Source organism: Pistacia vera, unplaced genomic scaffold (assembly GCF_008641045.1).
Source record: "Pistacia vera cultivar Batoury unplaced genomic scaffold, PisVer_v2 Contig408, whole genome shotgun sequence".
In the NCBI taxonomy this organism is placed as follows: domain Eukaryota; kingdom Viridiplantae; phylum Streptophyta; class Magnoliopsida; order Sapindales; family Anacardiaceae; genus Pistacia; species Pistacia vera.
In genome coordinates, this window is record NW_022196233.1 from 364,291 (window position 1) to 485,017 (window position 120,727).

General features: G+C 33.6%; 10 protein-coding genes and 1 long non-coding RNA gene across 11 annotated transcripts; 4 read left to right on the top strand and 7 right to left on the bottom strand.

Moving 5' to 3' along the window:
• Window positions 1-16,063: 16,063 nt before the first annotated feature.
• Window positions 16,064-19,682, top strand: LOC116142423 (BEL1-like homeodomain protein 1). The gene is made up of 6 exons (XM_031427838.1): window positions 16,064-16,249; window positions 16,526-16,692; window positions 16,852-17,713; window positions 17,829-18,202; window positions 18,285-18,345; window positions 18,438-19,682. Exons 3-6 carry the CDS (start codon window positions 16,928-16,930, stop codon window positions 19,284-19,286), a joined length of 2,070 nt encoding a protein of 689 aa, XP_031283698.1. The 5' UTR covers window positions 16,064-16,249; window positions 16,526-16,692; window positions 16,852-16,927; the 3' UTR covers window positions 19,287-19,682.
• An 876-nt stretch (window positions 19,683-20,558) lies between these two features.
• LOC116142435 (BTB/POZ domain-containing protein At3g05675) lies at window positions 20,559-23,695 on the bottom strand. Its single transcript, XM_031427852.1, has 3 exons — window positions 23,624-23,695; window positions 22,555-22,612; window positions 20,559-22,186 (listed from the first exon to the last, which is right to left on the bottom strand). The coding sequence occupies exons 2-3, from the start codon at window positions 22,564-22,566 to the stop codon at window positions 20,891-20,893; spliced, it is 1,308 nt and encodes a 435-aa protein (XP_031283712.1). The 5' UTR covers window positions 22,567-22,612; window positions 23,624-23,695; the 3' UTR covers window positions 20,559-20,890.
• Window positions 23,696-30,679: 6,984 nt separating this feature from the next.
• On the top strand, window positions 30,680-35,026 carry LOC116142441 (E3 ubiquitin-protein ligase PUB24). The gene is made up of 2 exons (XM_031427858.1): window positions 30,680-32,018; window positions 33,096-35,026. The coding sequence occupies exon 1, from the start codon at window positions 30,788-30,790 to the stop codon at window positions 32,015-32,017; it is 1,230 nt and encodes a 409-aa protein (XP_031283718.1). The 5' UTR covers window positions 30,680-30,787; the 3' UTR covers window position 32,018; window positions 33,096-35,026.
• Window positions 35,027-44,603: 9,577 nt separating this feature from the next.
• Window positions 44,604-46,160, top strand: LOC116142426 (E3 ubiquitin-protein ligase PUB23). Its single transcript, XM_031427840.1, has one exon. It carries the CDS (start codon window positions 44,717-44,719, stop codon window positions 45,965-45,967), a length of 1,251 nt encoding a protein of 416 aa, XP_031283700.1. The 5' UTR covers window positions 44,604-44,716; the 3' UTR covers window positions 45,968-46,160.
• Window positions 46,161-50,428: 4,268 nt separating this feature from the next.
• LOC116142404 (dof zinc finger protein DOF3.5-like) lies at window positions 50,429-51,283 on the bottom strand. Its single transcript, XM_031427822.1, has one exon. It carries the CDS (start codon window positions 51,281-51,283, stop codon window positions 50,429-50,431), a length of 855 nt encoding a protein of 284 aa, XP_031283682.1.
• Window positions 51,284-53,904: 2,621 nt separating this feature from the next.
• LOC116142451 (protein virilizer homolog) lies at window positions 53,905-62,719 on the bottom strand. The gene is made up of 16 exons (XM_031427874.1): window positions 62,529-62,719; window positions 62,324-62,423; window positions 62,043-62,176; window positions 61,189-61,256; window positions 60,891-61,107; window positions 60,416-60,631; window positions 60,097-60,252; window positions 59,966-60,019; window positions 59,659-59,873; window positions 59,483-59,552; window positions 58,835-59,160; window positions 57,223-57,412; window positions 55,721-57,124; window positions 54,833-55,621; window positions 54,630-54,701; window positions 53,905-54,146 (listed from the first exon to the last, which is right to left on the bottom strand). Exons 1-16 carry the CDS (start codon window positions 62,703-62,705, stop codon window positions 54,126-54,128), a joined length of 4,209 nt encoding a protein of 1,402 aa, XP_031283734.1. The 5' UTR covers window positions 62,706-62,719; the 3' UTR covers window positions 53,905-54,125.
• Window positions 62,720-64,527: 1,808 nt separating this feature from the next.
• On the bottom strand, window positions 64,528-64,802 carry LOC116142453. The gene is made up of 3 exons (XR_004129991.1): window positions 64,768-64,802; window positions 64,637-64,690; window positions 64,528-64,546 (listed from the first exon to the last, which is right to left on the bottom strand). It is a non-coding gene; the product is annotated as an uncharacterized LOC116142453 (long non-coding RNA).
• A 1,300-nt stretch (window positions 64,803-66,102) lies between these two features.
• LOC116142405 (protein virilizer homolog) lies at window positions 66,103-76,330 on the bottom strand. Its single transcript, XM_031427823.1, has 23 exons — window positions 76,190-76,330; window positions 75,647-76,015; window positions 75,399-75,503; window positions 75,090-75,272; window positions 73,598-73,739; window positions 73,323-73,504; window positions 73,084-73,169; window positions 72,944-72,992; window positions 72,427-72,493; window positions 71,852-72,330; window positions 71,647-71,746; window positions 71,366-71,499; window positions 70,512-70,579; window positions 70,214-70,430; window positions 69,739-69,954; window positions 69,420-69,575; window positions 69,289-69,342; window positions 68,982-69,196; window positions 68,806-68,875; window positions 68,158-68,483; window positions 66,545-66,734; window positions 66,299-66,354; window positions 66,103-66,178 (listed from the first exon to the last, which is right to left on the bottom strand). Exons 2-23 carry the CDS (start codon window positions 75,926-75,928, stop codon window positions 66,103-66,105), a joined length of 3,453 nt encoding a protein of 1,150 aa, XP_031283683.1. The 5' UTR covers window positions 75,929-76,015; window positions 76,190-76,330.
• A 3,095-nt stretch (window positions 76,331-79,425) lies between these two features.
• LOC116142452 (protein virilizer homolog) lies at window positions 79,426-80,509 on the bottom strand. The gene is made up of 3 exons (XM_031427875.1): window positions 80,247-80,509; window positions 80,064-80,152; window positions 79,426-79,673 (listed from the first exon to the last, which is right to left on the bottom strand). The coding sequence occupies exons 1-3, from the start codon at window positions 80,319-80,321 to the stop codon at window positions 79,475-79,477; spliced, it is 363 nt and encodes a 120-aa protein (XP_031283735.1). The 5' UTR covers window positions 80,322-80,509; the 3' UTR covers window positions 79,426-79,474.
• Window positions 80,510-98,320: 17,811 nt separating this feature from the next.
• On the bottom strand, window positions 98,321-101,631 carry LOC116142440 (nudix hydrolase 27, chloroplastic-like). Its single transcript, XM_031427857.1, has 6 exons — window positions 101,270-101,631; window positions 101,126-101,179; window positions 99,889-99,981; window positions 99,660-99,754; window positions 98,852-98,966; window positions 98,321-98,740 (listed from the first exon to the last, which is right to left on the bottom strand). The coding sequence occupies exons 1-6, from the start codon at window positions 101,489-101,491 to the stop codon at window positions 98,633-98,635; spliced, it is 687 nt and encodes a 228-aa protein (XP_031283717.1). The 5' UTR covers window positions 101,492-101,631; the 3' UTR covers window positions 98,321-98,632.
• Window positions 101,632-105,053: 3,422 nt separating this feature from the next.
• On the top strand, window positions 105,054-107,378 carry LOC116142406. The gene is made up of 4 exons (XM_031427824.1): window positions 105,054-105,241; window positions 105,332-105,490; window positions 106,120-106,339; window positions 107,153-107,378. The coding sequence occupies exons 1-4, from the start codon at window positions 105,062-105,064 to the stop codon at window positions 107,284-107,286; spliced, it is 693 nt and encodes a 230-aa protein (XP_031283684.1). The 5' UTR covers window positions 105,054-105,061; the 3' UTR covers window positions 107,287-107,378.
• Window positions 107,379-120,727: the final 13,349 nt, after the last annotated feature.

A 120,727-nucleotide genomic window follows, 5' to 3' on the forward strand; every position in this document is an offset into this window, starting at 1 on the left:
ACCTTTTTAATTATTATTATTTCTTTTTACATTTTCATTTATGTCTCCCATTAACCTTTAAAATGTACGTTAGGATCATAATTTTAAGTTATAATAGAAAATTTTAATAAATATTTTCTCACGCTGAAGATGATATTATTTTTTAGCGTTAATCAACCCTAATAAAGAATGGTCTGAATTTTGAAAAAATGAAAAGATGTTTGCACCAAAGAATTCTTGTTAATTGTATATCTTTTGACTTTGGGCTCTAAATGTGTCCTTGCCTCCTGTAACCTGAAACCCTACAACCAAACTCCTCATAATTCATCATTTTGAGAGTTTCAATGCTTACGGTAAAGGCAACATTTTTGTTGACTTACGGTAAAGGCAAGAGCCTTTTTTTCAATGCTTTTGAAAAAATTAAAATGATTTGTGCATTTTGAGAGTTTTAATTTTGAAAAACCAATTTGGTATTTTGGTTATTTGTGGTATATAAACTAAGTTTTCTCCAAACAAGACTTTAAGTTATATGTCAAATACTTACGGAGTGGAGAAAAAATTAAATAGTTGAAGATAACATGTATCAAATAATATATTTTTTTAATAACAACACAATATGTATACAAGAAGTGCACATCATAATTTAATGCCTTTATTGGTTTTAGAACATGTGATAAAATGATATATTTGACATTTCTATTACTGGGTTAGACTATTATAACACAAAATTTTGAAATTTTTAATTTTTAATTAAATATAATACAATAGACTTCTGGGATACGTTAGAGATAATTATTTTGTATGCCAATTAATCAATTTTTCAGTCACTAGATTACCTAGAATTAATAATATCAAAGAGTTTCGTTTAATAGTTGGTCTTACAATATATTAGAACCATTTCTTTTTGTCCAAGAATGAAAATTATATACTCTAGAAATTCTATATAACCCATACTCAGGGCGGAACTAGCCCCAGACTCACCTAGCTGCAACCGGTTGAGATCTGAAAATAAAATATATTTTTTTATATTTTTTTATTATTGATATAAATTAATAGTTTATAACTTTAGTTTTAAGTTAGCCACTTTTCTTCAATAAGTGTCAAAATTAATTACAATCTAAAACAAAAGAGAAAGATATTCGGACATTATTGTCAAAACTCATTATACATCATTTTTTTTCTTGTTTTCACATATTTATTGTTTCGTTTTTTATATAATTTTGAATTAAAAATAATTTTTTTTCTATTCTTAACAAGATTGAAAAGAAGATCAGTTTATCATACAATTACTTTTGTTTGGTATTCTCTTCATTTTTAAAATGAAATATACACTTTGAATGATAAAATCTTGTACATTAAATAATAAATGTTTCATTATTACAATTTAAGGTTATCATCAAGATTGATAACGTTTTTATACTTAAAAAATGATTTTTTTTTTTTTTTTTGATAACCGGAGTGTCCGGGTCACCTCAACTGATCCCCGAAGCTCATTGAATACCCTACAAACTCAATATTCCAAGTAAACCACAAATATGTAGGTGGTTATAACGTGGTTTGAACCCAAAAAATCAATAAAAGAAACAAACTTTCTTGATCAATAGGCCAACCCCTTAGGGTTAAAAATAAAAAAAATCTCGTAGTTGGACCTTGGCTTGGGTCGACCGATTCATCTTGCAATGTGCACCAACGGGCTCATCCTTTTTGCCGGTGATGCGCTCTTAGCCTTAACTGATCGGGTCATGCCTCCAGCACTGTTACTCTGAAGAAATTAAAGTGCTAAAAGCAAAAAAATGATTTTTCAATCCCCTAGAACAAAAAATTCTGGTTTCGCCCTTACCATACTTTTGTCTCAATAACCGCATATGTAGTTAAATTAATAAATAAGAAAATAGTGAGAGTTACATAACAAATATCAGGGTCAAATATACTTTTAGATGTGTGTATAGTTAAATTTAATTTAAGTCGTATTTACAATTTCTGTGTCTATCATCAATATGCCCTTTTTACTAGGCTAACAACTAAAATGGGCCGTAACTAGCAGCAAAAGCCCAACTGACTCCTTATAAAGCATCCCACAAATACTTTTATCAATTTATAACCATTATAAAGCATCTCACAAATACTTTTATCAATTTATAACCATTACAAACATTTTTCAAGTTGAGCTAAATTTTTTTTTAATGGAATTATGGCATAAATTTATTATTTTGAGTTGTATTTAATATATATTTAGATCTTATTTATTTTGAAATTCCTGAAAAAAAATCCCCTTAAAAACATATAAATTGTAAAATTGTCATGAAATTCATTTGAATTTTGATAGAATTTCTAAGAAACCTTTCCTCCACAAAACTCTTTAATTCTTTTTTCAAGAGTAATATTTCATATTCTAAATTGTGCCAAAATTTTACTCAAATTTTTTTTTTTTTTTTTTTTTTTTATGAATAGGGTATCCCAGCCAGTTTATGTCTACCTTAACTAGTATGAAGTTTACAAGCCCGCAAATAGTATAAAGTTTACAAGGAAGCCCATGATGAAAAGTCTTGGCCCAAAAAATATTAGAAAATGGTATTTTGCTTTCCCTTTCAATTGATTTTCTGAATATTGTGCAGAACCAAGTTATCTGTAAAAAAAATACCCAAAATTGAGCAGAGATTTGAGTCAAACAGAGGAAGCACTAGTTACATCAACTGAAAGTAGCAAGTCTTGCAGTATCAGAGCTTTCACTTTAAATTACTTGGAAACACCATCATGTGTGTAAAATTGAGTCAATAAATGATGTAATAGACGTCCAAAAAATTAAAAAAAAAAATTTGTATTTCTAGAAACGTGTAGGATACCACTGCCCTAAATATGAAAATGGGAATCTCATGATTGAGCTACAACACAAACAATTTTATAGAGAGAAAACCAATTCTAAAAGGCCCCCCATGTCTCTTTTTATCATGGTTTTAGAAATTTCCACACTTTGCAACTTGTCTCATGGGCCAATCTTCAATTAGGAAAAAGTTAAATTAACGATTCCATAATGTTATCGGATCAGTAATATTAATTATTTATCTTTTAATAGATATATAATTATATATGATGAAAACAAGAGACAAGTGTATGTAGGTGGGATTTAAAATATTAATTGAAAGATACATAAGATTGCATGATTTTGATAGAGAAGTGAATTGCAAATGTCTTATGTACAATATTTGTCTATACTTTGTGAGGCACTAAATTAAGACTCCAAAACTTGAAGCATCCATTCAAGATCATGAAAGAAACTCATAATATAAACATAAAAGATTTGAGAAAATAAAATAAAATAAACCCAAAAGGGAAGTGGATTTGAAAATTAAATTATAATAAACTTAACCTAACAGGGGTACCTATCAATAAGAGAGCTACTTTAGAGCCATTAGAATGCCAGTTGTGTTAAGATTCAAGCACACTTTATGGAGTTTTGAGTTGCCTCAAAATCAGCATACCAAAATGGAGTGGCATGGCATCTTTGAGATTCTTAATTAATTAATTAATTAGCACTATAATTTGAAAAACAATATAAAGTTTTAATTAGTGGGCTTGCATCTTTTCATTCATACTTTGGTCTTTTTAATCAATTGATAATTGTTTCATATCCTAAGTTTCATTTCATGAAAGCAACTTTAATGTCACAATCCAATTTTTGTTTAGACCATCAAAGTTGTTAAGTGGGTGCTTTGTATTCGCTACCTTTTTATATTTCCATTTTTCAAATACAAAAACAAATATATTTTGTTTAGTATATGCTTGTTTTAAGTTTATTTTCACTGTTTTTTGAAAACTATTATCCAAAAAAGTGGGGTTTTTAATAACTATCTAATTTATTCATTTTCAAACACTTTATTAAGTACTCTATGTTGTTGTCATCTTCAAAATGGTATTTTTTTTTTTTTTAAAAGAAAAAAAAAAAGTTGTCAAACATCTCCAACTTTTTAAATCGTTTGTCGGATAAATTTAAGAGTACCGTTTTTGTAATCAGAAAGAACTTCTTTTAATAAATAAATGTACATACATACACATATGTAACATATACTCATCACATGATTGGTTGATCGTACCATACATCTATTGTATGGATGGTTGAGATTCAATACAATTTATACAATTAATACACCTTATACTTAGATACAATATCAAGTATTCAAATGTGGTTTAAAAATAAAATCAGGGTAAAATTCAACTTTCCATTTAATTTTATGTAGGAGGAAGATTCAAGAGAGAAAAGTACGTTACATTTATGCAATAATAGTTTGACAAAGCCATGTAATCAAATTATTAAATGTGTAAGATATGGATTTGATCTTCCAATAGAAGGGTGTTTGGTGTCTTAGTGACAAGATTATCTAGAACATATCATATAATTTAATTTATAATTTAAAATTAAAGAAAAGAAAGGGTCAATGATAAAATTAAATTGGATGCTCTTTTTTAAGCAGTGGTTGCCTAACAAACCAGTTGTTGATAGTCCATGGATGAAGAAAGGCCACGTGATTTACTTTCGAGAATAAAGTTTTTAGAGTCAGTCAAGCCAATTAATTTCCTTCAAATCATATCAATAACGTTATTGGTAGGGTATTTTAATTGAACTACCTTCAAAATTATCATAAACAACATCCTTCTAAAGGGGTTGTTTAGTTTGTACAATATTTTATTATAAAAATAATAATAATAATAAGATCACCAATAAGATAGGTAAAGCTTTTTATGAATATATTTTTTATATTTTAAAAGAAGCAAATTTTAAACGGGTTTTTTTCCAAATACATATAAAACAACTTATTTAATTATTTATAAACTTTTATTTTGTTGTAAACAAAAAATATATACAGACACCAACGATAATGTGATTATTGAAGATGAATTTGAACCACCCATTATGATTTTGATTAATAAGAATTGGTACAAAGAAGATAATGTATTATTATTTTGATAAGATGTGTTTAGAGGATGCAACTAATTATAATTAATCTGAAACAGTTTAAATGCAAAAGCCCCCAACAAATTTTTTGTTGGGTTATATTTATTGGGAAGAGGCATATAACCTAACTTGTATCTTTTTCTTTGATGGCTGGTAGCTTTGTGGTCCATCCATGCCTTTGCTCTTGTTGGGGACAGCTGCATGAATCACTGCCCTCATTGTTAATTCCTTTGCTTCAGTACTATGTCATGTCATTGCCCACGCCACTAAGCTATGGAATCACAAAATTGTATTTGGAGGAAACCAAAATATAAAATATGTATTCAAGAACCAGAAAATAGCAATTACAATTACAATTAGTGGCGGAAACAGAAAATTGCATTAGGAGGGTTAAAGTGAAAATGTTTAACAAGATTTAAAATATAGTAGTATTAAGTTCAACAAATAAAGGCCATAAAAAGTAAAAGGATGACACTCGTATGTTTAATATATATATATATATAGTGGGTAACTTTTTGTAAGATTTGGACACCTCAGACCAATGCTATCAGCCTTGATTACCATTCGTATTAATGGGTCATATTCGTGTCCAGAAATTTTGGGTTCGATGAAATTGATCCATGTCTACATATTAAATAATAACAAAGTTGCTTTCGAAATGCGTCGAGATCATCTCTTAATCAAATGAAATGTGTTAAAAGAAGGAAGTTATAAAGTCTTCTTTCTTGTACCCTAAACTAATATTATATATATATAGATGGGACTATATGTACAAAATGAACCATTGATGTAATGCAACTCTCATTTTCATAAAAGATAGCTATGGATAATAAAATATTCATTAAATTAATAATTAACAATTAAAATTCCTTTCATTTGACTACCTAGTAATGATTATGGACCCTAATAATTTTTAATTAAAGTAAAAATACCCACTTGATTCAATCATCCATCATTAAAGATTGATGTAGAAGGGATTATGGTGTTCTTATGGTATGTTTTGAGAGTTGTGAAACCCATTTTAAATCAAGATTAATCCATAAGAGAATGAAAATGATTGTTAATTAAGTTAATTAATTTTCACTTCCGTTCACCCAATCTTTCACTTTCAAACTTACCACTTCAAAAAATAAATAAGAAGTAGACTCTCAACGAAATTGGTATAATGTAATAGGCCATCTTCAAGCAATACAATCAATAAACCCTAAAAAGATTATATCAATTCGTAATAACCCTTTACAATTTTAAAATAATAATATAAATATCATCAATTTTTTTTATTATATTAATATTTAGTAACATTCATACTTACACATCACGTTTAACAATCAAACTATGGTAATATTGAAAAACCTAATAAATAACAAATTTAATATACGAGTTATAAAGTTAAATTATTTACCGATAATAAATAAAGATATAAATAATATGATTCTCATCACATCTGAAGATATAACGTCATATCTAACAATTAAACGATAATGATCATTAAATCATCGGATAATTATCAAGTTAATTGATAGATTGATGAGTTAAAGTCGACCGACTATGAAAGAATGTATGAATATGGATAATCTCGTCACATCTAAAAACCTAATGCCTCCTTAAACGGAGACTTAAGCAACTTCAATCACGCTGGGTGGGAAAATATCTGCTATGCAAGAAATCACTAACTCAGTCAAATTGTCAGGTATTCAAATCTCTGACACCACAACTTTTTGTCCAATTCCATTCGTCCGTGTTAGCCACGCGTCTATCGTGGCGTGGCCCAACAGGCACACTGTGATTCAAAAGTTCGATTGTATCACAGTGGTTTTTTGTCGTTATTAAAAATGCTAGAAAGTAGATACTGCGTACTGCTTACGTCACCATCATATTGTTTCTGCAGCAACCGAGCTTTATCCCCTACGGCTGCCCAACTATCTTGTAATGTAATCCCTAATCCTACCGTTAGGTCGGATCAAAGATATAATGATGGTGTGATTAACGGTCATTTGTTAACGAGATTAAGCGTTTGAAATAGACGTGTGAGAGTAAGTTAACAACGTGTTAGACGGGCGGATAATAGTTCAAAAAGGTAGCCAATAAAAAGGAGGGTAAAAGCGTCAATGGAGAAATAAGGAAAGAGACAAGCGGACCGAGCCCACGTGTCAGTAAAAGTCACCGTGGGTAGAGCGGACAGTTTGTATTTTCATGATAGGGAGACACGTGTCCAATCAACTAAACTCGGCCGACAAGGACAGACTTGAGATATATCCGCATTAAATTTTAAAGAGAAAAAAGCAGTTGCGGAGTGACCCGTCTAATCCTGATTGGTTACTTTCTTGACCTTGTGAACACGTGGGGCCCGTGGATTCGTGGAACTACACGCCTAAAAAAGAGAAGAGAGAAAAAAAAGGGAAATTTTTCAAAAAGAGTTTTTCTATTGGTGGCGGGGCCACACGTGGGAGGGGAGACGAATCTTCGTGTGTAGAGTTAGAGAGAATAGGGTAGGGGCCTCATGTGTTGACGCGTGTACAGTTCAGTGGGGGCCAGTGGGGGCAGTGGGACCATATGTTTTAGCAAAAGTCCAAACCCAACCTCCTCTCTCTCTTGATCTGATAATAATAATCAAAAGTGCTTTTGGGGTAATGAGAGAGAGGACGTGGGATCGGCGGCGGGACCCGCGTGCGAGGCTAACTCCAGCATTTAGTGCGTGTTGTGACGTGGCGGGTCTGGACCCTTCACGAATAATTCAAATTATTTTTGACGCAATTTTTTTTTTAAATATTGAAATAAAATTAAAGGCCCCGCCATAGAGTCTGGTCTTATCTAATTCAAGAGTTCAAACGTTAAAAAGAATTTTTTTTTTCAATTCTAAAAATATAAAGTTGAATTTTAATGAAAAAAATTATTTAGTAGTTTATGTGCCGACATGTAATATTTAGCTATTTTTACGTAAATGTAATAATTTTAGGTGAAAAAAATAGAAAATATTTGTTAATTATTTACATGAAAGTTGACTGTTCTTAATTATTTGTTCTGTGAGTAGACTAAAATCATTATTGTTATATTAAATTTAAAAGTATCTATGTTTAGTCTTAAAATGAAAACTTATTCCAATTATTAATGAATTAGTTAGGATGTTTGTAAATAAAATATATTTAAATAATTTAGACGTCATACATGACGATTATCATTTTCAAGTTACATCATGATATAATAATTAAATTTCAATCGTTCATCTCAAAAGAAAAGATTCAATAAGAACTCAAAAAATATATATCAAATAGTGAGATTGTATTTATCACATGATAACAACACTAGGTGTTTGAAAAATTATTAATAATTTTAATACTGAAATTAAAATGAGAGCTTATAAATTTTAAATAAGCATCATATTTATATGTTTACCAAATTTTGTGAAATTTATTATGTTGTAATTTAATGTAAGACCTAACTTTCAATTTCAAATGCCTAAAGTGAGATGGAAATAAGCATTTTTTTTTTTTTTTTTTTTTTTTTTTGTGGTCAAAACATGGTCAATGAAAACATGGTGGAAAAAGATATAACCTTTTCCCCCAATGATTATGAGCACTTGAGAAAAGATTGTGCCCAATAAAAGAGACATAACTTGAAAGAAACACAAGTGGGTGAAATTCTAAGAACCTAAAAATTTGGTACAACGAAAAAAACAATTATTTTTCTTAAAAAATGCAAAAAATATTAAAAATAATTCAAAGAGAAAAATGTTTTTAATGATTTTTTTTTTTCTAACAATGAAAATCAAAACTCTCAGTACAAAAATGATGATGAATGAGACGAAGGTAAAATATCATAATCCACATTTCGAGTGATTCTAAAAATAAAATGTACACATTAAGGTTATCTCGAAATGAATGGTAAGAGTAAACATAAGCATTATCATATATTAGTCTTTAACTGATCATGAATTAGACGAGCATTACTGTTTTTAGAGTCGGGTTTGTTTGGATGATGATTACTGTTGTTGGTTTGTTATGGAATTATTATTTAGTTGTTTCACTTTTGTATCTCAATAATTAGAGACGAATTAGGATGTGTGACTTTTGAGTGTGTTGAGGCCCCAATTGTGCATTCTAAAGCATGGACTAGTCAATATAAATTGTTGACCAAAATGCATCTTCACCATCTTTTAAGAAATTTGGTGTCACTTTGACTTGTATTTCAAAGATAAATAATTTATTTGTTGTATAAATTTGTATAAAATATTTGATTCAGTACATTTTTCTTATGAAAATTAACTTTATTAACCATTCATCTTATATATATATATATATATGGGGTGTTCAATCTAGCTTACACGCATCTCAACTAATCTACTAAGATTCTATAACTACCAGTCAAGTAAGAATTTCAATAACTACCTATATTAGCAATCGATGAGCCTCTTAAGTAATACACTTAAGAATCCCTATGATACTATTTAACCACCCAAAGAAATTTATCTTTTATCCCATCATAGCACAATTATAAAGATACCTCTTTCAAGACTTGATTTATTCCTAACCAAAGAATAAAAAAAAAAATATTATTTACTTTCTTCAAAGTGCCAATTATAGGACTAATTCAATGCATTTGACATAAATATCAAGACCTAAAAAGGGTAGGCCACAAGGGAAATTTGTCAAACAAAAGGTTCACATGCCCATAATTAAAAAAAAATATATATATATATATATAAAATGCCCACATCATAAATTAAAAAGTTAAAAATATCGATCATAATACAAATATTTATTAAAAAGTTAAACATATCAATCATAATACAGATATTTATGAAGATATATTATTCTTAATATAAATAATAAGATATTTATTAAAATAGTGGAGGTTAACAGAACAACATTGTACATTTGCTAAAAGAAAATAAGTAAAATGTTTTAAATGTAATAGAAAGAAAGTCAATTTTGGAGTAAAATTAACATGGGAAATAGATTAATTTCCAAAAATTAAGATAAGATTGTAAGAAGGTTGTGGCGCGTGGGAGTGTCGGTCAGGAAGCGCGTCGGGGAGGGTTAGATGGGGTGGGGTGGGGTGGGGTCAAGAGGATTGAAAAATAAAACCAATAATAGTTGCGTATTAAGGCGGGTAATGTAGTAAAGAAAAAGAATGACCATAGACATTTATAGAGAGCCCAAATGGCTAATTAAAATATGGTCCACTTTGAAAGTTACATCTATCTATATCAAAATTTTTAATTATTACTTAATTAGTAAATTATTATTTTTTGTTGTATTTTAGTGAAAATTAAAAAAAAAAAAAAAAGTTGAGAGAGAGGTGTAGGTATCATGCTGGTTATAATAAATTCATTCTATAATTACGATAGTAAAACACGTTGTGCTGGCTTTTCTTTTTTTCTTTTTTTAGTATTAGGGTGTCTAGACCAGTTTGTTCACACATCAACTAATCTATTGGGACTCTGAAATTAATAGTCAGGTAAAGCCCCTTAGTGACCACCTCTATTAGAGTCTGTGAGAACTTAAATTTAAGAGACTATGTTATATCCTCTTTTTACTCCGGTGGGAATTCGAGCTTGGGAGAAACCATGTTAAATCCTCATTTTGCTTCTTTTATCATCAGGCCACATAGTGGTTGACTATTCTTTCAAATAGGAGTATATAAAAATTATCATATTCATTATATTTTCATTAAATTTTAAAGAAAACAAAAATAAAACATAGAGAAGGCTCTCGATATCACGTCGGTTATCCTAAATTCACTATATAATTCGATAATAAAACGCGTTAAATGTTGAGCATAACTGATTTGATTTTATTTTTGTATTCTTCTAAATAGTAGTATATACAAGTGTTATTAAATTTGTGATATTTTCTTCAAAGTTAAAAATCATACTTAGTATGTAACCACGATGGCAAAACATTACATTAAATAGAGAGACTTAAAAATGCTTAATTCTTAAAATATTTAGAGAAATTTAATAACCTCTAAAAAGGTTTATAATGGACATTTATTTATTTATTTATTTATTTTTTGAGAGAATTTTAGTGAATTTTATAAGCAATAGGGTTGGAATATAGTTTAAGTTGAATCTTAAAGTAGATAAATTAATTTTATAATATGAAAAGAACAAGAGAGAGATAAGATTGACCCCAAGGGGTTGACTTGATGGTTAAGGAGGTTTGCTCATTTTCTTAGGTTCAAACGTTAAAGCCACCTATCACGATAATATTGTGATTTACCTAGTTTTTTAGGTTCGTAGAGTGTTCAATAAACCTCGGGAATTAATTGAGGTGCATGTAAATTGACTCGGATACCCCAGTTACTAACAAAAAAAAAAAAAAAAGGATAAGATTGATAATCAAAACAATTATGGAGGTACATAAACAACTTTATACACTAATTTAAACTAAAATTTAGTTGCTTTATTAATATATTATTATTTAACCCATTTTCAAAAATTAATTATTTAGATAAATGTGAACTTGGGTCATGATGGCCCATCTAGGAGATTTAGTTCACCAACCCAATGGTGAATATTGAGAAGTGGGTCCTTGTTTTTTTTATTAATTTTTTTTTATTTTTTTTTCCCTTTTTGTGACAAAATTTCTCACATCATACAAACTATAGAATCCTAGAAAAAAGAAGTATAAATATATTCACTTTGATGATTCAATTATGGTATTGATATGTGATCATGATGACGATGATGATGTAGGTAGTTCTAAGATACATTGATTGGTACACATGTAGCTTATGTTAACATTTCCACATACCAACTTTAATTCATCTTTTCTAAATTATTTATTTTTAAGTATAAAATCTCTAGCTTTTTCAATGCTCTCTTCTGTTTTTTAGTCATTTTCTTGTGAAAAGAAATAAGGGATTTGGAAAAGAAGAGACAAAACAAGGTAAGACTTCATCATAACAATATCTTCAAGTATAGAAAATTAGAACTCTCAAAATGGACCATACCCACTTACCTTATTATTATTTATTATTATTATAAACTTGTGTGCAAAGATTCAATAACATTGTACAATTTATAAGTCTAATTTTGGGTATTTTTGATGTGATGTTTTGAAAGCAACAAATTAATACCATTATGGGAACATATTAGTACGGGCATGTACTATGGTTAAATAATTTATACAAAACCATTTTTTTTTTCTTTTGAGAATTCTTAGTTAATTTATTGGTTCAATGAATAATACAATATTAATGCCAATTATTGGATTGATTATTGATTAATAATCTAGTTAATTATTTTCTTAATTAATTTATTAATTACTACTAGAAAACATTATTGACTCGATACAATGAAAACCCTCTTTCCTTGATAAACTTTTGGGTATTGTGACAACAATAAATTATATACACAACAATGTTACATTAACTCAGAAACCAAGATTTGATAAAACAGAAAATGCAAATTAAGATGTTAAATTTTTTTAACATGTAAAATGAATAATTAATAGTTATATAATTAGTTCACTAATTAAAAACAAGACCTATACTTATATGATTTTTTTTTTTTTAAAGGTACCTGAGGTATTCATGCTCACATTAGAGCCTATCTAATCCTCATGGTCACGGAACATCCTACAAACTTAATGAACTAAGGTAATTATACAAATGTGGTACCTCTCCAACACAAGACCCTTTAAATATAGTTGATCCCTTGGGTATAACTAACCCAAGAGACTAAAGGGTTGACCTTTCAACAACAAGGGTAAAGGTCTATAGTTATATGCATGGACAATCTTATTATACACAAAAAAAAAAAAAAAAAAAAAAAAAAAAAAAAAAAAAAAAGGAGGTTTGGTGGGTGGCATTGATGGTTACATGCATAAATACTAATTAAGAGTATCATAAATCTCATTTTCATAACTATTTTTTTTTTAGTTTTTTATAGGGATTACAGTACAGTGAAAAACGTTAATTTCCATAATATTTTTTTTTTTAAGATTTAAATAAACCTAGAATCGACTGAACCAAATCCCATAGGCAGGTGGTACTTGATTTAGTAAATATAAAGGTGAAGTAAATTTATGCTTGATTGAGTAGTTAATTGTAATAAATAATGAAAATATTTTAAGCTTAAATATTTCATAATGGAGATGATATGAAAGTACTTCGTATATATATATATAGATGAAATAACCCCACGATATCTTTTGTGCGTTTACTACTATTATTTCTACTCTCATAAATAAACCTTGAGTAAAATTCTAATAAAAATGGAATATAATTTCTCTCATGTATGTATAAATAAATTCATGTGAAATCCCCATAAATAAGTGAGAACTACAAGTTGATTTATCTTGCTTCGATCATATAAAAAAATGAGAACTACAAAATAATTTATCCTAAGTTTGAGTCTTTATTAGTTGTTATAGGGGAAGTCAATAAAATTGACACAAAACATTTCGATCATAAAAAAAAAAATCTCTTATAAAGTTATTAAAAACTTCCTATTTTACAAGAAATTGATATTCAAACGCAAAATTTTGTCAAAAAATTATTAAATCATAACGCGTTGATTGTAAGACGTTGCAAAAAAAGTACAGATAAATTATAGGAGAACTCTCCAACATGAAAAATGAGTGTCAAGCTGTCAATACTGGAAAACGTAGGAGGACTCAAATAGCATGGAAAACAGAATGCCCACATCTTTGTTTGTTGTTTGCATTGCTAATATACGGTATATAAAATAAAACCTAATTAAATGAATAAATTCTGTTTTAGTGAGGGAATCCAGGAAGTATGAATAGATTATTACATTTATTAAGGTTAAAGAGATTTGATGAGAGAGTGACAGTTGATGAGAAAAGGCTACTCAGAGAAACCTCTAAAATTTAATTAATAAAAGCACTGGCAATGGCAGAGAGTACAGTACAATATTGCATGCAAAAATGTTAATTAACCTTAGAATGAATTGAAAATCTGTCATTTTTTGAAATTAATCATCATCCTCATATTATTATTATTATTAACTCCATGAAAAGATTTTTTGTCAGTGAATGCTCATAATTTCTTTACTCTATCATTGTTATGTTATGATAGTGATAGACAATAAGTTTCTTCTCTCTCTCAGTTTCAGATAAAGATATTTCTACCTTTCACTTGCATTTATTATTCCCTATATTCATTCATTAATGTACGTCTTACGTTTTTATTAATTTCTTTATTATAAAAAATAATATAAATGAATCCACCTAATCAAGTCAATTACGTATTTGGATTATTATTTAAGAAGTTTTGGATTTGAATCTTTCGGTTATTAATAAGAAAATCACTTAAACTCTATCTAAAATTGATAGTTTCAAGATCTTTAGAAATTAGTTATATGTACGTAAACAAACCTAAACATTCTCGATCATCAAAAGAAAAAATATATAATATTAAAGTATAATGTCCTATTTATGATATAGTAAATTGTATAAATTGTAAAGGCAAAATCTCTTATATATGATTAATTTATTTGATTGTGTTTTTTTATGGGTTAATTTTATTTATATTGAGAGATTGATTAATATTAAATATACCATCAAAATAATATATATATAAGCCATGAAATTATATATGAAAATCTCCTATAAAAGTATGGAAAATACCCAATGTGTAAGGATATATAAATAAACTGAGTTTTTATATCATCCATTTAAATTGAATATTCATTTGAAGCCATGAAAAGGTGGTGCATGGAAGAACAATATATAAGACAAAAAAAAAAAAAAAAAAAAAAAAAAAGAAGGAAAACAATTAAATAACTCAAGAGGAGGAAAGTGGTAGAAACAAATATACCAGACTTCGATATATAAATTTCTTTAATTTTCTTGCATATAATAAACTAATTTGTTAGTAGGCTGATGATTCAATATTACATAATAACCTAGGAGGGCCCTTATGCTTCTTGCCTTATCACTTCATTCTAAACACATCAGATATCGGTCCATGCATAAAATTCATGAGACCCCACTTCTCATTTCATCTACTACATCAATTATTATTGTAAGTTAAAGTTCTCTATTACACACACCAGTACTTTATCAAATCTGGACTAAAAACCTGTATCTGTGAACCCAAAACGAGCACGATTAGTTCTACTATGAAACGTTTATAATTATATATATAACGATATTTGTTCGAAGTTAAAAGAAAAATAGAGACGTACGACAAGAAGATAAATTAATATGATAAGTAAGTGTATAATAAAGGTCTTGAGAAGGTTTAATGGTAGTTGGCCCTGTGTTCTTTGAAGAATTAAATTTTGCTTTATCTTCAAACTGTGGAATCCAAACACAAAAATAAGCAAAGAAAAATGAAGATATGGAAAAGACAAAGAGATATTAATATGAAATTGAACAACTAGGGACCCTCAAACCTGTTTTCTCTTATCACATCTCTCTTCTTCCTTCATCAATATTTTTTTTTTTTTTTTTTGTTTTCTTATAAATTTTAATTAATTAATCAATCACTTAAAAAAAAAACTCTGGTGGAAGGAGACGTTTCCCGTTTTCAGTTGATTGTACGTCTGTATGTATAAATGTATCAATATATTATTTTATTTTTTTTCATTTTTGTTTCATATACTGTGTAATTATTTATTCTTCTCTTTGTTCAGTCTTGTTGCTGAATCAAATGATTTGTAAAGGGGAGAGTTATATCAAATCAACAAGTTCTTCTTCTCTCTTTGTTATCTATTCGCAGGTACCTACTTAAAAAGCTAGCCATTAAAGAGAAATTAAAAAAAAAAAAAAAACTTATTATATATTAATTCACATGTTATATATATGAATTTAATTTTTCAATGAAATTAAAATTAAATTTTCATAAAAGAAAAAAGAAAATGTGGGATAATGAAGAGATAAAGATGGGTATCTTTTTCTCAGCCTTTTTAACTCCATCTCTCTCTTTACTTCTTTCTTTCCTTTGCAGAGATTGATTTTGAGTTCTGACAATGGCTAGTTTTCCTCTTCTCAAAGTACTACTTCTTGTTTCTTGCACAGATACAACTCCCCCCCCACCTCCCCCCCCCCCCCCCCCCCCCCCCCCCCCTGTTTCTCATCATAATATTATTAATAATAAAAAAAAATAGTTAGGTTTCTTTGATTGTTCTCTATATATGAAACTATCTCTTTCTCTTTCACTTTTCTTTTTCTGTTTCCCTAGAAAATTTGGTATATAAAACAGAAAATCTTTCATGGGTTTGTATCGGTTTTAGGTCATTGTAAGAAAAATTCGTTCTTTCTTTTGCAGTAGTAGTTCAGATGACGACGACGACGACGACGATCATGAAGCACGTGTACACTCAGATTTCCATCTCTCCTTCTTCAGGTAATACTCTAATAATTTTATATAAATATGTATTTTTATTACTGTTATTATTTATCAACAAATACCATAATCAATTCAATTCTCTCTCTGTACTTTCATTTCATCTATATAAACTACTTTGCTTCATATCCATTCTCCCTTTTCTCCTTCTTCTTCTTCTTCTTCTAGCTAAACCAGAGCTTCAATTATTAAATATAATGGATTCTTTAAACACAAACCTCCACGATCTTCTTCATCACATATTATTGCTTTCTCAATTATTCTCGATTTTCCCAGGTTTCGCTTGAGCAAGAAGACGACTCCATCATCGACAACACTAATCCTGTCTTCTTCTTCTTCTTCACTGAAATCACTCTCAGTCTCAACAGTTGATTGCATAATCAAATGGGTTGATTGATTCATTGTCCAAGAAAATCACACCACACCAACACAATAAGAATAAGGTAAAACTAAAATACATCCATTTTAATTATTTATATTAATTCAACGTTACGTATGTTATATATTATATATATATGTAGATATATATAGATACATGTTTTGTGAAAGTGATGAAAATGAACTGAAGTGGTGTCTTTTCTCTTTCATTTGGTTTCCATCAGTTCAGTGAAAATAAACTCAGTTCAAGAAACTATAAAGACAAATAAATAAAAATATTTTGAAGAAGAAGATTTAATTATGGCGACGTACTTTCATGGGAATCCAACTGACCTTCAAGCTCCAGACGGTCTTCAAACTCTCGTTCTCATGAACCCAACAACTTATGTTCATCACCACCAGCAACATCAATTCTCTGACACCACTCCTCCGCCGCCGCAACAGCCACCGCACAACAATCTCATTTTTCTCAATTCCCCCCACGCGCCGGCGGCGCCACCTCCTAACAACGCTCCCCACTTCGTTGGCATCCCCACCACCTCTCCTGACGACAACATCTCCCCTCTGCATGGCCTTCTCCCCCGCCTTCATTACAACCTCTACAACGCCAATTACCCCACCCCGCCAGCGCGTGACACCCCACGCGCCAAGCAGGGACTCTCGCTGAGCCTCTCCCCGCAGCAGCAGGTGGGTTACGGCCAAGGCCAGGCGGTTTCAGGTGAAGATGTGAGGGTCTCGGGTGGGTCGGCGTCGTCTGGTTCGGGTGTCACCAATGGAGTTTCGGGTATGCAAAGTGTTTCGGGTATGCAAAGTGTGTTGCTGAGCTCCAAGTACTTGAAGGCCGCTCAAGAGCTTCTTGATGAAGTTGTTAATGTGAATAATAGTGGGATTAACAGTAAAAACGACTTCTCAAAGAAGGGAAATGGAAATAGTAGTGGAAATACTAATAAAGTGATGGGAGAACCATCGGCCGCCGCGTCGGGAGACGGTGGAGACGCCGCCGGGAAGAGGTCCTCCGAGATAACCACAGCGGAGAGGCAAGAAATTCAGATGAAGAAAGCAAAACTTATTAATATGCTTGATGAGGTATGCTCATATGTATATATTTTTATTTGAAATTTGAAGTCTTATCTTTTAAATTTTATTTGATTTTTTCGTAATGAAATTTGAAGTAATTTGGGTTTTGATTTTTGGGCTGAAGGTGGAGCAGAGGTACAGGCAGTACCATCAGCAGATGCAGCTTGTAATATCTTCATTTGAACAAGCAGCAGGAAATGGGTCAGCAACAACATACACAAGCCTTGCACTCAAGACAATTTCCAAGCAGTTTAGGTGCTTGAAGGATGCAATTACAGGTCAAATTAGAGCTGCAAATAAGATGTTGGGTGAAGAAGATTGCCTCGGAGGAAAACTCGAAGGCTCGAGGCTGAAATTCGTCGACCACCATCTTCGACAACAACGAGCTCTTCAACAATTGGGAATGATCCAGCACAATGCTTGGAGACCCCAGAGAGGCCTTCCCGAAAGATCAGTTTCAGTTCTTCGCGCTTGGCTATTCGAACACTTTCTTCATCCGTAAGTGTTTACACAAGTTATCTTCTTTCATTCCCGCTTCAAAGAATTTGATCTAATTGGACATTTGTTTGTGTTTATTCAGTTATCCGAAAGATTCGGACAAGCAGATGCTCGCGAAGCAAACAGGGCTCACCAGGAGCCAGGTAAATCTTTCAGTTTCAAAATTTTGGAGTATCTGAGTAGAATATTATTGAGTTGTTTCTGGAAATTGAGTTCATGTTTTGTGAGAATGCAGGTTTCGAATTGGTTCATCAACGCTCGAGTTCGGCTCTGGAAACCGATGGTTGAGGAGATGTATTTGGAGGAAATCAAAGAGCATGAACAGAATGGATCAGAGGAGAAAACAAGCAAGAGTGATCACAATGAGGATTCAACATCAAAGTCCACTGCTCCACAAGACAAAAGTCCTGTGGCTGAACGCCAGAGAAAAGGCTTCAAATCCAACAAAGAGATCTCCTCAAACCAGAATTCTCATTCTGTCATTTCAATGTCCACAGTTTCAACCTCTCCAATGGGCGCAACTGCGAGAAACCAATCAGGATTTTCCCTCATTGGTTCACCAGAACTCGAAGGTTTCGGGCAAGGAAGTCCAAAGAAACCGCGAAGCCACGAAATGATGCAGTCTCCGAGCAGTGTTCCATCTATAAACATGGATATAAAGCCTGGTGATCACACAAACAATGAGCAAATTTCTTTGAAATTCGAGAGTGAGAGACAGAGCAGAGATGGGTACTCATTCATGGGGAACCAGATGAACTTCATCCAAGGATTCGGACAGTACCCAATCGGAGAAATTGGAAGGTTCGATACAGAACAATTCGCACCGAGGTTTTCAGGAAATGGAGTTTCGCTCACTCTTGGCCTCCCGCATTGTGAAAATCTTTCATTATCAGGAACACATCAAACTTTTCTCCCCAATCAAAACATTCAACTGGGGAGAAGAGTAGAAATAGGCGGCGAGGGGAGCGAGTTTGGCCCCATAAACACTCCAACACCTCACTCGTCAGCTGCATATGAGAGCATAAATATTCATCAGAACAGAAAGAGGTTTGCAGCACAATTTTTGCCTGACTTTGTGGCTTGAAAAAGAGCTATAGCTTTCAGAAGGGGGTGGTATCTTTTCACTATAATCTTGCTGTTTCCTATAGCATTTTGGGAACAAGAAAATGCAATGGTAGTGTAAGGAAATTAAGAAGAAGAAGAAGAAGAAGAAGAAGATTAAAAATTACTTAGTATAGGTTTATACTTTGCATAGAACCATTTGAGTTCGTAGATAGCTTTAGGATTTGAGCATCTGGGTTGAGGATTGTATATTAATTTTGTAAGTTTTGAAGATGGATAGATGGGATTGATATGATCATAAGAAATAGTTATTTGGGTATACCAATATATATATTTATTGTGATTATTTATGGTGTTAATTATTGTATTTCTTTCAATAAACGATCCAAATCCAGGAACAACCCATGATAAAGCTTCATTTTCTGCTTAAGATTTCAAGTATTACATTTCATTTATGCTAATTCAGATTCATATTCTCTGTCGATACCAGTTTTGGTTGGTATTTAGACCGAAAACAAGTATTAAACTACAATATTCTATACTTTATATTTACATGATTTTCTCTACTAATAAATTCCCTTCCATGTATGAAAGTGATTTAGCCATCCCTGGCCGGTTTTTTTGACCGTTTAAGGAGTGTTGATGGGTGTGTAAAGGGTGTACATTTTGGCTCCTCTGCTGTTTTTGTTGTCTATTGTCTGTTTAGCGTCGTGCTTTTTCAGATTCATCCCGCTTTGGTTATAAGAGTAGATTTCATCAAAAACACATTTGAGTTTCTCTTCTTTGAGATGTATTGATCTTATTAGTCTATTATTGATCATAATATTCTATACTCTCACTATTTCAGAAATAGAATATGTTCAATTTTCTAATGCATTTATCTAAGTTTGTTGAGATAGGACCCCACTCAGTAGATTAAAAGTAGAGATTAAAAGTCAGCAAAAACAGGAGAAGAATCCATAAATAAATTGATATAGCTGTTGAAAGACACTATCATATACTATAAATTAATAATTAAATAAGTAATTGTTTATTTATCATTTAGTTTTGTAGATTTCTTCTCCAGCAATAACAGTATCTTCTCCATTTTTTATATATATATTCATTTGTGGTAAAATTTATAATTATTATAATAATATTGGAGATAATCATATAATTTCTTGCGTATAAAACAAGACCCTTTTTTTAAAATCTTGGTCACCACGAAAGGGAACAAAATCTAAAACTTCACCATTCAGCAGATGACAATTTGAAGATGAATTGTACCAAAAGAACAGCATGAACCATAGGAAATTATACAGCTTCTCTGAAATTAATCACCTTGAAAATTACAACTTATACAATTAAGCGAGAGCTATCATCACATGATGTACAGACCTATAGGCTGAAGGTTGAAGATATGTTATTTCAGTTACGTATTGGAAAAGAGTTCAAAGGACCATCAAATTCTACAAATCTCATTTTGGACACTTTTCCCTTCTAGGAAATGACCTACTAGGAAATGCCCTATACTATATGCAATAAGAACGAAAAAAAAAAAGTGGAGTTCTCAAAGCTTCGTTTTAGCAAGAGGTGCCTGAATCATTGCCTAATAAAATGCTGCAAAAAAGTCAACAGTGTTGTTGGTCATACCAGGCTTCCTCCGTATAACGTTAGTCTTCTCTTGGCAACTTTGGACCGATAACACCAGACCTCAAATGCCTCGGTCAAGTCTGGATACTTTATGTGCTCATTTTCCAGCCATTCTGACAAAATCTCAGCCTGATCCATGGAAGGTAATGCAAGAACTATTGAGACAAATGTGGATTCCAAGGACTGCCAAAGTTCACCATCGATTTTAAATTCAACTGTATCCTCATCATTGGCAGTTAAAGAATCAACCAGAGGTTTTGTAACCCTCACAAATGGAAGCCACACCTTCAACATGTGAAGCCTTTTAGTAGTTGGCAGAATGACAGTGCCATATCCTATGGTTTCAAGGACTTTGGATGCCACCTCAATCACTTTATATTTTGTCTCAACCATTTCAGCTGTTGATCGTTCTTGCTGAACGACCTTAACTATCTTATCTGATGCATCCACCCAACTGCCAACGAATTCCCTCATAATTTCCATCTTAGTTAATATCTGACAAGCCCACAACAAATCTGATAGATGGGATTTAAACAATTGCAGTTTCTCTTCTTCAGAATTAGAATGTATGTGATCACATAACATAGCTTCTAATAGGTTGCTAAACCCCGTAAACAGAATTTTTACGCATTCTTTTACCTCAGATTTTATCTCGTCATCAGTTGTTAATATAGGGCCATCATCATCTTCAGTGATCATGTATTCAAGCTGCTCTTGGGCAGTTGATTTTAGGTCTTTCAAGTGTGAAAGAGGTGATGATGTGGCTAACCGAATGGCTGACAAAAATAGCCCCCTAATAGCAGATGGATTGACCGGCTGCAGACGGGCAAGAACAGGCTCGGCTTGTGCTCCCATGCTTGGTATGATTCTTAGAATTTCCTCCTCCTCACCCTCTTCCCAAGGAACTGCTTCCAGGTAGTTAAAACAAGCAGCAACAATTTGTGGGCAATCAAGCACAGCAGCCACCCGGAGTATGCCAACAGCATTCCTCACACCACACCACATATCATCCACTGAGCCATCAGTAACAACATAGAGAAGACGAAGAACCTTGACATGGTAATCAAAGTCTGACTCTTGGCAGTAAACTTCAACACAGTTGCGTGAATCAAGGATCTGGCATGTGGGCCAATTCTCAGAGAGGCGGTCAGCAAAATACTTGCATTTATCCACAAGGATGTGAGAGTGACAATATAACCATTCATCTCGGCCTTCCTGTGTTCGTAGCCTTACAACAACATCACTGGTTGATCGGTCACCGATCTGACTTGGAGCCTTAAATTCAGTATCCTAAAAGCGCGATATATATAAGGAAAGTTAAGGACAAAAAGAAAAGACAAAACCCAATGTGATTTGCAAGCCAAGAGAGGAAAAATAAAAGAAACATAATATATAGCACGGCATTAACTAATGAAATTTGATTTAAGAATTTGCATAATAGATGAACTAACTAATCCTCTCTTGAAAGTTATCTCTGGCAGTATAACTATTTGTGTGCCAAACCAGTTAACAACATGAATGACATTGGTGTGTTTGTAAAAGTGCCAAAATACACATTATGCAAACTATAACTGAAGAAAAAATTAATTCAGTAGTCCTATGTTCAATCAGTGTAAGCAACAGTAAACATGATTATAAGCACGAGTCGGAAAACTTACAGCAGACTCCATTCAAGCAAGGAGCATTAGTAAGTATATCTTCTACGCATTTTACCACCTATAAATAAACAATAATTGGCAATGCATATAAGTATAAACATAAAATTACAAAATTATAATTGTTGGAAGTATTAGAAGAAGAGCAGCACAACTAATTTTATCTTGCTGTAAAAAGATACACCGTATTGGATGTTTCAAATTAAGTCACAGACTAAAGTGAAACTAACCCACGACTATAAAACAGACAAATGCAAAACCATTATAAACAATTTTCAGCATGCTCCACAATGTTTCATAAGACAGTCATTCTTTCAAATTACCAATGAATAGAAAAATCAAAACATCTATCCACTTAAAACATAGGTGAATAAGAATCAGCCGCAGTTGTTTTACTCTCAAATCCCAAGTTCAAATTAAGGCTCTCTCTCAAGCCAAATATGAACAACTCCTGGTCCAATCAAGCATATATCATACTCAAAGTCCAAGCTAGCTTTTGCTAGCGATGTAGGATGTTACATAAAATCAATCTAAATAACAATTTAAATTCAAAATAACAGCAAGAAAACAGAAATTGGAAAGTCATTTAACAGAGAATACAAGCTTTTCTAAAGAAACAATGAAGCGAATATAAGTTTCAAGACTATCCATCAATCAGTGAAACAAGCAAAAACAGAAATAAGAATGCACATTTTAGAAAATGGGTATTACTTAAAACATAAAAAACAACAAAAACTTAGCCAAAACAGTGACTCCATAAAGCTACTAAACAGCTTGAACTAATGAAATTTATATATCATTTGACAAAACCCACATCATATATACAAATATTTGATCTAACTAAGGCTCAAAATGAAAATTTTGAAGCATATAATCGGTGCATTCGATAAACCCATTTGCTATTCTTAATATAATAGTAAATTGAGAGCTAAAATAGAGGCAAAAACTGTGTTGAACTTGAAACAAAAACAAAGCATAAAACAGTTATTTATGGATTTAAAAAGAAGTAAAGAAATTTACTGTTAAAATATAAATAGTGAAAAACAAAAATGGCTCAAAAATTAATAAATACCTTAGCGCTTTCGAATCTTGATGTCGAATGAACAGTTACTTCATTTTGATTTCGCATCAGCGAGTGTAGCTCTGTCTCTCTTTCTTTGTGGCTCTTCGGCTGATCTTGGAGCTCAGAGTTTGGGCTGGGCTTTAAGCCCAATAATTTGGGCCTTGGGTTCGATTATTGAATCCAAGATTTTAGGGCAAAAGTGTTTACCTATATTTTTAAACGAAAATCCATGGGAGATTATCATAAACTAACCTTTTAAGTCTTCAAGTTTTTCGTTTGGATGAAAAATTTCCCACTTTTCTTTAAACTACCCTCAAAGTTTGAAATTGTATCATGGATACCCCTTTGCCCTAACTCCATTATGTCACTGTTTGTGGCAGATGAGTAAAATTTGTAACTTTAGTATTGAAGATTCTCCTTTTGGAATTGTGGTAATCGTAATGAATTTAATAGTAAGACTATATCAATTAATTTTTTTACAAAAAATTAAAAATGGATAATGGATTGCTGTAAATTAATGTCATAGTTTTAACTCAAAAAGTAAATTGATATAGCCTAAATTGTATTCTAATTCTAAATCTATACATTTGAGATATCTGGGAGAACTCTCCAGTGCAATTCTTCAACATTCAAGTCAAATTTTGGGTTATCGAATCTTTCTAGAGAAAGAATACAACAAATTTTAAAAAGATATAGAATTTAAAATCTATTGAATTGAGAGATGAATAATTTCAAAGATCGAGAAAAAATACAAGAATATTTTAGAAGGATCAAGAACCTTGTTTGCTAACTATTTAATACAAGTCTAAGTGGGATTACAAATAAGCTGTTTTGTAAAACACATCATTTCTAACACAATTACAATAAAGTCCAACAACTTCTTAAACTTAACATGTTGGTCCTTTACATAGTTACAATAAAGTCAAATAACTTTTAAAACTTAACACTTTGGTCCTTGAAACTTGGAAATTGCTTATACTGCACTGATTTTCCAGAAGGTAGGGAATAGGCACAGGAATGAGGTTGTCCTCCTTGGGGATGGCTTGAGAATATAGGGATGGGTGTCGTTGTCTTAGTTCTTCACTATGCTCCAAAATTGGACAATACAAGGGACGGTCATGAGAATGGGCTCATCCTGCATGAGGATGGCTTGCTCTAAAGTTGGGGACGGGCTTCCTTCTTTCAAGAACGAGAGTCCCTTGCTGATTTCACTTAAATTTTGGAAATTGCTTCTGCTCAACAAGAGACCCTAGTTGGTAAATACGGGTACGGAAAAAAAGGTACGAGAATTTTACAGGTATGATATGGTAAATGGTGAAAAATACTTTTGTAAAAATTCGGTCATAAAATTCAGATACGGAAAAAAATACGGTACGGGTTTAATACGACACATTATCAATAATACATTTTGAAAAACATGGCAATATCAATCCTAGTTTTAGCACTTTTTATAGGTCATTTGATTAAAATCCATATAGCATTTCAACTATACGGGTACGGCAAAAAAATGGTACAGGAATTTTACGGGTATGATACGACAAACGGTAAAAAATACGTTTGTAAAAATTTAGCAAAAATTCAAATACGGGAATAATTCCCAAATAATACGACTAGGCTAATAAAATACAATAGTTTGCGAATAATATGCGAATTTACTAACTAGGCAAGAGAACGTATGAGATAGAGAGAACATTACATACAAAATGAAGATTTACAGACTTTACAAAATCATATTATACTATCGAGTTCGGTAATATTATCAAATCAATAATTTAGTTTTAAGTGACCATATTTTGAATTCTCATAACAATATTTTAATAACATTACACTTCTCACGTTAGAGATATAACAAAAAATTTAGTTTCAGTTTCAAAACCATACTTTAATATCAATAATAATAGTTTCCATATTCAACCCTAGAATTCAAACTTGACTTATATTTTGGTTATAATGTGATAATTACAGTTTAATTTTCTAAGGAGCTGGGCAATGATAGACAGCTGATGGGTTTATTTTATTTATATTGACCACCAAAATTGGATTCAATTCTTGAATCAAATCATTAATTAAATTTAATTGAAAATNTTTAGTTTCAGTTTCAAAACCATACTTTAATATCAATAATAATAGTTTCCATATTCAACCCTAGAATTCAAACTTGACTTATATTTTGGTTATAATGTGATAATTACAGTTTAATTTTCTAAGGAGCTGGGCAATGATAGACAGCTGAAGGGTTTATTTTATTTATATTGACCACCAAAATTGGATTCAATTCTTGAATCAAATCATTAATTAAATTTAATTGAAAATTTTAATCACCTACTAATGATCAGATTCAGATTTATATATAAATTAATTAAAATAATTAATCAGCTGCTGATCATCATCGGATGTATTTAATTTGATTCAATCTGAATGATGGTGGTTGGTCGTTTATTAAATTAATTAATTTGGAGATCATGTTTACAAAGTCGTCTTGCACCAGATCTTATTATTCATTATTTAGACAAATTGCTTGTTAAATACTCGTTTAATTTTAAAGCATGGAGCAGGAAGTATTATATTTATTCCATTAATTAGTATAGTCTTTATTTAATTAATTCAGTAAGATAGAAATCTTATTTTAAAAAATGATGTTATTTAATTTGGTTGTATTTTCTATTAAAAAAAAAGAAAAAGTAGAAACTTAGACAATAATTATAACATCAAAATGATTCGCATGTATGTATCATAGCAAGAATACCTAAACCCTAAACCTAAATCGTAAATATTTAATTAAAGATAATATGATCGATGTTGAATAGCATTGGAGAAAATTAGAGCATCAGTTATTGAAGGATTATATTTCTAGTTGGCAACTGATAGTTACGAGCCTTGAAGTTAGTGATATTTAGTTCATTTATTTTGGAAACTTGAGGGATATTTAGACTTTTTCTTTTTCTTTTTTTTGTTTTATTAGCCAATTTATTTTTCAGTATTTGTCGTCTTTAATGTTCCGAAAACAAACAAAATTGGTTGACTTTGAAAAACCTGAGATTCAAAGTAAAAGTTTGTATGACCAGCCGATATATTTGGCCATAGAAATTGAACTCTTGTTAAGAATCCACCCAATTGATCTCTTAATTTTTCAGGAACTTTCATTCGAATTTTTTTAATATATGTTCATTTTACAATCTATATATATATATATATCAACTTTAATTTGTTACATATTAAAAATTTATTGATTTGATCATCTAATAAAAGATAGTATAATGCATAATCTTATGCCAGCTATTTAATTACCATAGTATGCATATTAATTCTCCAACACTTGTTCATATAATTAAACTATTTAGTAAAGTAATTAAATTGATGATTTTAGGAGACAATCCCTATTTAAAATCAGTCTTCAATATCTAACCTAAACAATTAATAATTGGTTGACATAATTATGATCTTTATATATATATGAACACGATCCTTTTAAACTATGCAAGCAATAATCAATAAATCAAGTCTTCTAAATCCGACCAAATAATTAATAATAACAATGTGAATTATGAACCAAAGAACTTTAGGTTTGGTTGTACAAATGCAATGAAACTAGCTATTTAATAGCTTACCTAATTCCTCATTACTAATTAATTAAGTAATTAATAATTAGTTTGGTAATTAAACAATTGCTAATTAATTTTAAACTGATTCTCATTTTATAATCAATATATTTAAATTTTTTCATGAATCAAAGTATTGATTTTTTCAACGGTTTACCTTTGTTAGAGTCATTCTTGCAATAATACACGTGATAGGTACGCACGTCGTGATTTGACAAACACAGATATGTCTATTATACGTAAAACTTTCTTGAAAGAACTAAGCTTTTTTTTAAAAAAAATAATGAATAACTTAATTTGGTAATTAAACAATTGCTAAATAATTTTAAATTCAATATTGACAATTTGTCATGAATCAAAGTACCAATTTTTTCAATGGGTTATCTTCGTTAGAGTCATTCTTGTAATAATACACGTGACATGTACGCATGCTGTAATTTGACGAATACAAATGCGTCTGTTATACGTAAAACTTTATCGAAAGAACTGAGCTTTATGAAGAAAATTGAATAAAGGCTAAGAATGGAAGGCCTTAGGTAGGATTGAAAGTTGAATAAATGGGAATGGTGGAGATAAGAAGATGGGGTACCAGTTGTTAAATGAAGAAGAAACGAGAAGCAATAATAATATTAGTGATAAGAGTTTACTTGAGTGAACCCACCGTTGACTCAACCTTTTTGACTCCATAACGTGCATCGAGCGTGTCGCTTTTGAATTTTTGACCAATTTCGCACTGCATGCATCACGCTCTCTACTTAATTGGAAAAGATTATTCTTAAGAGAACTAGCTAGGGTTTGCTACTTTCGTCTGTGGACCCGAAACCATTCCACCTTAATAAAATTCATCAATAAATAAAATAAAAATATTTCGACCCAACTTGAAGTTGGGACAAACTTTGTTGTCATTACATTACAAGAAAAATGTGATTTTCCTATAAATATTTGACCGAATGCAACAGTTGGTGTTGAAATGAACCACCTCTTTTAACGTAACACAACACTGGTAGGTATTTAACCTTAAGGAGTTAGTTTGACGATCAAAGAGGTTTACTCTCTTCCTTGAGTTATTTGGTTCAAACTTTGGGATAACCTATCACAATAATATTGTGATTTACCTAGTTCTTTAAGTTTGTAGGATGTTTAATAGACCTTAGAGATTAGTTGAGGTGTGTATAACCTGACTCGACACCCCGATTACAAAAAAAAAAACACCTCCAGGTATTTAGTGTTAAATATATTCTATGCCTGGATCAAATAAATTTTTATATAGCATATTAAACGCATAGACCTAGACACTCGATATCCGTGTCTATTTGATACGGGTTTGGAATTTAAAAAAAAAAATGAGAAAGATCTGTTTAAATGTGAACTTTGTTAATTAAACACCAATAATCCCTTGACATAAAATTAATTTAAAAAATAGAAGTTTTTAGATGTATAAATGATGATATTTATCACTGTAGTTGTTAGATATGTCAGAATTCATATAATGCAACCAGTTCAAAAGGTGTATATTAAACTCTTATACTCTTATTATAATTAATGGGCAAGCTGAACTTAATCCCAAGAACTTGATTTGGTCAAATATTAGAAAATCAACAACGTCATCAGACAATATTTATTCAGGGGGTGTCCTAAGGTAGGAAGAGGAGAGCGTTTTGCCTTCTCTTGTTTGTTGCCTCCTTTAGTCTTGTATAGGCTAATTGATTCTAACTTAGGGTTTGTCTTGAGGTAGGGCGGTGTTTTTGTTCTGGCCTCCTTGTACATTCTATTTCTATCTATACATACTTACTTACCAAATAATAATAATAATAATAATATTTATTAATTTCTACATTATTGAACTTGAAAATTACTGTGAAAATATAAGGGTAGATCTTAAAATTCAAAATTTCATATCATTTGCCAAGGAGAGTATGATTAAAGTAGCTTTAATGTTTTAGACGACTTGTGTTTAAGTATAAAAGTTTAAATATATAAACTATTTAGTTGAATATTAATCAATATTATATTTATAGTAATCACTATTCAAAATAGATATTATTCATCCAAGGAATAACAAGAAATGCTATGGCAGATTATATTTCTGAAGTGCAAGTTATTGGTGAATCAGATCATTAAATCTGTGATGAGTGTTGAAGATAGAACTCCACTAGGTTAAAGGTAAATATTTCACATAAATCCTGTGATTTTTAGTCAGTATCCCTCGTGCTTTCTGAGCAGTTAAAATTAAGTGTATAAAACATGAAATATCCCTACAATTGACCTGAATAAAATTGTAAAAATTAAATTACAAAATATTATAATATTCTACAAATTAAAATTATCAAATATCTTAACAATAAAGATAAGAAGGATATACTTGATAAAAAATAGAAGATACCATTAATATTAATAAAAAATCTTAAACATTTTAATTGATATTCTTTAAAAAAAAAAAAAACCTCGTGTGAGTTTATTCATATATATAACTCGATATAGATCTCCCCATCTCCCACTTCCTTACTTTTATAATATGGTAATTAAAATATAGAAAGAGATCTTGTAAATATTATTTAATTTATTGAATTTGAGAGAATAAAAAATACCTCTAGTAAGGTGGGTTCAGGTAGAAAGGAGTTTATTTAGTCTCGGTATGAATCTTCGTCACTGTCCACTCACCTACAAAGATATCTTTAGCTTTTTTTTTTATTTATTTTGTTTTTTTTTGTGACCAGAAGTATTCGGATCAGTTTGTGCGTACTTCAATTAATTTTTTGGGACCTTAAAGTGAATGGTCGGATAAATCTCTTCAATGACCATCCCTATTAGTGTCGGGAATGACCGAATGATTCAAACTCATGAAGACTGTTTTGGTAAAAGAAAATGATAGAGTTACTAAAAAGTTTACACCAAATTTGTGCATCGAATGACGTGACAAAATCCTGACCGTTGATTAATATTAACTGATAATAAATCAACGGTCAGGATTTTGTCATGTTATTTGATGCATAAATTCAGTGCACACCCGTCGATAACTGTAACATTACTCTTTGGTAAAACCTTTGCTCTTTTGGTACTTGACCACCCAGTGGCATTAACATACCCTTAGCTTGGTTCTGAACATAGGTGCCTTAGAAGTAGCTGCAGATATGTGTGTAAAGAAAACGGACCTACTGTTCTCTAATCTCTAATGGCTGTGGGGTCATCATACCCATATTTTTCAATTAAAAATAAAAGAGATTAAAAAATACGGCGGTTACGTGCCACTTGGATTTGGATATGGCCAAACCAAATCCACGTAGCTTTTCTAGTTCTTTGACCACCGAAGCCTCCATTGGAATGAATTTAATGCATTAAAAAATTAAAATTTTTACCACTCAAGAGAATTTCTGACCAATTTTGAGTCCACCACTCTTTTTCTCCCTCAATTTTGTCAATAAATTAGCCGCTTTCTCTTACCATTCTCACTCTTTTAAATCCTCCCCATTTCCACACTCAAATTCATCATTACCATCATCAATCAAACAAATTCTTAATAATTTATTGCATTTTTATTCAACCCTCTTCGTGATTTCATCTTCACTGTGTTTCAATGGAAGATATCGAGGTTCCTGAGTATTTCACTTGCCCTATTTCTCTCCAGCTCATGAAGGATCCCGTCACCTCCATTACCGGCATCACCTACGACCGTGAAAACATCGAACATTGGCTTTTCAAAGGCAAAAACACCACCTGTCCAGTCACCAAACAGCCCCTACCACGAGACTCCGATTTGACGCCGAATCACACTCTCCGCCGATTGATTCAAGCTTGGTGCACTGAAAATGCCGCCCTCGGCGTTGACCGAATCCCCACGCCGAAGACTCCTATCAGCAAGTTCCACGTCATCAAACTCATCAAAGATCTCTGGCGTCCGCAGGTCGATCAAATTCAAACGTTAAGGAAACTGGAAATTCTGGCGGGGGAGAACGAAAGAAACAGAAAGTACATGACTGAGGTTGGACTACCGAAAGCCATTTTAACGTTTTTAGTAACATGTTTCGAAAGAAAATCAGTGGTTGGTTTAGAAGAAGCTTTAAGCATTCTTAATTTTTTCCGGGTTCCTTCAGGCGAAACGAAACTTCTCCTTATTGAAATCGATAGAATCATTGAAGCTCTAACGTGGATTCTAGGGCACGAGATGGAAAATGATTTTGTAATCAAATCTCATGCATTGATAGTCTTGAAAAGCATCGTTTCAACGGCGAGTCCCGGCGTTTTAGAGAGGCTTAAACCGGAGTTGTTACAGAAGATTATTTCAGTTCTTCGAAAAGGGATAAATCAACAAGGAATCAATGCAGCTTTACGTGTGTTATTAGACGCCTGTCCGTCGGGAAGAAATAAGGTTTTGATGGTGCAATCCGGCGCCGTGTTTGAGCTCATTGAGCTTGAATTATCGGCGCCCGAAAGGAGAACCACCGAGCTTGTTTTAGGCATATTGTTTCATTTATGTTGCTGTGCAGATGGACGAGCGCAGTTTCTGAGCCACAAAGGCGGCGTCGCGGTGGTGACGAAGAGGATCTTGAGGGTTTCTCCGGCGAGCGACGATCGAGCTATTTTGATTTTGTCATTGATAAGCAAATTCTCAACTGGGAATAATTCGGTTTTCCAAGAAATGGTCAAAGTTGGAACTGTGATGAAGCTTTGTAAAGTTCTTCAGGCTGATTCCGCGGCTTATTTGAAAGATAAAGCGAGAGGAATTTTGAGATCACATTATGAAGAATGGAAGGATTCTCCTTGTATCAATGGCTCTCTTATAACAGAGTTCAAAATAGAAAATTAAGGTGAAATCTAACTAAATATTACACTTGTTTATATTATATGTTTAATTTTTGTGTTAAATTTAGTTTAAGATCTTGATTAATTGTATATCGATATTATATGATTGTGAACCTAAGAAATCGGTTTTAAATTTATATAATTTTGAAGTGTGACAATATCTGATAGGGCTTGAATTAATTGATTTTTTCTGTTTCAAACGAAGCTTTGGATAATTTTTTGTTTGTTTTGTGAAATAGATAATATTTAAGAATTGAGAATCGACCTTAGAAAATGCCTGGTGGGTTTCTATAATATGAAATATTAAAGATTTTAAATCTACATTTTACACTTGTTTTTATTATATTATGTATTTAATTTTTTGTTTAATTTACTTTTAAGATCTTGATTAATTGTGTATCGATTTATATTATGTGATCACTATTGTTAATAACATGAAAACTATAATTAAAATAATAGTTTTTTTTTCTTGAAAATTGATGAGGAAAATGGTTTGATCTAAAAATCATGTCTATCAGTATAGTTAGTCATAATTTTTTTATGAACATTTCTTTTTTTCTTTTCATAGTGTTTTTCCATTCAATCAAATATAAAACTCACTCAGCGCAAGCATGAAAGGAAAGGAAACACATTATACATGTAGCAATGCATGAATTGTAAATATGATATATATATATATATATATATATATGCATTCTTTTGCTATCATGGAAAATTTAAGTTTATGCAATCTTTTACTATAATCTTGGCAACCTGTCAATAAAAATGCCCAGATGTAGCCAGTTTTAATGAAGAAAATTAACATAAGAAACTACTAAAGAAATAAATAACTTCTTTGCAAGATTAGCAGCATACGGACAATTGCCTATGAAAAAAGTAATATTACAAAAAAAAAAAAAAAAAAAATTACATGAGGTAGGCATTGTTCAAAGTGAAACAGCATTAATCACTACTCTAAATGCCTGGATGGCAAGACATTTAACTCTATTCAAACATTTGAAGTTTTTGAGGTAGTGATTTGCATTTTTCTGTTTTACTGCCAGTCTATTACTTTATTTATGTTTTGTGTTTTAATTTTGCAGTTAGGTGATACTATAGTAACTATACGCGACCTCACAAAACATAAGTCTGTTGTAGTAAGAGACAAGACCAAAGAGATTATTAGAGAGCTGAAAGATAATACTGAGCATAACAAGTTCTGTCAAGAAACACAATTGATGAATAATTTTATAATGTTTTTCATTCATTGTAATTCTAAAATAGATAGGCTAGATACAAGAACATTTACAAAGAAAGAATAAAAGAATTAATTACATAATATTACAAAAAATATCCTATAATTATGAAAGAAATAATATCATATAATTAAGACCATATTTATCTCTTAATTATAGGATATTAATTCTAGCGTTCTCCTTCAAGTTGGAGCAGGGATATATATCAAGCATGCCTAACTTGTCTAAAGCGTAATCAAACTCATTGTTGGCTACGACTTTGATAAGAATGCCAGCTAGTTGATCTTTAGATTTCACAAAAGGAAATATAATGATCTCAGCTTCTAGTTTTTCCTTAATGAAATGTCTATCAATTTCTATATGCTTCGTCCGATCGTGTTGAACTGGATTGTGGGCAATCTCTATAGCTAAAGTGTTATCACAATACAACTTCATTGCATCTTCAGAGTTCAACCCCCAAATCTCTTAGCAAGTTCCTCAACCATAGTAGCTCACACACTTCAAAAGCCATGCCTCTATACTCAGCTTCTGCGTTTGACCTTGCTACTACCAGTTGCTTTTTACTCCTCTAAGTCATAAGGTTTCCCCCAACAAAAGTAAAGTATCCTAAAGTAGATCTTGTGTTATCAGCTGAACCAGCCCAATCTGCATTAGTGTAACCTTCTACCTTCAGATGATTATGCTTAGTGAAAAGTAACTCTTTACCTGGAGCAGACTTCAAATATCCTAATATATGTTCCACGACATCCATGTGAGGTTTATGAGGATCATGCATAAATTTGCTCACAATACATACTGAATAAGTAATATCTAGCCTAGTGTAAGACAAGTAAATCAGTTTTCCTACAAGTCTTTGGTACCTTGCCTTCTCAATAAAAGTTATATCCAAATAATGAAACAATTTATGATTTTGTTCAATAGGAGTATTCACAGGCTTACATCCAAGCATACCTATTTCAGTTAACATATCAAGAATGTATTTCCCGTAAGATAAGAAAATATCATTTTTTGATATGACTACCTCAATCCCAAGAAAGCACTTCAAGTCACCAAGCTGTTTCATTTCAAACTCCGAGGACAAGTGTCATTATAAGTTCTTAATTTCATCTTGATCATCACTTGTCACAACCATATCATCAACATACATAATTAAAGCAATAATTCTACCCTTTCGGTGCTTTAAGAACAAAGTGTGATATGAGTTGTTTTGTTTATAGCCGAAGTTCTTCATAGACTTGGTGAATCTGCCGAACCAATCTCTTGGAGATTGTTTTAAACCATACAATGCCTTCTTGAGTTTGCATACCTTTGTTACATTTGAGTACTCTTCTATAACCGAAGGAAAATCCATATACACTTATTCTGTAAGATCTCCATGCAAGAAAGTATTTTTTACATCAAATTAAATAAGCGGCCAATCCCGGTTAACCGCAATGACAAGAGCTGTTTGCACTACTGCCGAGTTGCTCTCCTGGAGCTGTTTGCACTAGGGAGATATTTGCAGTGCTACTGCTGTTGTTCATTTGCTTCTGGTTGCATTCCTTTGCAGGAACTCTGCAGTTGTAGTGCTGAGAGATTTTGGGTTTTTTGGTGGCTGGTATATGTGTACAACATGTGCGGTTGGCTTTTGTTTATCAAAAGACCTGCATTGTTTTTGTGTTGCTGGTATAGACCTCTTTGAGGCTAGTTAGGTGCTACATAAGGATTGTAAATCCGTGACTCTCCTGTTGCTTTTCTTTTGCTTGGTTGCTTGGGCTTGTCCAAGGAACTTGACTTTGTAGGGATTTCTTTTATTCTTTATATTATTACCTTGTTACCCAAAAGAATAATTAAAAACAGTTTTTTTTTTTTAATTAATTTGACAACAAAAGGATCCATAACTTCACCTTTGTTTTATATATTTATTGTAAGTTTTCTTTAATAGTTTCCGAAAATTGCTAGATTGTATGAGAATAATAAAATAAATTAAAAAAAAAAAAAGGAGTGAGAGAGAGAGAGAGATTCCATCATGTAGTCAAACAAGATGACCCAAAAGAGTGAACGAAAGTGTGAACTTTTCAACTAAGTTTTATTCTTTGGTCAGCATACCAACTCAATAAATAAAAAAATCTCGTTCATATTTACTGGTTCTATTTGTAATTATTTAAAGTAAAAGATCATATTTACTGGTTCTATGAAATTGAACCGCTATACCCAGTTATGAACCACTCTCAAGCCCACAACATTTAATTAAGGCCCATGAATCTTCCTGGAACCTCACCTCAAAAACAAGGGCCCTCCCTGCATGGGTTCTGCTATGTTACCACTCACAGTAACCCAAACAGTTTTTTGTTTTCACATTTTTTAAGAGTTAATGAAATAATCGCCTTGAAACTTGATTAAATTAAAAAAAAAAAGTAGGGTTTTTAAAATAACAAAAATATCTCAATTGTTAAGTTTTAGGTATTAAAATCATGATTATTAGTATCTTACGATACGCGATATATATCTTACGATACGATTCGATACGGGTCACCAACGATACGGGTCAGAGAGTGTATCCTAAACCTTTCGATATACAGTAAAACCTCTCTATAGTCATAATAGTGGGACGAACTAATTTTATTACTATAAGGAGGTTATAACTTAATGGAGGTGTAGTTACAAAAATTAGAGTTTTGATTTTTTATTCTTTAATTCATGTTTTAGTAGTACAGTATTAGGATTTCAATTCATATTTTAGTAGTATTATAATTTCAATTTAGCGCTTCAATTGCTTACTTTTGAAATGGATAGAAGACCGTGTCTTGGAACCAGCAAAGATAAGTGTCATTAATGGAACTATATATGCAGTTGATACATGGTCAATTGATGTGAAGCCATAGACAATTGCCAATGGTTTTAAGCATTGCAAAATTAGGACCCCCGATTTCAATGAATTGCAAGTTACAACAAGTGGACGAGGAAAATAAAAGAGTCATTGCAAAATTGAGTGATCAGATTCGACAATTTCACTAAACTAATCGAATGGATATTAATAGTAGCGGATCCAGAAATTTCTGTTAAGGTGGGCCAAAATAAAAATTAATTATACATTAATATTTTTGTCCATTAATATTTTTATTAGGGTGGGCCAAAATCTATAAATTATACATATTAGTATTTAAAAAAAAAAAAATTTGAGGGTCAGCCATGGCCCACCCAAAAAGAGGCTAGATCCGCCCCTAGATATTAATATGTTCCTCGATCATCCAAATGAGTAACAAATCATGTATGCTTTAACCAAATAAGAAATCATTTTTACAATTAGACAAGAAGATAAAGGAAATAATCATAAGGATGATAGTACAGAAATACAAAAAGTTTCATGCCATGAAGCTCTAAACATGCTTAAGAAGCTAAAAATATTTTGGCTTCAACAAGAAGGTGTCTATGCTAGCAAGTTATTACATATTAGCAAGGTAAAAGATGTGGTAACAACTCTAAAATATAAATCATTGTCTCAAATAACTTTAGACAAATATTTTATTTCATCTTAAATCTTTAATGTAACATAACATATATTTTTTTGGTAATATACAGATAATTATTACTATGTGGAGGGAACTTTCCTTAAAACGAGAATTAGAAAAATTATAACTTATTAAAATGTAGAGTTTATTCTTATTTATAACTATCTCGAATTAGGACTAGAATTTGTTATGACTATGTAGAGTTTATTTTTATATATAGTATCACTATAGAGAGGTTTTACTGTATTGATATGTATTCTACGATATGATACATATCGGTCTGTATCCTTAGAAATATTGATATGACTTTATCAATTTGGGCTGAAGGCCTAAACAAAATTTGGGTTGAGCTGAAATAGATTAGGTTGGATCCAGGTCACCCAACTTGGTTCACTAAAACCCGCCCAAATTTATCCATTTTGCATGGAGAAAGTGAAGAGGAATATGTGTTATCCATTTTGCATGATAAAAATAATACACGTGAAGATATAAAGACTCACATTGATCTTAGCAATGATATGAATGGTTGAGAGGAAATAATATAAATTCCTAATTTTTAATTAATTTTGATTATGTAATACTATAATATAAAATTAATAATATCACAAAATCCGTTAATTAATTTTTGGGATGATATTAAGTTTTAGAAATTTTTTATTATTTTTTTAATTTTTTTTGAAAAAAGCGTATCCTACGATACGATACACGATTCAAAAAATCAGGTTTTCGATACAGGATACGATACATGATTTGACAATTATGATTAAAACAAATGGTCGGAGGATAATTAAATAAATATTTTTTTAGGGGTTTTTATATTATGAAATTGCAACTGTTACAAGAGAAATTTTAGGGATAATGACATGATTTTCGAGAGTTAATCTCATTATTCATGACATTATTATGTGATCTAAATTTTAGAGAGTATTCCCATGATCTTCTTCTTGATTTTAAGAGATAATACTTATCCATAATTCAGAAGATAACAATGCAACATCTCGCTCCAAACGGTTACTTCACCGATTGCCCCGAGCTATAGCTTATTCATTTTTACAGTAACATTTATGATTATTTGAGAATTCAAACATATTGAAAATAGAATAAATGAAGAAGCTATATACTATATAAAGTTTTTTTAGAAGAAAAATGTGTACCCATTTTGTTGAGAGTAATGTTTTGTCCATTAACCAAATTATACTAATCCAAGTACTAACAATTGAAATTTTGAAATTTTTTTTTTAGTTTTTAGGGGGAACTGACGTGGTAAAAAGAAAGGTCTATCACGCCCGCTAGTACTTGGGTTAGTATGATTTTGGTTAGTGCACATAGCATTATTCTTTTGTTGATGCTTAATTTTGACACCAACGACTCACACGTGCAAAATGCTAAGCAGACTTAGAAATTGTACGTGATATGAAAATATGTAATGAGATAATAAATAACAAGCGGTTTTTAAAGTGGTTTGGATGCTCAAAAGCGAATCCACGTCCACTGTGATTGTAATAATAGGTGGTTACAATCAAATCGTGTATAAAGAGCTAAATTATAATCAAGAGAGAGTTTATATATATATATATATAGAGAGAGAGAGAGAGAGAGAGAGAGAGAGAGAGAGAGAGAGAGAGAGAGAGAGAGAGAGAGAGAGTATGCTTTTGAAAACTGAAAATAAGCCAATCCTATGGTTTGATTAATCAAGAAATAATATTCATTTGGAGGTTACAAGATAAGATGCTTAGTTTTTTGTTGTTTTGCTTTTAAAAAAAATTCTTTTATTTTTTAAATTGATGAGAGAACGTGAGCTGTGAATTTTGGTTGAATTGGATAAATGGTTTGGAACTGTAACACTGAATAATAGATTTCTCTTTTTGACGTCACCAGCTAAAAATCTGGGCTACGTCCTATCTAGGGTATGTGAATAATTTTGCTCTTTAATAAAACTCCATTGTCTCTGTCTTCGATTAATTCATGATGTTTGATTTTATATTAAAGGTAAATTCATTAATTCTTTTTTCCAGAGATTTGATAAATATTTTAGGTAGACATTTTCTAAGATTTCAAAAGTAATTTATACTTATTTGCACAGAGATCAAACCATAATTTATCTGAACACACATAAAATCTATGGAAAAATCAATAAAAATACCTTAAATAATCAATTTAATTATTTTTATATTAGGAGAAAATATATTGTTTTCTTAAATAAAATAATATTATTGTTTCTCATAATTCTTATCTAGAGTGAAATGTTACTTACCAAGTCATCATATTAACTAATATAATAACAATAAATAGGTTTAATTTAAATTCCTTAATTACTTAATGTACGCAACTTCATGTTTGTTTCCGTTACTTGTCCAAATTCAGAGATGGAATCAACTTGTTTAAATTAATCAAATACTGTATATATATAATTTAATTACTTTTTAAATTAATTCACTGATTTGAATAGTCAATTAATTTTTTAACCTAAGTTTAGCCTTTTATTTATTTATTAAGCTTAATTATTAAATTTATTAATTCTTAATTTGCTCAAAGCCCATTCCCCCGTTTACTTTGAATTGGTTTCACTAATTAACTAGCTCAAAGTAATGGTTAGTTAGTAGTTATAGTTTGATTTGTTCATATATAATTAATGTTTGATTAGTTCATACTGTATTATTAAAATTTTAAATTGACTATTGCTTTTACCTTTTCCGGTTTGAATATGTGAATTTAATTTCGGTCGTGACATGCAAATTTAAGTTAATGTATTTAATTTAACTGATATATTGAAATGTTCAATTCTCACATGCAAATCAATAATAACTTAATTTTGAACTTGTAATTTTAATTTTATTTATTTTGTTAATCTCGTTTCAACCTTTAATTTTTCAATTTTCCAAATTATATCTCCACGTAATTTATGAAATTTAGTATTTGCATTTTTTTAAACGACATTCACCAAAGAGAATTTTCATTATATAAATATATAAATTGTTGATGCATGGGTTTATACCAATCACAAGTACGTGGTTAACAATGTTATAACCAAGTAGGATATGTACGTAATCTTGATTGATCAGCAATAAAATAATGCGATGGTAAATGTACAGTAATTAACATAAAGTATTAAAGAAAAAAATAATTTTTAAAATGGTTTGGATTCTTATAATGCAAAACCCACGTTCACTGTTATATTATTGAATATGCGGGGTAAGCAATCTGCTTTTACAAGAGTTTTCTAATGAATTCTCTATGACCTATTCTCGTCATCCCCCAAAACAGATTATCATGAGGTTTATATAATACCCGTGACAAGGTTGAGTTGGAATAAACTCGAATTCGATAAAATAGGAAAATCGCACGATCATTAGCCTTGATTATATGATCTATATCACGAGATATTTACATCTCAACTAGGGATTTATCCGTTTAGGATCTCCCACACAACATAAATCGACCATTTAAGAATCATTGAATTAGCTTAATGTATATAATTATAAAGAAATTTATATTTATATCTATATAAGTAATTAAGTATATTAATCAACCCTAATGAAATCATGGAAGCATATAATGTTTGATATGTTAAAGGAACCATATAAAAAGTTGGTGATTATCCAGCATTATTATTATTATTATTATTATTATATAATTTAACTAAATTGATAATGCTTTATAGCCCGAGATTAGTTAATATTTCTATTTTAGCATGTGGAGATCATAAAAATTAAGGCTGATTATAAGCAATTAATCAGGCTTAATCCCACTTTTATTATTTAATTATATTAAGATGTCGATTTCATCCACTATCTATTCATAGAGATTAATTAGTTAATTAATCATTTACTTTTGAAATAATAAAATATACCTGTCAATTTAGAACCAAGTAGGGAAATAAATGTGATTGTTATGTTATGATCTAATCATGCAGCATTTATAGGTTTCCCCATGAGTAAAATTTATAACCTAATTATAGTATAATTACTTAATATTTAATATTTGCTTTATTAGTCTATAATGGAAATCATTAATCAAGAGAAGAATGTTTATCTTTTCTCAATTGTTTAGTCCACATTCGTCTTAGTTCATCATATTTGTTGACCCAACTTTATTGAAAAAATAACAATAAATTCACACATATATAAATAAATCCTTAAACCGGCCAGCACTAATAAACGAGATTTAAATTTAAAATATATATTTTTTTTTTAATGACCGGGTTTGTCGGTTGTCCGGACCAGTTCATACACTCTTCAACTAATCCCCTAAGACTTTGGAACTACTGATTGGTAAAAGCTCCAGTGGCTATCCTTGTTAACAATTGAGAAGAAACTCGGACTCAGAATCTCTTAAGTAATACATTTCAGAGTCTCTATCGAACCACTCGGTCACCCAAAAATAGTTAATTTAAAATAAATCGTTCACATTAAATATATTATTATTATTATTTCTTTGATTTTTTGTTATATACAATTTTATTATGGTTATTCGGCTATTTGTAAACAATATTTTATTTTGAACAGCCATTTGATTAAATGCATACATCACTAATTTTTTTTGAAAATTGTTTGTTTCATTTTCAACTTCTAACAAAATTCTTATATATATATATATTGTTGTCTTTCTATTTAATTAATAGAAATTTTATAATATGTTTGTTTAAATTTCAACTTCTAACAAACTTTTATATTTTTGTATCGTATTTCTATTTAATTAATATTAATTGTTGATTTTATGGTGTAATTTTAAATAATTTTTGTCAAAATAAAATAAATATTTATACTATAAAACTAATAAAAGATATAGTAAACACAATGAAGCATTTATATTCATACCAACACCACGTATAATTTATAACCACAAGATTGTTGAATTCAAACTCATTTGGTGGACTACAACTAGACACGTATCCAAAAAAAAAAAAACATAAAACACCATTGGTAAGCACTTAATTGAATTTGACAAACATTATTTTTTATTTATTTACTACCAAAAACATAAAAATACAATACTAAAAAAAAAGTAGAGTCAAATAAATGTAAAATAATTACATTATTATTGCCCTGTTTCTTCTTTTTTTTTTTTTTTTTTTTTTTTGCCTAACCCAAGCTTGTCATGAGATAGGTTTTTGGTGGCTTCATTGCTGGTATGTTTTCGCATGTGTTTTTTTCCTAATCCAAGGCCAGTCTTGTGATAGAAAGAAATGTTTATTTTTTATTTAGTATTGTATAGGCTTTTGTTTCCGCCCTTATTTATGGGTTGTCTTGTGATAAGATGTGCATTGATTGTTTGTTATTTTGTGTTGCCCTCTTTGCAAAATTTGGCGGTGGCAAACCATTGACCTTAAATTAATTCAAAACTCTATTTTGGATGGTTGAACTTCACTCCAAAAATAAAACAATAAAAAAGTCAAAGAAGAAAATGACTTATAAATTGAGAAATTATATATATATATTTTCAGAATCACACGGCTATGATAATGCAAACGTGCGAGCCTCTCCTCGCGCCCACACAAAATATAAATTGATAAAGCAGTAAAGTAAAAGAATTATTCTTTTGACGAAATTCAATTATTCCTTTTTTGGCTTAATTTCACATTAATTTTTGTGACCTTTTATGCTTTTGGAGCCGGTTGTCTTGAGTCTCGTGACGTCCTCACTTATCCAATTAATTATTAATGTTGAAGATAAGCATGTTTTATTTATTGACGGCGGAAGTGCATGGAACACGTCCAGTCAGTTGCCGTGTGCTACAACTGTCTCTCAATTTTGATCACATGGTAATTAAGCAGTTGATTAAGTAATATTGTCCGGATTGGCCGCATTATAGTGGAGATTACTGTAGTGAATTTTATAATAGCATAAAATTATTTATTTATTATTTAGTTTGATTCAAGTAAAAGAGTTTATCGGTTTTTTTGTATTTTATTATCGAGGTATCCGATCAGTTTATATGTATTTCAATTAATCATCAGAGTTCATTGAATACGATAAAAGTTTAATGTTCAAATTAAACTATAAATGTAATAGATAGTTCCAAAGTGATTTAAATCCACGAAGTTAATAAATAGAACAAACCTTATCGGTTTTAAATTATTGAAAAATATCCAAAAAATTATTTAAGGACTTGATATGATTTTTTTTTGTTATTCCGTTTCAAAAATGAAATTAAGAAATTAAGGAAGGATCCCAACAATCAATCCAATTTTTATTATTAATGTGTATTATATATTATTTTCAGTCCTCGATACTAATGTAAACCTTATTAAATGATTTTTTATTTGATTATAAGATCATTTCAATTGCATAAACTCGGTTACTTAAATAAAATAAAACTAAATCTTATTGAATCATATCGAATAATGGAGGATATTAATCTATTTTAAATATGATTAAAATGAGCTTCTAAAAAACCCCAACCTTTGAGCTTTTTAATATAAAATTAAATCACATTTGATGAGTTAATTACCAATTGAAAATCTAATTTCAATTAATTCCTCCAACGATTAGTTGATCTAACCATGAATCAGATACAGTTCACGAGCTTCGACCAAAATTGAAAGTAACCCATTAAATATCATTAATTAATTAAACAAATAAATTGGCTAGTTTACACGTATCTGCCACAAAATTAAAACAAATAAAACCTTTGACACTTCATCTATAATTATATGGTCAAAAGCCTTTACATGAGATTGAGGGTTGACTGTTGACCAATTTTGCTATACCAGATACATCCACGTGTTTTTCAAATTAATCAAGTGGAATAGATTTGTCCACTGCGTGCACCAAAAAATTTCGTTTTCCTACCGTTTTAAATAAAACTTTTTATTTTTTTATATTTTTAGAATAATATAATTAAAAGTTTCCATCAATGATTGCCACCACGAAATACTTGTGATATATATTTTTTGTCTAAAGCTGTATCTAGTATTTTCACGTAGGAAAAATGCCAAAAAAACAATATCATCCAAATTTCTTATCCTAAAATATTAAGAATCTATTTGATTTTGTGCTAAGAAATATAATTTTTGAAAACAATAATAAGATTTAAATTTTTTGTTGTATCTTAATATTTTGAATATATAAAAATGTGTTTGATATAATATTAAATTTTTTATTATTATTAAAAACTACATAATATTGTAAAAACGACTTTTAATCGTTTTATAATTTTACATTGATTTTTAAAATTATATTCAAAAACTGTTTTAAAAAACGGTTCAACTCATATCTATCAAATGCATGCCCTAAAATTTGTTGTATTTTTTATTTTCTAAAAAATAATGTATTTAAAATCTATATCGAACATGACTTAAATTTTTATTAATAATCTTTATAAAAAAATTTAATTAATTAGCGAGATTTTGTTTCACTTCCCCACATTTTCTCTTTATCTTTGTGATTAGATTAATTAAAAAAAATCAAAGCTAAATAAACATGATTAATTTTAATGAAATATTAAATGGAATTCTTTATACACTGTTGGTCAAAGGAAGTAGAACTAAAGAGTGAAAGGCAGCAGCCACGAAAGGCACTCAGGTTCCATGTTTTGTCGGCAGCTGCAACTGACTCAACGCAGACAATACACGATGTTGACAGAGAAACCAAACGGCAAACACAAACACAACTCTTCTCTTCTTAGACAGAGAAAGTCAAACCCATCTTATTTATCACATGCAAAAATTAAAAATTCATAATTAAATCCAAAAAAAATAAAAATAAAAATCAATCAGCCGTTTGTGACCTGGTACTTAATTAAAATTTTGAGCTTTTCTAATTTCTTCTTCTCTTTGAAAAGTCAATCTCAATCCCTCCCTTCTCTTTCTTCCGTGTTTTTGACTTTGTGCTTTTGAATATCTCACTCTTATATTTATAAAACCTAATCCTCTCTTTGCCACAACCAATTCACAAACTTAACTTCTCTCACATACTTTGAATCTAGTTCTCTAAAAGAAATTCAAAGTATCACAAGTTTCTTTTTAGGTTCAAATTCATGGAGGAAATTGATGTTCCGCAGTATTTTCTGTGCCCAATCTCTTTGGAGATCATGAAAGATCCGGTGACGGTGGCAACGGGGATTACTTATGATCGTGAAAGCATCGAGAAATGGTTATTTTCCGGCAAAAATAATACTTGTCCGGTGACAAAACAAGTGTTGTCAACCGATTGTTGTGAGTTGACCCCGAATCACACTGTTCGGCGGCTGATTCAATCGTGGTGTACTCTCAACGCTTCTTATGGCATTGAAAGAATTCCAACGCCGAAGCCGCCGATCAACAAAGCTCAGATTTCAAAGCTCATAAGAGATGCAAAATCATCGCCGCAGTTGCAGGTTAAGTGCCTGAGGAGACTGAGATCAATCGCTTCGGAAAATGATACAAACAAACGCTGCTTTGAGGCTGCAGGCGCGGTCGAGTTCTTGGCGTCGATTGTGATGAGCAACACTTATTTTGTATCTTTTGAAGAATCAAACGGAGACGGATTCGATTTCACCCGGCTGAGCGATGAAGCCTTAAGCATTTTGTGCAATCTTCAATTATCCGACATCGGGTTGAAGAATCTCTTGAACAAAAATGTGGGATTTATTGAATCGTTGACACAAATCATGCAACGTGGAACCTTCGAGTCTCGAGCTTATGCAGTTTTGTTACTGAAATCAATGCTTGAAGTGGCGGATCCCATCCATCTCATAAACTTAAGCCCCCAATTCTTCATCGAAATCATCCAAATTTTGCGTGACCAAATCTCCCACCAGGCCTCAAAAGCCGCACTGCAATCACTCATCAATCTTCTTCCATGGGGTAGGAACCGAGTGAAAGCAGTCGAAGCCAGCGCCGTTTCGATCCTTATCGATCTTCTCTTGGAGAAATCCGAGAGGCGGGATTGCGAGCTCATGCTAATGACGATTGATTTTCTTTGCCAATGTGCGGAAGGAAGAGCCGAGCTGTTGAAGCACGGGGCGGGAATGGCCATCGTATCGAAGAAGATACTTAGGGTTTCGCAGGTGGCGAGTGAAAGGGCTGTGAGGATTTTGCTTTCCATTTCGAAGTTCTCGGCGACCCCCGGTGTTCTTCAAGAGATGTTGCAGATTGGTGTTGTGGCGAAATTGTGTTTGGTGCTTCAAGTTGATTGTAGCAACAAGACGAAAGATAAAGCTAGAGAAATACTGAAAAATCACGCTCGGGCATGGAAGAATTCTCCATGTATACCGAATAGTTTGGTTGTATCATATCCAGTAGCTTGATTGATTCAGTGAGATCGTTAAGGAGAGGAAGAGAATCATCAATTTGATTCACTTTTTTCTCTATTTTACTTTTATTTTCCATTTTTTGTATATAAGTTGTTGATTATACAATTATAAAAACAGATTTAGATGAATCAAAAGTTGTGTCCACTAAATGTTTCGTGACAAATGCAATTTTTGTTTTTAATTTCAATTTGCATTTAATGATCTTTGAAGTAAAAAATTTATATGGGAATGAGTTATAATACGAGTAATATTCATCTATGTTATCATCTTTACCTTTTAGAGAAAAATTTGATGTGAATTTATTGAATTTACAGAAAGATGGATGATTTGATTGAAATGCAGTGGTATTGACAATCCAAAAAGACTTTGAATTTTGCATAGTTTAGAATTGACAGGAGTGAAAACAAATTTGAATGAAGATCATCTCATAGATATATAACCATGTCATATATATATTTTTCTTAATTACTGGGGGTGTCCGGACTAGTTTGCACGTATTTCAATTAATCTTTCGAAATCCTAAAAGTTCAATCAGGTAATCCTCCAGTGGTTACCCCTATTAGCGTATGGAGAGACTCTAACTTAAGAATTTAGAAATCTTCTTTTGTTCTTTTACCATAACCATGTCATATTGATGATTAAAAATTTACAATAATATTATAATTTTTTGTTGCATATCATGAATCTTTCATTTTACGTTACAATTCATCGTATAGATTAATTTGTATTACAAATTTTATATTTGTTCAACATAATTTTGGATAAAGTTCATCTCTTAATATAAAATTTGTCTAAGCAAAAACCAAATCGATTATTAGTTAGTAATAAAATTAAACAAGAAAGAAAAGTAGATTTTACAAGAAATTATAAGAAGTTTAGAACTTTTAACTAAAATAAGATAAAGAAATTAACTATACAAATTCGATAAGGCTAAACTGGTCTACACTCTAAAGAGACCACTGTAGATTTCAGCAGTGAATCTAAAAACGAGTTAAAAATCAAACCCTAGAAGCTGCAGAGCAGGTGCATGAATGGTTTGAAGATAAAAATTTGGGTCCAATAATGCCACTCAACTTGGCCGCAAACCACCTTTGAACATACCCCATTTGGCGGCTCCATCGGTCGGGGTCAATTGAAATATAATTATTTTTCTTCTATATATTTATATTTTTTGTCTTGAAGGTGAAAGGCTAGCTGCTGATTCGTTGTATGTATTTTAATCACTCTGTGGCTGGTCCATTCTCCCACCAAAGTAAATGAAACTATACCCAGCCCCTATGAACTTTGAATGTTCACACCAGCTACCATTTTCGTACCCTTTCTAATTCATCAATCTCAACCGTCAACTAAGTCACTCCAGATTAATTTAATGGCCAGTTTAAGTTTTGATCAGAAAATTAATACAGTTGATTAATGTCTTTCTCTCTAGAGTTTTGACCCAAGATCAGTTAATTTAATTTCATCAAGTCTATTATAAATCCAATACAATTTATATAATAATGTACTTTAAAAATATCATATTTAAATCTAATTTCAATCATTTAAACGTTGTTCAAATTTTGCATTAAAACTTATGTTAAAAAAATAAAAAAATGGGACCCTAAAACCTAATCATGCATATATTATCTAATATATTTCAATTGATAACATAAAAATTCGGTATTTATTATTACGAATATACTTTTAATTTATCAACATAAAATTCATTTATTTTTGACACTAATATTATATATATCACTTTTACAAGTGAGTTCGCCGCGTGCCCTCTCCATTTGTCTTCATTCATGACCAGTCACTGAACTTTAGGTGGTCATTTGAATTTCTTTTTAAAAATGTTTAGTCTAAAGTTCTCTGAATATAAATTTTTTTCTATTAATTTTATATAAGTATAATTAATTAATATGTATGTTAATATAATTAAGTCATACTTAAGTTTTCTAGTACTGAAGAATAAATAAATTTAAGGATTGTATTTTTACAAGTCAAAAAGATCATATTTTTTTAGTTAAATGTAATGAAGGATATATTTATTATGTTATGAATGTGAACTGTCATCGTTTGTTGAGAACATTTAAATCAGAAGACACAAGTTTCAATTTTAAAGTGTGAATGCAATTTATTCCTAATTATGTTCTTCAATTTTCTAGAAGCTAAATTTTAATTAAGACTTTAATTAATTAACTACATTTTGATTTAGACTTTAATTTTTCAAAGACTATATATTGAAACTACACCATTCATTCATGTCAACGAAAATAATGTCATTTAACTTAAAGGGGTTGGTCTGGGGTCAAGAAGGTTTACTTCTTTCATTGACTTTTTTTATTCAAATCACCTTGAAGTCACCTACCATATTTGTGGTTTACCTTAGAACGTTGGGTTTGTAGGGTGTGCAATGGGCCTTGGGGATTAGTTGATAATATTAGGCTTGTAGGACTTTCAATAGACTTTGGAGATTGGCCGAAATATCTGCAAGCTGGCTCGGACACCCTGATCATAAAAAAAATAAAATAAAAAATAAAAAATGCAATTTTATTTATGATTACAATCGAAATTATGAATCATGATTAATCCGTTAAGTTCATAATATTTAATTTTGAACAATTATGCTTTAATTAATGGGTTATTAATTAAAAGGGCAATACTATACTTACAACCTAATCTCACAAATTTTCTCCCACAACTTTGATGTAACAGTTCATAATTGGTTAGCTTGCAATGGATCCCACTTGTTAAATTACGAGTTGACCAATTACGAGTTGCCATGATGGAGTTGTGAGATAAAGTTTGTAAGATTGGGTTCTGAGTCAATCTTTATTGTAAATATTAAATTTTGAACAATTATGCTTTAATTAATTGGTTATTAATTGAAAGGGTAATACTACACTTACAACATAATCTCATAATTTTTTTTTTCACAATTTCAACGTAGTAGTTCATAATTAGCTAGTTTGTAATGGGTCTCACTTATTAAATTACGAGTTGACCAATTGCGAGTTGCCACGATGAAATTGTAAAATGAAGTTTGTAAAATTAGGTTACGAGTCAATTTTTATTGTAATTAAAATGTTCACATTTGGATTGTGACTCTTCAGACTCTATATGCATTACATAAATTGTTTTTTTTCTTTGTGTTCATTTATTATTCTTATCTTTGTCTCACGTATACATTTATGGACATCAGAAGACAATTAGAAATCGAGTTTTTTGTTTATTTACACATAATATGCATCACAATAAGTAATTTTTTTTTAATGTTCTTTAACATATATTCTGAGGACATACATACACATTAAGAATGAATTTGATATAAGAAGAATACGATGAATTTAAAATCGTATAAGTAGAGACAATACAGTCATCAAAGTAACCAATAGTCAATAAGGATTAAGGTTAATAGGATTGATTATTTTCTCTTAAACTAAAAAATATGATTAATTTAATTAAATTAACATAATCCATTAAGCAAAATTTTAGACTCTTTATCCGATAAGATTGTCGACACTAAATAAGATGATGGTTGAAGTTAGTTATTTTCTTGGATCTTGGGCGTGCATTACTGGGATCATGTGTTGTAGCTACCATTCGCAACTTTCTAAGCTAATTAAATTTTAATTTAATGAAACGTTGAAATTTTCCCACCAAACAAACATAAAATACATATATTTGATTTTAATTTGAATTTCAGAAGTTTGGATTGGATGCATATAATGTAATGTTTACTCTTGAATTTTTCAAACTTGAGCATCATCATGTGGACCAATTATAAATAACTTTCGTATCTATAATATATTTGGAATTTAAATTCATTTTTCAGGATGAATATCAAGTTGAAATTAGGAGGCTCATTAAAAATATATAGACAGTCCAGCAGGACTGTTAATTTAATTAATTATTGAGATTTAATTAATGTATGTTAGTAATATCATAAAATTGGGATTTAAACTCTTTTTATCAAAATATATTTGTTATATTATTATTTTATTTTAATTATTAGTTTTTAAAATGATTGTCTACTCATCAAATATAAGAGTAATTTTCTGTTTAATCACTTAAAAAAATAGGTTTGAATTTAATATTAGAACTTATAAGGATGAATTAATAGATATAATCACTTAATCAATTGTTTATAAAATATCTCAATTTAACAAAGACAAAAAGATGAAATGAATTAATTGGAATAAGATAAGTAACATTATCATTTCCAAAGATTAAATCTCTGTAAATAAAGCATAATTTTAAACTATAATATATAGTATTATTTACCTCTTTGAGCTGAATTGAACAAAAAAAGTACCTCTAATTTTTTTTTTTCCCCAGGAAAATTGGAAAAGCTTGAGCACAGGTACCATAATCAGATATACTTAATCGTATATCTGATTGATCTATACATAATTATATATTGTGAAAAAAGGAAAAAGAAAAAACTTTAATGTAAAATCAAAATTTAATTTCTCAAGTCTTGGTGAAAGTGTCATCACTTGAGAAATCAAATGGACTCCAATTCCCAAATAAAAGATTTGGATCTTGAACCGCTTGATGATGATGATGAATACCAGGTCCAATCAACGGTTCTGGTGTTGTTGCTTCCAAACTTTGATGATTATGATTCAGATTCACCATTATTTGTGAATTCAGCCACATTTGATCTTCAGTACTCGGCAGTGGCGGCAATATTGATTGATCTTGAAATACAGAATTGTAATAAATTTGATCATTATTATTACAATTCTGATCTTCAGCTGCTGGTATCATTTGAACTCTATTATTATTGGTAGTAGTAGCATCCAAATTTGTGCAAAACTCGAGTGATGGATCGAATTCACCCGGAAATTCTTGGATTATCGATTCGAAAGCACAAGAATTATTCGCCTTGGAATTATCTGGCTGTTGATTATTCAAGAAATTTGCATAAACAAGAGCAAGATCAATATGTGAACCGGAAGAACCCGGACTTGAAGTATTGCTATTAATTTCGCTTCCACTAGAATGTGAAGAAATGGCTTCATTTGCAATCCCAAATGCGAAACCCTTTGAAGGAACTGCATTATTGTTGTGATGATGATGATGATCATCATCAGTGGATAATCTTACGGACTTACCTCTTCGGTTCTTCCGGCAGCCGCCACCGACGGGGACATTCCGGAGGGACCCACCTTTGGTCCAGTATCTTCTACAGCCTTTGCAGAAGTATCTTGGCTGAGTTAAGCTGTAGTTGTTGTAGTAACAAAATTTGGTATTTGAAGAGCCACAACGAGGGCAATTTGGTGACATTTCAACATTAGGTTTCCATATTGATCCTCTCTCCATCATCACCATTAATGGCTTTTCAAATTCATAGACTTCATTCAAGTCTCTCTCTCTCTCTCGATTTCTTGATCATTTGGAGAGAGAGATTCTGTGTGAATTGAAGAGAATGGGAGAATGTTAATTAGGGTTTATAAAGAGTACTGACGGAATCTACTTGTTCAGTATTTAATTATAAATTGAAAATCTTTTTACGTAAAACTGAATTCAATGTTGAGTCTGGGTGTGCTCCTATTTACTTAATTTACATTTAAACATTTATAATTAAATTACTAATTAACATTCATGGGGTTATAATAAAGAGCCATGTGTACATTATATTTAATTATAAACCAATTTTTTTAAAACTAAAATCTTGATTCAATATTGAGTTTACGTATTTATAAGTTTATATTAAACATATATTACAAAAATACGGACGTCCGTATCTGAGAAAATATGAATGGCGAAGTCAAAGAGCAAATGCATGAAAGTGTATGGGGTCTTGGAAATGTGTAATGAAGGTCGAGCATGCACGTGAGAATGACAGAAGAAAGGGCAAGTTGGGGTTCCGGTGCCGTGAAGGACGATGGGATGACAAGCAATGGTAGCACCCCCGGAGGCAAAATACAAGGTGTCGGTGTTTTCAATACGTGGCGGGTTGTTATTAGTGGAAATGAAGGAAGTGTAGGAAACAAATGCCTCGAGAATATCATTCAAGTTTCTTGTAAGAGCAGACGGGATTAATGGATTTATATTAATTTAATTTAAATTAAACTAAACTAATGTTCTCATTTCATGTAAAACCGGCTTATTAATCTTGTAAAGTGGGGGTTTAGATTTCGATAGGATAATAAATGTGTTTCTAGGGTTTGCATTCGTCGGGATTTGTAGTGATTTTCACCTGAATGGCCTCAATTTATTCATCCAATTTTTTTTTTTTTTTTTTCTGTTATAATTAATATATCATTTTGCTTTAATAAGATAAATATATATGCGTTTAATCAATCAATGCGATCGAATCTCACAACTGATTTTAATAAAATAAACTTATATGTATTCAATATGTTTATCACGATATATAACTAAGAACGATTGTTCAGACAATGAATTTCTTCTTTATTTGAATGTCTTATATTTTGTAATTTGAAATCATAATTATTGGGTTTAATAAAATAAGTTATACCCAATTAACCAAGGGATATGAAAAGAAAAAGAAAACGGAAAAAAATAATAATAATAAAAAAAGAGAAGATGATAAAAAGTGTTTCTTAAAGAAGGAATGTCTCAATGGAAAGTCGGTAGTAGAATTTTCTTAAATTAGTATCTGTGGGATCGTGTGCTTCTTGGATCATGCAGATTTCTTAAATTTATTATGCTTCGCAATTTCGAGGATTAATATTTTTAATTATTTTTCTGATTCCACCTCATATTATAGTAATTTCTTTCCTTATTTTTAAGAATCTTACTGATGTTGATGTGTAACTCGTTTCTAGCTCAGGTTAATGCCTATTTTTATTTTAAGGGGTTTTTGACTTCTATAAGATTCTAAATGAAATGGAAACAATCATAAACCTATTAAAAAACAGATGGGTTTTAGTAGCAAAAATAAACCCATCTCACCTCTCTCCCATTTACCTCACCAATTGTTGGTAACAGTCCGATGTTTTCGTTGATTTATTTCTACGATTTTTGGTCGATTCATTCATCGAAAATCACATTCGTCGCCATCTTTTCACTCACCGGCCCTTTCTCTTCAAAACCCCCCTCCCAACCTTCAGTTGTTCGTCGATCATTGTCCAAATTTCTACGGTTTTTGATGAATAGTAAAATTAGTAACCTGACCCAGTGAAGGCCATGAGTCCCAATTCAATCAGTTCAACTAGCTGGGTTTTAAAACACTGAATATGCGATCACTTAGAATTAAAGTAATTTGCTTGGCTCAAAAAAAAATTAAAGAGCTTTTGATAATTTTGTAGGAGAGTGTTTAATATTTTTAAAGAGGTTTTAAATATCTTTTTAGAAGATTTTTGATATTTTTTTAAGGGGTTTTTGAAATATTCTAAATGAAGTGGAAACAAAATATCATAAAGACATAAACCCATTCAAAAACAGATTTGATTCACTCTCTATATTCGAGAAAATATTGTTAAAACTTGAGGTTTGTTTAAATCCTAGACATTCTAGATATTCATCATATAAACATATTTTTTTTAATAAACTATAATAAATATATAGAGGATTGAAATAAAAACCAAGCAAGTGAAGCAACAATAATTACTAGTAGTACTTCCCACGAAAAAAATCCATGAGTCTAAAAGTTTGAGGATGCTTGATAAATTCATTTCCAAAGTGATTATGATTTATTCTAATTTATTAAAGGTTTCTAAAGATTATGTTAGTGTATAATACAGCGTGTACAAAGCTTCATAAATAAATTCCCCAGGTAGATATTTACATCTCATGCCAAAAATGTACTACTGTACAAAGCACTAACACAAGTACACAACAATGGCGATTTTGGGTTAACCAGAACCAGACAAGAAGTTCCACAGTTTTACACAGCCTTATAGAGCCCATCTATATTTTATCAGCTTAAACGAATTGAGCTACAGATCAGAAATAATAAGATAAAAGAAGGGATGTAAAGTTAATTAGAGAAAGAAATGTACATATATATAGTACATGGATAATACAAAGATTGTTTGTTGGACAAAAAATGATTGTCTCATGGAAGGCAGCAGTATCGAACGAGGAGGTGCCCTTCACAACACAAAATAATGGACTTGAAAGGAACCTTAACTCGCTGGTGTTACAGGTCTAAAGCGTTCTCCGACGTGAAGTAAGGTCTTCGACAATATCTCTGCTATAGCTGTCCCAACCTTTCCTGTAAGACAAGAAGACAACCGAAACTTAAGCATTAGAGTTTCGTAAAATATGAATCAGAAAAGTAATGCAAAAGAATCCTAATCTTGTTAGAAAGAAGAGGAAGGAAATCGTCAGCAATGACATGCAAGTTTAGGATCAAAGGAAATGCTAATATGCAGTTCCGGAAGAAGCGCCTTAAACTGATATATGTAACTGCTGTGGGAAATTATTCATGTGAGTCATCCAATTAATACTAACTATTCTGACAGTCAATAAAAAATTAATCTGACTACTTGTGAATATTATTCATTCTTTACTAATCCCTCTCACACAACTAGCAAGACCCCCACCATGACAAGTGGCAATGATCACAACATTACCATCACTAAATGCGCTCATAATTATACTATTAATCAAGGTCTAACTGAAAGAAATTCAATCAAGCACTGGTTTCATAAAAGCGGAAACATGTGAAGAAAGATGTCTTTGAGGTGATAATAACCTGAAGCATTTGCATTAATTTCGGATGCTGCTCCAAAAGCTGGCAAAGTTTATCCCGATCACTCAACAAAGACTGCCATCATAACATAACAACAATAATCAGGATGAATCCATGAAATTTCTTCAAGACATATTACAAGCTACACAAAGTACAAAGCAATAAATCTATGAAGTATTTCGCAATAATTAAAGGGAAAAAAATACCTGAATAGCTTCTGGGGACTTGAAATACTCATGTAATGACATTCCTGAATCTTGTTGCAGCTGGAATGCAATATCCCCTTGCTGATGTAAAACTTGTGATTGGGCACGTTCAACTTGCAGTTGTTGTGCTGCTGTTAAATCTTGCTGTTGGGATTGATAATAAGTATGAATTGGAGAAACTTGTGGTTGTTGCAGCATCTGTAATGGATGGCCTTGCATCTGTACAGGGTTCTGCAGAGACATGCCTTGATCCAATGATTGTGATGCTTGCATTGGTGGTCTAAGATGCTGAGGTGGTTGCTGAGGACGTGGAACCTGCGGGGGCTGCAATGGCTGTAACTGTGCTAGGGTATGCATTGACTGAATGGAAGGCTGAGGAATGGAGAGATTCTGCATGATATTTTGTGGGTTGTCAACGTGCTGCTGAGCTGGAGAGCTTCCATAAAGAGTTGCAGGGATTGAAGCTGGCCTACTGAAGACCAAGGGTGGCATGAGGGGAGGTGGTGCATAAGAATTTAGTCCAGCAGCTGATGCAGAAACACTGCTTAACCGTGCATCAATTATAGGAGAAACAGAGCTCTGGGCCTGGGGCAGCTCAGTCATTGCAACACTTGTCTGATTGTATATGGACATCTGAGGAGTAGAAGGTTTTAATGATGGTAAATTATAAGGGCTAGAAGAAAACGGAGGTGGTGTTGGAGGAAGTGGAGGCCTAGCAGATCCACCAGTATGGGAAGATGATAAAGGTGCATTACTGCCACTAAATGCTGATAGATATTCTGGTTGAACCTACAAAAAAAAAAAAAAAAGATTCAGCGATTACACAAAATGCAAGTACAAAAGCAAGAGAGGAGACTGCAAGCCCTTTGTGGGGCGCAGGGATCTCACTTGAAATGCTGTAGGCACTGGTAGCTGTGATTCTGTCATAGAGTTTACAAATGGGGAAGACTGACTTGGGATAGAATCAGAAGCCTGAGATACTACAGGTGAGACTGTTTGTGGAGGTGGCATTGGAGGTAAAGGTGGTTGATTCAACATAACTTTCTGGTCATAAAGTCCTCGAGATCCAGTACCCATTGGAATATTACCAGCATGCTGGGGACTGTTCTTTCGATAGAAATTTTGTGAAGTCATCCTAGAATCAAGTGGTATGGATGATAGTGTTGCACCATTGTAGAGAGACGCAGGAAACCCAGAACTATTTGCTGCTGCCCCAGAATCAAAACCACTAGAGGTCTTAATGTTAAAAACATTCTTTGAGTCATCAGGTTGATCAAAATATTTCTTATCTGAAGAAACACTTGGTTCCCGAGTCAGTGGCACTTCAGGGCGTGAGACTGACATCCTGGAAGAAAATTCACTCTGGGTGTTTTCATCTGCATTAGATGCTAATGGTGTACCCATATGAGAAAATTGACTATTTTCATTAACATCACTCTCTGTCTCTTCCACAATTGAGCGTGGAGAATTTTGCTCAAGAATGACAGAGGCAGGCTGCTGTAGATTATCATCCAACTGAGGGAATGGTAATTTATCATCAGGTTCGGATTCCTCATCATCAAAGACAATATCAATTCCATGAAGATCATCATCAAGAACTGGCTTCAACTGCTTAGATTTGTCAACTTTTTCTTTCTGGGTGTCACTTGAAGGAGCTGCAATCTTCACTTGTGCTGCTGCCTCTCCAACTACTGTTACTATACGTTTCTGGCGCTCCCTTTCTCTAGCCATAAATTCATCAACATGCACTGATGGAGCTCGTCCACCAGCAGATCCCACTCGCTGAGCTACTATAACATTAGAATTTGTGGCACCATCACTCCCCCTTTCTTTCGCAATGTAGTCATCCACATGCAAAGACGGGGCCCTGCTTGTGTTTGGTTTGCGCTGCCGAAAGGTATCCCTCCGAGTAGGACCAGAAGATGTTGTAGACGGACCCAATCCACGTGAAAATGTATTCTGGGTTGTTTCAGCCAGTGAGTTTTCTCCCCTAGAACGCCTACTCAAGCCTTCCACTGGAGGCATTTTCCTTTTTGCAGGAAGAGTTGTTTGTGACAATCTCTCAGGTAATGTTTCTGGACACTCCCACGAAAACTTGTCTTCAAGTCCTACCAAGTAAAGATTGTCATCAGGGTTCTCAATGCCATCATCTGCCATCTGATGTATATTTGAAGGAAATAGACCATCATTGGGTGACGAAAGCATTCCTTCATTGAAGATGATATCATCAGCCTTAACCGAACCAGTAGGATTTTGCAACAATAACAACAATGCCTTCACACACTCTGAAACCTGTAAAATCAATAATTCAGAAGAATTTTTTTTTTTTTTTTTTTTTTTTAAAGAAAAGGGAAATTAGGAAAGACAGATTCATAAGTTACAGTACTCACCTGAGACAAAGTGGTCTGTATATCAGGGTTCGCTGAAAAGTCATATTCATCATTGATATTTGAATTCAAAACAGTAGCCAATTTCTGTATGTAATTTATGTTCTCCTCTGAAAAGCCCTCAGTCCCACTCTTATCATCATCAGCAAGCCCAAAAAGATATTTCAATGCGACAACCGCATCCAGGTTCAAACTAATTAACAGGCAAACCGTATGTTAAGCAAGTGAAATGACATCAAGCCAATTAAAGGACCCAAGAGTAGCTCTATGTAATATATGATCAGAAATTGTAGTTTGAACCAAAGTTGTAAATGATGAAGCAAGGTGAAAGAAAGAAATGAAAAAGACGAAGAGATTACTCTCAAGAAGTCATCTAAAGCTGGTCAGAATATCATAAGAATTCAAAACACAAAATAAAGGTCCAAATAGAATAAGAAACAATCACAAGCCACTGGTAAAAAATATTACCAGCAGTCACTCTGTAAAGCACAGGCTGATCTTACATAACTGTGCATATTTCTATACTTGTGTTTGCATACTTTAAATTCATATCTTAGAATGTTATATAAGCTTTCTCCTAACTCTCCAAGTCCCTCCCCCTCTCCTCTTCTCTTCTACTAGATACACAAAAGTACTAACTAGTTTAAAGAATATATAAATTCCAATTAACTTAAGCTATTCTCTGCCTCAATCAAAAGTAAATTGGAAAGTCCCAAAAGTTTAAACTCAGCTACAGCATGTTGATTTTTCTTCTTATCTCTACATCCAAAATTTATATTCCGTTCTGCTAAAATACCCAGCAACACTAATCTTTTGAAACAACATACAGCATAATTAGTGTCAGAGTTTCCATCAAATTGTATTCGTCATCTTCATTCAAATTCATCTATATTCCTTTCACATTTAATTCCAAGTCATTCATAAGTTCAAAGCATATAGAAGAACCAAACAACTGAAGACAACCTTCAAACAAGACTCCTATGAAAAGTTCATGGGGACAAACAAATGCACTCAAAGATGCTTCGATCTTGTTAAGCACCCAAGAAAATCCACAGAAAAATGCTACTGAAGCTTACTTCAGTTGGTCAGTACTTAGTATCTTGTTAAAGGTCATATCTAATGAAGGGATCTTTCATCCTTTGATTTGACACAAGCTCAAGCAACATATCAACCAATCTCATTGTAACTGTTTACATACCTTGACATATATAGATTATCTATTTATGAATTGATACTCATGAGAACAAGCTCGAGCAGCGGATTACTTAATCCCACGATAACATGTCATAATATCTTCTCTTGGAGACTTTCTTATACCTACTTATGCTCAACTAGTTTTCCTATCAGCAAGGTATCCCTCATAACTAAGAAAGTTCAGCTCCTGATTCTGATCTTCCATAGCAAATCTTGACTAGATTTATGGGGGACTTTAGAAACAAGTAAGTGAAACTACAACTAATAAATAAAAGTGAAAATAATTTTCTTATTTACAAATAAGAGAGCTCAGAGAAAGATAGATATTCATGCAAACAAAGGATTTGTACCATTAGTATACAGTATATTATAATGTATGCCAACGAATACATAGTGTAGCAAATTATCAAGGTAGACTGACCTTTTTCCATCCACGCAAAAGCGCAAAGAACCTAAAGACAGAGCACTGACAGCCTCGATTGCATAAGTTGACAAGCCATCTTTTGAATCAATTGATTCTAACAACTTTGTCCAGCAACAAAATAAAGGAGGATTCTTTCTCCATTCAAACTCATTAAGAAGACTAAGGTTCCCATTCCTTTCATGTCTTCCCCCTGAATCAAGTTCTTCAAGAGTTGAGCGAGTATTACATACAGTAGAAACCAAAGCCTTTTGACCTCCATTGCAAGAAACTAATTCCTTGAAAGCAGTAAGACAAAAGACTAATTCTTTTCCAACTGGTAGTACCTGAAAAAATCGATATTCTCTATTACAATTCATGTAGCACGAATACTTTTTCCTTCTAAATCTACAATTTGTAAAACATTTCTCTGATTTTCATATAGAGGAAATTAATTAACAAAAATTCTGAAAGGAAAATTTCAGAGTCATCTAATTATCGAATAAAATGTCAAGGTCTTTGACACTGAAACCCAACATTTATTCATTGGAAAGAAGGAAAGCAATTCATAAAAAAGCAGCATTCATATTCTAAGATAATGCTGCAAAGAAAGTATCAGCAAGAACCATTTAAAAATATTTAACCTCATCTAAATTGAAAAGGAAATACCTGACAAAACTTAAGGATGTATGGAGCAATTAACAAACAATCTTCAGAACTCAAATCTTCAAACTTGTACCTAGAAAACCATCAAAAAATTTGAATGAATGCAATGAATTTTGAAATAGAAAAGACAGATAGAAAAAGAAAAAGAATAAATCACAAAAAGCTTGTCATCTACTCACAAATCATGTCTCCCAGAGTATTGTAGAGGTGTTCGAGAACTACAAAGTAGTGAGATAGACTTGAATACAGGAAGGCACCAACCGGTCAAAGTAAAACCACACTTGGCAGAATTTACGTCATCTAAAATCAGTTTTCCATCTGCATCACAGGCATCAAGACACTTCTCCAGCGCTTCTCTTAGAATTTCAGGAACACCCTCCTTCAACAATAGTGCCTGATAGAGAAAATAGTCATTGCACAAAAGATAAGTTGCAGATGATTTGGGAAGGAGAGGGAAATTGAAGAGAATTGAGACAGTAAATGAACCTTAGCACATGGATGCTCCAACAAGCAAGCAAGAAAATCCAGAAATCGGTGAACCTGAAAAGAGAAAGAACATATAAAGCACAACAGACTTGACAAATTATTAAACTGAAACAAGGGAAAAAAATTATCACCTTGTATACATCCATCTCTGATGGATAAGATGAGTCAAAAACACGAATACGAATCCATGATAATATAGGCCGTAGAAGTACAGAAGCATTTTCAGGTTTTAGGCAAGCAATGCGTATTATAAGAACTCGAAGCATGTCTTGTATGACTATCAATGCCTGTTAAAGAATAATAACATCAACAGACATGCACAAAAAAACATATACACAGTTCCCATTCAATATAGAATTCCAAAGTTGCAAAATCACCCTACCCTCCAAAAATAGCGCAGAAGAAAATGATATCAATTCTAAAGTACAGTTTTGGGGAAAGAACACATACAGAAATAGCATAATGATGGATTATCTGTGCAATTTTGTCAAGATGAGGTCTCAATTGGCTAAGCAGCTTCTCAAGGTGTCCAGGCTCTAGATACCAATCAACCTGTCTCTCTTTCTGAGGCCCCAACAACGACCCAATAGCTATTGTTTTAAGAGCACTCAACAAGGGCATTCCATTCCTCCAATGCCAGACACCTTCTTCAGGAAACAAATCATTCTTGCAATACATAAGAGATGAAAAAAAGAAAACTAGTCAAATATCGCAGTTCCAGGACCATTTTCAAATCAGGATGTTTCAGGATTTTGTAATAAGACAAACAGGCAACGAAATGAAGAGAAAATAAAACCAAGTTCTCAAATTAAATCTTTGCCAATACAACAAGAACAAGAGCAAGCACTTGACACAATACATTTACCAATTTTGTGTTGTCAAATAGAATATGAAAGAACCAATTAAGAATGGAAATCGTGCATACCAGAAGACAAAGCAAACTACAGGTCTCCTTTGGTCCCAAAGCCAGAATTGAAGTAGTTTGAACACTGGCAAGAAGGGAGTGAAAAAGGCCGGGAGTCCAGCCATAAATTGGCCAAAAAGCAAGTGCTGACACAACAAGATGACAGACTCCTCCAAACCCAAGGGCTGAATTAGGATAAGATGAGGATAAGTCTGCTGCACATGCAGCCAGCTTGGGGCTGCGATTCCGTCAAGTCACTGAATTATATGCAAAGTACATGATTTAAACTATTTAAAAAATACAGGAGAAAGGTAAATACCTCACTTCTCGATGCAAACGCAGAAGGGCATTCATTAGTTTGGTATTTTTATGCTGCTCATTACCTTGCTGCAGATATGGCAATGAAACAATTTAAGTATTTTAGAAATTTAAGAGATGCATGTCATTCAGAAAGACAACTGCAACCAGTAGTACTTAGACTGAATTCCTGAATAAGCCCTTTCCAAATTAGAATGGTAGCCTTCATTACAATGCTTCCAAATAAACTATATAAGGACCTCGTCCCCGTTAACATTCACAAAGACAAAAGAGCATAGGAAATTCCATAAAAAAATATCAGCACTTAAAACCAACCCCATATCATCTGAAGGGCCTAAGTTCACAGAAAGAGCCATGTCGAAGCTAGTAATGCAGCATGGCCAACTTCACTACAGATGTCAGTTCCACATTACAGACCATTTAACCATGAAATACAAATGACAGCAAAGAAGGTACCAAGGACTGAGCTGACAAGGATCAATCTTTGCAATCTGTTCATTGACATAGTTGAGCTAAAGGCCAATCAAACAACTCAAACTCTTAATTGAAATATGTCTTGGAAGCTATGTCAAGTGATCCTTAGACTCCTTAAGTAACAATGTAGGAGTACAATAGGTGCCATCAAACAGAATCGGAAAATAAAATAAAGTAAATGTCGCCTCATGAAAGCAAACACTAAAGTTAACAAACCAAAAAGACTTAATTAACCTTACAACATCTCCATAATGCCCTATATCACATACGACATCTTGTCATTTATAACAAAAAATGCATCACATGGTCAGAGAAACCATTTTACAAATACAAATTATCCTTCCAAGTACACACCAGACTCAAATTCAAAATGTGACAAACCTGTAATTTCTGCAGAATGGTAATTAGTAATACCAAAGACGGAACCAAAAGATCAACTAAACTCTGTTCACGATTACGTTCCAATAGTAAATCAGATGAAGAATTGCATTCTGTAACATCATCAACAAGATAATCTGTTGAGGAAAACAAAACCAAATGCTTTAATAATGCAGATAACCATCAGGCAAGGCAGATTATTATTGATTAGAATAAAAACATGCCACAAAAAATCAATAATGAGATTACTGACTGACTGAAGACAAGTATGCACAATTACTTACCATAACTGTTTGAAGATCTCTCAAGCATGAACCTGCAGTTAACTAGAATTGCATAGATCACCATTAGAGCACCTTCATCATAGAGGGCAGCAGCAACAGTCTACACCCAAGAAGACGAAGAAGAAGAATGAGAAATAGTGGAAACCAATGGTGAAATGAGACCCCTACATTACTACTATATGGTTGAAAATGGACAGTTACATACTGAGTTTTCTGAAATAAAAGCCAAAATTCTAAGTGCTGTTGTCAGCTGTGCTATTGAACAGTCTCGAAGGGTTACACCATCAAAAGACTTTTCAGTAATAATTTTAACAAGATTCTCCATAACATTAAAATCAGAACCACTGGAAGGTTCTCCAGTGCCATTTTCAACATCCATCATATCTGATACTAAAATGCTGGTTGAGGTTAAATGAGCATCTCCTCCAGAAGCTAACACAGCAGCATAACGTAGGAGACCAATAACCCCATTTTTGTGATAAACTACACCAGCATCTATCCATTCCAACAGACGTGTGGGTGCATCTTTCTTATTAGACCCAGGAGAAGAAGAATGTAGAGCCTTGTGAAGTTCCCTAGCATGTCCGATCCAAGAACCCAGAGAAAATGCAGTTGAATCAGTAACAAGGACTTCAAAAATCTCAGCAGCTGAGTGCAAAATGGCAAGATTAAGAGGTGAAGCTCCTGAACAGCCAAATTTCATCCAATGCACTCGTATTAGACAAACAAACCAGAAACTATGCGCCTAGTTCAAACTTAAACATAGAGCAATTGTGTTACCGCTATTTTTAGTTACTGGCTCCAATTCCTTGGCAGAATGTAAAGCTTCAATCAATACTGAAACAGCCTACAGAACATTGACATGTCAGAGGCAGTAGCCATACAGAAAAAAGACGTGCCATACAGAAAAATGACATTATACACAATAAATTCAACCGTCAACAGGAGGAAAAGTTACTGAGGGTTGCAGTAGGAACATGAGTTTTTAAAATTAGCTTCTTTCAGGAGCAATTCATGTCATAAATAACAACAGGCTTTTTAAGCTTAGTGCTGCCAGCAAGAAACTTACAACTATGCCCAAATAGCAGAATAGAGTAGTAAACAGATTTTACATATAAGAACAGTATATTGTAACATTAGGAAAGTAAAGGAAAATAATCGCTACTTCACCAGATGATTCTACTACAAAGATAAGTTCATAAAACTGGCTTATTCAATTTTAATCGGCTAAATGACGAGTACTGAGTATCTGATTGAAAAAATAAATATGACTGTGAATAGCACATCCATTCAATACCTCAGGGAAAAACCCCAGAACCAGCAAAGCTTGGCGTCCACAATCAGACCTACAAAACATTTCAAAAGGGTGCAGAGTCAAAACCAGTAATGTTGTATCAAAACCTCTAAACATTGACCAAATGTGTAAGCAAGTTCCACCTCGACAGGCCACACAGTTCCCACAACACCCATAAAAATTCTTCCGAGTGTGGATTTGATGTGAGTAAACGATCTATGGCATTAGCCTGAGACATAACATGAGAAAAAACATTATACTAAGATTTAGTTATAAACTGGAAATGAAAATTACAAATCAAAAACATTTTAGGGAATTAAAAAATAAATAAAAAAAGGGCACAAATGAGCAATGGTCATCCCGACCAAGAAATGGAACTAACCACCCTCAGATGCATCTCTACTATCGTTGCAACTTCCTGTGGACCACAAGCAAAACCCTTTGACATCAAAATAGACGCATACCGAAGAGGAACACACTCTTCTTTACTAATATCAACAACCCCCCTCAGAGCACGAAGTAATGTAGCAGAAAGTTCAGAATGATGTAGTAGAAATATTAACCCTGAAAAAAAAAAAAAAAAAAAAAGACATGCTACATAAATATCAGAACGTTTTCAAATCCGATATAAACAACAGCAAAGGTGCCATTAACAGACCTGAGCGACAAAAAAGAAGCGAAAGAATTATGGCCCCAATAGAGGAGGCAATATCCAAATATATATCCATAGCATCTCCCACATCTGAACGCAATATTGAGCTACAAAGTAGTGAGATAGACTTGAATCAGGGAGGCACCAACCAGTCAAATAAAACCACACTTGGCAGAATTTACGTCATCTAAAATCAGTTTTTCATCTGCATCACAGGCATCAAGACACTTCTCCAGCGCTTCTTTAGAATTAGGAACTCCTCCTTCAACAATAGTGCCTGATAGAGAAAATAGTATTGCACAAAAGATAAGTTGCAGATGATTTGGAAGGAGAGGGAAATTGAAGAGAATTGAGACAGTAAATGAACCTTAGCACATGGATGCTCCAACAAGCAAGCAAGAAAATCCAGAAATCGGTGAACCTGAAAAGAGAAAGAACATATAAAGCACAACAGACTTGACAAATTATTAAACTGAAACAAGGGAAAAAAATTATCACCTTGTATACATCCATCTCTGATGGATAAGATGAGTCAAAACACGAATACGAATCATGATAATATAGGCCGTAGAAGTACAGAAGCATTTTCAGGTTTTAGGCAAGCAATGCGTATATAAGAACTCGAAGCATGTCTTGTATGACTATCAATGCCTGTTAAAGAATAATAAATCACAGACATGCACAAAAAAACATAACACAGTTCCCATTCAATATAGAATTCCAAAGTTGCAAAATCACCCTACCCTCCAAAAATAGCGCAGAAGACAATGATATCAATTCTAAAGTACAGTTTTGGGAAAGAACACATACAGAAATAGCATAATGATGGATATCTGTGCAATTTTGTCAAGATGAGGTCTAATTGGCTAAGCAGCTTCTCAAGGTGTCCAGGCTCTAGATACCAATCAACCTGTCTTCTTTCTGAGGCCCCAACAACGACCCAATAGCATTGTTTTAAGAGCACTCAACAAGGGCATTCCATTCCTCCAATGCCAGACACCTTCTTCAGGAAACAAATCATTCTTGCAATACATAAGAGATGAAAAAAAAAAAAAAAAAAAAAAAAAAACCATAGTCAAATATCGCAGTTCCAGGACATTTTCAACATCAGGATGTTCCAGGATTTGTAATAAGACAAACAGGCAACGAAATGAAGAGAAAATAAAACCAAGTTCTCAAATTAAATCTTTGCCAATACAACGACAAGAGCAAGCACTTGACACAATACATTTACCAATTTTGTGTGTCAAATAGAATATGAAAGAACCAATCAAGAATGGAAATCGTGCATACCAGAAGACAAAGCAAACTACAGGTCTCCTTTGGTCCCAAAGCCAGAATTGAAGTAGTTTGAACACTGGCAAGAAGGGAGTGAAAAAGGCGGGAGTCCAGCCATAAATGGCCAAAAGCAAGTGCTGACACAACAAGATGCAGACTCCTCCAAACCAAGGGCTGAATTAGGATAAGTGAGATAAGTCCGCTGCACATGCAGCCAGCTTGGGGCTGCGATTCCGTCAAGTCACTGAATTATATGCAAAGTACATGATTTAAACTATCTAAAAAAATACAGGAGAAAGGTAAATACCTCACTTCTCGATGCAAACGCAGAAGGGCATTCATTAGTTTGGTATTTTTATGTGCTCATTACCTTGCTGCAGATATGGCAATGAAACAATTTAAGTATTTTAGAAATTTAAGAGATGCATGTATTCAGAAAGACAACTGCAACCGTAGACTTAGACTGAATTCCTGAATAAGCCCTTTCCAATTAGGATGGTAGCCTTCATTACAATGCTTCCAAATAAACTATATAAGGACCTCGTCCCCTAACATTCACAAAGACAAAAGAGCATAGGAAATTCCATGAAATATATCAGCACTTAAAACCAACCCCATATCATCTGAGGGCCTAAGTTCACAGAAAGAGCCATGTCGAAGCTAGTAATGCAGCATGGCCAACTTCACTACAGATGTCAGTTCCACATTACAGACCATTTAACCATGAATACAAATGCAGCAAAGAAGGTACCAAGGACTGAGCTGACAAGGATCAATCTTTGCAATCTGTTCATTGACATAGTTGAGCTAAAGGCCAATCAACAACTCAAACTCTTACTCAAGTTGAAATATGCTTGGAAGCTATGTCAAGTGACCTTAGACTCCTTAAGTAACATATAGGAGTACAATAGTGCCATCAAACAGAATCGGAAAATAAAATAAAGAAATGTCGCCTCATGAAAGCAAACACTAAAGTTAACGAACCAACAGTACTCACCTGAGACAAAGTGGTCTGTATATCAGGGTTCGCTGAAAAGTCATATTCATCATTGATATTTGAATTCAAAACAGTAGCCAATTTCTGTATGTAATTTATGTTCTCCTCTGAAAAGCCCTCAGTCCCACTCTTATCATCATCAGCAAGCCCAAAAAGATATTTCAATGCGACAACCGCATCCAGGTTCAAACTAATTAACAGGCAAACCGTATGTTAAGCAAGTGAAATGACATCAAGCCAATTAAAGGACCCAAGAGTAGCTCTATGTAATATATGATCAGAAATTGTAGTTTGAACCAAAGTTGTAAATGATGAAGCAAGGTGAAAGAAAGAAATGAAAAAGACGAAGAGATTACTCTCAACAAGTCATCTAAAGCTGGTCAGAATATCAAAAGAATTCAAAACAACAAAATAAAGGTCCAAATAGAATAAGAAACAATCACAAGCCACTGGTAAAAGATATTACCAGCAGTCACTGTGTAAAGCACAGGCTGATCTTACATAACTGTGCATATTTCTATACTTGTGTTTGCATACTTTAAATTCATATCTTAGAATGTTATATAAGCTTTCTCCTAACTCTCCAAGTCCCTCCCCCTCTCCTCTTCTCTTCTACTAGATACACAAAAGTACTAACTAGTTTAAAGAATATATAAATTCCAATTAACTTAAGCTATTCTCTGCCTCAATCAAAAGTAAATTGGAAAGTCCCAAAAGTTTAAACTCAGCTACAGCATGTTGATTTTTCTTCTTATCTCTACATCCAAAATTTATATTCCGTTCTGCTAAAATACCCAGCAACACTAATCTTTTGAAACAACATACAGCATAATTAGTGTCAGAGTTTCCATCAAATTGTATTCGTCATCTTCATTCAAATTCATCTATATTCCTTTCACATTTAATTCCAAGTCATTCATAAGTTCAAAGCATATAGAAGAACCAAACAACTGAAGACAACCTTCAAACAAGACTCCTATGAAAAGTTCATGGGGACAAACAAATGCACTCAAAGATGCTTCGATCTTGTTAAGCACCCAAGAAAATCCACAGAAAAATGCTACTGAAGCTTACTTCAGTTGGTCAGTACTTAGTATCTTGTTAAAGGTCATATCTAATGAAGGGATCTTTCATCCTTTGATTTGACACAAGCTCAAGCAACATATCAACCAATCTCATTGTAACTGTTTACATACCTTGACATATATAGATTATCTATTTATGAATTGATACTCATGAGAACAAGCTCGAGCAGCGGATTACTTAATCCCACGACAACATGTCATAATATCTTCTCTTGGAGACTTTCTTATACCTACTTATGCTCAACTAGTTTTCCTATCAGCAAGGTATCCCTCATAACTAAGAAAGTTCAGCTCCTGATTCTGATCTTCCATAGCAAATCTTGACTAGATTTATGGGGGACTTTAGAAACAAGTAAGTGAAACTACAACTAATAAATAAAAGTGAAAATAATTTTCTTATTTACAAATAAGAGAGCTCAGAGAAAGATAGATATTCATGCAAACAAAGGATTTGTACCATTAGTATACAGTATATTATAATGTATGCCAACGAATACATAGTGTAGCAAATTATCAAGGTAGACTGACCTTTTTCCATCCACGCAAAAGCGCAAAGAACCTAAAGACAGAGCACTGACAGCCTCGATTGCATAAGTTGACAAGCCATCTTTTGAATCAATTGATTCTAACAACTTTGTCCAGCAACAAAATAAAGGAGGATTCTTTCTCCATTCAAACTCATTAAGAAGACTAAGGTTCCCATTCCTTTCATGTCTTCCCCCTGAATCAAGTTCTTCAAGAGTTGAGCGAGTATTACATACAGTAGAAACCAAAGCCTTTTGACCTCCATTGCAAGAAACTAATTCCTTGAAAGCAGTAAGACAAAAGACTAATTCTTTTCCAACTGGTAGTACCTGAAAAAATCGATATTCTCTATTACAATTCATGTAGCACGAATACTTTTTCCTTCTAAATCTACAATTTGTAAAACATTTCTCTGATTTTCATATAGAGGAAATTAATTAACAAAAATTCTGAAAGGAAAATTTCAGAGTCATCTAATTATCGAATAAAATGTCAAGGTCTTTGACACTGAAACCCAACATTTATTCATTGGAAAGAAGGAAAGCAATTCATAAAAAAGCAGCATTCATATTCTAAGATAATGCTGCAAAGAAAGTATCAGCAAGAACCATTTAAAAATATTTAACCTCATCTAAATTGAAAAGGAAATACCTGACAAAACTTAAGGATGTATGGAGCAATTAACAAACAATCTTCAGAACTCAAATCTTCAAACTTGTACCTAGAAAACCATCAAAAAATTTGAATGAATGCAATGAATTTTGAAATAGAAAAGACAGATAGAAAAAGAAAAAGAATAAATCACAAAAAGCTTGTCATCTACTCACAAATCATGTCTCCCAGAGTATTGTAGAGGTGTTCGAGAACTACAAAGTAGTGAGATAGACTTGAATACAGGAAGGCACCAACCGGTCAAAGTAAAACCACACTTGGCAGAATTTACGTCATCTAAAATCAGTTTTCCATCTGCATCACAGGCATCAAGACACTTCTCCAGCGCTTCTCTTAGAATTTCAGGAACACCCTCCTTCAACAATAGTGCCTGATAGAGAAAATAGTCATTGCACAAAAGATAAGTTGCAGATGATTTGGGAAGGAGAGGGAAATTGAAGAGAATTGAGACAGTAAATGAACCTTAGCACATGGATGCTCCAACAAGCAAGCAAGAAAATCCAGAAATCGGTGAACCTGAAAAGAGAAAGAACATATAAAGCACAACAGACTTGACAAATTATTAAACTGAAACAAGGGAAAAAAATTATCACCTTGTATACATCCATCTCTGATGGATAAGATGAGTCAAAAACACGAATACGAATCCATGATAATATAGGCCGTAGAAGTACAGAAGCATTTTCAGGTTTTAGGCAAGCAATGCGTATTATAAGAACTCGAAGCATGTCTTGTATGACTATCAATGCCTGTTAAAGAATAATAACATCAACAGACATGCACAAAAAAACATATACACAGTTCCCATTCAATATAGAATTCCAAAGTTGCAAAATCACCCTACCCTCCAAAAATAGCGCAGAAGAAAATGATATCAATTCTAAAGTACAGTTTTGGGGAAAGAACACATACAGAAATAGCATAATGATGGATTATCTGTGCAATTTTGTCAAGATGAGGTCTCAATTGGCTAAGCAGCTTCTCAAGGTGTCCAGGCTCTAGATACCAATCAACCTGTCTCTCTTTCTGAGGCCCCAACAACGACCCAATAGCTATTGTTTTAAGAGCACTCAACAAGGGCATTCCATTCCTCCAATGCCAGACACCTTCTTCAGGAAACAAATCATTCTTGCAATACATAAGAGATGAAAAAAAGAAAACTAGTCAAATATCGCAGTTCCAGGACCATTTTCAAATCAGGATGTTTCAGGATTTTGTAATAAGACAAACAGGCAACGAAATGAAGAGAAAATAAAACCAAGTTCTCAAATTAAATCTTTGCCAATACAACAAGAACAAGAGCAAGCACTTGACACAATACATTTACCAATTTTGTGTTGTCAAATAGAATATGAAAGAACCAATTAAGAATGGAAATCGTGCATACCAGAAGACAAAGCAAACTACAGGTCTCCTTTGGTCCCAAAGCCAGAATTGAAGTAGTTTGAACACTGGCAAGAAGGGAGTGAAAAAGGCCGGGAGTCCAGCCATAAATTGGCCAAAAAGCAAGTGCTGACACAACAAGATGACAGACTCCTCCAAACCCAAGGGCTGAATTAGGATAAGATGAGGATAAGTCTGCTGCACATGCAGCCAGCTTGGGGCTGCGATTCCGTCAAGTCACTGAATTATATGCAAAGTACATGATTTAAACTATTTAAAAAATACAGGAGAAAGGTAAATACCTCACTTCTCGATGCAAACGCAGAAGGGCATTCATTAGTTTGGTATTTTTATGCTGCTCATTACCTTGCTGCAGATATGGCAATGAAACAATTTAAGTATTTTAGAAATTTAAGAGATGCATGTCATTCAGAAAGACAACTGCAACCAGTAGTACTTAGACTGAATTCCTGAATAAGCCCTTTCCAAATTAGAATGGTAGCCTTCATTACAATGCTTCCAAATAAACTATATAAGGACCTCGTCCCCTTTAACATTCACAAAGACAAAAGAGCATAGGAAATTCCATAAAAAAATATCAGCACTTAAAACCAACCCCATATCATCTGAAGGGCCTAAGTTCACAGAAAGAGCCATGTCGAAGCTAGTAATGCAGCATGGCCAACTTCACTAGAGATGTCAGTTCCACATTACAGACCATTTAACCATGAAATGCAAATGACAGCAAAGAAGGTACCAAGGACTGAGCTGACAAGGATCAATCTTTGCAATCTGTTCATTGACATAGTTGAGCTAAAGGCCAATCAAACAACTCAAACTCTTAATTGAAATATGTCTTGGAAGCTATGTCAAGTGATCCTTAGACTCCTTAAGTAACAATGTAGGAGTACAATAGGTGCCATCAAACAGAATCGGAAAATAAAATAAAGTAAATGTCGCCTCATGAAAGCAAACACTAAAGTTAACAAACCAAAAAGACTTAATTAACCTTACAACATCTCCATAATGCCCTATATCACATAAGACATCTTGTCATTTATAACAAAAAATGCATCACATGGTCAGAGAAACCATTTTACAAATACAAATTACCATTCCAAATACACACCAGACTCAAATTCAAAATGTGACAAACCTGTAATTTCTGCAGAATGGTAATTAGTAATACCAAAGACGGAACCAAAAGATCAACTAAACTCTGTTCACGATTACGTTCCAATAGTAAATCAGATGAAGAATTACATTCTGTAACATCATCAACAAGATAATCTGTTGAGGAAAACAAAACCAAATGCTTTAATAATGCAGATAACCATCAGGCAAGGCAGATTATTATTGATTAGAATAAAAACATGCCACAAAAAATCAATAATGAGATTACTGACTGACTCAAGACAAGTATACGCAATTACTTACCATAACTGTTTGAAGATCTCTCAAGCATGAACCTGCAGTTAACTAGAATTGCATAGATCACCATTAGAGCACCTTCATCATAGAGGGCAGCAGCAACAGTCTACACCCAAGAAGATGAAGAAGAAGAATGAGAAATAGTGGAAACCAATGGTGAAATGAGACCCCTACATTACTACTATATGGTTGAAAATGGACAGTTACATACTGAGTTTTCTGAAATAAAAGCCAAAATTCTAAGTGCTGTTGTCAGCTGTGCTATTGAACAGTCTCGAAGGGTTACACCATCAAAAGACTTTTCAGTAATAATTTTAACAAGATTCTCCATAACATTAAAATCAGAACCACTGGAAGGTTCTCCAGTGCCATTTTCAACATCCATCATATCTGATACTAAAATGCTGGTTGAGGTTAAGTGAGCATCTCCTCCAGAAGCTAACACAGCAGCATAACGTAGGAGACCAATAACCCCATTTTTGTGATAAACTACACCAGCATCTATCCATTCCAACAGACGTGTGGGTGCATCTTTCTTATTAGACCCAGGAGAAGAAGAATGTAGAGCCTTGTGAAGTTCCCTAGCATGTCCGATCCAAGAACCCAGAGAAAATGCAGTTGAATCAGTAACAAGGACTTCAAAAATCTCAGCAGCTGAGTGCAAAATGGCAAGATTAAGAGGTGAAGCTCCTGAACAGCCAAATTTCATCCAATGCACTCGTATTAGACAAACAAACCAGAAACTATGCGCCTAGTTCAAACTTAAACATAGAGCAATTGTGTTACCGCTATTTTTAGTTACTGGCTCCAATTCCTTGGCAGAATGTAAAGCTTCAATCAATACTGAAACAGCCTACAGAACATTGACATGTCAGAGGCAGTAGCCATACAGAAAAATGACGTGCCATACAGAAAAATGACATTATACACAATAAATTCAACCGTCAACAGGAGGAAAAGTTACTGAGGGTTGCAGTAGGAACATGAGTTTTTAAAATTAGCTTCTTTCAGGAGCAATTCATGTCATAAATAACAACAGGCTTTTTAAGCTTAGTGCTGCCAGCAAGAAACTTACAACTATGCCCAAATAGCAGAATAGAGTAGTAAACAGATTTTACATATAAGAACAGTATATTGTAACATTAGGAAAGTAAAGGAAAATAATTGCTACTTCACCAGATGATTCTACTACAAAGATAAGTACATAAAACTGGCTTATTCAATTTTAATCAGCTAAATGACGAGTACTGAGTATCTGATTGAAAAAATAAATATGACTATGAATAGCACATCCATTCAATACCTCAGGGAAAAACCCCAGAACCAGCAAAGCTTGGCGTCCACAATCAGACCTACAAAACATTTCAAAAGGGTGCAGAGTCAAAACCAGTAATGTTGTATCAAAACCTCTAAACATTGACCAAATGTGTAAGCAACTTCCACCTCGACAGGCCACACAGTTCCCACAACACCCATAAAAATTCTTCCGAGTGTGGATTTGATGTGAGTAAACGATCTATGGCATTAGCCTGAGACATAACATGAGAAAAAACATTATACTAAGATTTAGTTATAAACTGGAAATGAAAATTACAAATCAAAAACATTTTAGGGAATTAAAAAATAAATAAAAAAAGGGCACAAATGAGCAATGGTCATCCCGACCAAGAAATGGAACTAACCACCCTCAGATGCATCTCTACTATCGTTGCAACTTCCTGTGGACCACAAGCAAAACCCTTTGACATCAAAATAGACGCATACCGAAGAGGAACGCACTCTTCCTTACTAATATCAACAACCCCCCTCAGAGCACGAAGTAATGTAGCAGAAAGTTCAGAATGATGTAGTAGAAATATTAACCCTGAAAAAAAAAAAAAAAAAAAAAGACATGCTACATAAATATCAGAACGTTTCAAATCCGATATAAACAACAGCAAAGGTGCCATTAACAGACCTGAGCGACAAAAAAGAAGCGAAAGAATTATGGCCCCAATAGAGGAGGCAATATCCAAATATATATCCATAGCATCTCCCACATCTGAACGCAATATTGAGGATGACAACAGTGCAGCTGATAAGGGAAGAAAGCCCCTCTCCTGCTCCCAAGAAAACATTTGACTATTAACAATGATGCTAGGAATTTACCAACCAACACACAGAGAAGAGGGGGGGAAAAAAATTAGCTAGATAAAAGGTATAAGGATGCACCTAGCCTACTTCACAAAAGAAAAGCAACCAAAGTTACAACCCCTTTGACAATTAGCAGGTCATCCTTCATATTAACACCAAAACTAATTGAAGTAAATCATGGGAAAAATCCCAGCAGTAGTACCTCTTAATCCAATGGCTGTAACTACCACCAGACAGATTGAGATTGATGAGGAGGTTGCATTATCAGATTGCTAAACTACAGTGAAATGATTTCAAAACGAGTTACCATTTTTAACCTTCCCACCCCTTAACTGGAGGTTGGAGCTATAGCCTTAGTTCATAATATCTTAAAATCCTCTAATCCGTTGTTTCACTTTGGTTTGGTCCCTTGAAAAGTTGAAAGAGGGATTTAATTTTAATTTGATCTGCCTAACTCAGAGTTTAATGCCCATAATTATACTTTTCTTCAGCAAGCATTTTCCACCAAGTCAGGTTATCAGGAGAAAGAGGATAGCCCCTATGTTACTCATTGCAACCTCTAGATTTCAAATGGCACATGTACTCTAACCTCCAAAAGCATAAATGGCATGACTAATGAATTTTCAAAAAACTTCACAAAAAGTCATTACTTCCGAACCAAATTAGTGTGTTAGGGCAGTTCACTGTTAGACAAATATATGCTACAGAAATTGAAGGTAAAATAAACCACTAGCCATGTAATTCAGCAGAAGTCATTTAAGAATTAAGACTCTGCTTCACAGCATCACTATATCTATTACATGCACAGCTCTATAAGCAGGGAAAAAAAAAAAAAAAAAACAGAAATCAAATGGATCAAATACACAAACTTTTCAGGAGTCCTACTACATATATATTCCCTGTGAAATTTGTGATAAGATATGCATTCCTAGGAAAAAGCATTTCCCTAGACATTCTAGAAGTAGTACTTTTTTATACTTGAGTTCTCTTAACGAAGAAATATACCAAAAAAGTAATAATCATAAGCAAAAGTTCAAAAAAGAAGTCCATTGTATGCAACAGCTATAAGAGAACAAAAATATCATGTTCACATTGAGTTTTAGAAATTAAGCAGGCTCTAATCAGAAAAATAAAAGGAAACTCTGGCGATAACCAAGTAAATTTTTTTTTTTTTAAGCCTTAATGTGCCATCCATCAAGCCTTAAAAGATCAACAAAACCAACAATAAAGTGGTGTACCAAAACAATGTTATATAATTCTGTGTAAGAGTATACCCAAATTCCCTGAGAATAAAAAGAGATAAACGGGAAATGTACCTTAAGAAGGCTCAGCAAATGCCAGTCAATATCTGAATTTAAAAAGCAACAATTCGATGAAGCAATAAAGCTACTGGTTGCTTTGTATGATAACAATCCTTCTGTCTGAACAAGAACCAATGATCTACTTGCACAGGACACCGGAGAAGGATCTTCAATTGGACCACGTGCATTTATCAGTTTCTGCATTGATACTTGTCAACAAACATAAACTATGACACACAATTGCAGATTACACAATGAGTCAAAATCAGAAACTAGCAACCATGACATTCTAATAAAAAATGAAAATATAATTTTACAACTGACCAATAGCTTTTTGAGTTGTGACTTGGCACTTATAAGCATGTTTGAAGTATCAGCTGTAACCTTGCTGTCAGTGGATAGGCCTCCCAATATGGACAGAACTGCACTCTAGAATGGAAACGAATAAAATTACCACAAGAAATCCATTAAGTCATATTGGACATAGATGCATTCAAGTGCAACCGGCCCCTGCCAACCTCCCTACCAACCAAAGAAACAAAAGAAAAAATGGGGGAGAACTAAAAGCGTACTTCGTAACGTGAAGCTACTTCATAAAATCGTAAGCGATGAAGGACAAAAGTTGCAAGAGAAGCCACATCATGACGTGGTTTCTGCAGTAATAAATTCAACAATCTGCTGTAACCTTCACTAATGCCAGATGGGATATTCTCATCTTCTCGAGGCCACCACCCTAAAAAACCTTCACAACCAACTGAATGCCGTGTAGCCTGCTCAATAACTCCAAGTAGAAGCAACCTAATGGTGGTAGAATTCACCATGTCATGACTAAAAACATATGCAAGCTGGTCCATTCCCCCGCTGTTAACAAAGTGAAAGCAGCTTTCTCTACCAGAGCACAGCAAAAGAGCCACACTAAGTCCCAGAATGACACTACTACTCTGTAAATCAGAAAGCAAATCAGAAATTAACAGGATCTATAGAGCAAATGAGCAAGCAAGAGAGTGATGGAGAGAATATGGAGTACAAGTTTGTTTCTATAGTAACAGTTACTACATAGATGCAAATATACAAACAGCACAATGCCAGAACAAATAATTTCAGCTCAAAATCACCTGTGAAATTGTGTGATGTCCAACAGTTAAGGTGCTCCCATTAAAGTCAAATTACTGGCTTAACATGTCCACCAACTGTTTGGAGGAAGCTACATCAGCCTCAGTCTCAAAAAAGTTGCACTCTGCAAATTGTTCAGCTGATGCATTCCCTGAATCATGTTGAAGGCCTTCATAGAGCTCAAGAAGCTCTTTTCTGGCCTTACTAATAACACGGCGCAAATCACCTTCACAATCTTTAAAGATGCCCACTGTAAGATGTTTCTGATTGATTGTGTCACACAAGTAAGAAAAGTAAGAAGAGGATGCCAACATCATCGTGCTTAGAACTTTATCCACTGAAGACTCAGAGTTTGACATCTCAAAAACCTTCAACATCGAATGTAATAACTGCTTAACCTCAAGAGATATGTCAGAGGCAGTAACTGGAAAAGACAATTTATTCAGAGAGGATATGGACTCCTCAATTGTACGATTAATTGAATGTAGTGCAAGAGGAAGGTCTTCAAGCTTTCCCTCAGCAGAAGTAACAAGATCAGTCAAAGAGCTATCATCAAAGTCAATATTGAACTGTCCCAGATCCTCAGCTGTGTTCCCATATATGATCAAGCTTAGACTGCGATAGCTGCCCCTTACAATGAGATGATTTGTTACAACAGCCTGCAGAGAAATTAATGCATTACTATCATGATTCTGTAGTGCTACAAGCTTCCCCAACTAAAGAGTCCAATGGAACACAACTTAGGAGTGAAAAAGGCCCCTAAACTTTTTTTCCTCCCTTTTTTGAATTGAGTGGATAGAATGGACATGAATAAACAACAGTGACAAATTGCCTCCTCAAGAAGGTTAGTATAACTGACTAATCAATAAGAATATAAAGAGTATGAAAAAAATTTGCAAAATTGTTTTTGAATAATATTGTGCAAAAGAACAAAATGCATTCAAGATTCAAGAATGCATATGGTGATTAGGCATGTCTGTCAATAGTATTTTGATGAAATAGAAGAAAAATTGCATTCTCCAAATCATGTCTTTCAGAAAGGCACAAAAAAACCTTTCAGATATGTTATAGTTGAAACAGAGAATGGTTTTCTGCCTTCAAATCCTGTTTTCCATATACAGTACCAAACATATTTTTTGTTTGTTCTGAGATTTGTATAACATTGAAAATGTTACCAAAACCCTAGAAAATTCACAAGTGATTAGGGCAAGCAACACTGCTCTACTCATTTGAAAAAGAAATAAATTGATTGTCTCGTATTCCTTCTCATACCAAGGTAGGTTGCCTATGATTCTGTTAAGCTTTGAAGTGGACTTGCATATAACTTTTAGTTATAAAATATAAAATAATAACTTGTGTACTTGTCATCAATATATTCATCATAACAATTATCAAACTTCTGTTGGTTATTGAGTATGCTTATTACTAGGTTATATCTTATAGAAAAATGATTCTCACTCCTCACTTGATAGTGGGTAATTTGACTTGCTTACCATACTTTTCAAAGGAAAAGTTATTTGAAAAAAAAAATGGACTCCAATTATAAAGTAACCACCATTTCCTCCATCATGTTGTAGCCTCTAGTTAGTGGGCCAAATTAGGAAAGGAGCTAAGATTTTGTCGGTTATCCCAGGTTATTGTGACTCTTCTTATGAAGAATATTTTTCTCTTTAAAGGAATTGGAGAAAAACTAAGAAATTTTACAAATGACTAGTTAATGCTCTCTTTTGGGTAATATTACAGAAACAATATAATCGTACTTTTTAAGAAAAAAGTTAGGAAGAGTGGTAGAATCGATCAAATTCCTTTTCTACGAAACTTGATCTCCAAAGATTTCGAAGATTTACCTAGTTTTTTTTCTATTTATTCATTTAACTTTGGGAGGAGTTTTAGGTTAATTTTGTATTCCCTGATTTTTGCTTTGATTTTGGGATAGATTTGTTTTTCCTTGGTTTTCACAAAATAGTATTCTGATTGGTTCTTTTGTATAGTCTGATACCCCTTTAGGAGGGTTATGTTTTCTTGTTGAACAACTAGTCCACAGTTGTAACTTCTTCTTTCTAGTTAATACAATTTTTTCAGTTTCTCATTCCAAAAAAATAATAAAAAGACTCAAGACTTGTAACAACACCGTGCATAAAGCTCCAGAAAAATCCCATCTCGAAGTCACACAAGCCTTGAACAAACCAAGAGAATTGTCACATTTTCTAATTATGGATAAGCCCAAAGATTATCAGATAACGGGCTGGTAACCCAAGTCTGCTGTAATATCAACTAAAGCATATAATGCTAGAGGAAAGCCATCATCACCCACTAGTAAAAACATTTATAGTATAAAACAATTTGGACAAGTAGTAAGCTAAGAGAAAAATTTCAGAAACTGCTAGGAGAGCCTCATACTATTCAGTGTTCCAAAAATTCTGAAAGAAAAAGCAGTGTGACTGATTCCAACTATACTATGAGTAAAAAGACAAAGAAGAGGCCTAACATTTTAATTTGGAACATGACAACTGATTGACAACCTGCAAGTACGAGAAAACCAACTGAAACATGTACCAAAATGCACACATTCCCACAACAAAAAAGAGATCTCCCACAATTCACAATACTAGAAACCTGAGGATCTTCCAACCTGCTCTAGGTATGTGCCAACAGTTTCCACCCAAAGAGCTCTTATAGACCAACCAGTACAAAACTCTTTGGATTCTTACTGGTTTAAACAATTAAAAATTAACGGAAACATTTGAAATTTCTACAACCAAGAGTCTTCTATACCTGTATCCATGACCCCTCTAACACTAGTTCTTCACAAAAATAGCAATATATGTCAACACTAACCAACCATATTCCCATTATTGACATCACAAGATAAAAGAAACTTTCAGAATCGTTCACTCATGTTGCTTCCAAAGTCAATGATTTGGAGTCATTCACCTATTCCTTGATGAACTATCACAAGTTCAACCTAAAATCTAACTGTAACTCCTGAAAACGTTTCCCAATAGAATTTTTGTATTTCAGAAGATTTAAATCTGAAAACTAGAAACGTAAAACTTTGTTCTTTTTATAAGTTCCGACATACGTGCATTAAGCATTCTCTTTATACATCAGTGTCTCAATAAAACAAATAATATACATGCATAAAACCAACAAACACATAACCTAGCACAAAATTACAAAAAGACTAATAGAAATAATGATAGTTATAATAAGATGTTAACATTAATAATCAAGTATATTTGGGTAGCTCATTAGGACAACCTATTAAATAATAGTCATAGAATAAATTAATAATGATAACATAAATTAAAAAAAGAAAAAAAAAACCACACACAGAGAATTACACAAAATGTGGTAAATACCTCCACTTCTAACACATTGGCTGAAGAATGTGAATACAGAAAAGGCTGACAAAGGCGCCTGAATCTTGTCTCTCCCTCACACTGAACAAAAACCTCCAAAGCAAATGAAGGAGGCGAAGTGGCCCTGTATAAGACACTTAACATTTTAGAATTGTGTACCGATAAAAAATCCATAGATCATCATAAAGTATTAATACCTAACATTTTCCCAAGACAATGATTACAACAACTAAATTCTTCCGCAGAAGCAATGTTATTGAACTCCAAAATTGAAACCCGGAACCAAATCATTCACAAGTTTATTGACCACCAATTCTAATAACATTAGAATATATAGAATGCCCTCTCGATTTTCTCAATTTTCCATGGCAAATTTACTTTACAAGTTTCACATTCCACATTACAAATTACTAATTATCCATAAAACAAACAAGTAAATTTCCCTAAAAAGAACATTAAAAGAGAATAACATCAGTCATTCATCTCGAGAACAGCAACAAGAGAATCAACATACCCAACGAGCGTCACTGCTTGAGAAGCCGAAGACGCATTTTGCTCAAGAAACTCACACGCAGTTATAACAATTGGCTCCGCAAACAACACCTAACAAAGCAGAACATAATAAACACACAACCAACAATAATTTGAATTAAAATTGAACGGAGGAGAAGACGAAGTGGCAGTGAAGAAAGTTTACCTCGTCGACATACTCGTCGAGTTGGGGGTGAACGAAGGTCTGAGCGAACAGGACGCAAGGTTCGGGTCGACCCATTATGGATTCGGGCCAGGATCTTTGTTCGATTGAAGAGAATTTAACGGGACATGAAAAGCATTGGCCTAAGTATTTAGGGTTCTGTTGTGATTTGGGGTTTTTCAGGTTTATTTTTTGTTGCGGAAGGCCTCCTGATAGAGAAAAGAGTGAGAGTAGAGAGAGGGAAAAGGAAGACGTTTTTTTGTTTTTTGTTTTTTGTTTTTTTTTTTTTTTTTTCAAGGTTAAAAAATAATTAATAGGGAAATTAAATATTAAATAGAGATAATATTTCTTGAATTTTAATTCTCCCAACTCTACTATTAACCCAAAAATAAAAAGAGTCATAATTATAAGTAGAAGAGGTACATAGGGTTATAAACGAGTCGAACCGAGTCGAGTTTTCGACTTATCGAGCTCGGCTCGTTTGCTACAGGGTCGAGCTCGAGCCTACCGAACCTGGGAAAAGCGACTCGAACTTGAGCTCGACAGAGTTCGAGCCGGTTCGCGAGCTCGCGATTTGGGATGAAAAAAGAGATGTAAAACTGACCAATGGTTGCAAGAACACGGGATGAAGCCTGTCAGTTTCACGGTGGTGAGATTTCGCGATTTGGGGGTTTAGGCTTTAGTCGATTTGGGGGATAAGAGTTAGCAAACCTGGTTTCAAGCTTTGAGGGATGAAATTGCAGTTTGTGTGAGTGTTTTTACGTTCGACGAGATCGGCGACGGAGACCACTGATTTCACAGCGAGGTCACTAGTTTGGGGTTAGGGTGCTTCATTGGGTGAATGTTTGCAATTTGGGAATTGGGGGAAATTTATTTGGGGGTGAAATATGGTGTTTTATGATTTTGCACTTTGGGGGGGTAAATGTTGGTTTTTTAAAATTTTGTAACTGTTGTATATGTTAAGTCCCTCATGGCTTATAAAACTCACCAACAGCACCCTACATACGCGAGCCAGCCCAGGCTCGCGAGCCCACGAGCCGAGCCCCCCCATGATCGAAGTCGACTCGGTTTATAAATCAAGTTCGGGCCGAGTCGACTCGACAATTGTCAAGTTGAGCTTCAGATCAGCTCGACTCGTCTGACAGTCTTAGAGGTACATTTTTAAACTTTTTCTAAATGGTGTTTAATAATTAAATTTTATTAAAGTATTTTTATTTAAAATCAATAAATCACAATGATAATTAAGTGAGAGAAGAAAATTAAATATATATAATTAAATTTTAATAAATAGAATACCGAAATTGATTTTTTTATTTTATTTGAAATTTAGTTTTGTGGTTATTTTGGATTTTTCAAGCTTTTGCACAAAGGATTGATACTTGGTAGAGGGGGCAGAAGAAAGCAATTTTTTTTCAGGATTTTTATTTATAGCATTGCTTGAATGGTAAATTTAATTGTCAGACTTCCGGACAAAACTGAACCTTAATTTAGTACTTGGGGCTTAATTGATCCTCTCACATATAGAGCGTGGATTTTGAATGCTATATAAATGTTGCAAAATAAAAACTTAATTCAATTGATCATCATTTTACCCCAAAAATTTGAGCAAGATTTATTTATTTAAATTACAAATTCAATTTCAAAATGTTTTTTGTTAGGGCTAAAAATCGTCTTGAGCCTGAAAAGGCCCAATAACGAAATAAACATGTCACGACCCATGGCCTCAGCTCAATCTTGATAAATAAACATGTCACGACCCATGGCCTTTAGCCCAATCTCGATTGGGCCAAAAATCGTCTTGAGCTTGACAAGGCCCAATAACGAAATAAACATATCACGACCCATAGCCTCAGCCTAATCTCGATTGGGCCTAGCTTAAAATCACCTTGTGAACTATCCACTCTATGAGTTGAGCTATCCTATAAGTTAAGCTAAACTGAGTTTCAGCCCATTAGCCCGCAACAATCCATAAATAGGAAATCAGAATCTCATTCTATTTCCTCTCCTACTAAGATTTCTAATCTTATTCAAACTATTAAACTTAATATGATAAAGTCAAGAAATCATATTTCTTTATTGATATGGATTATCTCCCAAAAGAGGAATGAGTGTCCTACTGGGATTTCAACCCCTTGGGTTCACTATAAAAACAGAGGATTGTCCTCTCATTATGCATGCGATCTCCCATAGTCAATCTACTATACTCAAAACCATCTATTTGCTCTTAAACTTCTAGCTCCCAAGGACCCGACGCCTCTGACAAGACTCTTGGTAATTCTTCTTCTCCTTAATCCTTATCAAATAATCTCTTTCAGCCTTATTGACTTGAGCGTCGGAGTGCCTATAGCAAACACCACCCCGGTGTTTTCTATAAGCTTTACGCTTGTCCTTTCATGTGTGCTTTACGCTTGTCCTTTCATGTATCTAGGTCTAGTAGATTGTCCATGGCCTCAACCTCACAGGATCATACCTTATTTTCATGACAATAGATTTTTGCATCTACAGTTTGGCGCCTACCATGGGGCTCTAACAATCATCTGTCAACGATAACTTACAACATGGGAGGCGACATAGAACTCCTTCTGACTAACAATGTTAATCAGAAAATCCTATCACGATAAGAATTTTTTTTTCTTTATTTTTCTTCGTTTGTTTTATCTATTCACATGCCATATTATATCTATTCGGCATATCGTAATTTGTTTTATATTATACCCATTCAGCGGGTAGTATGAAACCTTGAAGCTCATATTGTTGTTCTAAATTAATAATAGAATAATAATGTGTCAGAGTTTAAAGTGGTGTTCCTGAACCACTTGATTCATTGACTTTGCTTCAACGATCTCTCTTCTCTAATCCTCTATTTAGATAAGGCAATAGCTTCTATCTCTAACCTCTCTACACGCGCCTTTTCACTTCAATCATCAAACCACCAGGTGGTCTGCCACTGTTATCAGAGCTTTGCAATTCATTACCCGCCATAAAACCAGTTCCAACACAACCAATCCCAACTTCATCAACTTCTCTCTCATGTGCACCTCTACCCGTAACAAAGCCGCCACTCTCCACCTATAAATTCTCCCCTCCTCTTCTCTCTTATCACGCACTCTCCCTCTCTCTTTTATTTATACCCACGTAGCCCTCCTCCAAACGCTAGCAAAAGGAAATCCAACTGCTCTTTTTCGCAAGTAATCCTATCTAAAAACCCCTTAATTGTGCCAACTACCGTGCCCACATGGCAACCTCCTCTTTATTCTTTTTATCCTGCTATCGCACTTGGTGGCACTCTTGTAAGTAGTCAAAGTGCAACGTAGATAAAGAGAAAAGAGGGAAAGTGAGAGTGTCACCGGCCATTGCAATATCGAATTTTTGATAGTTCTAATCGGGCCAATCTTTAACCTCCTATCCATTCTCATTCGGATCTTCCCCTTNTACAAACTTAATTCAATTGATCATCATTTTACCCCAAATATTTGAGCAAGATTTATTTATTTAAATTACAAATTCAATTTCGAAATGTTTTTTGTTAGGGCCAAAAACCGTCTTGAGCCTGACGAGGCCCAATAACGAAATAAACATGTCACGACCCAAGACCTTAACCCAATTCCGATTGGGCCAAGCTTAAAATCACCTTGTGAACTACCCACTCTATGAGTTGGGCTATCCTATAAGTTAAGCTAAACTGAGTTTTAGCCCATTAGCCCGCAACAATCCATACATAGGAAATCAGAATCTCATTCTATTTCCTCTCCTACTAAGATTTCTAATTTTACTCAAACTATTAAATTTAATATGATAAAGTCAAGAAATCATATTTCTTTCTTGATAGAGATTATCTCCCAACAGAGGACTTAGTGTCCTATTAGGATTTCAACCCCTTAGATTCACTATAAAAACAGAGGCTTGCCCTCTCATTATGCATGCGATCTCCCATAGTCAATCTATTATACTCAAAACCATCTATTTGCTCCTAAAGTTCTGGCTCCCAAGGACCCGACACCTCTGCCGTAGTCCTAGCCTCCGACAAGACTCCTGGTAATTCTTCTTCTCCTTAATCCTCATCAAATAATCTCTTTCAGCCTTGTTGACTTGAGTGTCGGAGTGCCTATAGCAAACACTATCCCGGTGTTTTCTGTAAGCTTCACGTTTGTCCTTTCATGTGTGCAGGTCTAGTGGATTATCAGTGGCATCATCAGACCCTGTTTTCATGACGGTAGATTTTTACATCTACAATTTGGCGCCCACCTTGAGGCCCTAACAATCATCTGCCAACGACGACTTACAATATGGGAGGCGACACATAACTCTTTTTGACTGACATTGTTAATCAGAAAATCCCATCACGATAAGAATTTTTTTTTTCTTTTTTTTTCTTCGTTTGTTTTATCTATTCACATGACATACTATATCTATTCAGCATATCGTAATTTGGTTTATATTATACCCATTCAACGGGTAGTATGAAACCTTGAAGCCCATATTATTGTTCTAAATTAATAATAGAATAATAATGTGTCAGAGTTTAAAGTGGTGTTCCTGAACCACTATACCCATTCAGCGGGAAAGTGAGAGTGTCACCGACCACTGCAATGTCGAATTTCCCATAGTTCTAATCGGGCCAATCTTTAACCTCCTCTCCATTCTCATTCGGATCTTCCCCTTTATTCAGATCCACCGCTTTCCTTTCTTCAAACCCCAATACTTCATCCCTTTTCTCATTCTCACTCAACACCTCTTCCTCCATCGCAAACACTACCTTGCTCCTTGTGGATTTAGTTCAGCTTTATCTAGTACCAGTTCAACTCCAACTCCACCCCTGCTTGGGACCACTACACCTACGCCAACAATGTCAAATAACCATTAACATAAGCACAATGGACAACATCAACAAACACCAAAGCGACTCGGCGAAATGCACACAATTGACAACTCAAGGTCACCACCCGGAGGATGGACTCATATTCCAACTCGGTGCACCTTCTCCACTCAGCATGATGAACCAAGCTAAGTTGGCCTCGAGCTCTATCTTTCTAATATGCATGGCACAACGCCGCAGTTATAACTAGACTTACCCAGCTCCAGTTGACTCCATTTCACTTACTCAGCCTAGCTTAGTCTTCATTTGGTCTTTATATTACACATGCACACCATTACATCTCTTATTGGCTTATTCAATTTGTTGTTGACCCATGCATGTTGTGCATAACACCATGTGATCCTTGATTTTTTATTTGGTATTTTTATTTTTTATCTTTTCTCTCCATTTAGTTTCTCTGTTCAGTTTAGTAAACATGAGGATTATCTGGAGCTAGATGATAATGATTATTCTTAAGGGGCTGCATCTAGGGGTGTATACGAGCCGAGCCGAGCCGAGTATCTCGGTACTCGAGCTCGGCTCGTGATGAATAGTACCGAGCTCGAGCTCGAGNCTATTTTGCAATTATTTATTTTTCACTTCCAAGCCCAATAAAATCTTATTTTATAAAGGGACCCCACGAATTTAATATGCTACCCTTTGAATAATCAATATTATTCAAGGGCCCATGTAAACTAAACTAGTTTACATTAACAACCCATAAATTTACCCTTTTTACCCTTTAACTATTAAAAGGTTATTTTCGTTCATCTCATTAATCTTAACACTTTAAGATATAATAATTAAATATAATTAATTATTGCTTGACCATTTTAACCCTTAAAATGTCACAAACAATTTTCTATGTAACTATTACCATAGAAATCCCATCATTACCCTTAGAAGGTGCTAGCCCTCTTCAGATAATCATTTCTCTCTCTCATCATTCTCTAACTTCTCAAGGCTATTGGTGTGACCATGTAGGTCCACCATGGATTAGTCGTGAACTGGTTCTGGATGAATCTGGAAACCTGTCCGGAGGCCCAACGACTATGGTAAACATTTAGCAACGTGTCATAGTCCCTAAACCACGATGAAGAAATACTTCATCGAACCCATTTCAGTACGTACCATCCAGGTAAAGTCCCTCCATTGAAATATCCTAATCAAGCACGAATTCATTGAACGTCAAAATCCTAAACTCGATCTTCTACCGAATCATCGATCAATATGTCCAAAACTCGTCATCACAAACTTCCTTTTGTATGACTAATAATAGACTCTGGCCAGAGATTCTGTTTTTCAAGATTTATCAACATTCGTCTAGGAACTCGAATCCGGATGGAGTCAGCGGTACTCCCGATCCTATATTTTCGAGTCAATGGATCCCTTCTTGACCATCATTCGTTTCCGTATATGAACAACGCATGACCAAATAGGCTTTATTATACGAAACATGATTAGTCTCATACTTATACACCGTATGAACCATATGCATTCGTATCGGATCCGACTACAATGTCTCAAGTCAAAGGATTACATCGTGCATTGATATAACCAAACGATAAATCATTGACTACATGCTTTTCCAAGTGATTTGTCGTTATTCGGTCACGTTCGAAAAACAGTTCACCAACCGCTAATCCATACCGATGCCCCAATGACATGACTATCATCGTCATCTGTACTTATATTTACTCATGATATCTTTCGGAAGCATCTAATATGCCTACTGTACAATATAGTTGCCCAAATTATATTGTTTCCATAGGGAACCATTTTCGATAATTCATTTACTGATTAAATGAATCATCTGGACAATTCATATCCATACTTTATTTTAAATGCATAACTGAATAAAGGAATCAATTTATATATATGAATTGAAGAACTCTTTCTTCTATTATTTCTGATATACACATACAAGACAAAATGCTCTGAAACCGACAACATGAATGGTTTCTAGGGCATACACTAATATACACTAACAAACTCCCACTTGCACTAAAGTCATTCTATGTTGTATCTCATACCCATCTTCTCAAGATGATGGTCCAATTGCTTCAATGTCATCGCCTTAGTCAGTGGATCAGTTACATTTTCTGCTGAAGGAGTNAATATGCTATAACCATCATCCAAACATGCTTTAAATCACATTCTAACATATCCAAACATATTAGAGCAAGAAGAAAAACATGTTTCCCTAAAACAAAGAGATGGCCGAGACACACACATGCATCAAACATGCTCATTACATCAAATAATTCATTTATTACATAGGCATGCTCATTATAACCATCACCATCATTCAAAACATATGAGAATGAGAAGAAAAATGAACATCTATCTCTGATCTAAGTATGGCCGAGACATCCATGTAGAGATCTAAGATGAAAAAATCATTTTTGAACCAAATCACCAACATGCAAATTCAACCAAGCATGATGAACACATGAACACATGTTATAACTGATTTTTGTTCAAAAACGACATGCATGGAGCTTCTTAGCTCTGTTACCATTTGAAAGAATAGCATGCATGAGGAGTGGTGGAGATGAAGAGTGAAAGCATAAAAGGATGGATTTAAAAAAAACGGTTTTTAAACAAAGCATGGAAAAGAGATTATACCTACTTCTTTGCTTTGGATTGATGAAGATTAGCCTCAAAATGATGAGACCTCCACACTTTAACACCACCTTGAGAGGATTAGAGAGTGGTCGTGGCTAGGGAGAGAGAGCTTTTTGTTTGTGTTTGAGTGAACTTTTTTGTTTGTGTTTGAGTGAACAAGTGAATAATGAACTAAAATGCAACCTTTTGCATTTATATATACTTGGGCAATTTTGTAATTATTTATTTTTCACTTCCAAGCCCAATAAAATCTTATTTTAAAAAGGACCCCATGAATTTATTATGGTACCCTTTGAATAATCAATATTATTCAAGGGCCCATGTAAACTAAACTAGTTTACATTAACAACCCATAAATTTATCCTTTTACCCTTTAACTATTAAAAGGTTATTTTCGTTCATCTCATTAATCTTAATGCTTTAAGATATAATAATTAATTATTGCTTGACCATTTTAACCCTTAAAATTAGGGGTGGGATAAAAACTCCGAAAACCGAACCGAACCAAAAATTAGGTTTTTTTACAAACCGGTTCGGTTTTCAGTTTGGGGATTTCAAAAAACCGGAAAACCAGTTCGGTTTTCAGTTTGAAAATAAATTCAAATCGGTTTTTAAACCGGTTTAACCCTAAATATAAAAGCAAAATTTTTTTATCCTCAGTCATCAGTCCTCATGCAGACGCAGTCACGCTTTCGTCTTTCTCTCGTTCTCTGCCTCCATTCTCCAAATCTAAAAATTTCAAAATTCAAATCATCCTCATTCCTCAATCGTCTGTTCGTCACTTCCAAAGACCAAAGTTCAAGACTCAAGTTCGCCAGCAGTTCCAGTCTTCCATATCGTGACTCCATCCATAGTTCATCAGTTTCCCACCGTGAGCTATTGAGCAGAGCAGCTGACTCTATCAACTATCCAGTCGCCGTGAGCTACTCCATCCACACCGTGAGCTACGTTCGTCGTTCGCCACAACTAGCACTCCAGCAGACTCCATCGTGAGGCGTGAGCAGACCCACTGTGAGGCTTCAGCAGACCCACCGTGAGAGGCTTTAGCCACATCGTGAGCTACGTTCGTTGTTCGCCAGCACCTAGCACTCCAGCAGACTCCACTGTGAGGCTTCAGTAGACCCACCGTGAGGCGTGAGTAGACCCACCGTGAGGCTTGAGCAGACTGACCGTGAGGGGTGAGCAGATCGAAGGTTTTGTGTTTTTGGTCTCAGTTTTGGTGTATTAATTGCGGTCTTTTGAGGTTTTAGTAAATGATTTTGAGATTGGTATTTTGTTAAAGCATTTTTGGAGATGTGGATGTGCTATTACTTGCATATAGTTGAAAAGATATTGACTGTTGAAAGAAGTCAGGTGCCTGAGCTTGCTGGCCAACTATGTATTTTGTTAATGAATTTATGAAATCTGCTACATTTGTATTTGTATTTGGCGGATCAGTTAGTTATATACAACTTTAACCAAGTATAAAACAATNTGTTCGTAACACTTACAACATAAGCTATATCAAGTCTTGTACATAGCATTACGTACATTAAGCTACCTACGACAGACGCATAAGGCACATTACGCATCCGCTACCGCTCTTCATCGATCTTTGGACCCATCTCCTTAGAAAGATGAAGACCGTGAGTGAAGGGTAAGAGACATCTCTTAGAGTTCTCCATGCTAAATATTTTTAGCATTTTCTCTATGTACAATTTCTGGGATAATCCAATCACCCTTTTTATTCTATCTCTATAGACACGAATGCTAAGGACATAGGTCGCTTCTCCTAAGTCTTTCATCGAGAAGGTTTTGGACAACCAAACCTTAACCTCTGTCATCATGCCTATATCATTTCCCATCAAAAGTATGTCATCTACATATAATATGAGAAACGTGATGGCATGATCTTTAACCCATTTTTATACACAGGGCTCATCCAGATTCTTAACAAAACCAAACGATTTGATTATGTCGTCAAATTGAATTTTCCAACTTCTTGAATCGTGCTTCAATCCATAAATGGATCGATGCAATTTGCATACCTTATGTCTTTTAGCAGAGGATACAAAACCTATTGGTTGTTCCATGTAGATGTTTTCCTCAATAAACCAATTGAGGAAAGTTGTTTTGACATCCATCTGCTAAATCTCATAATCATGGTATGCTGCGATAGCTAGCATTATACGGATGGATTTAATCATAGTTGCAAGCGAGAAGGTTTCCTCATAATCCAACCCTTGTTTTTTAGTATAACCTTTCGCCACCAGTCAAGCTTTGAAGGTCTCTACCTCCCCATCCTTGCCAACTTTTCTCTTGTAGACCTATTTGCAACCTATAGGAACTATTCCCTCTGGTGGATCCACAAGCGACCATACTTGATTGGCATGCATTGATTCTATCTCAAAATCCATCGCTTCCAGCCATTTTGTTGAATCTCTATCCAGTATTGCTTCTTCGTAATAAGATTCAAAATCTTGCTCATGTAGGAACCCATATCTCTTTGGAGGTTTTGATATTCTAGAAGAGTTTCGTATTGGAACCATAGTATCTGATACTGAGGTTCGTTGAGTGGGCGTTCCATCTTTAGCAATCTCGGTTCTTGGCTCTTCCATCTACTGAAAGAAACAACATGCATGAGGAGAGGTGGAGATGAAGAGGAAAGCATAAAAGGATGGATTTCAAAAAAAGGGTTTTTAAACAAGCATGAAAAAGAGTTATACATACTCCTTTGCTTTGAATTATGAAGATTAGCCTCAAAATGATGACCTCCACACTTAACAACCACCTTGAGAGGATTAGAGAGTGGTCGTGGCTAGGAGAGAGAGCTTTTTGTTTGTGTTTGAGTGAACAAGTGAATAATGACTAAAATGCAACCTTTTGCATTTATATATACTTGGGCAATTTTGCAATTATTATTTTTCACTTCCAAGCCCATAAAATCTATTTTAAAAAGGACCCCATGAATTTATTATAGTACCCTTTGAATAATCATATTATTCAAGGGCCCATGTAAAAAACTAGTTTACATTAACAACCCATAATTTACCCTTCTACCCTTTAAACTATTAAAATGTTATTTTCGTTCATATCATTAATCACGCTTTAAGAATATAATTAATATAATTAATTATTGCTTGACCATTTTAACCCTTAAAATGTCACAAACAATTGTTATGTAACTATTACCATAGAAATCCATCCGATACCCTAGAAGGTGCTAGCCCTCTTCAATAATCATTCTCTCTCTCATCATTCTCTAACTTCTCAAGGCTATTGGTGTGACCATGTAGGTCCACCTGGATTAGTTCGTGACTGGTTCTGGATGAATCTGGAAACCTGTCCGGAGGCCCAACGACTATGGTAAACATTTAGCAACGTGTCATAGTCCCTAAACCACGATGAAGAAATACTTCATCGAACCCATTTCAGTACGTACCACCAGGAAAGTCCCTCCATTGAAATATCCTAATCAAGCACGAATTCATTGAACGTCAAAATCCTAAACTCGATCTTCTACCGAATCATCGATCAATATGTCCAAAACTCGTCATCACACAAATTCCTTTTGTATGAAATAATAGACTCTGGCGAGAGTTCGGTTTTTCAAGATTTATCAACATTGTCTAGGAACTCGAATCCGGATGGAGTCAGCGGTACTCCCGATCCTATATTTTCGAGTCAATGGATCCCTTCTTTTACCATCATTCGTTTCCGTATATGAACAACGCATGACCAAATAGGCTTTATTATACGAAACATGATTAGTCTCATACTTATACACCGTATGAACCATAGCATTCGTATGGATCCGACTACATGTCTCAAGTCAAAGGATACATCGTGCATTGATATAACCAAACGATAAATCATTGACTACATGCTTTTCCAAGTGATTGTCGTTATTCGTCACGTTCGAAAAACAGTTCACCAACCGCTAATCCATACCGATGCCCAATGCAATGACTATCATCGTCATCTGTACTTATATTTACTCATGATATCTTTCGGAAGCATCTAATATGCCTACTGTACAACTATAGTGCCCAAATTATATTGTTCCATAGGAACCATTTTCGATAATTCATTTACTGATTAAATGAATCATCTGGACAATCTATATCCATACTTTATTTAAATGCATAACTGAATAAAGGAATCAATTATATATATGAATTGAAGAACGCTTTCTTTTTATTTCTGATATACACATACAAGACAAAATGCTCTGAAACCGACAACATGAATGGTTTTCTAGGGCATACACTACTATACACTAACAAACTCCCCACTTGCACTAAAGTCATTTATGTGTTGTATCTCATACCCATCTTCTCAATGATGGTCCAATTGCTTCAATGTCATCGCCTTAGTCAGTGGATCAGTACATTTCTGCTGAAGGAGTTTGAATCATAATCTCTCCAACTCCAACGAATTCTCTCAAAATGTGATACTTACGCTGAAGTGTTTTGGATTTTGGTGTGCCCTTGGTTCCTTTGCCTGTGCAATAGCTCCATATTGTCACAGAACTGTTTATCGGTAAGCCATGTTCGGAACCACACCAAGTTCAATTACGAACTTTCCACATCCAAACAGCCTCCTTCGCTGCTTCCGAAGCAGCAATGTATTCAGCTTCTGTTGGAGTTAGCTGTGGTTGTCTGTTTGAAACTTTTCCAACTAACAACACCTCCTTACATATAAAAATGTACCTGACATAGACTTTTTTCATCAACATCTGATTGGAAATCAGAATCTGAGTATCCTTGAATGTTTAACTCTGAACATCCATACTCAGAACTAGATCTTTAGTTCTTCTCAAGTACTTAAGGATGATTTTACACCGACCAATGTTTTCTCATGGGTTTGATGAATTGTGTGGTCGGCCTCTACAAACTCCAAGCATCTCCTTCTCAAGTTTCTTAATAGTCAGAGAAACTTCTAGTTCTTCTCTTTTGTCTGGATTGGCCTTACGAACATTTTAAAGCCCTTCTTCTTTATCAAGCAGCAAGACAAAAGAGGAAGAGAACTCGCTGAAACAGGACGACTAAAAATCTATTTCAAAGGAAAAAGAAAAACGAAGTTTCTCTCATCTTTCGTTTATTTTTGGAATTAAAAATGAAGGAGAGACACGTGACAACTTTGTAAACTCAAAGGAATATGATTTTCACCATCAGGATTTCCAACCACTCGATTGTCCTATCATCACGAAAGAGGCTGAGTGTGTCATGTTCGTCCTAATATCAACTGAGTCCATGACTACGACCCATGCGATTCAGCATGACTCGCCCTTCAAAGAATTAGCATACACCAAAGCCAAACATGAGACAGCCTAATCAGTCAGTCTTCTCAACAATCAGGTATGCAATCATCATCTGTTATGTAACCTTCTTCTTGACCCAATCAGCTCCTCTCTCTAGTCTGTAGTAGAACCAACAGTCATATGTTCAACAATCTGACACAACCTATGACTCAACCACACCCATAACTAGTTCTTAGGCCAGAACAACAGCAACAACATGTGGGTATTCCTCAACAAGCAAACACAAATGTTTTGTCAACACAAAATGGAGTTAATGTACTACCGCCAGATATTAATCCCTTCCAGTCCAAGCTCAAATATGTTGTCTCCACCAGTTGGAATCTCCCAAACACACTAAGGCCTTCCCAAACAGGGCGTTTATTGTAGAAGACCCCTACCTGCATGAGTAACCAGCCACTCGGCTCCATACACCGACTGAAGCATATACATGGATATCTAGTTACCTGACACTGATCTGCATTTGAATCGGCTCCAACCAGCTCCACTCAGCTAATAAGGGTTAGCAACACCATCAGAAACCCCACTCGGCAGTAATAACCAAGTGAGAATATTTGCTGGTACAATGCCAGCACTTGAAGGGGAAAAGAGGTCTCATTTCAACTGAACATGTTAGGCGCCACTGCATGACAATCGGCTTGTTGCATAAAACATGTGCGCTATACATGTCTCTTCTCCAAGTAAGACTATTCTTCCCTTGGTCTTGCATCACTTCTCCATACGGCTTGTTACTTGATACGTGCATGACATTTTCCATTTGAGTTTTATCTTTCATTTGGTCTTGCACATGCACGCCATTACTTCTCTTATTCAATTTATTGTGGATAAACTGTACACCATGCGGGATATCATATGAAGTTGTTTTAAATCATCTACTGTGATCACCTTCAATCGACCCAGACCAATTTATTGATTTATACCTTCAATTGGCTCGAACCGATTTATATATTTACACCTTCAATTGGCCTAGACCGATTTATTAATTTAAACCTTCAGTCGACCCAGACAGATTTATAAATTCACACTTTCGATCAGCCCAAACCGATTTATAGTTTACACCTTCAATTGGCCCAGATCGATTTATAGATTTACACATTCAATCGACCCAGACCAATTTATAAATTTACACCTTCAATCGGCCCAAACCGATTTATAAAGTCACACTTTCAATCGGCCTAGACCGATTTATAGTTTACACCTTCAATCAGCCCAGATCGATTTATAGATTTACACCTTCAATCGACCCAGACCGATTTGTTGATTTACACCTTCAATCGGCCTATACCGATCTAAAAAGTAACACCTTCAATCGGCCCAGACCGATTTATTGATTTACACCTTCAATCGGCCTATACCGATTTATAAAGTCACACTTTTAATCGGCCTAGACCAATTTATAGTTTACACCTTCAATCGGCCCAGATCGATTTATCGATTTACACTTTCAATCAGCCCAGACCGATTTATTGATTTACACCTTCAATCGGCCTATACCGATTTATAAAGTCACACTTTTAATCGGCCTAGACCAATTTATAGTTTACACCTTCAATCGGCCCAGATCGATTTATCGATTTACACTTTCAATCAACCCAGACCGATTTATTGATTTACACCTTCAATTGGCCCAGACCGATTTATAAAGTCACACTTTCAATCGGCCTAGACTGATTTATAGTTTACATCTTTAATCGGCCCAGATCGATTTACAGATTTACACCTTCAATCGGCCCATACCGATTTATTGATTCACACCTTCGATCGGCCCAGACCGATTGAAGGACTTGCACCTCAAATCGACAAGTCATCGACCTAATCCACACAATGGTCCTTCCGACCTAATGAGCTGCTATCACTAATCCGCTCAGTTTGCACTCATTCGATTAAATCTACTCTCTAAGCTAAATACTTTTTAACTTAGAGAGTGGGGGGCTAACTGTTAGAGCCAAAAATCGTCTTGAGCTTGATGAGGCCCAATAACCAAATAAACATGTTACGGCCCAAGGCCTCAGCCCAATCCCGATAGGGCCTATGCTTAAAATCACCTTGTGAACTATCCACTCTATGAGTTTGGCTATCCTATAAGTTAAGCTAAACTGCCATTAGCCCGCAACAGTCTATAAATAAGAAATCAGAATCCCATTCCATTTCCTCTCCTACTAAGATTTCTAATCTTACTCAAACTATTAAACTTAATCTGATAAAGTCAAGAAATCATATTTCTTTCTTGATAGGGATTATCTCCCAAAAGAGGACTCAGTGTCCTACTAGGATTCCAACCCCTTGGGTGGGTTCACTATAAAAACAGAGGCTTGCCGTCTCATTATGCATGTGATCTCCCATAGTCAATCTACTATATATACTCAAAACCATCTATTTGCTCCTAAAGTTCTGGCTCCCAAGGACCCGACGCCTCTGTCGTAATCCTAGCCTCCGATAAGACTCCTGATAATTCTTCTTCTCCTTAATCTTTAGCAAATAATCTCTTTTAGCTCTGCTGACTTGAGCGTCGGAATGCCTACGACAAACACCACCCCGGTGTTTTCTGTAAGCTTTATGCTTGTCCTTTCATGTGTGTAGGTCTAGTGGATTATCAGTGGCCTCAATCTCACGAGATCAGACTCTATTTTCATGACAGTAGATTTTTGCATCTACATTTTTAATTTATTGTACTTGGACTAAATTGGACGGGTGTACAATTTTGGATCTCAATCCAAGTCAATATTTGATTGAAAGTACAAATGTTTTGGTACTAAATACGAGGAAGTACGCAGTCTTGGACTTTTGATAGAATTACAATTGATTAAATTTAATACTATCACTTGTTTAATATAACATAGAACTGAATTTATAATTAATTATTTAAATAAATTATAATATATATTTTAAAAACATATAGAGGTCCGCCGACTCCACCGGTGACGGTTGCTGGAGAGTGGTGACATTGTTCTTGAGATTTTTTTTTTTAATTAATGAAAATACCTTACACCTTTAAGAAACATAATAAAAACAAAGTTATTATTATTTTATTATTTTAAATTTTTTATAACAATCTTAAATTATTAGAAGGGTTAAAGTTTATAGCTTACCATAGGAAATTTCTATTGCTGGGTTGGTAAATCATTTAGGTAAAACCTCTCCAAAAAAAAAAAAAAAAAAAAAAAAAAATCTTGATCAAAATAGCATAAATTAAAGGCAAATGAACTTTATAACTTTCCTCAAAAATCTCTTTGAAAAACTGTGTAGCATAAATTAGAAATGTTTGGTTGAGTTTATTTACTGCCCAAACGGTTGAAAGATTTTATTCAAAAGTTAAAGTAACTTTTAAAATTTCTTTACATTATTTAATTAAATTCCAAAAATATTTTTAAAATTTAAAATAAGGTATTTTAAGTCTACTAATTTGAGTTCTCCAGTAAGTTCTTTTTTAGTTTATTGAAAGTGTTAAAATTTAAAAATTATCCACACACTATTTCATAGATTTGATTATTATATATTAAAACATTTCTTGATGATTTAAAATTAAAAAGCTCTCATATGATTTTTTTTTTTCAACTATAAAATTAACAAATTTATCATATATCTTTACTCTCATAATCAGTTTTATTCCCATGAACTCTATTCAAACTAACAATACCCAACAAACCTTACTAGGACTACAATTTAATATTGAATGGTGTGAATGGTTCTATTGGATTTGGCCCCCAGTTCTACTTCGTAAATGCTCCATTTAAAAGTTTTGAAATTAATTAATTTTTTTTTTTTTGAGTGATGCTTTTGACCCTCCACAATTTATCTTAATAAACTATATGTCTAAATTTACCAGCTCGACTAATCCTTTAGACCCCTGAAAATGTGATTCGAACTCATGACTTTTTGAGTGATACACCTAATAGTCCTTGTCTAATTACTCAACCACCCAAAAATGGTTCAGTTGAGCACATTCGCTTAATATGTGTTTTCTTTAAAAAAATAAAAATAAATAACAAACTTATAAATTTTGTAAACGTAGAAATCAATTGAAAATTTGAAACAATAAAATGTGATAAAATAAACCCTAATAATTTCATGCATACATGTTATTGATCAAACTCATTTCATCTTAATTATTTCAAGATAAATCAAAATAAGAGTTTATAATGTATAAAAGGAAATAGAAATTTTAACAGTTAAAGATTTATTCTAGATGGATTGTGTATTGAATCTTATTTAATAATTTTCATAAAAGATAAAACTGTAATTAAAAAATAAACAGTAATTGGGTCAATTCAAATAAAAGGTGGATCAATATCATCATTTTTTTTTTTTAGTAATACTATATTCACAAATTTTCTCTTACAGCTTCGACGTGATAATTTGCAATTGGTCAGTTGTAATTTATCGGGTGAGACTCAAGTAAGATCTATTACAAACTGATTAATTGTGAACTGTCACGTCAGAGTTGGAAGAATAAATTTGTGAGAAGAGGTTATGTTATTTTTTTATTTTTTCTTACCACATCCCACAAGATCCATTAATGCTCTCATTCGTGTAGAAATTAGGTTTAAAATATAAATTGAGCTTAGACCCAGGAAGACCTTAGGGTAATATCATGGAGGAATTAGGTTAAAATGTAGATTGAGTTGGACCTACAAGGATCTTAGGGTTAACTTAGAAATATAATATGTTCATCAGAGTTTTGAGTCCAAAGACGTCAAGCACCCATGTTTAAGGAAACATGGGTCCGGTATGGCAAGGAAGGCGACATGGCAAGAAAAAGCGTCAAGCTTTCCACTTGTGAATCTTGAATGCAATTACACAATTATTGTACTCTGTATTAAATTCCCATTCAATTCAAGACCTTTCAAACTAATTTTCTCTCAATTCTACTTCGTTTTTAATCTCTTTACGAACACTGAAATTCGATCAAAAACTATAGCTCGGAAAATCATTGATTCATTGAAGAACCATATGATCTTCACCATGGTTGGGACGTCGTAAATGATAAAGGAAAACATTGAATAATTCGAATTGCAACTTTGAGCTTTCCATTCCTGAATCTTGAATGCAAACTCAAAACAGAAAGTATAGGCACATTACATATGCTTGAAAGGGCTGGCTGGTTACAAAAGGACAAGACATTTTCATCTCTGTTTTTATGTTTATCATTTTCCATGTAAGAAGAGATTGAGATTGTGAAGATGGAATACCAGGTTTTGACTGTCTATATTTTGCACAAAGAGAAACAAAAATTACAACCAGAAAAATATCAATCACATCTTATCTTCGCACTAGTAACACCTTGGATCACAAAAAGAATCTTCATTTATAAGTAATTTTATCAAATTTAAACATTGTCTTTGATTTTCGTTTCTAATTAAAGGGTCTCGAAATCTATTCACTTCATTCATCATATCTTGATACTCATAATGGAGCAATTCCCCATCCAACCATCAAAAAAGAATTGCAAAAATAAACAGATCATGGAGATATTCACATTCAAAATACAGCGGCCACCTATCTAATACAATGCTTCTCCTACCCACAAAAACCAACATAAGATGCATAAACTCATTTTAGGAAGGGCACCAGGCACCTTCGTTTTATTTTGTAAGAAAAATTCTGTAATCACCTCGTATTAATACCAGAACATTGTCCTTCATCTGAATCTACCAAAAAGTAAGGATTAAATACCTTCATGACTTGTTCATAGACTGGCTTCTTGAAATCCACAGCCTGCTCAAGAAAAGGTTTTAACAAATTAGGAAAGAATGATACAAAGCCTCTAAAGAAAAGGAACTCATTAGACACTAAAAAATGAATGATCCTGCAATAACGTTTACATACCAGTTCTAAAACTTGTTCAGGAAACATCCACGACCACTCCTTAAACTCTGGCTTTTCAGATCCATCCCCCAAAAGATTGATCTCTTCCTCCTTTCCCGTGAACTTAAAAAGAAACCTGTTTCTCGAACAATAACAAACAAAATCATATGGATTATCAATGTAAATCAGATTTTGTAAAATAGGAGCAAGCAACTTAAACAAGGCTAGGAATTATCTATTGACAAAATAAATATAGGAACATCTAGGACTGAAATTGAGTAAGGGTGCAGGCTTAAAGATTCAGCTTTAAAGATCATCGAATCATGTAACAGCTGTGAAAATGAAAATGCTGTTCCTAGATAACCATCTAGCATTGCGTATGAGCTAAATGTGACATTGAAAACATGTTTCCTGTCAAATCAAAGGGAAAAATAGTATGACAAGGAAAACAACTTCATACTTCAGGACCATGCATCAAGCATAATTGATAATTACACCTAAAAGGGGTCAAGTTTTCCTGCAAGCAATGATATGATTATCAAAAGTGGAGAGACAACACCAAGGCAAATGCAAATTACACGAAGGAGAAAAAACACACAACTTGGACTCAACCAAGATATATGTCTACAGGTGCTCAAGCTTGATAACTACCCAGCAATACACAAAATTAAAGGTAGCTGACAAGGAGCAATTAAATTGGGGAAATCAATGCAAAAATTGAAAAGTAAAGTCAGTAATAATAACTAACATTATTGCAGTAAATGCAACTAGTTCTACCAAACTTCAATATATAATGCATTGATCATATATAAGTAGATGGTAATCTTACCACTTCTGTGCTTGACCTTTATAATTTGTTCCCCAGCGACGGTTAAGTCTATCTTTGACTTTAAGTGGAAAATCATAAGTCAGCCAATAAGGTGTCTACATAAAAATGGAAATATCAGTTCAGTCAAGACATGTTGCAGGAAGGTGTCATTTCATCCTCTGAGACATGGTACCAGACTCCAAGAATACAGGTTAAACATTCAAATATAAAAAGGATTATCTGAACACACCTCTGCAAGAAATTCTGTCGAGGTAACACCTGTTTCTTCTCTCAATTCTCTCATGGCTGCATTTCTCAGATCCTCCCCCTCATCAGCACCACCCTGTACAAAATGGCACATTAGAAAATTTATAGGCATAAATCTTTCTAAATAATGCCCACCCAAATCTCAGTGTTAGAAAGACATCTGAAACCAAAAAAACACTTATTTTAGCTCATATCTCCTAAGCCACATCAATGAATCTGAAGCATTAACAAATCCCATGCCACAGACGGTCATACCTCTCTCTTCAAGGTAAAAACAAAGTGTACATTCAAATCATCAAAATACTAAGATTGCCTCAATCTAAGTTATCTAACCCTAAAACATCAATACTTCTATCATGCATACCATAGCAACATTTGGTTATATCCCCATTCACAAAAACACAAACCCCAGTTAAAGTGGACGAATAGAGCTAGCTGATAAGTAAAAATATAAATAAAATAACTATAAAAAACAAATAAACCCATTGTAACAAGAACTAACAGCCCCATCTAAAATTAGCTTTAGTGAAGATTTGTACATCTTGTTACTCAATTGCTGTCCCTATTCCTACAATACCTTACTGTGAATACCTGTTTCATCTAAGAGCAATTTGATATTCCAAAGTGTAAATTGCTTCAACACATCCCCATACATGGCTTCACATTACATCCACATTTAGTCGAAAACATTTGTCATATGAAAATAAGAAATTGAATTCTGTATTTGTAAATTCTACAATGTATTTCATATCATATTTGGAAAATGGTTTTCAAATATCAAATATAATGAACATGTCTATTTTTCCAGAAGAAATTATAACAATATCTTCATTCATTGAAAAGGTACTTACAAAATATTTTTTTTTTAAATTTCACAAATATCCCACAAAATTAACCAAAAACCCATTTCCAATCTAAGTGAATAAAGAAAAAAAAGTAAATCTTATTGGAACCATAATCTAAAAAAAAGAAAAAAGAAAAAAAAGAACAGGTTTTAGAATTATCACACACTCCCTCAATTCCCGAAACTTTACACACAAAACTCATCGCCTAATCATCAACGCTACATGAACTCTGTCACCGTAACCCCATGAACATTTTGTAATTTAACAGAACAATTACATCTTATCATTTCAAAATTCAAGTCACACTGAAGCTAAAACAATATAAAATGACTCAATTTCAACTCTAAATTCACCGAACAAATGAACCAAATCTACCTGAGGCATTTGCCATGTGTCCGGTATATTAATCCTCGAAGCTGCAAAAATTTTCTACAAAAGGAAAGAATCAACCAATCAAAAGCAGCCACGTATTATTTGCAGAATTAGATAAAAGTTACAGAGAAGATAGAGTCACCAGACCTTATTCGAAGAGTCAACGAGACAAATCCCGACGTTTCTTCTATACCCGTCGGGAGGCGAATCCAAGTTCAAGCCCGTTAAACGACTGCGTATCCTCAATTTTACGAGGTTACAACAGTTATAACAAGACAGCTGCAACGCCAGTGGCACACTCGAAAATTTATCCAACTTTCCACGACAAAACGGGGAATTTCCACTCACTCCCACTCTACACACAGCCATTTTACGCGTCGTCGTTTCGTTTGTTTTCCGTTACTTTGTTTTTCTTGGGCCCCAAGTTTTAATCTCAAAGTCTCGCGAAGATACCTACTTTTCTTCTTATCTTTCCGTTTTTTCTATTCCCAAAATACCCTCACCGCCTTTTGTTAATTACCGCGCGCCAATTCTATATAAAAGCCCCCTTTCATTTTCTCTGTTCTTCAGTTCACACAAACACAGCGCAAAAAAAAAAAAAAAAAAAAAAAAAAGTTAAATTTCATTAAAAATTTCTCAATATGGAGGCCATTTTTCCGGTGATATTCTTCGACGGCGAGTGTGAAACCGACATCGGACACGTCGTGGTTTACCCTTCGCTTGATTACAAGACTTTGCAGTCGTTTCTCAGTCACAAGATTGGAATTTCTCCGAGCCAGTTCTCTGTTCATCTCGCGGACGCGAAGACATATCGGAAGATTCCGATCACAGGTAAGGCGAATTTTTCGGCGATTTGTCGTGAGACTGACTGCTTCTTTCTCGTTTCGCTGAGACGATCACGGGATCCTCGTTCTCGGCGGCAGAGGCGGCAACAGCCGGAGAAGCAGCCTGCAGCTAATGTTATGTTACTAAAAAGGAATAGTGACGTTAGGGCTATTAATAATAATAATAACAATAACAACAACAACAACAACAACAACTGGAATGGATTCAACGGCGGCGTATTGGTTTGTGAGGAGTGCGTGAGAGCAAAGAAGACGGGCAGAGATTTTGGATTTCACGTGTGTGTTTATGATACTGTGACTTACGGGTTCAGGTCACCGGCTGGCCCCATTGCCCGACCCGTTAAAGAGTCGGTTTAGGTAAACGGGTTTTCTGTGATTAGTTAAAAAGATGAGATATGGTACATAAGAAAGGCGTGATTTAGAGGAATGATACGACAGCGTTTTGGGTTGTGAGATTTTTAGGGAAATTAATAGCCAGATTTACAAATTTTCTTTGAAGAAAAGGGAATTTTGTTATGTATTGTAGAGTTGAAAGGATTGTTAGTTCTTTGTTTCTTTTGGAAATGCAACCGTTTGTATTGTATTGATGCAGACACAATTCCTCTTTGGATTGTTGAATTCTTATCATGTGTCATCTTTATTCATTTGGATTGATTTTGGAAGCCTAAAGGAAAGTCAATCCAATAGTCTATGTGTAAGGTAATATCACCTTTAGTAAGTTTATATCTCATATTTTTACTGATTTTTCTTGCAAATTAATGGATTTATAATGTAAGTGTTATTGTTGTTATGGGTTCTTTTTATCGTTTTAGTTATAAATTTATTGCTTATCCCTTTTTCTTTCCGTGGGCATGGAGCTAGTAGCAATCCCATTACAATACATCAGGCAAGGGTGAAAGAGAACTGGCTTATGATTCTCACTTTCCCCCGGCTCTTTAGGTAAGTAAATAGAACTACCTCTCTCCCACTTAAGACCTGACTGAACTTCTAGTGAAGCCTCGCACTCGGCCGCCCAACACAAAATCCAAAAAGGTATTAAATCCAGTTGGATTGGGGACGACCTGACCAGAGGGGCTTTAAAGAGAAGTTTTTAGAAATCAAGTCTGTGGCTTGGAATCACCAGAATTCCCGAAAAGCCACAGGCCAAGCCTTTCCCTTAAGAACCGGGCGGAACAGGGGTAAGGAAGGGCTCACTACTCCCACTGGGGTTAGGAAGTAAGCACCACAACCCAAAGCTGCCAAGAACAAATAGCATTTGCTACAAAAGCCGGCTTATTCCCGCGTATGAGAACATAGTCATGGATAAGGTAATAGGCGTAATTGGTGAATGACTTACTTGAAGTACAAGGTCTGGTAGACATGTGCCCAACTTATAAATGGGGTCATTATTGGTTTCAAACTCTAGAGGAAGCATTAGGCTCATGATTACTCCATCAATCACTTTGTAGCCACTACCAACATAAGCCCTTTACGAAAATTGCAATGATTTTCATTGCTTTTTCTTTTCTTTTCTTTTCTTTTTAAAAAAAAAGGAAAACTTGTAACATCTAAACTAATTAAAATAAGTTTTGGTTTTTTTATAAATTTTAAACATAAATGTCTTTATAATTCCCTAAAATAGAAATAGATGGTTATAAATTTCTATCAATAAAAAATAAATCGCAAAATTGATGTTATAATTTCCAAAAAAAATTAAATATAGTAGTTGTTAGACGTAAAATAAACAAATACATATATATTTGTCTAAATATAAAATTATATGTACATCGCATGTAGCCATGTATTATTTTGATTTTTTGTAATAATATGCATATTACACAAAATTCATTAACTTTGTATTTGTGATTAGACAGAAGCATTTGCGGTGCAGCCGCACAGTAGTATAACACATGATACACATTTTTGCTAATGAACTCCAAGCTGCCACGTGTACTGAAATTGACAAACTAAAACCTCTGCCAGATATCACAGAGACCATCCGTTGAGTCGATTTTCTAACTGCGGAAACATGCATAGCAGCCTTTTAACAAACTCATTCCCCACACTCTCGAGTACAAAACTAACTAAACTCGCTTAAAATCTCAACAATTTAATCATATCAACACGCGTCAAAATTTCATAGCGAGTGGATACAATGTTTCCACAAGCGAGTTGAGAAAAGTTGAAGAGTGACATAGTGAGCCGAAACGGGCGAGTAGTGGAGAGTGGGCAGCCGAGTTATACGGCACTGACTCGTCTTAGGCGTGTGCCGAGTCGTCACGTGATCTCAGTACTGTTCCCTCAGCCAAAGAAAGGTAGATAAGGACGTGTTTGGTTTCACCTTTTTTGTTCTCGGAAATTTTTTCTTAATTTTCTTTTTTAGGGTAAAGCTTTTAATTTCATAAAATAAAATGATCTTAAACTAATTATAATAAATTGTATACATTTTTTAAATAAATAATTTCAAATTTATGCAAAAATAAATAATACTGTAGTAAATAAAATGTAATATTTTATTTCTAGAGTATTATTTTCATTAACGGGCCCCACCAACTATTAATTAAAAAACATACCAAAACAATTTTCAGAAAGTAATAAATACCTCCATAAGATTACCAAAAATCAGAAGAGAATATCACAAAACAGTTGAAACATAAAACAACCAACCTAAAAAGGCTTTTACTATTTTCCAAATATTGTTAAGGCAATAAAACAAGACTGAAGTCAAAATAAAATGACATAGACGAGAGACCAAGACAAAATTGAACTAAAATTTATAATAATTTTCTTGATTCCTTGACCGAAAAGAATAGTCAGTTTCCAATGCTAACCCGGGCCACCCGAACCAAACAAAACTAATTAATCACAAACCAAACGGGCCCAACAATCTCACTCTCCCAGTCCCTCACGCACACACTCTCTTCTTTACTTCTTTATATAACACACAAAAACAGAGAGAGGAAGAAGAAGAAGAAGAAACATAAAACCAGAACTCGTAACGTCGATTTCAAAAACACTTACTCTCCACACTGTCTCTACTCATAAAACACTTCTCATTTTCTTTGTTTTTGGTTTTTTCCTTTTTTTGTTGTGATAATAATTATTTTGTATAAGCATGGCTGAGTTTCCTCCGAATTTGGACGATGGAGAGCGCTATCTTCCGTCTGATATTTTCATAAACGAAAGGCCGCGTCACCGCCTTGTTGATGACGTGGCACACCATTTCAATGCGCTGTCTTTCCTTCAACAAGCTCATCACCCACCTCCTCCTCCTGAGTTTCAGTTTCAGTTCGAGGTTTGATTTAATTTAATAATTATTTATCTATTTATTTATTTAATAAATAAACTCTGAACTCTTCGTTTTCTCTTTATTGTTTCTGTGTAGCGGTCGAAGCCTCCGGTTCGGGGCACTACACTACCAAATGGTTACTTCGGTGCAGTCAACGGTGGTCTCCAATTTGGTCAAAGGCTCCGCCCGTACGATACCGGGTCGTTTTCAAAACCCGCTTTGGATTTACATATCCTCAAATCCACCCCTCCTCTGGTAACTAACTAAACTTTAAACCGGGTTTTTTTGAAATTTTATTAGATAAATCGGTATGTTTCCGGCATATTAGTGACCAGTAACATTATAAAACTAAATGTTTGGTTGCAAGGTGTTCATAATATGTCCGGTAACGTTACCGGGACAAGTACTGTACAAATTTTTTTTTTTAATATTGTTATAGGGATGGTTGTCCTTTATAAGGCGGGTCGTAAATCGCTATGTTTCCGGTTACTGTACCGAAATATTGGTGACCATAAACATTACAAAACAAATGTTTGGTTGCAGGGTGTTCATAATATGTCCGGTAACGTTACCGGGACAAGTGCTGTACAAAATTTTTTTTTTTTTTGGTACTTGTTATAGGGATGGTTTTCCTTTATAAGGCGGGTCATAAATCGGTATGTTTCCGGTAACTGTACCGAAATATTAGTGACCAGTTACATTTCAGCACGAGTAGTTGGTTGCATGTTGTTCATCATATTTCCGGTAATACCGGGGAAGTACTGTAGCTTTTTTTTTTTTTTTTAAATAGTTATAGAGATGGGTTGTCTTTTCAAAGCTTTAATGGGTCAGGGGTGATCATTAAATATGACGAAGAAGATTTGTTCTTTTGATTTGAGTGATAGGTTGAGTGCTACAAGGAACCGAGAACAACTAGGGTTTTGCAGAAACAGCAAAACCGGTTACTGCAACAAAACCAAAACCGGGTGGTTTTGAGAGGTGGGTTTGGGTTCAATGGCGGTTTAGTGAGAGAATCGGGAGGGACAGGCGTGTTTCATCCTCGCATTATTAAGACTACTAATACCACTACTGCCACTGCAACTTCCACTGATGCCAAGAAGAAGGGTGAGTTATTATTGCCTTCAGTTTTCCTATTTTGTTCAAAGTGTTCTTGACAAGTTATTGTTTTGGGCTTTGCTTTGCTTTCTGTTTTTGGTGTTTAAGTATGGGGTTTATCTTCTGCTACAACTGTCACATTTTGCACTCATAATTGTGAAAAACAATTAAAGAAAGGGGACATTTCAACCTTGATTATTTGAAACTAAAATTATTATTATTATTATTATTATTATTTTTGGTAAAATAGGCATTGTTAATACAAATGGGTAGAGGTCTTCGTCAGTCAAAGAAAGGTCATGAGGTTAGGTCTGGGGAGTCAGAATTGAAAAGTTTTTAGGTGGGGTGTATTTTTAAACTTGCTGACCAAATTAGCATTTTTTATATGCATAATTAATGCTTCAACTGGTCAACAGAGGTTTTGTTCTATAATGCAGAGGGATTTTAACTGGAGTTAATGTGTCAATCTGTTTAGGAATGTTCTTTAGAAATCAGGCTTATGTATCAGAATTCCTTGTTTGGTGCCTTGGTTGTTGAGAACATTGAAGGAAATTAAAAAGAACCTTATATATGCAATAACACTATTGTGGCAGCAACACACTACTGGGAGTAATGTTGGTTAGATATATATTTTGTAATCCGAAAGTGAAACTTCATATTTATCATCAGAATTGTCCACGAAAATTGATTTGTTATTCCTACAAGCTTGACATTCAGTGCTGTAAATTACAATTGCACTAATGTCATGCGCAAAAGCTTTTCTTGTCTTTGAGGCTCCATGAAACACAGTTTGCTTATATAAGTATATATTATATATCGCAGTTGTGAGAAATAGGCAGGATATTCAGGCGATGCAGCAGAGGAACTCCATGAAAATGGTGGGGGTAAGCAAGCGGGAGGATTGCCATTATCATCTTCCTGCAGACATGGGATTGCCCAGGGACTGGACTTACTGACTCTTTTTATAACAGTGCTACTAAATACTAATTGATAGAATAAGAGCTTAAACTATCTTCTGGGTTTTGCGGAGGGAAAACTTGAATAGACATAGATGAAGTTTGAAGAAATTATGTAGGGGTGTTTTGTAAAAATAGAAAAAAAAAAAAAAAAATCAATTGGCTGTGTGTGTTTCTTTTTTTCCAATCTTAACCTATCCAATCTTATTCTAAATGCATTTAAAATTCAATATTTTATTCAAACTCAGAATATTTAGATTTTTTTAACCCTTTACATTTGTTAATTTAATTAAACACCTCTAACAATAAATATTTTTACATTGACAAAAACATCCTTATCCACTCATATATTCTCGACAGTCGCTATCACCGTCTGAAGGTGGTCAGATCTAGCTGGTCTTGCATCACTTGTGTTAATGATAATGATAATGTGCTAGTAACTCCTTTTAGTAGTACATTTTTTCTTTATATTATGCTAAAGGTTTTAGTTATAATTATTAAGTGCGTTTTATATATAATTAATACAACTTTAAATCAATAATTTATTAAATTATCATGAAACCAATTAAACTTTTATTAAATGCTTGTGGTTAGTAATGTAAAACATATAATTTACGAACTTAATATGTTTCTCTACGGTTAAAGTAAAATTAATGGATAATGGAGATCAACAAAGCTACATACACCGAAAAATTTGCACAAAAAATGTGTATCAGTTTACGTATATTAGGTGTCTGATTTTTTTATTAATTTTTTTCTAGTGAACGGTCGTCCATTAAATATGGACGGTCGTTCACTCACATGGACTCCGGTCCATATTATATGAACAGACGTCCCTATTTAAAAGACGTCTGTCTATAAATAAAATACAATAAAAAAATTTATAAAATATTAAGGACGATCGTCCATCCATTATGGACGGTTGTCTATTACTTTTGGACAAGTACCCACAAATAATGGACGTCCGGGCCTTGACCCAAATATGAAAAAAAAAAAAAAAACTCTTGGATGACCACTGGACATCGTCCATACTTTTAAATTAAAAAAATTCTAAACAAAAACTCATTCTTCTTCGTCTTCGTTCCCCATCTCCTCTCTTTTTCTTCGTCTCCATAGTTGGTCAGAAGGTGGCCATTTACTGAGAGAGAATACCTGGAAATCAGTTTAATTAGACTATTAATAGAATCAAGTGCCGGAACATCATTGTTATCAATATATTCAACATCAGGGCTCTTGAAAGAATCACAAGCAGACATCGTCTCATCCATAGAAACTGAATTTGCATCTGATTTAGAAGGAGAAACATCCATGCAACAAGAAGCTGGAACTGCAGCAATACTAGGTACAATTTTATCACTTTTGGGTATTGATGCAACTTTAGAAGGAAAAACATTGCTTGATTTTACAATACTAGGGGCAGGTTCTTCAGTTCTTGGTAAAGATGTAACCTTAGAAGGAACAACTGTGTTTGATTTTGAACTTAATGATGCAGGTAAAAGGTTCCCAGAGAAGCTTGTGCTGACACTGGAGGCAGGATTAGATTTCTTTGTTTTGGCAACTTTACTCGAGCATGGTACCTACAAGCATGAAATTAAGTAAATCAAGCGCTCAAAGTTAGCATTTTCATTTACCATACAGCTAAACTTTGAAAATTAAACGAGACTACTGTGAAATTCCAAACTTATAAATGAGTTACTTTTTAAATTTCACAGATGTTCTTCTGATTTCTCTCCGTTAAATTAAAATTAGTGCCAGTTTTTGCTATAATCCAGTGATATTCTTTTCTCAAATCAATCTTTTCTTTATCTGGAAATCTTAATATACACTGCCAATAAAAGACTACGTACATATTTAACTGTTATATATTGTAATTATTCATTTTCTTTTCTTTTCTTTCCATTTTCTCAGCAACCAAACTGGTGATTCTTTTTTTTTTTTTTAAAGAAAAAAATCATCCAGAAACACAAATTTTGAAACACCCACAACTCAAGAGAAAGTTTCTTTCCCAAACATAGTTCCATCACTCAAGAGCACGGTTCCAAGCTCACATATGCCGTAGCATTCTCAGCCAAGTCCCCAGCATCTCGCAGAGCAAATACCTACAAGTTTCACCTCCTGATTCAAATTCTTCAGCAGCAGTTTCTTAAACAGACCATGCCGATTGAAAGCTTATATACAGCACGCCTATCTTATAAAATAAAGACGAAGAAGAAGAGTGGAGATGAGGAATGAAGACGAAGAAAAAGAGAGGAGATGGGGAACGAAGAGGAAGAGAAGAGCGAAGAAGAATGGGTTTTGTTTATAATTTTTTTTTTTTTTATTAAAAGTATGGACGTCCATCAATTACCAATAGACACCCGTTTAAATGTAAGGGACATGGACATCGTTCAAAATTTATGACGGCTGTCCTAAAAGACTTTTTTTTTTTTTTTTTTTTTTTTCATATGTCGGTCAAAATTTGATGGATAGTCGTACTTAATGTTTAGTTAATTTTTTTATTATATTTTATTTATGGACAAACGTCTTTTAAATAAGAATGTTCGTTCTTAGTATATGGATCCCGTCTATATAATATAGATAGAAATCCATGTGAATAAGATCATCCACTAGAAAAAAATTGATAAAAAAATCAGGTGTCTAATACATGTAGATTGATACACATTTTCGATATAAATTTTTCGGTGTTCGTAACTTTGTTGAATGGAGATTGCTATGCTTAACGACGCCTAATATAATTGTGAATAGAGGAAATTTCATTTACCTTCTTTCCGTTTCAAGATTATCTTTGACATCGCTTCTCTTATTCTATTGTAACATTGGTCAATGGACAGTTCTTGCCTCAAACATTGTTCAATGGCTACTCTTAGGTTCCAGTCGATTGGCCCTTCGCTGTCATTTGGATGTATAGTGCAGGACATTAATTTCTCTTCCTCCCCTGAAGTTTTAGATTTTACTCTCACACCCCTCATGTATGATAAACGAAGTCACCTCCCCCAACCATTAATGAAATTATACTTAATTATCTAACCTACGTCTTCTAGTTTTAATTAGAAAGCAAAGTTCTAATTATTTCATAACTCATCCTAGTATTTCATTAATTATATTTATAACATTATAAAAATAAAATTATACTCTATATACTTGTGTAAATACTAAATATCACATCAACAATACCACTTGTATAAATATCATTCAACAATCAAGCCTATATACTTATCCCACCACAAATGAGACCCCTTTCCATCTTTATTTTAAAAAGTTTTTATTTATGAATTGAAGAAAAAAATCACATATAATATAAAAATGTTTCCGTTAGGGAAAATATCATAAACTACCTTTTAAGATTTTTAAATTTATCATTTGAATCTTAGCTTCCACACCTTTTATTAAATGAATAATACTACACCAACAATTCTCTCTCACAAACTTTCTCTTACAACCCTGACGTGACAACTCGCAATTAGTCAGTTCACAACGGGTCCCACATGAGTCCTGCATGAATCTCACTAATTAATTGCAAGCTGACCAATTGCGAGCTACCACGTTAGAGTTGTGAGATAAAGTTTGTAAGAAATGGTTGTTGGTGTAGTATTACTCTTATTAAATAGACTCTCAAAGCTAGAAAATTGTGCACTTGTACTCCTGTGCCTTATAAAATGAGCCCTCAAAAGTCAGAACTAATATCACTTTATTCTAACTCTTTTACATTGTTTTTAGGATTACAAGAATAAATTACCCTATTACCCCTCTTAAAATATGCTTTTTTTTTTACCTCTCCCCTTAGTGATCGAATGGTAAACCCTTTAGCCACTGGGGTTAGCTATACTCAAGAAGTCTTTTGTTCGAGTCGCAGAAGAGATACCTACCACATTTGTGCAATTAACTTGGTCCATTGGGCTTGTAGGGTGTTTCGTGATCCTGAGGATTAAGCAAGCTCTAATGTGGGCCTCAATACCTTAGATACCAAAACAAAAACAAAAAAAAAATAGAATTAACGAATTTTTCCCACCCGAGAAAAAGCTTAATGACAGTTTCCCACTCTCAAACTTTTAAAATACCATTTTAGTACCCAAAGTACAATTTTATTAGTAATTTTCATTGTAAAGAAGGGTATGATGGTTAAAAGTCCATAATAAGTGAGGGTAGAATAGTCAATAAACATTTTGTATCTGAAATCAAAAAAAAAAAAAAAAATTCCAAAAGATGACGAATGGCGGAAGGCAGCGATTCACGACAAATGAATGACGAGTAATCAACCTGTGAGTAAAAACGCGTATTATACGCGACATTATACGGACAGCTGTATCTTCGCCCATAAACGCACGTATCCGAATTTTGTAAATCTGCCGTATATTATTCGCGTATAATAATGTGTCACGTATAAATTCGCGTATAATTCGCGAATTATTCGCGAATTTTTGAAAAACAAAAAACATAATCTCACACCCCCAAACGACGTCGTTTTGGTGGGTTTAATAACAAAAATTAAAATAGATCTGGTTCACTGGTTCTCTCGTTCTTTCAATTCTTCGCAGTTCAGCCCATTCTTCTTCTTCCTCATTCTTCTTCATCTTTTTTCCTCACAAATTTCCACAAGCAATCAATCAACTCCACATCAACACACAACAATCAACTCCAGCAAATATCACTTTCCACAGCCTTCGTCCTCTTTTGTATAGACATAAGTTTACTTTATACAAGAGAGCCGAAGTTTAAACTTTTAAGAAGAAGTGAAAGACTGAGAGAAGGTGAACAAAAAAAGAAAGAAGAGAAGAAACTTACAGAAGAAAGAGAGAGAAAGTTTTGCAAAGACAGAAAATGAAAGAGAAAGAAAGGAGAGAAAATTTAATAAAAATATACTTTTAAGTTTTAACTTTTTACTTGATTCTTTGTAATATTAGTAATTGACTGTAGGGTGTATTTGTAATTTTTATAAACATTAGTTTTATTATGATTGTGTTTGAGTTGGAACTAATTTGAATATCATTATATTTATATATTGTGTATTTGTGTTATGGTTTTAATTGAATACTTTGTATTTGAAATGTATATTATTTTTAACCAGTATCCATAAAAATGTTAAAACTAAGATTGATATTGCCGTATTTTTCAAAACGTATTAATTGACATACACCGTATTAAACCCGTATATATACCCGTATCGTATTTTTTTTTTCCGTATCCGAATTTTATGGCCGATTTTTATAAACTATTTTTTCACACCGTGTGCCGTATTATACCCGTAAAATTCCCGTACCGTTTTGTTTGCCGTACCGTATTTACTACTAGGGTCCTGGGTGGCTTCGGGGTATTTTGTTACTAACTTTTAAACTTTTTTATGGCTGAGTGTTTTAGCTAAATTCTCAATGTTTGGGGTTTAGATAATTGTTTTTTTGGTAACATTTGAGGGCAATTGTGTCCGAAATGGTATTTAATTAAGACAAATAGGTATAAAAATTATATTACCTTAGTATCTCTTAATATACTCCCTGGCAGGTTATCTGTCATCCCTTATATTACCAACCAGTAATACTATTGCACAAAAGATTACCATATAATTTATTACTGTGCAAACCAAACCAGGGAATCTTGAAAAAAAAAAATTCTTGGAGCATCTGTTGGAGTAGGTGCCTTAAGCCAATCAATTATTGGGAATTGACCTCTTTGTATAATGTTCATTATCAATAAAAAAAGGCATTTTATTCTATAATCGTCTAAATCATTATTATTGCCAATCTGTATGATATAATGTCCTTAGAATGGTAGAAACCGTGACGGGGTATCGATGTTTCAAATCTTAATAGTGAGAACCCTATGATGCAATAGGTGGCCACTTAGAAACGTCCTAGCCCCAGTATTATTCTGAAGTAAGGGCACAGATAATACGGTAGAGCTATCATAGTGTTTGAACGCCCTGTCGAAAGGCAGTACTGATCTCACTTTCAAGTTGTTTGGTGACAACCTGGTGCAACACATGGTGCGTTGCTGTAGGCGATTACCCGCGCAGCAAGTTTCACTGGACTGACCCACCAGAGGATTCCATATGATGGTAACCTTAGTGTCTATGGAACAAATCCTCTAACGATGGTGGTGCATGTGATCCTAGACTTGAGATCACCGAAGCGCCTTGTTGCACCGATTGGTGTAGTTTTGACACCTAGCTAACGCATTTTTTTCAGAGCTGTCATACGTGTGGTGTTTGCTGCATCATATTTTTTGCAAGTGTAATCAAGACTAGGTGGTGACAGAGATTCATCCCCCGGTATGGAAAAGTTATCTCACGGCGTAATTCATCATGGCAATGACATTAAAACTGTGGGCCATAGTGGGTTGTTAGTTTGCTCTATCTAGTTTAAATAACGGGTTATTGGTCCAGAAACTGAATAAATAATATCGAGTAACCGAAGTTTGACACTATTTTCTATGCCTTCGTCTCGTCGAGATAAGTTGATGAAACGGATCTAATTGCACGGTAACCAATCGTTGACAGGTAGCTACTTTGCTGAATCCTAATCTATCGGTGGGCCATGATGCCTTGCTAGGGGCCAATCTTGGGTCTTTGTATTAGTGAGACATTTAATGGTGTTTAATCGCGATACTATACACTGCCGATATGATGAGGAGCCTATGGGTCTACACATGAAGGATAATTTAAGATCCAAGAAAAAGAATGACGTTTTCGTCTTTAAGGCGAAAGGGTTATTTTTGGTATTTCACAGTGCAATTAAATTTGCTGAGGTTGTAGCCTTTATTAAAATTTGTTAGAAAAATTAAATAAGTGAAATTACGTTTAAATGGTGTGCTCGCACATATTTAAATATATTATCATTATCATATTGTTAATTGTAATTATATATATTAAATATATATTAATTAATTTTTATTGAGATAATGAGGAAATAAAATAAATCAAATTGGGAGTTTTGTGCAACATGGGGCGTTTGTTTGGAGCCCAAGCCTATTCCGTAGGGATTAGGGCAATTTGTTTTTTAATATAAAAAAGAAAATGTGTGTGGATTTTTTGATAAGGGTTTTTTCTTTGAAACAACAACACACAGCCCCATTTTTACACTCCCACGGCAGAAAATTTTTGGCCTAAAAAATCAATTCATTGATTTCCTTTCTTCTTAATCTTGAAGCCAAAGAGGATCTAGGCAATCCATCTTTGGTTCTTTTGATATGGTCTTCGTGTGGACTAAGCGGGTTCGATCTTACAACTTGGATCGGTAGCAAAACATTCTTCGACAATTTGGAGGATGCCTCCAACGTGTGTTTGTTTCTCTTAACTCATGTTTATTTTTTTTTCAATTCTTATTATGATAAAATGTAAAATTATACCCTTGATCTTGGCTCATGTAAACGATCCCTAATTATGTTGTTTTTTGTTTCCGCTGCGTATGCGGAACCGTTTTACTAACACATCTTATATGACTTGAAATCATGAAGATATTTTTCTTAATATTCATTGTGAACAATGTACAATATTATACATCTAGTAATCCATGAAATATCCTATTCCTAATCAATCTGATCCTTATCCCTAATGTGACTTGATCCTAATCCTAATCGAATCGTACACTCAACAGCCTAATCCTAATATGATATGTACCAACTCAACCCCCTCCCCCTCAAGCTGGAGCATAAAATCATAATGCACCAAGCTTGTTACAAATAAAACCCCCCTGAGTGATTTAGTGAGGAATCCGCTAGTTGGTCATTTAAACTTGACAACACTAGTGTAATACCACCGGACAAAATTTTTCTCTCGAATAAAATGACAATCAATTTCTAAATTTTAGTGCTCTTGTGAAACACCAATTAGAGGCAATATGAGAGCAGGCTTGATTATCACAAAGTAACTTCATATGATGACTATCTGCAAATTCACCCTCTTGAATTAGTTGCTTCAACCAAATGAGCTCACAAAGTTTTCTAAGGCCCTTGCACGATATTCGCCTCTACCCTTGATGCTGGCACAACATCTTGCTTCTTTTCTTCCAAGATACAAGGTTTTCCCCCCCAACAAAACACAAAAACCTGAAGTGTCGTCCTATCGATGAACACCTGCCATACTCAACATTAGAATACCAGACAACCTGTGTATGGCCCGCTGTGTTCATATAACAAACCTTTGTCGGGTGCACCCTTTGATATACCTTAAATTCAAACAACTGCATCCCATGACTATCACATGGAGACTGTAAGAATTGACTAACCATTGACAAAGAAGATATTCGGGTCGTGTATGGTGAGATAATTAACTTGTCAACCAGTCTTCGGTATCTTCCAGGATCAACAGAGCTCCCCATGTCCTAGTAAAGCTTTGAATTAGGATCCATATGATAGAGTCTATCGTCCTGCAATCTGACAATCCCTGTTTCTTCCAGAATATTTTATGCATATTTTTTCTTTGAGAGATAACAATACAAACTGGATTAGCAACTTCTATACAAGAAATTATTAAGAGCCCCAAATATTTGGTCTAAATGTCTAAACAAGTGTTTCTTCAACTGCTTAATGCCATCTTGGTCACTTTTTAATGATATATAATAAACAATAAATGCATTGCTTTGTTGATGTATGTTTATAGAAGACTGGATGATAGACTCACATCCACACCATACCAAACTCTTGGATGACAATACTGAAACGTCCAAACCAACACATTCTGAATGTGGATCAGGGTGATTGTTTGACAAATTAGTGTGCCGAAATGGGCGCCATGCAACTTGTAGCATTTCCCTGGTATGCCCCCATTGATTACAGTAGCTACACTTGGGTCGACTCCCTTGCCACCACGGCCCCTCTAATCTCGTTTATAGTTTCTGAGTCTAGAGAGCCAAAACTAAGAGTAACAAGGAGATCTTGTCACAACACTAGGAGAGGAGACACAAAGTAATCGAGCAAACATTTCATCAGAAATGGCAAGTGGCATAGCCAAATTTTGATCTCGTACTGAAGTGAGATCAGGCTATAGTAGCAAAAGTAAGGATCATGAAAAATTTGTCTTGTTGTGCTAGGTCTTCTGTTGCAGACTTGCTGGCAGGCAATAACAAATCAAATTTGCTTTAAGGAAGTCATCCTGCCAAGGAAGTCTGACATACCCATATCATGTTTTTTGAGAGTAACCATATCGACACAACAGATAAAGCGCTAGATATCATTCGTATAAAGCAATTTGGTCTGGTGCCATACCTCAACAAAAGTTTTGTATATTTTATAAATAGGTGAAGGGAGGGTCAATCGTCTGCCAAATAAACTATATATAAATCACCAGTCTTTACCCAAACTGCCTTATCTCTTTGATACCTTCAGCCTTAGTAGTAAGTAATCCTCCAGGCCTTGTCCCATACACCACAATTCAACAGAACGGCCCAGAGGAATAATTAGAACTACCTATTAACTTTCAGGTGTGATTGGAGGAAAGAGAAAGAATGAAACAAATCTTGATGTAGATTTGGATCCTTTAGCAGACATGATCATGTATAAGAGAGATTTAATTATCGAGTAGTACAAATTTTTTTTTTAAAAATAATTTCGACACAGAGAATGTTTTCCACAACTGATGATGGTGGCAGCTCGACATGATAGACCCAAGGTTCTACTTGTGTGGTTGTTGAGGTTATTGGTGTCGCGGGTGTGAGATGTCACGCTTGCCGGAGAAGGAATCAGAGAAGAAGCTATTGAAAAGTTGATCGATGCGTGGGATGGCGAACGAGATGATCTTTTCAGGGTTTGAGGCGAGAGAGAGACGAACAGGCTGTGTTGTTTCGGATTTTAGAGTCAACACCAATGAGCAGCCTAACTTACCAAAAAAAATTCCGAAACAAAGAAGAAGAGAAAAAAAAATTAGGCTTTTGATTTCTTTACTCTAATACTATGTGAAATCAAAAGATTTTTCTTAATATCATTGTGATCAATGTACAAGAAATATATACATCTAGTAATCCATGAAATAAGAAAATGAAATAATCATATTTCTAATAAATCGATCCTTATAATGTGACTTGATCTTGATCCTAATCCTAATATGATCTTGTACATCTAATAGATTTGTACAACTCAACAACCAACCAAGCACCCAATGTTATTAATGGAAAGATAGATTACTTGAAGATTACTGGGAATATTTAGAAATTCTTTGATTAAGTTAAATAAATTATGTTATGTTATATTGATATATTGGTTGCAGAATAAATTGGTGGATATGTTTAGATTAAAATTGCGCTCTTTTAAATATTATATATTTATTTTTTGAATCATTTCTTTTAACCCTTACATTTGAGATTTTGCAAAGTACTCTAGCCACATAAAAGTTTAATTTCTAACAAATCACCCCCACCCACCCACCCAACCACTGCCAAAGGCGCAAGACGCCAGATCTGGCCGATCGTGCGTCGATATAGCCATGGATCTGGCCAAAACACCAATGGCCGTTAATCTGCCGAAAAAGCCATAACCTATTTTGACCTTTTTCAGCCAGATTAGGTTGTTAATGGCTAGATCTATGAGCCGTTAACACCATGGATCTAGACGTTAACGACCATATTATTCAGGTGTCGTGCGACATGGATCTAGCCGTTAATGGCCAGATCTACCAATTTTGGCTATTAACGACCGGCACATCACCAGATCCATGTGGTCGTGCGCCTTTCTGGCGATGTCGTCCTAGTAGTGATGGCTGGTGGGTGGTGGTCCTGGTGGCCGACATTTGTTTTAAATATAGGGCATTACTATCCAAAAAGTTAATTAATAAGGGGTAAATTTGTGAGCAAGTTCATTAATTAATTTCAAAATAAGGGTATTATTATCCAAAGATTTTAATAGTTAAGGGTAAATTGTAAAAAAAAATTAATTACGAAGTAATCTTAAATACTTAAGAAAATGAGGTATACAGATTACCAATATAACCAATGGTAATTACTATGGATTGGAAGATTACCAGAATCTTATAATACTTGAACACAAACGTGGTAATAAAGTAATATAAGATGACATTACGTTAATAATGAGGGATAACTCCCAACCAAACACCTTGTTAATGAAACTATAGTTAATTCTCTAACCTATGTCTTCTAGTTTTAATTAGAAAGCAAAGTTCTAATTATTTCATAACTCATCCTAGTATTTCATAATTATATTTATAACATTATAAAGTAAATTAAACTCCATTTCTAGTGTAAATATCACATCAACAAAGCCTATATATTTATCCCACCACAAAGGAAATGAGAACCTTTCCATCTTTATTTTAAAAAGTTTTTATTTATGAATTGAAGAAAAAAATCACATATAATACACCACTTCATTTGGTTCACTATTCCGATGTTTTTTAGAATAGTATTTTGAAAAAGTAAAATTGGATTATCTTTATGGAAAAAGTAATTATTAATGTTTGTGAGAGTTAAATAAGTTGAATTGGATTTCGAGCATATTGAAACAAATCATTTTGGGTTTTTAAAATAAAAATGAATAGAAGGATAAAATCGTGAACCAAAGGGCCTGGTTAGGGAGAATACATAAACTCCATTTCACTTAGTTCAAATTTATCATTCCGAATCTTAACTTCCATACTTTTCGTTAAATAGACTTAAAGCTGGAAAATTGTGCACTTATACTCCTATGGATTACAAGAATAATTACCCTATTACCCCTATTAAATATGGTTTTAAAATTTGCATTCAACTTCCCCATCTAAAGGTGGAGTTTCAAAATTATATTTCTTTACAAAATTATTAAACACTTTCTCATAAAGATTATCTGCATGGCAATTTCAAGAACTTTAAGGATAGTTTATGATTTTTTTTCCGTTTCACTTCGATGGGTACAATACCTTGGTGGCATTCTAAATTTAAAGGAATAATTATTTATTATTTCTTAGCTAATTAATAAGGGGTACACCTTCTTTCGTGTAATAGTTATTATTACTTCTAAAAAGTTTTGATGACAAAAATATAAATATATATATGAAGTACTTTCCGTAATCAGGCCACCTAAATTTGTTTATATTAAAAAAAAATACTACTCTTCTTTCATATCCAATCCACAGAATCTCCTTTAAGAGAGAACAAAGCAAAGACCAAGGGATCAAAGAGTGATTTACAGGGATGTTTTTTTCTTTTCTTTTTTTAATTTAAAAAAGTGACGTGATTTAATATATATAATAAATCATTTTAAAAAAAAAACATTCCCACATAATTGCTCCGGACCCACAATCTGACTGACGATATCTTCCCATATATATTCCTTCGTAAGTAACTACTTCATTTCTTGTCCGTTTTCCCTCTACAGAAAAATTAAGCCCCAAATTCTAAAAAAAAAAAGAAAAAAAAAAAAAGAAATAATATCAAACTATCAAAATCAAATCACCTAAACATGCTACCGTTTGAAACAGCCCAATTCGATTGACATTTACAGTATCAACATTTGAAGATTTTGAGTTTTGAGTAGAAGATTTTTGGCCTTGGCAGATTTTTTGGGAATAGCTCAAAAGGATTGAATTTCATTGGCCAACTAGTCCGACCACTAATTTGTATTTGGATGTGTTTTGTAAATTTTAAACTTATAGAAACTTAACTAATTTTTAGGGGTATTTTGTTAATTTTAAATTTTTGACATCCGGTTTTGACCAACCAAGGCTTGACAACTTTGCCATTTTTACTCCGGGATGGTTATTAAAACATTGGTTAAACTAAATTAATGGATATGGAGATTGCTATGCTAATGACACCTAATATAATTGTGAATAGAGGAAATTTCACTTACCTCCTTTCGTTTCAAAATTACTTTGACATCCTTCTCTTATTCTATTGTAACATTGGTCAATGGACAGTTCTTTGCCTCAACATGTGCAATGGTACTCTTAGGTTCCAGTCGATTGGCCCTTCGCTGTCATTTGGATGTATAGTGCAGGACATTAATTCTCTTCCTCCCCTGAAGTTTTAGATTTTTGCTCTCACACCCCTCATGTATGAAAACGAAGTCACCTCCCCAACCCATTAATGAAATTATACTTAATTATCTAACCTACGTCTTCTAGTTTTAATTAAAAGCAAAGTTCTAATTATTTCATAACTCATCCTAGTATTTTCATTAATTATATTTTATACAACCATAATTAATTTTTCAAATATCAATTCAATTCAATTAATTTTTTTTAGTTAACATTTCAAATATTTATTCAATTTTAATACAATTAAATTGTAATATAAGAAAAATTAGATTTATTCATCTATAAAAAAGTAAACGTAAGGGAAAATAAAAAATTATAATAAACCCATCGGACCTTGATCGGGCCCAATGGGTTTAAAATAAAAAATTAAAATAAACCCGCCAAGCCCTCAAGCCTACCAGGCTCGGGTTTAGTCAGGCCAAGCTCGGGTTTAGTCAAGTCAGGCTCGGGCCAACCCGCCTAACCCGACACATTTTTTTCACCTCTACT

What these genes read in the sequence shown, in the direction of transcription:
- LOC116142405 (XM_031427823.1), bottom strand. Translation starts at nt 75,928, where the DNA reads ATGGACCAGCTTGCATATGTTTTTAGTCATGACATGGTGAATTCTACC. An exon ending in CTTTTATTTCAGAAAACTCA is followed by an intron (nt 71,747 to 71,851) that starts GTATGTAACTGT and finishes TCTTGGGTGTAG; the next exon opens with ACTGTTGCTGCTGCCCTCTA. An exon ending in GAGATCTTCAAACAGTTATG is followed by an intron (nt 71,500 to 71,646) that starts GTAAGTAATTGC and finishes TTTCCTCAACAG; the next exon opens with ATTATCTTGTTGATGATGTT.
- LOC116142426 (XM_031427840.1), top strand. Translation starts at nt 44,717, where the DNA reads ATGGAGGAAATTGATGTTCCGCAGTATTTTCTGTGCCCAATCTCTTTG.
- LOC116142406 (XM_031427824.1), top strand. Translation starts at nt 105,062, where the DNA reads ATGGCTGAGTTTCCTCCGAATTTGGACGATGGAGAGCGCTATCTTCCG. An exon ending in TCAAATCCACCCCTCCTCTG is followed by an intron (nt 105,491 to 106,119) that starts GTAACTAACTAA and finishes TTTGAGTGATAG; the next exon opens with GTTGAGTGCTACAAGGAACC. An exon ending in CACTGATGCCAAGAAGAAGG is followed by an intron (nt 106,340 to 107,152) that starts GTGAGTTATTAT and finishes TATATATCGCAG; the next exon opens with TTGTGAGAAATAGGCAGGAT.
- LOC116142441 (XM_031427858.1), top strand. Translation starts at nt 30,788, where the DNA reads ATGGAAGATATCGAGGTTCCTGAGTATTTCACTTGCCCTATTTCTCTC.
- LOC116142404 (XM_031427822.1), bottom strand. Translation starts at nt 51,283, where the DNA reads ATGGAGAGAGGATCAATATGGAAACCTAATGTTGAAATGTCACCAAAT.
- LOC116142452 (XM_031427875.1), bottom strand. Translation starts at nt 80,321, where the DNA reads ATGGGTCGACCCGAACCTTGCGTCCTGTTCGCTCAGACCTTCGTTCAC. An exon ending in TCGACGAGTATGTCGACGAG is followed by an intron (nt 80,153 to 80,246) that starts GTAAACTTTCTT and finishes CTGCTTTGTTAG; the next exon opens with GTGTTGTTTGCGGAGCCAAT. An exon ending in CAAGCAGTGACGCTCGTTGG is followed by an intron (nt 79,674 to 80,063) that starts GTATGTTGATTC and finishes TGTCTTATACAG; the next exon opens with GGCCACTTCGCCTCCTTCAT.
- LOC116142440 (XM_031427857.1), bottom strand. Translation starts at nt 101,491, where the DNA reads ATGGCTGTGTGTAGAGTGGGAGTGAGTGGAAATTCCCCGTTTTGTCGT. An exon ending in ACACATGGCAAATGCCTCAG is followed by an intron (nt 99,982 to 101,125) that starts GTAGATTTGGTT and finishes CATTTTGTACAG; the next exon opens with GGTGGTGCTGATGAGGGGGA. An exon ending in CTGAACAAGTTTTAGAACTG is followed by an intron (nt 98,741 to 98,851) that starts GTATGTAAACGT and finishes TTTCTTGAGCAG; the next exon opens with GCTGTGGATTTCAAGAAGCC.
- LOC116142451 (XM_031427874.1), bottom strand. Translation starts at nt 62,705, where the DNA reads ATGATGGATGTTGAAAATGGCACTGGAGAACCTTCCAGTGGTTCTGAT. An exon ending in CTTTTATTTCAGAAAACTCA is followed by an intron (nt 62,424 to 62,528) that starts GTATGTAACTGT and finishes TCTTGGGTGTAG; the next exon opens with ACTGTTGCTGCTGCCCTCTA. An exon ending in ACATCCTTAAGTTTTGTCAG is followed by an intron (nt 59,161 to 59,482) that starts GTATTTCCTTTT and finishes CGATTTTTTCAG; the next exon opens with GTACTACCAGTTGGAAAAGA.
- LOC116142423 (XM_031427838.1), top strand. Translation starts at nt 16,928, where the DNA reads ATGGCGACGTACTTTCATGGGAATCCAACTGACCTTCAAGCTCCAGAC. An exon ending in TTCGAACACTTTCTTCATCC is followed by an intron (nt 18,203 to 18,284) that starts GTAAGTGTTTAC and finishes GTGTTTATTCAG; the next exon opens with TTATCCGAAAGATTCGGACA. An exon ending in CAGGGCTCACCAGGAGCCAG is followed by an intron (nt 18,346 to 18,437) that starts GTAAATCTTTCA and finishes GTGAGAATGCAG; the next exon opens with GTTTCGAATTGGTTCATCAA.